The sequence below is a fragment of the Schistocerca piceifrons genome, chromosome 1 (assembly GCF_021461385.2).
Source record: "Schistocerca piceifrons isolate TAMUIC-IGC-003096 chromosome 1, iqSchPice1.1, whole genome shotgun sequence".
Taxonomy (NCBI): domain Eukaryota; kingdom Metazoa; phylum Arthropoda; class Insecta; order Orthoptera; family Acrididae; genus Schistocerca; species Schistocerca piceifrons.
The window spans coordinates 916,377,787-916,521,965 of NC_060138.1; positions in this window are offsets into that span (position 1 = coordinate 916,377,787).

Here is a 144,179-nt window from a genome sequence, read left to right on the forward strand (position 1 = left end):
CTACGGAAGCAAAGGGAACTTCACAGCAAACATAAACATAGCCAAAGCCTTGCAGACAAACAAAAATTACGCTAAGCGAAATGTAATGTGAGGAGGGCTATGCGAGAGGCGTTCAATGAATTCGAAAGTAAAGTTCTATGTACTGACTTGGCAGAAAATCCTAAGAAATTTTGGTCTGATGTCAAAGCAGTAGGTCGATCAAAACAAAATGTCCAGACACTCTGTGACCAAAATGGTACTGAAACAGAGGATGACAGACTAAAGCCCGAAATACTAAATGACTTTCTCCAAAGCTGTTTCACAGAGGAAGACTGCACTGTAGTTCCTTCTCTAGATTGTCGAACAGATGACAAAATGGTAGATATCGAAATAGATGATAGAGGGATATAAAAACAAAATCGCTCAAAAGAGGAAAGGCCGCTGGACAAAGGCCGCTGGACCTGATGGGTTACCAGTTCGATTTTACACAGAGTACACGAAGGAACTTGGCCCCCATCTTGCAACGGTGTACCGTAGTTCTCTAGAAGAGCGTAGCGTTCCAAAAGATTGGAAAAGGGCACAGGTCATCCCCGTTTTCGAAAGGGGACGTCGAAAAGATGTGCAGAACTATAGGCCTATATCTCTAACGTCTATCAGTTGTAGAATTTTGGAACACGTGTTATGTTCGAGTATAATGAGTATTCTGGAAGCTAGAAATCTACTCTGTAGGAATCAGCATGGATTTCGAAAAAGACGATCGTGTGAAACCCAGCTCGCGCTATTCGTCCACGAGACTCAGAGGGCCATAGACACGGGTTCCCAGGTAGATGCCGTGTTTCTTGACTTCCGCAAGGCGTTTGGTACAGTTCCCCACAGTCCTTTAATGAACAAAGTAAGAGCATATGGACTATCAGACCAATTGTGTGATTGGACTGAAGAGTTCCTAGATAACAGAACGCAGCATGTTAGTCTCAGTAGAGAGAAGCCTTCCGAAGTAAGAGTGATTTCAGGTGTGCCGCAGGGGAGTGTCATAGGACCTTTGCTATTCACAATGTATGTAAATGACCCTGTGGATAACATCGGAAGTTCACTGAGGCTTTTTGCGGATGATGCTGTAGTATATCGAGAGGTTGTAACAATGGAAAATTGTACTGAAACGCAGGAGGATCTGCTACAAATTGACGCATGGTGCAGTGAATGGCAATTGAATCTCAATGTAGACAAGTGTAATGTGCTGCGAATACATAGAAAGAAAGATCCTTTATCATTTAGCTACACTATAGCAGGTTAGCAACTGGAAGCAATTAATTCCATACATTGTGTGGGAGTAGGCATTAGGAGTGATTTCAAATGGAAAAACCATATAACATTAAGCGTCGCTACAGCGGGTGCCAGACTGAGATTCATTGGAAGAATCCTAAGGAAATGGAGTTCGAAAACAAAGGAAGTAGGTTACAGTACACTTGTTCGCTCACTACTTGAATACTGTTCACCGGTGTGGGATCCGTTCCAGATAGGGTTGATAGAAGAGATAGAGAAGATCCAACGGAGAGCACCGCGCTTCATTACAGGATCATTTAGTAATCGCGAAAGCGGTAGGGAGATGCTAGATAATCTCCAGTGGAAGACTCTGCAAGAGAGACGCTAAGTAGCTCGGTACGGGCTTTTGTTGAAGTTCCGAGAACAAACCTTCACCGAGGAGTAAAGCAGTATATTGCTCCCTCCTAGGTATATCTCGCGAAGAGACCATGAGGATAAAATCAGAGAGATTAGAGCCCACACAGAGGCATACCGATAATCTTTCTTTCCACGAACAATACGAGACTGGAATACAAGGGAGAATCGATAGAAGTACTCAAGTTACCCTCCGCCACACACCGTCAGGTGGCTTGCGGCGTATGGATGTAGATGTAGATGTAGAAACACATCCATCATTACCGCACCTACACACACATGTCATATCCTGTCCCAACGCGGTTTCAACCGACTCTCTCTCCCCGACGCCGGGCGTGGTGGCCGAGCGGTTCTAGGCGCTTCAGTCAGGAACCATGCGGCTGCTACAGTTGCAGGTTCGAATCCTGTCTCGGGCATGGATGTGTGTGATGTCCTTAGGTTAGTTAGGTTTAAGTAGTTCTAAGTCTAGGGGACTGATGACCTCAGATGTTAAGTTCCATAGTGCTTAGAGCAATTTGAACCATTTGAACCATCTCTCCCAGGCAATGAAATCCGATCCGATATTTATCGTTCCTACAGCTATAGCTTTTCCCATCTATTTCCACTCCATATCAGAGCTCCCCCTCTCTGCTCTCTCTCCATTTCATTCCCTCCCTTCCTCTCCTGATACCACGGCGCTGCTCAACCACCGGACTCATCTTTCCTTTCAGCCTTTGTCAGTACCCACGTTACTGCCTACCGTCCTTCTACAGATACCACCCAACGGCTAATAAACTTACTCTCACCATCGTCCAAACGTTTCCCATAGCTCTTTAGTGAAAGTACAGTGCTTCATTTTAACAAAAGTTGCCGTTTGATTTTCATTTTAAAATTTCATAAGTCCATTTTTATCTTTACGTGTCAGGTTTCTTATTTTTATTTTTACGCTTTAAATGAAGAAAATCACTCCGTATATTTGTAGTCACCTCTACATTGTATTTTCAAATATTTTTAAAATGTTTGCATCGGTAAATGTTTTGCCATTCCTTCATTAATCTTTGTAAATGCTCCAAGTTGAAGAGCGGGATATTGTACGGCTGACAGCCTCACCCCCCCCCCCCCCTTTTCCCCACTCGACCACATGGAGCGAGTGGGATGAAATAACAGTAAAGAAAAAAATTGGATTCAGATTACCAGGAACTACGTTCTAGCACGTCACAACTTGAAGTTGTACAGTGGGCTTTAACATACTACAATGCCTGACAATGACGAAATGTCGAAATTGCAATCGCAATAACTATTTTTAACAGCCATCAGCGGATTGACTACTTTTAATAACCACATTAAGTTCCAATATACTGATGGAGAATAGGACCAGCAACTTGGTGTTATATTTTTTTTAAATTTTCTTCCAAAATCCGTCACCGTTGCGATAATAGTCATGTCTTTATGCTAACCAATTTTGGTGCATGATAGTTTGCTGTGTTCTACGGAAAGAAATAGCATTTATACTCATACGAAGCTATTCGTTCTGTATTTATGTAATGATTACTGCTGGGAAATAATGAATATTTGGTTATACGTACATTGGAGATACGGTATGACTACACTTACGTTTAAGGCCATTGTTTCAAAATGGACCTGATGGTCAGAAACTAGTCACTACAAAGAAACGACTATTATCGTAGCTGTGACAGATATTGGAAGAAAATAAAAAAGATACAAATAAAAAAATCACATTAAGACTTTGGACCCAGCCCTCATCAAAATCCTGTTTCAGGTTTCTTGTGACTTCCGTAAATCGTTTAAGGCAAATTCCAGAATAATTCCTTTCAAAGGAGGGGATGACCAGTCAGAAGAACTGTGGCACGCTACTATAAGAGCTAGAACACAATAGCGTAGTCTACCGATAAAGCAGATTCTGCGGTGGTGTACATCTTTTCATAAGGGACGATCAAAAAGTTTCCGTTTGAGGGCATTGGTGCGGCGTATATGCAACGTACTGCAACTCTAATGAGGGTAAACAATATATGGAACGCCATGTAGGCAAGGTACTTCTGTGGCATTCGTGTCTTTCCGACGCATTTGTGGTAAATACGGCAATGTGAATGAACTGTTGAGACGTTGTTACCAAATGTGTCCAAACAGGACCAACGTGCTGTTATTCTTTTCTCGGCTGCCGAAGGACAAACACCGGTAGACGTCCATCGGAGAATGAAGACAGTTTATGGGTCAGGAAGTTTGTCGAAAAACACCGTTGTGGAATAGTGCCCTAAACTCTGTGCTTGTCGCGATTCGACAGAAGAGGCCCCCATATCGCAAATATCTTAACGCAGAGGTTACTCCAACTCAAGTGGGAGGCACTGGAGCACCTGACCCGTAGTCCTGATCTCTCCCCACGATAGTATCACGGCTTTAGTCCCTTAGAAAAGGCCTTGAAGGGTCGACGTTTCCTCTCGGACGAGGATATGCACAGGCAGTTACGGACTTCCTCACGCAGCGGGACACGGTGTTCTACAAAGGGCTATCTTGAACCCGGTGTGTCCGAGGGATGATCGCCTCAGTGCTCACGGCGATTTTGTCTGCGTGGCATACCCATTCTAGAGTGTATGGCCTTCGAATGGAAACTTTTTGATCGCCCTTACATGTGTTGTGTGTATAAATTCTTTTCAAGCAGAACGATTACAGAATTTTTTCATATTAGGGCACTTGTTATCCTTCACAGAACATGAAAAAATTGTTTTGCGATTTTCTTGTAACCTTAAAGTTTTTATTAAAATGCTGTAAACTCCGGCAAAATTTCCTTGCTTCATGCCCGGAATGACTTTGTATACAAAGGCTGCATGTGACCAGAATATTAAAATTGAGTTCACCAATGCATAACTAGTGTTAAACCACGTAAATGACACGTTTCAAGAAGCAAGTTCTCAGCATTAGGTTACGAATCTTGATAATTAATAGTCAACAAACGGTACACATTAAAAAGGTCTGACTAATCTGTCTCCAATATACGTGAAAGTCAGCTCCGTCACATACCTTGAGTCCGAAAATTGACTTATTTGCAGCAAGACCACTTGCGCACATCTGGAGCTGTCAGCTGCAGCGTCTGATGCTGCTGCCGCTGAAAATAGTGCGCCGTCAGTGGTGGAGCCAATTTCAACATGGGCCACTAGAGTGACACCTTGTCGTCTTTTCAGACCGATCCCAGCTCAGCGTAAGGCATGGCGATGTCGAGATCCTGAGAACAACGAACGTTGCCAGATTGCATTCGTCACCACTGTACGGGTCCAGCAGCTGTCGTGATGGTACAGGGTACCGTTGTGTATGTGTTAAAACTAGTATCTGTGCCCATCTTCGAGGTTTCAACAAGATAACTCCAGACTGGATATTACCCATGTCGTCCTGACTCACCTTGATACAGATGATGTCCAACATTGGCCTGAGGAACCCATTTTCCAAATCTCTCACCTGTTGCGAACACTGGTCATGCACTACCTACAGACTGGCACACCGCCACTCGCAAACTACTACGACTGATGAACCCTGGTTAGATTTGAATTGGGTGATGTACCCATATCTAACATCCAAACTCTGTTCGACTCGATGCCCAGCTGTGTTAGACCAATTGTTGCTGCGGAAGGTGGCAGCCTTTTGTAATATATTTCGCACCAACTCACGTACATTTTCAATCATGTATTCTTTCTGGTGCATTGTACACACGCACTAAGTAAAATATCGTTGCACGCTGTGCTTCCTATTGCTGAAATTTTAATTGCCAGCAGTGCACTATCTGCTTCACGTCAACTCTTCACTACTATGCACAGTCGTCTGAGGTCTACATTCAAGTTTGCCGTTTGATGGGCAACCATTGACAGTCAAGCACCACACTGTTTCCGCCTAATATCTTTGCGACGGCAGACTCTATCCAAGGAGGTGGACAATGGAGACCATGTACACATCAAACTACACTACCACTGAACACCGTAATGCGTGCAGTAATGTAGAAAATTTTTTTTTTATTTTATTTTTTTACGGCCGATGGTAACGTTGTTGGCATTGGAGACCAAGTACACTACAATCAATGACTCATCAGTAGTGTCCGAGGGTTGAAAAGAGGATAACATAAGAAAAGTAAAACACAAATCTGGAACATTTTTACATAATAAAAAGTACTGATGACTGATGAGTAGACACAGTAATACAGACGTGGAACTGCTATACGTTTGATAAAATACATGTTTCAGAAATTTTTGGTAATAGCTCCCTCAATTTCGGCTTGGTTCCGAAGGATTTCGAAAGTACACGACCACTGATTCGGGCTGCTCGATAAGCTTCAGGTAGTCGGTATAGGAGCTTATAAATTGGTTCTAGTAGATATCATGGGTACTGTAAACAACTTCAACACAGCAAAAGAAATCCTGTAAAGGTTTCCACTTAACCACTTCTAAGGAACAATTTGACTTCCTTTTTACTGTTTGTTGTTGCAGTAGACGCTGCGACCCATGCCGTTTGCTGTCATGGAAAACTTGACTTGAGATAACACTCAAGATGGACCATATGTTGGTACATGGTCAGAACTTGAAAGGAGAAAGAGGAAGAACATTTGAACAGGACTGCGTGATCTATGATGCGACGTTTGCCCATCTACTTTAATTTGTTTAAACACTTAGTTGAGAATTTTAGGCCACTGAGAAAACTTGTTGCCGAATCCTCCCACCTAAGTAAACCAGATGCGATACGAGAACTCGTAGACCTACTGGTACCATGCCCAAATGACCAATGACAGACACTTTTGCTAAAATCTGTGCCTTAAATCCGTTTGTACCTAACTTAAGAGACAAATATTGGCAGTACCTCAAAGTTTTAGTACGTTAGGAAGGTTAATTTCAGTACACACCAGTCCCGGTGAATCAGTCTACAGCCCAGCCAGTGTATAGCGCGTCCACGTCGGCAGTGAACACCAACATCTACCCTGTTGGCCGCTGTTACTCAAGCCCCCGCAGTCGTCGCGTTCTTTACGAGGTGACGCCTCGCTGACGGCGGGAGGCTGTATAAACGTTATTGTGCGGGGCATTAACCGCGGCAGTCACGCCTGTTTGCAACAGTGGTCCGGTTTAGAGCAGCTCTCAGGTCCCACTCTGTCACCAGGCCTTCGTTTTAACAGACGAAATTTCCGGTCTTGATGCATCTTTTATGAAGCGGAAAGCCGGAAACAGCAGACTGCTTTGCGCCGTTCTGTCATCAAGTCTTGAAAATATCCGTGCTCTTTATGCTGCTTCTATATTAAGCCGCATTTCAGTGAAGCAGCTTCATTTTCACATGGCACATAAAGCTAACTTTAATCATTTCAAACTAGCGCGGTATAGAACAGCACACGTAAAGTAATTCCAATTTGTTACCTGAAGCAGGGATCACTGCTCGAAACTTGCCATAGTACAGGAATTATAGCGGTGCCAGGCAACCATATTACCATCCTGTACAGGAATATTATTATTGTGATTTGTAATACATTACTTTTATTACAATGTGATTAAGTATTAAAGTAATATCTGTAGTCTGAATGCTTGTAAGGTTTTCCTGCTAGGTATCGTTTTTTCATTTACCTAAAAATTTATTTCCACTGTTCGTTAGAATACCTCATGTTTCTGCCATTAAAGAGAATTATTAAATATATGAAAACAGCCATGTGAAGACAGAACGATCTTGTTTACTAGTTACCTCACAAACAGATGACTTCCTACAACTGGATTAAAAACTAATTCTAACAATACTTACTGTCTCACTTATATTGGGTGGAAATGTTTTGCCGGTAAGAATAAAGTTTCTGCTACGAAAACGGTAAATATTGCTTGTAAACGCTAGATCTCAACACCCTTTCTACGGGGGGACGACTATGACTTAAGTAATTGAGTTGGCATTGCGAATATCGACTATATCGTAACTTTTCCTGTCATCTGTTGCTCAGTACATTTATGCAGAGTTGTTTCATGTTCTTGCCAGTACTCATACAAGCTAAGATTTCCAATTACAGAGCTATGCAAGTCATGTTACTAAAAAAGGAGTGGTCCAGTCCGATATGTCACAAAGAAATGTACTGTCAATATTTTAGTTGCTGAAGTGCGTTGCAAGTATTTAGAAAAATTTAAAGTTACTCAGTTTTGCCGCACGAAGAATCACAACAGCGATCTGTACAGCCCGTCCGACGAATAAGCAGTCACAGTCGTGAAAGAGAACGTAGCGCCCCGTAGCGCGAAGTCAAAAGTTACACTCGCGAATTTTAAACACTTAAACCATAGCAAAAATGTCTCAAAGCGTGAAATTTTTGAATAATCTGCTTCTCATGATGACAGCTAAACTTTTACAAATGTAATTGTTACACAAGCGACTGACGGAGGGTACAAAATCAAGGCTGTGTATTAAGTTACATTACATATGACTTAAATAAATCGGGACCTTATTTCATTGACATCAAATATTTCATAAAAATCCTAAAGCATAGTTCTTATGATAATTGTTGAGTAATGTATATTTTATTAACAATGAAGCAATTCCTTGTTTGTTCGCTACAGTCCTCACAAAAATGCGAAGTTTGTATTGGTTGACGAAAACAAACATTTTCCTTACACAAGACACATCTGATAAAAGAAATATTAATGTATTTACGCCCATCGCGGCAATTACTAGTTTTATTTAGACAGAATTGGGATGTAGTAATAAATGGTCGTGGCCGTTGTTCTGCATATTGTGCTGCATACGAGGCATGTGAGTATCAAATTCGTAAAACGCGATGATGCAAACTGACAACGCTCAACTGACTGAAGATTAATGTACTGTTACGCGGATAAACCTGAAACGCCAAAGTGCTATTTTGTCCAAAAAAAATTCTAAAAAGTCCTTTACACTGTCGGAACATTTCTTTATTGAGGGGCTAAATCACACTATTAATTCTGGGTGGAGTCCTTTGTCCTCCTAAAGACAGAGGTGTTATGTTCAGGCCAAGAGGAATAACAAGGAAGTATTTTCTGCAGCTGGTCAGAAGACAATTCGGATGTAGTACTGAAAATTATTCTCTCTCATTTTTCCAGATTTTGCTACATAGATTAGAAGATTTTTGTAACTAAATTTAGTCCTTTCTTTATTCTTGGCCCTAATTTGCCTGGATATTCCTGAAGACAGATATGTATACACTGACGTTGTTGTATACGAATGTATCACAGCATTCATCGACAACAGAAGCGATTTCATCTTTTTTCGCTCATAACGATACAGTGTGGTTTGCGCGCAGTTCTCGCACCAAACCTGAGTTACTGGCTTTATACACAGCAATTTAGGCGATAGGAATAAGCTAAAAATTTAAATGTAATGGTACCTATTAATGACACTTCCTCTATACGTTTACTTGAAAGAAACTTCATAATTCTGAACTTTCCTCTTCCCCTTATAATTAAGGGAATCTATTTAACCATGTTGAAGAAACCTGGAAATCAGCATTCATCTCAATCAGCATTCTCAATCAGAATTCATCTCACCCGCGATTCAGAGGGCATAGTCGCCCATTCACTCTCACGAGCACTTCTGAATCTTTCGGATAGTTTTTCTTTCACACTTTTTGCGATTTATTTTGACGCGTGTTTCGCACTGTGTTTATATTTTCTTCCCTTTCGCACAGTTCACGTTAAGACTTCACAAAACGAAACTAGCTTCGCAGCGGCTTAACTTTAAGTATTTTCTCTCTCCTTCGTTTAACAAAAAAATTTTCAGCCTTTCTTTGAGACTGAAAGTTGTCTTTGGATAGGATGGCAGTATGTTTTCCCTCTGGACATTAATTAGCGTAGCAACGAAATCGTCAGAGCTACTTCCCCTTTACCTAAAGTTTCCACAATTCCGAATGTAATGTCGACATCATTCGAATGAATGTCTAAGAAATTAACTAATAAGCAACACATATGTAGTTTTTCAGTAGAAGTAAGTGATATCGATTGCATACCTCATTCTCCTTACTGTATCTTCGTGGAGTTGAAAAATTTTATTGGGTACCGCATTCCTGTGAAGCTATAGAATCTGCATAGGGACAGATGCTTTTAGCAAGCATATATGAAGAAAACACAAAGAAAATTAATTCGGTTCTACCTCCAATTTTAACACTTGGCTTTATTGCAGAGGGACATGCTAATTATTACGGATACTAAGTAAGTTGCAAATTCGAGAGAATAGTAGCTGTGAACAATTGCGTCATTGAAACTATCGATGGAAACTAAAATTCGCTTTACAAATTACGATCGCGTTGTGACGTGTTATCTTTTAACGATATCCCTTGAATCAATGGTATGTCCCTGCCCTGTTGCACAGTAACTGAAATTTTGACATTGTTTTTATTTCACTGTATTCTTCCCATATAAAAAAAATCTGGTTGTGTTTCGACGTGTCATTCTGGACCATTTTCTTGTAAGAACGTCGTAATCAGCATTTCCATTGTTACAACTGAATCTTTTAGAAGGTGTGAAAATTTATTTCTTTGAAATCAGTAAGATTATTCTTTTGGGCAAACACTGAAGAGGAAAAATATCTATTTAGAAGTGCTCTCGGGCCTACATTTGTTTGTTACTGGTAAATATCTCCCAAACGTTTTAAGATTTAAACCCAAATATAAGATCTCCTGCGACCTCTGTTGTGTCAAGTGTGAGAAAGCTGTCTCCTCCTCTTTGTTCCACCTACTCACTCCGCGACATACACCCAAGCAAATCGTCCGTGTCTGTTTGAAGGAATCGTCTACGCATTCGTCTTAAGCGATTTAGAAAACCATCTAAAACCTACATGTCTATTTCTTCTGATTCTTCTTCTTCTAGTGACTACAGTTGACTCTGTTTGTCTGCCTAATTACTTGGATGTACCAGACCAAGTGCTGTCTCATCTCTTGACTGATCGTCCGGGTTTCGCTTGTGGTCGTCCATGTTTACAAATTTTATCTAGTCTGATGGGACCCACACATTCCACATGATTCTTCCAATTTCTTTTTCTTGTCTTTATTCATTCATTTGTATCTTGTATACCACACTGTTTCCTTATCGACAAATTTGATCTTCTGTCCCACATGGTTACTCATTGGATTTCTCTAGTAGCTTCATTTCCTTTACTGTTAACTTTCGTTTCATCTTTTTCGTTTCTACTTTACATTCTGCTGCAATGTCAAAGCAGGACGCACAGTTGTCTCATATATTTTTCCCCCTCAACTGTCATAAATTTGTTTCTACACACAGTATTTTGCAGGCATCCAGCTACCCTTACTCCCTTTGTCACTTGATTTTTCACTACCGTAGTTAAGTCTTTATAGCTAGTGATAACAGTCCCTAGATAATTAAAGCTCATCACGTCTTCAATTGACACGCCATATTCTTCTAATAACGATTAAAATGTTCAGGAGCGCTCTTGGTGAACTCAACAGGATTTTTGAAATTAAGCTAGTCACTTTTACAATTAGCACACTGTCTACTTCCAATTTACATCGTAGAGGTGCTTTTAATATTACCGTCTTATATTGCTTAGCTGTCTTATGAAATTGATGATGTAACCTTTGTAAATTATCCTCATTATTTGCTATCAGTACAGCATTATGAGCATAACATATAATATTTGCCACTTTAGTTTTAATTTTATAGCCCTGTTTCTTTCTTACGTTATTAATGATGTAGTCCATTATTAAGTTAAAAGGGAGTGGGCTTAATGATCCCTTTACTTAATTCCTTAATCTAGTACAATTTCATCTGTGAATCATTCGTGTATTTTTCACTAGAGCCATTGGTACGCTCCTGTCGATTAAGATTTGAATTGCATTCTTTGATCCAATTCTGTCAAATGCTTTTGACAAGTCAACGAAGTACAGGTTATTGGGCTGCGTTATTAAACTACGAATTTCTCCACGCTCTCTCTTAAAGTGAAAATAGCATCTATTGTGCTCTTGCCTGTCAATGGCCGTATTGGTAGTTGAACCGCTCGTCTGGCTAAATGTTCCGCCTAACTCTATTTCATTTTCGTTACAGTCATACTTATGTCTTCCACTCCACTTCGATCACGAATCAATTTGTTTATTTTTCCGTCTTCTCTATTAATTTCTAACATGCACCTCCACTCAATGTTTCAATTGTTTTCGAATTAAAAGTGCGTGTCTCACTGACACAGTACAAAACTTATAAAACATGATAATTGTAAATTTCCTTTCATATACATCGGAAGCTTAATTTTAAATATCCTGTTTAGTTTACTAAGAGCACTCCAGGACATTTTCATCGTTTTGCTTTTTCTCTTTGTCTTTCTATTCAGCATTGTCTATAACTGCCCCAAATACAAAAACTCTTCCGCTTTTGTGACTTCTTTGTTTGTACTTACGAAGTGATGGTTATATGTCATTTTCGTACTAGGCACTAGGTATTGCTGCTTGTCGCAGCATAAGTTAAAGAATGGCCTACGCATAGCTTCGCTTTTTAATGGGAACTGGTCGTTGAAGTAAATTTGGTTACCGGCTCAAGAATGGGTAACGAGAAAAGAAATGTGTATTAGTGTCTTACATTTGTAGTATTAAAGTATACTAACAATTAATACTTTGGTTTTTCAATTATTTTGTTCATTCTATGATACTTAGAAGCTGTTGTAACTATTACAACAGAAATACGTGTTGTTAGTGAGAAACAGCTTATATTTTTTGCCACAACATCAACAGAAGATTTTCTAGATTTCAGTAAGCTGAAGCGTTTACCCCAAAACAGTGCTGAACCCTATAGCGATAAATATACGCTCTGTATACAAGGTGAACCAAAATTCACGCACTGCGATCGCCACACGGTTCCTCGCGTACTAACAGGCTTGTAAGAAAATTTAGTCACTTGCATATTTTCAGCATAAAATGTACGTCAAAGAAAGGCAATTTGGCAACGCGGTAATCTTTTCTAACACAATATTCTATAACCATGCTGCTCAGTTAGTGCAGAGGTTAGCATTCCGTTCTAGAATCCGCGAGGTCGAGAGTTCGATTCATGGCCCACGTGTGATTTTTTTAAATTTTAGGCTCTTTTATTGTATGTGGCTTTCAATCGTTAGGCAGCAACTAGAGCAGAGCTTATGCAAAACACGCTTAATTATTTAATACCAACACAGAAAAGAGAGTAAAATCGCTTTTATTATTCCAATTTTAAAGACGTATTTTGCCTCTAAACGTTTACTATGTTCTCTTCCACAAAGTACACCACTCCATGCTTTCCAGTAAATTATGAGCATTGCTTTTCTTCAGTTATACCCCTTCCCACAAAGTAAAACAAAATCAAATCTACCCTTCCATTCTTGGCATATCCTCGTTTCTTTATCCAGGGTACTTCTGCTGCAACCATGTAAATAACTTAGTCACATGGTCTAAGTGCACTGCTCGCTCTACTTCACCAAGTAAATTCGAGTCCCGCCATTTTTTTTCTGTCTGTTGGTATCACTTTGATGCTTACCACTTTCAGGTCTATTAAATTTCCTTGGAACGTTATGTCGCAAGTAGGTCTAGCAACATTCTTCACAAGTAATTACCAAACTCTTATGTTTATTCCACTCTGCAGACGAATGTGGAAGAGCTGGCTTCCATGGCGCCCTCGTGTGAAGAGTTCAGAGAAGTGCACACATAAAAAATGTTAAAATGTTTTGCATCACCCCGGTTCCCAGAACTCCTGAACATAGACGTAGGCTGGATGTTGTATCACAGACACAGTCCCTTTCACTGTTCAGAGATGCTACTAAACCCACCCAAAGATGTAAACAACCATGTATGAGCAGCGCCTATTACACAGAGGGAGTCCGACAGCCGATCAGTTCCAGTCATTCCACCAGGAAGGAGGTACAGGGCTCGTGTTGTCTGTAGTTCAACCATTCCTAGACGGTCAATACCGCGGTTCGATCGCGTCCACATTGTTACTTTGTGCCTGGAAGGGCTCTCAACAAGGGACGTCTCCAGGCGTCTCGGAGTGAACCAAAGCGATGTTGTTCGGACATGGAGGAGATACAGAGAGACAGAAACTGTCGATGACATGCCTCGCTCAGGCTGTCCAAGGACTACTACTGCAGTGGATGATCGCTACCTACGGATTATGGCTCGGAGGAACCCTGACAGCAACGCCACCATCTTGAATAATGCTTTTCGTGCAGCCACAGGACATCGTGTTACGACTCAAACTGTGCGCAGTAGGCTGCATCGTGCGCAACTTGACTCCCGACGTCCATGGCGAGGCCCATCTTTGCAATCACGACATCATGCAGCGAGGTACAGATGGGCCCAATACCATGCCGAATGGACCGCTCAGGATAGGCATCACCTTCTCTCCACCGATCAGTGTCGCATATGCCTTCAACCAGACAATCGTCGGAGACGTGTTTGGAGGCAACCCAGTCAGGCTGAATGCCTTAGACACACTGTCCAGCAAGTGCAGCAAGGTGGCGGTTCCCTGCTGTTTTGGGGTGGCATTATGTGGGACCGACGTACGCCGCTGGTGGTCATGGAAGGCGCCGTAACGGCTGCACAATATGGGAATGCCGTCCTCCGACCAGTAGTGCACCCATATCAGCTGCATATTGGCGAGGCATTCGTCTTCATGGACGACAATTGGCGCCCCCATCGAGCACATCTTGTGAATGACCTCCTTCAGGATAACAACCTCGCTAGACTAGAATGACCAACATGTTCTCCAGACATGAACCCTACCGAACATGCCTGGGATAGTCTGAAAAGGGCTGTTTATGGACGACGTGACCCACCAACCACTCTGAAGGATTTACGCTGAATTGTCGTTGAGTAGTGAGACAATCTGGACCAACAGTGCCTTGATGAACGTGTGAATAGTATGGCACGGCGAATACAGGCATGCATCAATGCAAGAAAATGGTTCAAATGGCTCTAAGCACTATGCGACTTAACGTCTGAGGTCATCAGTCCCCTAGACATAGAACTACTTAAACCTAACTAACCTAAGGACATAACACACATCCATTGCCCGCGGCAGGATTCGAACCTGCGACCGTAGCAACAACGAGGTTCCCGACTGAAGCGCCTAGAACCGCTCGGCCACAGCGGCCGGCATAATGCAAGAGGACATGCTACTGGGTATTAGAGGTACCGCCGGTGTGTATAGCAACCTGGACCACCACCTCTGAAGGTCTCGCTGTATGGTGGTACAACATGAAATGTGTGGTTTTATTGAGAAAAAAAGGGCGGAAATGATGTTTATGTTGATCTCTATTCCAGTTTTCTGTACATGTTCCGGAACTCTCGGAACTGGGGTAATGAAAAACTTTTTTTGATGTGTGTATTACCCAGCGAGTCGCAGGGAAGCCTGTTTGAGCGTCTATTGTGGAGATTACTTACGTCCCTGAAGAACATGCTGTGACTAACAATGTACTTCAAATATTGCAAATGGCCTCGCTTAGTTAATGTAGTTTATATCTATAACAGCTCCAAAATGATGTTATCTTCAACTGATTATTGCTTTTGTAGGAATATTTCTGACATGACTTATCAATAATTATTCAATTAAAGGCTAAAAAGGCTATAGTTGTAGCATGTGTACCGTTGAAGAAACAAATTGCTTGGAAGACCAAAATTAGAAAAATTAAAAAAAAGTTTCATCTAGATCCGGAATAGACTTCTTGAACTCGATCATCCTAACCCAAAATTCTGCTCACTGCACTAAATGGGCAACAGAATTAGACAGTATTGTATCAAGATAGTCGCCGTAGATATGACTAAAGTGTTATATATTGCGTTCGTTTCATGTCCATTTTATGGCGAATGTATTCACGGGAAGGAATTTTGTTAGAGACACTTTTGTACCTTTAGTAAGCAAGGAATCGCGTTCTGGCGTCAGAGTGTTTGAATTTTTGTTCACCCTGTATACGCTACGCATTCCATCAGGCTGTGAGAAGTACTCTGTGTATGTGTGGTAAACAGCTTTGGTGTTATCGTAACACAGTTAAAAGCACGGACTCAATACCGTGCACACGAAGCGGTCTCTTCCCAAGACACGAAGCGGTTTCTTCCCAAGACCGGGTGCCACGAATACGTAGCCACAACAGGCACGTCATTTGCATGTATAGCGTATAAAGTTAAGATGCAGCTTTTCCTCAATAAGGAAGTGTTTCATCTATCATTGAAAGTGTACAGAATTTGGCCATAATTGAGTTTGGGAAATCTCCCATGTGGATTGAATATGGGAAAATTTCTTTATCGCAGTCGTCTTTAGATGGGCAAATCTGTGTTGAAGAAACTGTGTTGTCAAATTTATTAATAGATGAGAGGACGAAAATGAGCAAGTAGCCCGTGAATGCAAAAATTTGTACGTGTAATATTCTTTAAATATATTCGATACTTTTCAGTACTTCTTAGACGATGTACCGTGGACATAGTCTGTTACCAGAGACCCCGACATGTCAGCTGGTGTTGCTTGCCAAGGGGCTGCCTACACCATACGAAGTGCCTAGATACACACCAGAGTAGTCAACTCAGATGCACTTGCCCGGCAATTCGGGGCAGAATACAAACAGGAAAAAATGTGTAAAATGAATACTGAAAGTACACCGGCCAGAAATGAATACGAACAATACTTCTGAACTGTCAGTGTGATTTCTTGTTATATTACGGAACAACGGAAAACGACCCAAAGGTTAACAACTGTGGGTGAGCACTGTAAAGGAAACAAACTGGCATTTGTCTTTTGAAGTTTACAGAGATCATGGAAAAATCAAATCTGGTTGATCGGACTGAAATTTGGATTGCCACTCTGACTTAAACACTGAGCCACTTTGCTCGGGCAGAGCTGCTGTAGTCAGAAAAATATTGCGAGAAGATTCAACTTGACATGTAAACACGTGTTCTGTTGCTCAAAGACTCCTAGAGAGAATTCGAATTGTAGTAATTCCGCGCCTCAACGGCTTTCAGCGACTGAAATAATGTGAGGTTCGTTCGCACACACTTTGTCTTCAGAAGATTAAATGAGACTAAACTACTGAATGGTACGTGTGATTTGCTACAGTGTTTTGTTTTGCTCCAGTTTTTCTACTTATTTGTTCATCTCATCAAATGAAACAGAAGCAATGTAGGTGAAGAACTTCTGCTTTCAAACCAATTTATCGCTTACGCACCATCTAGTAATGTAGAAGATTACAACCAATGTCTATCAGTCCAACAAAATAGAAAATTTGAACAGTTTAAGCATGCGTTGGCACTCACTTCGAGGCAGTCACATTAACTGAGGAAGCGAGCTGCCTGTATCTTTAGACTTTATCCAATGTATCTGTTTATTTGGGTCTGTCTAAGACTCTTATATACGTGGCTTTCTAATGCCACCACCTGTCCTTAACTTCTGTTGGTAACTTGCATAATCACAGTGATTGAGACGTGTTGTTGTTGTTGTGGTCTTCAGTCCAGAGACTGGTTTGATGCAGCTCTCCATGCTACTCTATCCTATGCAAGGTTCTTCATCTCCCAGTACCTACTGCAACCTACATCCTTATGAACCTTCTTAGTGTATTCATCTCTTGGTCTCCCTCTACGACTTTTACCCTCCACACTGCCCTCCAATACTAAATTGGTGATCTCTTGATGCCTCAGAACATGTCCTAGCGACCGATCCCTTCTTCTAGTCAAGTTGTGCCACAAATTCCTCTTCTCCCCAAATCTATTCAATACCTCCTCATTAGTTATGTGATCTACCCATCTAATCTTCAGCATTCTTCTGTAGCACCACAGTTCGAAAGCTTGTATTTTCTTCTTGTCCAAACTATTTATCATCCATATTTCACTTCCATACATGGCTACACTCCACGCAAATACTTTCAGAAACGACTTCCTGTCATTTAAATCTATACTCTGTGTTAACAAATTTCTATTCTTCAGAAACGCTTTCCTTGCCATTGCCAGTCTACGTTTTATAACCTCTCTACTTCGACCATCATCAGTTATTTTGCTCCCCAAATAGCAAAACTCATTCACTACTTTAAGTGTCTCATTTCCTAATCTAATTCCCTCAGCATCACTCGACTTAATTCGACTACATTCCATTGAGACGTACAGGGCAGAAAGGAGATATCTGGGTCCCTGTCAGGTGAGGTAAATACAGAGAACACCGGCAGGAAATCATTTCTCATCAATGGCGTGGCATACAAAATCGAGCAACTGTGACATTTCGAAAAAAAGTGTCATTTGGAATGATGACATAAACAACAAAAAGTCAACTTATTAGTGTGAGTGAAAGGAACATTTTCCACCAAAATATTTGACTCTCGTCAATAGTGAGGACCGTATCTGAAAAAAAAACTACTGTTAGAAACTGCTTGCTAGGGACACACTGATAAAAACAGTCATTGGTAATGTTATTCTCATTGAGAAAAAGACCAGTATCACCCGTAACACGGGTTTTAGGAAAACAGAAAGTCTGTTGTTACAGTTCGGTTCCGTACCGTAGATTTTTCGTGAAACCGACGGAATAAAACCGTAACAAATGTTTCTTATTTATATGTAATTTAATTATCAGTGTTTATAATACAATAGTTTCGCAGATATTATGATGGTTACAGAATAGATGAGTCAAGTTTGGACTGTCGTTGGTCACTGTGTGTCCAATGGGCCAGCTACGTAATCGCTTTTGCACCGGTTTTTCATTTCTTTTCGACGTTGCCATAGATCTCGCATTCACTCGTCACTGGACGTTTTGAGCTTTTTGGATTTCATTCGACGCAAGCTTTCCTATGACTTGTGACCATAATTACGAGTCATATGAGACGATATCTTTCATTATTCTGTAATTTTCAGTTTAATACCTTTTGCATTTATGTTATGGCTGATATTTTTTATTATTTTTCTTTGTGGTCTAGAAGTGCTGTACAAACTCTTCACGATGACACTCCAATCAATGTCCTAGCCAAACCCATTTCCACGCTACACCAATTTATATCACGACACAAAGTTAATTCGTAACCATCACGTACATGCGCCATGTCACAGGCAAAGCAAATACTGGACGACAAACATATACAGACATTGTATACTTTCTCTGGGCTTGCATTATTAGTTCATTAATTATCAGCATTTAAGATCTTACGATATTTTATCACACAAAAAAGTTCAAATAACGAGCGAATAAACGTTTTCACATCCAAAAATCTGTATAAATGTGGGTAACACGCTGCCATTAAGCGAACAGCAAAAAACAATTCAATCTGGAGCAGGTACAGTCTACAATATGTTCCACAATGAATGAGAGGGAGGAAAACAACTTCGGCAGCTTGTTATAGATTAAGCAGCAGCAGCCGGCCTGGACAGAAGCAGCAACGGGGAAGTAATCGGATTTGTGACTTTTGTGAGTTCTTAACCAGGAACAAATTGTGTAATTTCATTGTGTGCTTTGGTAGTTTAGTTTCTAGTTTCTTGAGTTCCTGAGTGTTAATTTTCTATCAAATAGACTCAGTTATCGCTTTTTCGTTTGCGCCGGAAAGTAAACCGATTTTGTTACGTATTACAAGTTCCTAACAAGGGGCGAATTATTTGGTCTCAACTGAGTGCTTTGGTATTTTGAACCTCTACGTATTAATCTAATTTATTAGACACAGTTCTTGAGTTTTTGTCAGGATCTACATTAGAGTTCCGCAGCACGTGTACATAGTCTGTTTTCCTGGGTAGTGTAGTTTTCTACGGTTTTTAGTATGAATAGGGACTGTGATTGTAGCGTGCGGATTGAAACCTGATTGGTATGTAATCAGAGAGCGCACAGGATAAGCTTAAGGTTGTGGATGGAGCCGTAAGCAGTTACTGTGGGTTGCACAATAAAACACACAACTTAATTTTTTTTAAGAATCATGTATTTACACATTGGCTTAAAAGATCACAACCAAACAATCCGGCTGAAGGCCTAGTTAAAGAAACTTGAGATGCTTTCTGAGCTGGAGGCCCAAAACCACACCAAACACAAGAACAGCTGAAAGCCTGGCTTAAAAATCAAAAGCAATTAATAATAGAAGGTAAATTTAAAAAAAAAACATGCAATAAACACAATTGGCGGCTGAAGGCCTACACTACACGTCTGAAGGACAACTACAATTAAGACACATTACTAAACAATTTTTCTAAGCAAGAAATTTCTTTTTAAACTTGCAACAGATAGGCTGAAGCCTAATTAATTTATTGCACGGCTGAAGGCCACAAACAAATTTGAAACAACGGCCTGAAGAACAAGTCAGATAAATAATTAGAATGAACCCCTTGCTTCATGGTAAATTTTTTTCTTTAGAGAATACACACGGCTGAAGGCCTTATTAAGGGGTTCACACAAATCCTTGGCTGAGGGCCACACGTAACACATGGAACAACTAACAGCTTAGGGCCTGGATTACAAACAATTTCAGACAGAACAATTTTTATGAATAAAATTTTTTAAAATCAATCAATGCACAAAATTTTAATTTAACACGACTGAAGGCCTTTATGTAAAATTTGACAAACGTAAGGTGAGGTGAGACAGCAGCCAAGTGTTGAAGTTAGTTAATCGGATGGCAACCCAAATTAGGGATGTCCCAAGGACCCACCAACAATTTAACCAATTCCCTTCTGTCCAACCAACGGCTCAACGATAGAGAATATCGGACGAGGACGAGAATACGAACAACACTACACCTCCATAAATTGGCGTCTAAAACCAGGCCGGCCGTGGTGGCCGTGCGGTTCTAGGCGCTTGAGTCCGGAACCGCGTGACTGCTACGGTCGCAGGTTCGAATCCTGCCTCGGGCATGGATGTGTGTGATGTGCTTAGGTTAGTTCGTTTTAAGTAGTTCTAAGTTCTAGGGGACTGATGACCTCAGATGTTAAGTCCCATAGTGCTCAGAACCATTTGAACCATTTGAATCTAAAACCAGCCACGGGAACAATAAACCACACTAAGCAAATTTGAACCAAACAACTTAAAAGGCTGTCGAACTACACGCCGTGCTGGACAGCAACAACACGAAAAGGAAAAGGCACCCTGCCTACAAACTACGCTAACGACCAGGGCTGGTAACTGGAGCGTTAACGGCCACTGGCCAGAAAATACCGCTGGTGCACTTCACTGACAAGTAACAGTGAATTTAATAATTAATCACAACATAGCAGGCGGCAGGATTTCGCCAACTCCAGCACATCCTACGATGCTGTTAGCCCGAACCACCAAGGGAGCAATAACCCACAAATGAACGAAGAGGGCCGGCCGGTGTGGCCGAGCGGTTCTAGGCTTCAGTCTGGAACCGCGCGACCGCTACGGTCGCAGGTTAGAATCCTGCCTCGGGCATGGATGTGTGTGATGTCCTTAGGTTAGTTAGGTTTAAGTATTTCTAAGTTCTAGGGGACTGATGACCTCAGATGTTAAGTCCCATAGTGCTCAGAGCCATTTTCTTTTAACAAAGAAGTGTGACAATAGTTGAGGTTTCATAACAGATTGACTGATCACTCAGCTTCAGCGTCCAGGTTCGGTGGGCAACGAACTTGTCTCTCTCGCAGCTAGCGCCTCACTATGCGCCAGTGCATGCACACCGCCAGCGGCCCCGGCCTGGCCGCGTGCCACAGAGACTTGCTTGCAGCTCGGTCCCAGCCGACTCACTGCATCCAAAACACAGACAGCGTTAAAATAACTGGTCAGTCAAAACCACAAGCTACACACAGTTTCGCGGAAACACTTCCATAAACAACTCGAACGGTACTACAACCAGTCGCCGAGGAACAACAAGGACAAATTACACACACAGAGAACGCAGATGCGGTCGGCGATCAAATACACGTCGTCGGAAGATAGGACCGACTGAACGACCAACCAATGGTCGTCGCCGCTCAAGTCTCCTTCCGTCGGACAGTGCATGTGTGTGTCTCCAGCGGTCAGGCGAGTACTGGCTGTCCAGAACACCCTGGAGCTCCATCCTGACTCACTCCCGACACACGACAACCTGGAAATCCTAGCGGTCGCTCCAAAGATAATACGACAGTGTTCTTATCGATAAGTGCTGCTGTTACAACTCACAGGCAGGCAAGCCAGCAACTTATTGACGCCAGTAAACATAATAAGAAACGAGGTGGCAGTACTGTTAAGACAAGATGACAAGGAATAAGTGGCATGAACATGAGCCGCGCACAGCTCACGGATGCGAGCCGCGTTGGTGTCACTTCACTCTCAGCTCAAGACTGTGATGGCTTCTGTTACACAGCTTGAAGCTGCAGTGGATGGGCTTCACTGTTATGGGCCGGCCGTTAGGATCCAACGACATCCATCACGTCAGAGTCGTCTGATCGGTCCCCGCTGGTGACAGTCCGGTTACTGCTCTCACTGAAGTTGACCCCATACCCGTGGTCGAGTGGGAGGTCGCTTCGGGACGTGGCAGGCGGTGAAAGACTTCCCAGGGGGCCGCACACAAGGCCTCCACGGTTACTCTGACAAACAGGATCCAGGCTGACATTGTGGCCGACACTGTCGCTCAACGAGATGCAGTCGCCGATCTTGTTTCAGAAAAAAACATCTCAGCCTGAAAGATCCAGACAATCACAGAGGATAGGATTATTGATCCTTGGGAGCTCCAATGTTAGGCCCGTTATGGGGAAGAAGGGGAAGAAAGCCAATGTGCACTCTGTGTGCATACCGGGTGGAATCATTCCATATGTGGAACAGGTCCTTCCGGACGCCAAGAAGAGCACAAGATGCAGACAACTGCTGGTGGTGGCTCACGTTGGTAACAGTGATGTGTGTCACTTTGGATCGGAGGGGATTCTCTTTGACTTTGAACGGCTAACAAAAGAAGTAAAGGCTACCAGTCTTGCTTGCGAGATGAAAGCAGAACTGACCATTTGCAGCGTAGTCGACAAAACCGACTGTGGATCTCTGGTGCAGAGCCAAGTGGAAGGTCTGAATCAGAGGCTCAGACGGTTCTGCGACTGTGTAAGCTGCAGATTCCACGACTTGCGCCATACGGTGGTTGGCTTTCAGGTTCTACTGAATAGGTCAGGAGTCCACTGCACGCAGAAGGTTACTCCACGGGTAGCAGGGGCTGAGTTTCGTGAACTGGGCGATTTTTTTCGGTTAGAGGGTCTCTGGAAAACACAGAAAGGGCGTCAGTCGCAAAGACTGCAGTCCGAACACAAGAATAAGATAGATACAAGAACCATCGGTATAACAGTTGTAACTTGTCGTAACTGTGTTGGGAAAGTATCACAGCCCCAAGCGCTGACAGAAAGCACTCATGTCCAAATCGTTACAAGCATCGAAAGCTGGGTAAAGCCGGAGATAAGTCCAGCCGAAATTTTTGGGAAGAACCTAACAGTGTTCCGAAAAGATAGGCTAAACATAGTTCGTGGTGGAGTGTTTGTTGCTGTTAGAAGCAGTTTAACTTGTCGTGAAATTGAAGTAGATAGTCCCTGGAAGTTAGTTTGAGCAGAGGTCATTCTTGGCAATCGGAATAAAATAATAAATGGATCCTTTTACCGACCTCCCAATTCAGACAATACAACTGCTGAAAGGTTCAAAGAGAACTTGAGTTTGATTTCAAACACGTACCCGACTAATAGAGCTATAGTCGATGGTGGCTTTAATTTATCCTTGGTATGCTGGCGAAAATACAAGTTTAACTCCGGAGGTACACATAAAACATCATCCGAAATTGTGCTAAATGCATTCTCTGAAAATTATTTCGAGCAGTTAGTTCACGAGCCCATGCGAACACTCTTGTCCTCTTAGAAACAAATGGTCCTGAGCTAATAACGAGCATCAAAACGCTTACAGGGACTAGTGAACACGGGGCTGTCGTAGCAAGATTGAATATTGTAACCCCCAAATCCTCCAAAATTAAACGAAAAATATACCTATTCAAAAAGCAGATAAAAATTCACTTGACGCCTTCCTGAAAGACAATCTCCATTCCTTCCAAATTTACAATGTAATTGTAGACCGGATGTGGCTTGAAGTCAAAGCAAAGTTATCGGCAGCAATTGAGAGATTTATACCAAATAAATTAACAAATTACGGAGCTGCTGCTCCTTGGTACACAACAAGGGACAGAAAATTGTTGCGGAAACAACAAAAAAAGCGTGCCAAATTTAAACGAACGCAAAATCTTACAGATTGGCGACCTGTCACAGGAGCTCTAAATTTAGTGCGGACTTCAATGAGAGATGCTTATAATAGTTTCCACAACGAAACTTTTTCTCGAAACCTGGCAGAAAATTCAAAGAGCTTCTCGCCGTCTGTGAAGTGTGCTAGCGGCAAGATAAATCAATGCCTTCTCTGCGCGATAACAATGGAAATAGTACCGACGAGGGTGCTGCCAACGCAGAGTTACTAAACGCAGCCTTCCGAAATTCCTTCACCAAAGAAGACGAAGTAAATATTCCAGAATTCGCATCAACAACAGCTGCCAACGTAAGTAACGTAGAAGTAGATATCCTTGAAGTAGTGAAGCAACTTAAATCACTTAACAAAAGCAAGTCTTCCGACCCACATTGTGTAACAGTTAGGTTGCTTTCAGAATATGCTGATACAATAGCTCCGTACATAACAATCATATACAGCCGTTCGCTCGACGAAAGATCCATACCTAAAGACTGGTCACACCAATATTCAATAAGGCAGTAGGAGTAAACCACTAAATTACAGGCCCATATCATTAATGTCGATATGCAGCAGGATTTGGGAGCGTATATTGTGTTCGAACATTATGAATTTCCTCGTTATTCGATCTATTGACACACAGTCAAGAAATATTTAGAAAACACCGTTCTTGCGAAACACAACTAGCCCTTTACTCTCACGAAGTGTTGAGTACTACTGACAAGGGATTGCAAATTGATTCCGTATTTATAGATTTCCAGTAGGCTTTTGACCCTGTGTCTCACTAGCGACTTATAGTGAAATTGCGTGCTTATGGAAGACAGTCTCAGTTATGTGAGTGCACTCATGATTTTTTGTCAGTGGGGTCACAGTTCGTAGTAATTGATGGAAAGTCGTCGAGTAAAACAGAAAAGATTTCAGGCGTTCCCCAAGGTAGTGTTACAGGCCCCTTGCTGTTCCTCGTCTATGTAAACGATTTGGGAGACAATCTGAGCAGCCGTCTTAGGTCGATTGCATATGACGCTGTCGTTTACCGACTAGTAAAGTCATCAGAAGATCAAAACAAATTGCAAAACGATTTAGGAAAGATATCTGTAGGATGCAAAAATTGGCAGTGACCCTAAACAACAAAAAGTACTAGTCATCCACACGAGTACTGAAAGAAATCCGTTAAACTTCGGTTACACGATAAATGAGTCAAATCTAAAGGTCGTTAATCTAACTAAATACCTACAAATTAACTTAATCATAGCTAACACTTGGTTCAAGAATCATAAAAGGAGGTTCTATACATGGAAGAAGACTGGAGATAGTGACAGGTTTCAGATAGATTATTTAATGGTAAGACAGAGACTTAGGGAACCAGGTTTTAAATTGTAAGACATTTCCAGGGGGAGATGTGGACTCTGACCACAATTTATTGGTTATGAGATGTAGATTAAAACGAAAGAAACTGCAAAAAGGTGGGAATTTAAGGAGATGGGACCCGGATAAACTGACAGAACCAGAGGTTGTACAGAGTTTCAGGGAGAGCATTAGGGAACGATTGACAAGAATGGGGGAAAGAAATACAGTAGAAGAAGAATGGGTAGCTTTGAGAGATGAAATAGTAAAGGCAGCAGAGGATAAATTAGGTAAAAGAAGACGAGGGCTAATAGAAATCCTTGGGTAACCGAAGAGTTACTGAATTTAATTGATGAAGGGAGAAAATACAAAAATGCAGTAAATGAAGCAGGTAAAAAGGAATACAAACGTCTCAAAAATGAGATCGACTGAAAGTGCAAAATTGCTGAGCAGGGATGGCTAGAGGACAAATGTAACGATGTAGAGTCGTACATCACTAGGAGTAAGATAGATACTGCCTACAGGAAAATTAAAGAAACCCTTGGAGAAAAGAGAAACATTTGCATGAAAATCAAGAGCTCAGATGGAAACGCAGTTCTAAGCATAGAAGGGAAAGCAGAAAAGTGGAAGGACTATATAGAGGGTCTATACAAGGGCGATGTTCTTGAGGACTATATTATGGAAATGGAAGAGGATGTAGATGAAGATGAAATGGGAGATATGATACTGTGTGAAGAGTTTGACAGTGCACTGAAAGACCTAAGTTGAAACAAGACCCCAGGAGTAGACAACATGCCATTAGAACTACTGATAGCCTTGGGAGAGCCAGTCTGACAATACTCTCCTATCTGGTGAGCAAGATGTATGAGACAGGGGAAATACCCTCAGACTTCAAGAAGAATATAATAATTCCAATCCCAAAGAAAGCAGGGGTTGACAGATGTGAAAATTACCGAACCATCAGTTTAATAAGCCACTGCTGCAAAATACTAACACGAATTCTTTACAGACGAATGGAAAAACTGGTAGAAGCCGACCTCGGGGAAGATCAACTTGGCCAGAAGAAGGGATAGATTGGTAGGACATGTGATAAGGCATCAAGGGATCACCAATTTAGTATTGGAGGGCAGTGTGGAGGGCAAAAATCGTAGAGGAAGACCAAGAGATGAATACACTAAGCAGATTCAGAAGGATGTAGATTGCAGTAGGTACTGGGAGATGAAGAAGCTTGCACAGGATAGAGTAGCATGGAGAGCTGCATCAAACCAGTCTCAGGACTGAAGACCACAACAACAACAACCTTGGAATTACAATTACGGACAACTTAAATTGGAAGGGACACAAATAAAATGTTGTGGAAAAGGCTAACCAAAGACTGAGTTTTGTTCGGCAGGACACTTAGAAAATGTAACTAATCTGCTAAAGAGACTGCCTACACTACGCTTGTCCGACCACTTTTTGAGTACTGCTGCGCTGTGTGGGATCCGTATCAGATAAGATTGACGGAGTAAATCGAGAAAATTCGGAGAAGGGCAGCACGTTATGTATTATCGTGAAGTAGGGGAGACAGTGTCAGTGAAATGATGCAGCATTTTGGGTGGACATAATTAAAACAGAGCTGTTTTTCGCTGCGGCGGGATCTTCTCACGAAATCTCCATCACCAACTTTCTCCTTCGACTGCAAAGGGAGAAACGATCACCATAATAAAATAAGGGAAATCAGAGCTCGCACCGAAAGATATAGGTGTTCATTTTTGCCGCGCGCTGTACGAGATTGGAGTAATAGAGATGTATTGTGAAGGTGGTTCGATGTACCCTCTGCTATTCACTTAAATCTTATTTGCAGAGTATCCACGTAGATGTAGATGTAGAAGCAAAGACCGGAGCTTTCAGGTGTCACAGGAGGTGAGCTCAGTGATGTCAGCTGTGGACTGTAACAGAGGTATCAGACAGTGGGAAATAGAAGAATGTTGATTAAATAATTCAACACACTGGGACTGCGAATAACCCTATTAATGGCCAATTACCTGTTGTGCTGTTTATTTACTTTTAGTAGAGGTTGCTGAATCGGCATGTTACGGCAGTAGTGATGAGCTGGAGTGTGGTGCTCTTTATCGTCACAATGCCACGTTCTCACGAATAACTGCTCATTCTTGCCCTTAAGTTCTTTGGTTCCATACAGTGAGTGGTTCCATCGTCCAACGGACTCCCTCGGACTCAGTAGCCCCACGACGGACTGTTCTCGATGTGGACTTCCTGCCATTTTTGGAACAGTCAGTTGTCACAAGCCGCCTATGGACATCCCCAGGTTTATGACTCGAAAAGAACACCGAAGCGACAACTGCCTGTCGCCAGTGGGCTTCTGGATGCTTTCGAGTGAGCAGAATTGGCAAAGAGCACACCAGCTCTTTCCTGTGTACATTGTTCCGCATAGCACATACGCATCAACCGACGGAAAACAGCTTAGTAATGTCAGAAATCGAATACGGCCATAAGGCAGTTCAATAAATAATTTTGAATGTTCTCATATTTCAAGAAATTAGGTGAAGACACAGTAATAATGTTTTAGCATTTTTTCCATACGATGCAACACTTGTTTCTGTGAGCTGCAGCGGATTTTCCGCTCAACTTGGACGCTTTGGTACTTCATAAATAAGGTTTTTGGCTAGAGATTTTGAAGTGGGGGGGGGGGGGTGACGTGATTTAGTTATTTCCTCAATTTTTATAAATAATGGTAAGTCTTTAAAGATATGTGGGAATGGCGGCAGACCGAACAGCTGTTGTTGTTACGTTCACCTGTAACACTATTAATTCTCATTAATGTCTTGTAAAGTAGTGTCTGTGGAAGTTATCGTTTTGCCTCTGTGCTTTTAGTAGTAGCAGCTCTTGAATCTTCTTCTGAGGCCTTCCTCTTGCTAGATAAATAAGTTTCTTACGACCATGTCGCTTCGATAAGGCATCGTCTTCGTCATATAAAATTTTCGTAGAAGAAATCGTAATAGATGTAGCTTTTTCCTTCTAATAAATAAAAGCTCAGTCCAGACATATAAAAAACACTGTATTGAATACTTTTTGAGACAGATTTACACTTTTTTTCTTCACACAAAAGACGGTGCTTCTCCATAAACCATCCTACCATGGAGCCTCCGAAACAAGAGAAGCGATTAATAAAAATGTTAACAAATGAACATTAAAAAATTGGAAGTACTGAGATAATATTGATTCTGTACCAATGTAGTATAATCAAATGGTTCAAATGGCCGGTGCACTATGGGACTTAACTTCTAAGCTCATCAGTCCCCTAGAACTTAGTACTTCTTAAACCCAACCAACCTAAGGACATCACACACATCCATGTCCGAAGCAGGACTCGAACCCGCGACGGCAGCGGTCGCGTGGTTCCAGACTGCGGCGCCTAGAACTACTCGGCCACTCCGGCCGGCGTAGCATAATCTTGTTAGGTTTATCTTCCTATAAATCATGAGAACGACAGAGACAAACAGTTTAAAAAAAGGTATAGCTTTCAGGTATCTCAGTTTAGGTACGCTACAATTTTCGCTGTACGAAACAACCTCATTTCAAAAATAAACGGAACTATATATCCTTAATTATTGCAGGGTAGCCATACAGTATAAATTTACTCAAAAATATCCGGGAACTATGCTTGACGTCCATAATAAAATAAATACCTTTCTCAAATTGTTGCCTGGCACAATATAAATTTGCCAAAGACTACAAATTAGGCATTATCACTAGTTTTTGTCTGTATTTTTTTTCCATACGACACAGAGTGTTCCTGCTATCATCAAGTGGTCAAAGTAAGGGAATGCAAACTAAATTTAGAAACTTTATATTCTTACTCGAACTATTTCTTGTGACAGAAACGCGACTTAATGGAATGTAATATGCAACTAGGCAAACGACAAGTTTAGCGTCAGATACGGTGGTTACTCTCTAATGCGGTGTAAACACTGGCTCAGAAGGGGAATGTATCGTTCAGGTATATACATGCAACTCAAACTCAAACACTCAAATCTTCGAGGAGCCAGAATCAGTCTTTATATGCAGCCCACGCTTTGCACAAAAAAAGGTCGCAGTGCAACAATACACTGAACCCACGTATCATAGTCCTGCGTTTAACTTGTGTTTGTCCTATTTATTAAAACGTATTCCCTTAAATCAGTAATCAAGCTTATTTGTTCAAGAGCCAATACTAACATTACGCGTCGACACGTCGTGCCGCATGCGTAGCGATCTTATTATTAACTGTTAACCCACATAAAATAGTATACTATGAGCCCCAGTACACTAGCTATAGTAAGGGCGTGATAAATTCGCCCCCGGCTCCAAGTCAGTATCAAAAGTGGCAATAAATGCTCAAATATTCTTGAACAGTGACGGAGACAACATGCTGTTAGCCAAAACATCCATGTAACGAAAAATGTTAGCCATCTAAAGGTGGACATGGTAGCCTGAAACCGGGTGTGGCAGTAAAATAAACCAATCGAAAAGTATTTGTGGCTGGTTGTGTCATTCACCAACTAATAAAAAGTTCCCCCTCATGCATCGTCTAACCCCACAGCGGCCGCGTTGCTAAACCCTCCGTCCCTGAGGTAAGCAGCCAGTTTTACTTGTTGCACAACCGAACTCACCAACTTTTTTTTTAATAATTAGGGAAACTAACTCCTAAAAAGCTTTTAACGCTAGATGACGTTTTTGGATTAGGCTGCAGGTTGCCAGATACATATTATTATAAATACGGCTGAGAACCTCGGGCAGCACGAATGCTAGAACCGGGTCACATGCTGCCCGCGGGCCTTAGTTTGACGACCGCTGTCTTAAATCAACACATACAAGAAAAGAAAAGGCTGTCTCCCAGCAAGTCATCCGGAAAGGTTAATTGTCATTCTCAGAGCTGCAGTACATTACAAATTTCGTTGAAGGCCAAAATAGCTTGGAAGGCTGACGACCATTTGTTACGCAAGCTGTTCTGTAAATTGCCTTTGCTTCAACCGCCATCAAGCGGGCGACCACTGGCGAGTACGGGGCAACACGTGAACCGGCAAGTGGTCCTGCCGCGCGCCTAAGGGAAAGTGGAGTAGCTTCGTCGCAACGTAGTGGTACTAACGGGCCTAGCAAGGGTTGAAATACACTACTGGCCATTAAAATTGCTACACCACGAAGATGACGTGCTACAGACGCGAAATTTAACCGACAGGAAGAAGATGCTGTGATATGCAAAAAATTAGCTTTTCAGAGCCTTCACAGAAGATTGTCGCCTGTGGCGACACCTACATCGTGCTGACATGAGGAGAGTTTCCAACCGATTTCTCATACACAAACAGCAGTTGACCCGGGTTGCCTGGTGAAACGTTGTCGTGATGCCTCGTGTAAGGAGGAGAAATGCGTACCATCACGTTTCCGACTTTGATAAAGGTCGGATTGTAACCTATCACGACTGCGGTTTATCGTATCGATACATTGCTGCTCGTGTTATAGATTCAATGACTGTTATCAGAATATGGAATCGGTGGGTTCAGGAAGGTAATACGGAACGCCTTGCTGGATCCCAACGGCCTCGTGTCACTAGCAGTCGAGATGACAGGTATCTTATCCTCATGGCTGTTACGGATCGTGCAGCCACGTCTCAATCCCTGAGTCAACAGATGGGGACGTTTGCAAGACAACGACCATCAGTACGAACAGTTCGACGACGTATGCATCAGCATGGACTATCAGCTCGTAGACCATGGCTGCGGTTACCCTTGACGCCGCATCACAGACAGGAGCGCCTGCCATGGTGTACTCAACGACGAACCTGAGTGCTCGAATAACAAAACGTCATTTTTTCCGATGAATGCAGGTTCTGTTTACAGCATCGTGATAGTCGCGTCCGTGTTTGGCGACATCGCGGTGAACGCACATTGCAAACGTGTATTCGTCATCGCCATACTGGTGTATCACCCGGCGTGATGGTATGGGATGCCATTGGTTACACGTCTCGGTCACCTCTTGTTAGCATTGACGGCACTCTGAACAGTGGACGTTACATTTCAGATGTGTTACGATCCGTGGCTCTAGACTTCATTCGAACCCTGCGATTAAAGGCGCTTCAGTCTGGAACCGCGTGACCGCTACGGTCGCAGGTTCGAATCCTGCCTCGGGCATGGATGTGTGTGATGTCCTTAGGTTAGTTAGGTTTAATTAGTTCTAGGTTCTAGGCGACTGATGACCTCAGAAGTTAAGTCGCATAGTGCTCAGAGCCATTTGATCCCTGCGAAACCCTACATTTCAGCAGGATAATGCACGACGGCATGTTTCAGGTCCTGTTCGTGCCTTTCTGGATACATAAAATGTTCGAATGCTGCCCTGGCCAGCACATTCTCTAGATTTCTCACCGATTGAAAACGTCTGGTCAATGTTGGCCGAGCAACTGGCTCGTCACCATACGCCAGTCACTACTCTTGAACTGTGGTATCGTGTGAAACTGCTTGGGCAGCTGTACTTGTACACGCCATCCAAGCTCTGTTTGACTCAATGCCCGGGGGTATCAAGGCTGTTATTACGGCCAGAGGCGGTTGTTCTGGGTACTGATTTCTCAGGATCTTTGCTCCCAGATAGCGCGAAAATGTAATCACTCGTCAGTTATAGTATAATATATTTGTCCAATGAATACCCGTTTATCATCTGCATTTCTTCGTGGTGTAGCAATTTTAATGGCCAGTAGTGTACATTTAGAATTGGAGACGAGAATGCTCTCACAAAATGTTCACGATAACTCGCAGCCGTCAGATATGTACAGGTTTGACTCTGATATTGCAGAAGATGTTGTGTACCGGTTACTTTGCTCCAGCTACATAAGCTTGCCCCATTCATGAACAGTTCGTGGTGTATTAACGAAATGTGAGAATGATCCAGATAAATTTCATAAAAACAGTTTCAACTGAGTCAACAGCGCTTATGCGGGGTTGAGACAGCCGTGACAACCTAGGCAATTTATTAGTCTGTGCTGATATTTCAGATGCTTTGTAGAGGTGGTGTCACAGCTTCGTCCGTTCTACAGTAGGACACAGATGAGGTATGTGTGGATATCAATAATGGTGTTGGAACAGTACAAAGAAGATCACGCTCCGCTGGTTTCTGCAAGTCACGGATTCCCCATGAGCAAGCACAGTACGGTATGACGTACTTTATTATTGCACCACCCATTACCATCAAGTCTTCTCTTAACCCTTAACGAAAATAATTCATAGTATTGTGGAAAACGATACAGCAGATGCTGTTTCCAGCTTAAACTAGCCCCATTAAAATAATTTATGGTATTTTGGAAAACGTTACAGCAGATACTGTTTCCTGTATAAACCAGCTACAAGATGCTACACTAGGTAAGCGAAATGTTAACGTAACATATTTGCGCGAGGAGTAGGGTAGCACGTGGGAGGTGTGTGACACAAAGTGTGAGAACAGAAGGTTGGGTCTAGGAGCTCGGAGTCCGGGAATGACGCACGCTTCCACTGCCGCGCAACGTATCATTGTTTTGCGCGCGCAGATTTTTATTGCAGTCCTCAGCTGTTGGGTTTAGCTACCACACACTGCTCGGCATCCGTCTCAAGGTCGCCTCCCGCGCGGTGGCGCTGCGCTGTGTGTTTACCGTAGCAAGCACCAGTGGCAGGCTGGGTGATTTAGGGCTGCGACGCACCGGCGGGAAGTCGAAGCGCTGCACTGGCGGGCCCTTTCTGATGGAGAGTGAGCGAGCGTGATTACTGTCACTTCCCGTGCCCTGCAATGGATGTGGCCGAGCGGTTCTAGGCGCTACAGTCTGGAACGTGCGACCGCTACGGTCGCAGGTTCGTATCCTGCCTCGGGCATGGATGCGTGTGATGTCCTTAGGTTATGTTGGTTTAAGTAGTTCTAAGTTCTAGGGGACTGATGACCTCAGAAGTTAAGTCCCATAGTGCTCAGAGCCATTTGAACCATTTGAACCCTACAATGAATAGCTCGGCTCACCCAACAGTCCTAGGCGAAGCTACGCGTTCCCGTATTCTATTCGTTCCACGGCTGGCATTTATTGTTACCAGTTTCTCACTTTCTTTTGACGAATTTGTCAACTGTCTGTTGCATGTGATAGTTTTAGCGTTTTCATTCATCCAACAAGATCAGTCTCCTCAATTGCCTGTCTTCCACGTTTGTCTCTGCTGCATACATTCTTTCCTGTTTTAAAATCGCTGGATTGCAGCATAATCAGGCAGCACTTGAGTGATGCAAACAGAACCATGATTTCCCTAGACTATACCTTCTAACGTGAATGAAGGCAGAAACATGGGGTTAGTTTTAACTTAACGATAGGGTTACAATACTTTTTAGTTACTTATTTTTATTTGTTTATTTTTTAATTCCAAAGAACAATCAGATTTTATAGGGGTATAACTCTGAAGAGCATTCAAATACAGTCTTGGGATATTTTTTACAGTTACTTTTAACTTCAAAAATTTTTCAATAATGTCCAGTGCGTCATCCACTGGCGATCGTGTGAGACCCAACTCACTTTATTTGTTCATGAGACCCAGAAAATATTAGATAAAGGTAGATGCTATTTTCCTTGACTTCCGGAAGGCGTTCGGTACAGTTCCGCACTGTCGCCTGATAAGCAAAGTAAGAGCCTACGGAATATAAGACCAGCTGTGTGGCTGGATTGAAGAGTTTTTAGCAAACAGAACACAGCATGTTGCTATCAATGGAGAGACGTCTACAGACGTTAAAGTGACCTCTGGCGTGCCACAGTGGAGTGTTATGGGACCATTGCTTTTCACAATATATATATAAATGACCTAGTAGATAGTGTCGGAAGTTCCATGCGGCTTTTCGCGGATGATGCTGTAGTATACAGAGAAGTTGCAGCATTAGAAAATTGTAGCGAAATGCAGGAAGATCTGCAGCGGATAGGCACTTGGTGCAGGGAGTGGCAACTGTCCCTTAACATAGACAAATGTAATGTATTGCGAATACATAGAAAGAAGGATCCTTTATTGTGTGATTATATGATAGCGGAACACACACTGGTAGCAGTTACTTCTGTAAAATATCTGGGAGTATGCGTGCGGAACGATTTGAAGTGGAATGATCATATAAAATTAATTGTTGGTAAGGCGGGTGCCAAGTTGAGATTCATTGGGAGAGTCCTTAGAAAATGTAGTCCGTCAACAAAGGAAGTGGCTTACAAAACACCCGTTAGACCTATACTTGAGTATTGCTCATTAGTGTGGGATCCGTACCAGATAGGGTTGACAGCGGAGATAGAGAAGATCCAAAGAAGAGCGGCGCGTTTCGTCACAGGGTTATTTGGTAAGCGTGATAGCGTTACGGTGATGTTTAGCAAACTCAAATGGCAGATTCTGCAAGAGAGGCGCTCTGCATCGCGGTGTAGCTTGCTCGCCAGGTTTCGAGAGGGTGCGTTTCTGGATGAGGTATCGAATATATTGCTTCCCCCTACTTATACCTCCGGAGGATATCACGAATGTAAAATAAGAGAGATTCGAGCACGCACGGAGGCTTTCCGGCAGTCGTTCTTCCCGCGAACCATACGCGAGTGGAACAGGGAAGGGAGGTAATGAGAGTGGCACCTAAAGTGCCCTCCGCCACACACCGTTGGGTGGCTTGCGGAGTACAAATGTAGATGTAGATGTAGATGTAGACGCACAACTAACATCAAGACTATAGTCCCAATGTACTTTTGCGTGGATGTCTGGAATTGCGACATTGTTGTTGCTATGCTGCATCACAGTTCGAACAAAGCTATTGGAAGGGGAGGCACATATAGACCCCACATAAAAAGTTACACATCGTGAGGTGTGGCGACACTGGAAACGAGTGGTTCAAGACTGGTGCTGTCACCACATACCTTTGGCTGTAGGAACTGCAGTGCCGCACTCTCGGCGAAACTTCCTACCGTTGTAGCTGAATTGCACCAGCTAAAACAGACAATACAACACACCTTTCTTTCCTTTGTTATTACCATCTGTCTTCGACAAACTGTGGATAATGAAAGAGCGAGCGAGCGGGCTAGTTGCACCACTGAGACCCCGACCGGCAACCATATGAAATGGCAGCTTAGGCCCAAGGCAAACTTTTAGTTTCGGTATGTCAGTTAAAATTTACATCCGCCTTTATCTTCTTACATTTATAATATGTGCCCTTGTAAAATTGGAAGAATATTTTTTTGAAACATCGTATGTACAGGGCAGCACAAAAATATGGAAATACAGGGAGAAATGCACGCTTGAAAATAAATGCTTGCAAATCGTTGTATTGTATTTCGCTACGGACAGCATCTGTGCAGTGTCCACAATACGTTGTATCGGCCGTGGTCAGAACAACGTTCTGTGTGGTTGAAAGTGCGTGAATGCTTGAGGTCGGTGCTAAGTGAAATCGAATGACGGGAAACTGTTGGTGCTCCTGTAGTCCCGTAACGCTGGTAGCCGATGTGCTTGGTGTTTCAAGAGGCACGTATCGAAGATTTATACCGCGTACACGAAAAGCAGAAAAATACCATTGGATAAGTCACAACGTGGGCGAAAATGTGATCGCCATGGACGTTCATTGAAGAGATTTGTGGTGAAAAACAAGTGGACGACACCTGCAAAAGTCACTGCAGAACTGGATGTCGCACTCGCGAACCCTGTGGAGCTCCATAAGCAGTGAAGTAGTGAAGTGCAAGGCGAGCTGGAATTCCGTACCACTGTATCAGTGATGTAGATGCTCGTAACAGGAATCCGTCGTGCGAAGGCATAAGACCTGGACTGTGGAGCAATGAAAGGCTGAATTTTGTTTCACACTGTTTCAGACCTCTGGCGGAGTGTACGTCCAAAGAGTGAAACACGGTGGGAGTACGTGATGATTAGGGCAGCCATTTGGTGATATTCCATGGGACCCATGGTTACTCTGCAGGATCGCATTACTGGCACGGATTTTGTGAGCATTTTGGCTGATCAGGTCCATCCCATGATACTATGTTTTCTCGCCTAATGGTGATGCTGTGTTCAAAGAGGGCATGGCCCCTGTTGAGACAGATCGCATCGTCCAGGACTAGTGTTGTGAACACGAGGATGAGCGACCACATTTCCGCTGGCCACCAAAGTCGCCAGATCTCAATATTATTGATCCTTCGTAGTCTGATTTGGAGAGAATTCTTGCATGATCGCTATGCACCTCCATTATCCTTACCTGAAATTGCCAGTATTTTCCAGGAACATTGGTGTAATGTTGCCTCGAAAACTATAGAGGGCCTGTATTTATCCATTCCGAATCGACTGGAACCAGTTTTGAATGACAACGGTTTTCCTACACCATATTAGGCATGATAATGTTTGGTGTTTTGGTGTTTCCGTATAAAAAAGACGCATCACGAAAGATTATACTAATGGTCAGATACTGATAGCAAATTGATATTCACACAAGTATCAACGGATGATGCAAAATTGTTAACTTTGACGGCTGATGGGTGAATATTTGACGCTGCAATGCAATTTAACAGCGCAGCTCCCAAGGATAGTGAAAAGGGGAACAGGGGACATGTCGATACCAGTGCAAGAAAACTTCGCAATTTCGTTCCGTGTACTCAGCTGGACAGAAACTACGCCTCACAAACAGGTACGTAAACAATATATGCAGATGTAAACATTTGAGACAGGCATTTGGGCTCGAGGAAGCAAGTTGGAGTAGCTGGCGAATCTGTGGACATTTGAATAGGAGCGATGCCACTATTCGACGCTGTTGGAAGGAATGAGTGAACCATGGCCGTACACAGGAGTCAAGAAGGAAGCGACCTAGAGAGACAACAGAACGTGAGGACCAAGCAGTCGTCAGAGAGGCACTCAGATCCCAGGATTCATCATTATTATCCACCCGACGTGCAACTGGCGCTTCAGTGACCACAAGTACTATTAAATGGCGGCTCACACGAAGGGAGCTGGCCGGCCTGGCTGGTCGCTGTAGCCGAGTGGTTATAGGCGCTTCAGTCTGGAACCGCACGACCGCTACGGTCGCAGCTTCGAATCCTGCCTCGGGCATGGATGTTTGTGATGTCATTAGGTTAGTTAGGTTTAAGTAGTTCTAAGTTCTAGGTGACTGATGACCTCAGATGTTAAGCCCCATAGTGCTCAGAGCCATTTGAACAAAGGGAGCTGAGTTCACGGCGGCCCTTGCGCCAACTACCATTGACCTCTGTACATCAATAAGCACGGTTGCTGTGGTGTCGGGCACATTCAGCCTGGAATGTCATCGAATGGAGTAGAATTGTCTTCAGTAATGAGCCCCGCTGACCAGCAAAGGCGTGTCTGTAGACGCCCCCGATAGCGGTGGTCTACCAACCTCACTGTCGGCCGACATACGGCCCGACAACCAGCAGAGATGGGCTGGGGGTCCCATTTCATTTCGTAGCAGGACCCCTTTAGTTGCATCAGCGGCATCCTTACAGCACAGCGTACGTCGACGATATTCGACGCCCCGTACTGTTGTCCATGCCAGCCCATGTTGGGCTTTCATTCCAGTAAGATAAAGCCCGCCAGCACACAGCAAGAGTTTCTACTGCTTGCGTTCGTGCTTGTCAGACCCTGTCTTGGCCAGTAAGGTCGCAGGATCTCTCCCCAGTTGCGAATGTTCGGAGTATTTGGGCATGACCGTCCAACCAGCTCGGAATTTTGACGATCTAACGCGCCAATTGGACAGAATTTGGCACGACATCCTTCGGGAGAACATCCAACAACTCTGTCAACCAAAGCCCCTGCTCCAATAAAGGCAAGAGGTGGACCAAGGCGTTATTGACTTACTCAATTTTTGATGCTCTTTCTAAAATTGTGATCATTTGTTTGTCTGTACTACATCACATATACCAATGTCCATCCCATTTGGATAAATTTCCCCGTGGCGCAGCTTCCTTTTTTCTTAGAGTGTATACGAATTAAACAAATTTCCCGGATCTTTACGGAAGTACAGTCAGGCTGAGCTCACACAGAGCGAGAGGTGTAGCGTGTTGTGGTGTTTACGTTGGTGGCCGCGTTACACAACGCGCCGAGGGAGCGTGGCGCGGCAACGGTGGCCACGTGCCGCGTGTTTGCTGCCGGCTAATTTACGGCTCCCCTAAGTCTCATCGCGAGACACATTAAGTGCGGCAGTAGCACAGACTGTACAAATACTGCACGCTGCCTCACTGCTATCACTTCTCTGAAAAACTATGTCGCCCAGCAGTACTGCAATTTCCCATACCGACTCACCGAAGCTGGAAGCCATAAAAGCTGGCTGTACCTCCGCGAAGTTTATGGGGCACCCGTCGGATTTGAGTATGTAAACACATTTTCTAGTAAGGAATATTTGCCACAGGCTAATCGGACAGCCAAGGTCGCATCACCACACGTAGTACGAGCACTGTACCTTCAGGTTTCCGAGATAAAAAAATGGCCAAGTGCGAGTAGGGCTCGCGCACTGGGGATTACGTGCATATATACAGGGTGATCAGAAAATGTGCGGAATGCTTGTGGGGATGTTACAGGGCAAGTTGTACTAAGACATAAATGTTAAGAAAGAAATTCGATACGTTGCGCCGTTTCCGAGTTATTTAGCATTGAAGTTAGCCAATCAGATCGTCGCGCGCCTAAATTCAAGGTTCAGCTAACGAGTCACAGCACTCGTTGGGCAACACCGCCCCTGGCAGGCCGCTTGAATGTGACCGCGCGACGCCCCGATTGGCTAAATTCTATGCTAAATAACTCGGAAACGGAGCAACGTATCGAATTTCTTTCTTAACATTTAAGTCTCAGTACAACCTGCGCTGTAACATCCCTACAAGCATTTCACACATTTTCTGACCACCCTGTATATATCAATCCAGGGAATCTAGCATCTCAGTGGTTTTTGCCTGTGTTTGGTATAGATATTGGCAAGATATCGGTCCCGGGCTTTCTAATACCGTACCAAAATCTCTACACTAATTTCTCATATTAACTCGGATATACCAAAAAAAAAATAGGCAGGGACTTCACTTTCTATAAAATATTTTTTATTTACTTACTTCAAAATAATTACAGCTAACATTTTATTTTTGCATGCAGTAGTGTTCGTCTATTATGCTTTTGGCCCACGATGAATGCAATTTGTGTTCTAATGGCAAAAGACATTTTTATGTCATATAATTACTGTTTAACAATTTTCAATTTTTTTACTTTACTTGTATTGCGAAACCTTTCTTTTTGCCAAATTTCATTACTGCATCAACGACTATAATTTTTAATGAGTGAGTTTGCGAGTATCAAAATATGAGACATAAATGACTGAATTATATGACTGCTTTGACTTTAAAGCTTAAATTTTCTACATCGTCAAAGGAACATAGACCTTAATATGTGACACAAATCTGAACTTGATACGTCTACCTGTTCTTGAGAAAAAGGGTTCGTAATAGTCGGACAGACAAACTGATAAAAAAGCCACCGAAATCATATACTATAGAAGATTGATGAAAGTTAGGTAAATTATCTATATTAAGAACTATCAGCACTACAATTTCGTAATAAATAGCCCATCACAGTCACAGAAAGGCAGTGACATACACACTCATTCACACTATGTTATTATTGAGCAAACACAAAACTCCTACTGCAAATTTTGAATACAAGATACTTTCGAAAATGCTGCACAACTAGTGAAATACTATGAAATGACTTTGATGTTTATTCAGTAAGTAATTCTACAAAATTATTTCATGAAACGAAAATACAGGACTATAAAACGAACTTTAGTGGCAAATAACATTAACGAACCAAATTGACGTTATTCAAAATTTTAATTTCACATCAGTGCAATAGTTAATTCTTTCAGTCACTCTATTAATATTTCGCTGCGAATTTAATTTTGCCTTGTTGGATGAAATAATAACTAAAACTCATCAGAGTTTATTTTTACAATTAAAATTCTACAAATGTCGAGAGCTGTACTTTAAAAAGTTTTATGCATTTATACGTGCAACTGGACGCAAGAAATGTCGAATTAGATCTCTCTTTCGCAGTGCCTCCAATGTAATTTTGTAGCTTATATTCCATGGCATTAGAATTTATTTTTGTTGATACACATTTCTTAATTAGAGAACTGTCATCCAGAGACACTGCCTGCTGCTGATTCGCTATTGGTCTCCTTGCTCACCAACAAGTAATGTCTTTTCCCTATCTCGTACAGCTCTGGCCCCAGTTTTAGCAAAATGTCTACAAATAAATACTATCTTTTATGCTATACATTCTAATTGTATATTACTTAAGTATTTAACAAAAAAATTAATTACAATTTTGGGCCTACTGTACAAGAAAAAATTAAATATTCCCATGCGTCACTTGCAGGTGGCATTGTTTGTTACTTTTATAATACATTTACGCGTATACTGAGATGTTTCAAAATAAGTTAAATTGTAAATTGAAAAATATGTGAGAAGAAAACTGTTTGCCAGTGCCTCGAATTTACAGCGTCGTTGTACGTTTTAGCAAGCGATATGTTGTGCATATCAAAGAGCATAGCTTGTAACGGTAAGAAATCTTCATCCGTTCCTGCCTATTCAGATTTTAGACTGCTTCAGCTAGTCGATTTTCTGAGATAGTCTATTACCATGGATTCCCTAAGGTAGATGCATGCAGAAATAAGACATTTCCTGCGATGATGCAAACTTTCCATCCAACCAGAGTCAGTCGTTAAATTTACAGATGCAATACTTTTGTTTTACATCTGCCCATTATTTCTAATTTAAATATTATAACAGTTATTTATTTTACACATGAAATCTTCTTGGCAGTACAGAATATTCTCTTGCACTCTATGGCCAAATTCGGGAATTCTCCCATCCTCAAATGAAATCTAAAGAAGATGATTATATACTATTAAAAACAACGTGCACATCATAGAAAAGAGCATCATTGAAATACTTGATCAAAGGTTGTTAAGCGCATGACTGAAAACTCCATATGATAAACGAGAATAAACAAACAAACAACATAACGTACGATACTTCAAAACCGACCTCAATTGTATGCTTGTGTGTACAATAAAACGTGCTGCCTCTATAAAGCAGGAGCGACATCCGATGCAAGAGCACTTGATAAGCAACAGTTTTATTACCACGGCGATTAATGAATTACAACTTGGTTATGTAAACTACGAAAACCCATGCAAGATGTCTGAGGATACAGAAAGTGAGAGCTAACATGATTTTATGCAACGAACGGAATAACTGGACGATATATCCATAACGTGCTATATCCTAAACACAAAAAGGGCAAAATGCAGTTTAGAGACTCATGTTGTCTCCATCAGTTTTGAAACCTCTTTGGACCGGATAAATACGAAGAACTTCTTAAGCACTATAATGCATATACAACGCATCAGAAACTTCGACAAAACCGGAAAAAATTTGAATAAATGTGGATGCACGCTATGGAACCCATTCTTCTGTACCGTAAATAAATCACCCCTATCTACTCCGTCGTTGTATTTTAATAAAGTAGTACTGATAGGACGGCAATTCGCAAGTGCGGGCGAAGCTAGTGCAGCGCTAACAATTTAACTGTTGAAAAGGTTGCAATTAATACCCAGAACAGGGTAATTGTTTGTGTAAGCTTAATTCTTTATTAATCTGGTAATCAAACAATTACAATAAATTAACGATTGGCAGTCCTTCTTTCGGTAGCGACGACCAGACAAAAAGTGGCCGCGAAACACTACGCCAGAGCTGTTGTCGGAAAAAGATCATGACAGAGGGACGCCAAGGCGCTTTTTACAGCTCATGAATAAAAATCGCTTCCAAACCCGACAGGAATTGTTGCGGGATGAATGATGGTCCATCCCAACCTGTCAGCGAGACAACATTACGACTGCAAGTGAGTGCAATGAAGAGGCACATGCAGTCGACAACAGCGTAGTCTATCGGTTTGGAAGAATATGTGACTAGTTTTCTGAACGCTCTATCACCTTATGTGTCTGTATCGTCCTGCAATATCACCTGCCTTGAAATCCATTCAAGATTTATGGGGCATGGAACAGCAGGTGTAACGCCGACATCAGTATCCCCTCAATTTTGTGGAACCGGACGATGAAATCTTCAACGAGTCGCTGAATCTAGATCCGACGTATCTGCATACCCTAGTCGATTCACTTCCTAGCCGAATCCAGGCGGTTATCAAGCCCTGGGGTGGAATTATATCGTATTAAATGATGCGTGTAACGATTTCTCTACTGGTGACTAATATTTAGTTCGGTGAACGTATGAGACTCAAACATACTCTCTCATCTAGTTCTGAATAAAACAAAAAAAAACATAAAAACAAAAAATATATCTCTACCGAATGATCGCTGTCGATGTCGGGTGTGCAGCTGCTCACAATCAGGCACCGGAATTACGTTTTAAGTAACGGTTACAGCTATCGTCGACGTCATTTAACGTCTGCATATTTATATTTCGAAGATACAAGAATTCGAAATAATTGATGAGTATAAATCCATCTCCACACTGCACTATTTTTCCGAAAACAAAGTACTGTGTTTGTAGGTTATTGTGTTATAAATTTCAGACTGCTGAAAATCTGCAAAACCTGGATTCCACGTGGTAAGATTTGTTATGATAAAATGTCGACAAAAGGGATGTCATCATTAAACTGTTACCGTATCTTTTGCTACTACGGTACGTAGCCCAAAAAGAAGAAAGAAATTCTAAGCTTCGTGCTAGTCATCTATCACTAAGGAGATCTTCGGTTACTTGTTCTGATTCGTTAATAATCAGTTAAACTGTGCGTTTTACTTATTCGTTTTCATCCACAAAAACTGTTTGCGAAGTAGTTAACATTATACTTTGATTACTTAGTCGCGCATATGGGGGGGGGGGGGGGGGGAATTATAAGTCCGTAAACGTCAGTCTGAGTGATCGTTGAAAGTTCCGTATTGGAAATATTGCGACCTATCAGAGACAGCAAAGGACTTAGAAGAGCAGTTGAACGGAATGGACAGTGTCTTGAAAGGAGGGTATAAGATGAACATCAACAAAAGCAAAACGAGGATAATGGAATGTAGTCGAATTAAGTCGGGTGATGCTGCGGAAATTAGATTAGGAAATGAGACACTTAGAGTAGTAATGGAGTTTTGCTATTTGGGGAGCAAAATAACTGATGATAGTCGAAGTAGAGAGGATATAAAATGTAGACTGGCAATGGCAAGAAAAGCGTTTCTCAAGAAGAGAAATTTGTTAACATCGAGTATTGATTTAAATGTCAGGAAGTCGCTTCTGAAAGTATTTGTATGGAGTGTAGCCATGTATGGAAGTGAAACATGGACGATAAATAGTTTAGACAAGAAGGGAATAGAAGCTTTCGAAATGTGGTGCTACAGAAGAATGCTGAAGATTAGATGGGTAGCTCACATAACTAATGAGGAGGTATTGAATATAATTTGGGGAGAAGAGGAGTTTTTGACACAACTTGACTAGAAAAAGGGATCGTTTGGTAGGACATGTTCTGAGGCATCAAGGGATCACCAATTTAGTACTGGAGTGCAACGTGGAGGGTAAAAATCGTAGAGGGAGACCAAGAGATGAATACACTAAGCAGATTCAGAAGGATATAGGCTGCAGTAGGTACTGGGAGATGAAGAAGCTTGCACAGGATAGAGTAGCATGGAGAGCTGCATCAAACCAGTCTCAGGACTGATGACCACAACAACAACAACACGTAAGTCGCACAATGTCAACTACAGGGGTAATAAAGGTGTTTCTTCAGACAGTCGGCAACTGCGGGTAGAGGAGGTCTATCTGGGTGCAGTTCGGCCATGTCTGGGGAGCAGGTAGAGTAATTACGGTGGTCATGGCGCAGTTAAGCCGTGACACAGTGGGTACAGATACTGGGCGCAGATTTCACATATTTCTGGTTGGGCGCATATTTCACTGGGTGCAGTTTTCATGGGTTCGGCAGAAAATAGACTCGAAATAGTGAGAAGAAGAAGAGGGAGACGATGCAGCTGGTGGCGGCGACTATTCGGTGCCGAGTACTATGAAGTTGGCAGGGAGGGGCCGCGGTGAGAGCTCTTGGCGAGCGCGCGCACTCGAAATAGCGGCTCGGCTGCACGGGCGGAGCCAGCGGCACCAGCCGTGGAACTTGCCGCCCGCCGCGAAGATTAATCGCGCCACGACTGCGGACAAGCATTGTTTCCCTCCTGCCTGCTGCCTACTGCTGGCTCTGAATATATCACTCCTGGCGCCCGGGAGGGGTGCGCCGCGTCCCCAGGTCCCAGCGACCGTCCAGCTCAGCTGCACTCGTAAACGCTCGCGTCACCATCGTGACGTCGAAAGGTTAAAGCGGTCGCCACGGGGGCTATTTGGGCAGCAATTCGGGAGAGACCGGGCAACGAAACTCGCGCAATATTGCATATAGGGTGGTCCATTGATCTCGACCTGGCCAAACATCTCACGAAATAAGCGCCAAACCAAAAAACTACAAAGAACGAAACCTGTCTAGCTTGAAGGGGGAAACCAGATGCCGCTATGGTTCGCCCGCTAGATGCCGCTTCCACAGGTCAAACGGATATCAACTGCGTTTTTTAAAATAGGAACCCCCATTTTTTTATTACATATTCGTGTAGTACGTAAAAAAATATGAATGTTTTATTTGGACCACTTTTTTCTCTTTGTGATATACGGCGCTGTAATAGTCACAAACATACGGCTCACAATTTTAGACATACACTTGGTAACAGGTAGGCTTTTTAAATTAAAATACAGAACGTAGGTACGTTTGAACATTTTATTTCGGTTGTTCCAATGTGATACATGTACCTTTGTGAACTTATCATTTCTGAGAACGCATGCTTTTACAGCGTGATTACCTGTAAATACCACATTAATGCAATAAATGCTCTAAATGATGTCCCTTAACCTCAATGCATTTGGCAATACGTGTAACGACATTCCTCTCAACAGCGAGTAGTTCGCCTTCCGTAATGTTCGCACATTCATTGACAATGCACTGACGCATGTTGTCAGGCGCTGTCGGTGGATCACGATAGCAAATATCCTTCATCTTTCCCTACAGAAAGAAATCCGGGGACGCCAGATCCGGTGAATGTGCGGGCCATGGTACGGTGCTCAAACGACCAGTCCACCTGTCATGAAATATGCTATTCAATACCGCTTCAACCGCACGCGAGCTATGTGCCGGACATCCACCATGTTGGAAGAACATCGCCATTCTGTCATGCAGTGAAACATCTTGTAGTAACATCGATAGAACATTACGTAGGAAATCAGCATACATTGCACCATTTAGATTGCCATCGATAAAATGTGGGCCAATTATCCGTCCTCCCATAATACCGCACCATACATTAACCCGCCAAGATCGCTGATGTTCCACGTTCCACTTGTCACAGCCGTCGTGGATTTTCTGTTGCCCAATATTGCATATTATGCCGGTTTACGTTACCGCTGTTGGTGAATGACGCTTCGTCGCTAAATAGAACGCGTGCAAAAAATCTGTCATCGTCCCGTAATTTCTCTTGTGCCCAGTGGCAGAACTGTACAAGACGTTCAAAGTTGTGGCCATGCAATTCCTGGTGCATACAAATATGGTATGGGTGCAATCGATGTTGATGTAGCATTCTCAACACCGACGTTTTTGAGATTCCCTATTCTCGCGCAATTTGTCTGCTACTGATGTGCGGATTAGCCGCGACAGCAGCTAAAACACCTACTTGGTCATCATCATTTGTTGCAGGTCTTGGCTGACGTTTCACATGTGGCTGAACACTTCCTGTTTCCTTAAATAACGCAACTATCGGGCGAACGGTCCGGACACTTGGATGATGTCGTCCAGGATACCGAGCAGCATACATAGCACACGCCCGTTGGGCATTTTGATCACGATAGCCGTACATCAACACGATATCGACCTTTTCCGCAATTGGTAAACGGTCCATTTTAACACGGGTAATGTATCACGAAGCAAATACCGTCCGCACTGGCGGAATGTTACGTGATACCACGTACTTACACGTTTGTGACTATTACAGCGCCATACATCACAAAGCGAAAAAAGTGGTCCAACTTAAACATTCATATTTCTTTACGTACTACACGAATATATAATAAAAGAATGGGGGTTCCTGTTTAAAAAAAACTCAGTTGATATCTGTTTGGCCTAAGGCAGCGCCATCTACCGGGCCAACCATAGGGTTTCCCCCTTACAGCTAGACGAGTTTCGTTCTTTGTAGTTTTTTCGTTTCATGCTTATTTCGTGAGATATTTGGCCCGGCCACTATCAATGGACCACCTTGTACACTATACGCACAGCGTGCTGTTGTGAAGGTGTCTCATTCCGAAACTAAATGGAATACATTGATAGTCGTCCCTACAGCACCTTAGAATTATTGCTATTATTACTTGGTTTTGCAAAATTCTTACGATCGAATAGATTGAGCTGAAGGAGAGTGTAATGAAGATAATTTGACATCAATAGCTATTAATGCAGACAACAGATAAAAGGCGTCGATCCATCTAACACTAACGAGACTCTCCAAAAAAAGTGACGCACTCAGAAGACTTGGTAGGATGTTAATTAAAGTTTGTGCATGTACCCACCATCGGCGAGTAAGTAAATGATTACACTTGTAATGTTTTGTGACTAGTAGAATGGACTCCAGAGTGCATTAGTGTTGGCCGTGTTTAGTGTTGTTACCAGGCTAGTTATGGCATAGGAGGGGTGTGATCAGTATCAGGTAATCACTGGTAAGGCCACGAAGATCCACGCACTCGTATGAGACAGCGTTGTAAGCATCCGACAGAGTTTGAAACGGGCCACATTGTGGGTCACTGGCCAGTTGTCGAATCGTGCGGTAATTAGGTTCGTGGGGCACTAACAAGTGACAGTAGCCCAGTGTTGGACTACATGGAAACGTATACTCGTCTGGTCGACCCATTCTGACCACCATAACGGAAGATCGCCGCATTCTGCACCAAGCACATCGTAATCACTTCACATCTGCGCCTGCCATCTGAGAACAAGTAATGGACTCCCTGCAACATTCGGTATCACCATTGATTGGAGAGTTGCAGAAGCCAGATAAGGGATTTACCACCCCATCGACTCTGTCTTTAACACCATAACACAAACGGCTGCATTTGGAGTGCCACGACCGCGAAGGATGGACTGATAAGGGATTTACCACCCCATCGACTCTATCTTTAACACCATAACACAAACGGCTGCATTTGGAGTAGTGCCACGAGCGCGAAGGATGGACTGCTGGTGAATGGCATCGTATTATGTTCAGCGGTGAATATCGGTTCTGCACACCCGGGTAACATTCATCAATGAGTATGGAGGCGACCTGGGAAAAAGTCTCATTCTTCGAATGATTTAGAGCGTCACAGCGATGATACTCCTTCGGCAGTGTATGGGGAACCAGGGGGTATGGTTTCAAGTCACGGCTGTTAGTGACAGAGAGTTCTGACGGCATGACGGTACGTCACGTGTTTACGTATTGTCTCTCGTTTGATAATAAAGTAGTACAATTTTCAGCAGGATAATGCTCGTCCACTTATGGCAGGCGTCTCTATGAACAGATCTTCGACTTATCGTTTCAGATGTCTGAATCTTGTTATTTGACACGGGTTCAGGTCTTCCTGCTGTGGAGAAGACCTCACTCCTGAAGAATGACAACATGCACGTCAGCTTGTTAATTAGGGCCATGGGATAAGAGCACCTATTTGGCATGCAGGAACATGGGCTGCCTCTGTTTGCCGTCTATTTGGCGCCTCTACACCGTTGAGCCATCCACTGGGTGATGACTACCAGTGTCGTGTCGTCTCTCTCCCACCTGTGGTTTAATCCTGTCTGCCCCAGTGCGTTTCCTGCCGAGTTACAAAAGCAGGCTAACAGGCATAGGCAAGGTTGCTACCTGCTGCTCAGCTCCAGTAGCCACTACTGTTTTGCTTCAGTACCCTGGTGCTGTGATGTCGCAGCACGGTCCCACCAGCTGCCATCCGCCACGCACTGCCCTCCTCCTTGCGGACAATTTCTGATGCCTAGAGTGACCGCCTACGTCACGGAAGCAAATGACCGCGTCTCCAGTTCCGATTCCATCACTGTAATTATTATGAATAAAAGACTTTCTCAACAAGGAAACAGTATCTTATGGGTCGGCGCTCAACATCTGCCACCAACACAAACCACTAGCACTGCAGAAATGCTGCGACAGGGGAACTGCATTACATCCTGACATAGCAGCAGCCGAATTCACCCGCTATTGTTGGGGTCACGCTTCTGACGACTACGTAAAGAAACTCGCATAGTTTAATAAAATTTAATTTTAATTTCTTTCTTCACCTGTTCCTTTTTAAATTTCTGTTTACAGTGCCATACATCTATGATGAGATTTTGCAAGTTTATTATCTATACAGGGTGGTCAGAAAATGTGTGAAATGCTTGTAGGGTTGTTACAGGGCAGGTTGTACTGAGACATAAACGTTAAGAAAGAAATTCGATACGTTGCTCCGTTTCCGAGTTATTTAGCATAGAATTTAGCCAATCGGGGCGTCGCGCGCTCGCATTCAAGCGGTCTGCCAGGGGCGGTGTTGCCCAACGAGTGCTTTGTCTCGTTAGCTGAAACCTGAATTTAGGCGCGCGACGATCTGATTGGCTAATTTCAGTGCTAAATAACTCGGAAACGGCGCAACGTATCGAATTTCTTTCTTAATATTTATGTCTCAGTACAATCTGCTCTGTAACATCCCTACAAGCATTTCACACATTTTCTGACCACCCTGTGTATTGATTTTATGGAAAACTTAATTTCTTAGATGGTTACAAGTTTTGTTTGCTCGATTATTTTTTTCATAAATGATAATATTTGATCCTCCTCTGAATGTCATTACTATTTTCTTATCAATAGATGTCTTCACATCAGATTTTTGGCGCAGTACGATCACCTTGTTGGTATTGCAGTTTATCTATACCGTAATATATATTTAACTGTTCATCAGCGAACAAAGAAGTGTTTATTTGTGTTTTGTGCGATATTTGTAAACTAGGGAGAAACAAAAATTTTCGCTTTCTCAGTAGGTTAAACAATGTAAAACCCTCTGATTTACTTGGCTTCTATCGAATGTTTTTGTATCAGTTGTGACCTTTATTGTGCTACTTCCATGTATCATTCAGTACAAAAATTATATACCAGCGACACTCTCATTTCTCCATTATGCTCCAAATATGTTGCCCCTCTATTCGGTCAAACGCCTCAATATAATCCATAAATGTTATGTGATTTTCGGTGTCGTACTCCTTTCTCTTCTGTATCGTATGTTTTATGACGGACACGTCACTGGTGTGACAACTACCCATTCTACGACCAAACCGGTCCTCTGAAAAACGAATTCGACCACGGAGATAAATATCACATTCACAATGAGCGAGTATTATCCAATAGCTGTCGCGGAAGAAGCAACACGCCGCTATCAGACCTTCGCTCGGGCCCATTCTCGAGAGAGCGGTTGAAGATGGAACCACACAGGAGGAAGGCGACGTGTCAGAACGGCGCCCACTAGGTCGGAGCGTGCAGGGCGTATCAGTTTGGCGGCACGCAGCCAAGAGGAAGGCCGTACAAAGGCGATAGTCTCGCCAATAGGTTTATCTTTGTCGCGAGCGGCCGGCGGACTCGCGCGCTATGAAGGCGAAACCTCAGCCCAGGCTGACACAGTGTAATTCGACCTCGGGCAAGACACGACTCGTTTAGACGCCTCCCTCCGTGTGCCAAGAAAGTTGTCACAGCGCGGGGACGCTTCGGAGCGTTTCACTGGTACAAGCGTTCCGTTTTAAAAGCACAGCGCCGACTTAGAGAAAGTCTGTGTTCTCAGGATGTGCCAGCTGAACTCGGTTCCTACTGAAACTAAACTGATTTCCCTTACATAGGGATTTGAATAATTAATTATTGTAGTTATTAGTTGCGAGTAAGTCCATTTTTAATATCGAAAATGATCTATTCTAACACAGTATTGTAATGTCACAATTTAATGTGAACTTTTTTACTATTGAAATGGCTGCTTGACATTGTGCGATGTATGTAGGAATCAAAGATGCTATAACCTTGCAGATAGATATGAACAATAGTATCATCTGTGATTTTATATATATATATATATATATATATATATATATATATATATATATATATATATATTGTTTTTGTTTTCTGGAATGTTAATTAATATTCTGAGTGTTGCTATTTCACGTTAAGATTATCTTGAAACTACTATAGCTCTATAGATATTTTGTATTGTATCATAAGAAATAAAAGAGCTCATCTCAACTGATTAATAGGTAAGACTCGAAATTAATTCTTCTACAATTACAGTCTCATAAATATCTAGAGAGTGCCAGATATCTAGGTTGACGTGGAGGTGGAGAGACGCTGGTGACGTGGTGAACGAACCTGCACTCACACATTCTTTACAGACTCAAGAACTCGTAAGTAAATAACATTAACAGCGCTTTACCAACGTTTCGTCACTCAACATATCACGCAGACGACGAGTTTAGTTAACAGTGTATTTCATGAAAGCCAACAGTACAAACCAAAATCTCGTCCAAATAATATTTCAATACAACATAAAACAACATAAAACACCACAACAAATAAAATAATAGTGTACTGATATGTGTCTACCGTATTTTACGGAGTATAATATGCTACGGTCTATAAGATGCACCTTAATCTTTAAGGAATTTTTTTAAATGACATTGCTACCATTTTTATTATTAGATTGCAAAGCCAGAATAAAAAAATTCTTAGTTTATAAAACCGAACTTGCCTTTAAAATCCCTGAAAATCGTCATCTGAACTTTCTTCTTCTTCTTCCTCTTACTCTTCATCATCGTCCTCCTCATATACGAGATGGTCTTCGCTGCCGTCGAGAGCGTTACTTACGCCGCACTGCTTGAAAGATTTAACGATAATGTCTTCTCTCACTCTAGACCAAGACAGTTTCATCCACTAAAACACTTGTTTGGTTGTAGGTCATTTTAATACTCCCTTCTGCGTGAATTCAAAGTGGGTTTCACCCTTCATCCATTTGTTCCATTACTCTCTGATATACACTTCAAATGATTTATTTAACGAGACATCATGAGGTCGCATTTGTGAAGCAAGTCCTCCCGGAATGACAGCAAGCTCATTATTTCTCTCTCTTGATTTCTCTTTCACAGAATTTTTCAAACGATCACTAAGCTGCTCTAGCACAAGAAGAGATCAATTCTTTAATTCACCACCTTTCCTTCTCTCCCACACTCTAGTAATCCACAATTTCATACCAACCTTATCCATCCAACCCTTGTCATGTACGTGAACAACACCTGGCGGTATATCAGAACATTTTGGCATTGTTTTCCGCTTGAAAATGATCATTGTATTAATTTCAGTACCGTCAGCACAATATGAAAGGACAAAAGTGTAGTGCATTTTTTCATGTCCACTTCTTTTTATAGTTGTAGTTTTAGCACCTTTCATGACAACAATTCTGTTATTCGGTACATCAAATGTCAGAGGAATTTCGTCCATATTCGCTATTTAGCTTCGTTCACACTGGTTTTATTTCGATGTTGAATAATAAAGCGGAGGAAAGATAACATTTTCTCTTCGTGATCTTGTGGCATTTTCTGAGATATTTTGGTTTTCGTTCGCATGCTAAGTCCATGACGCTTCGTAAATCTATAGCATCAACCAACTCCACCTAAGTCTGATAAGTTCCACTGTAGCGCTAGCTTACGAGCGTGTATCTGAATCATTTTTGTATTAATTCCAGTGCATTTTGACAGTCTCCTTCAATCCATTTCAATACGTCATCTTCTAGATTTGGCCATTTTGCATTCAGTCCCCTATTTGCACATTTAGCCTTCCTATTTTTTTCAGTTTTTCTTTACTAGCCCGCCAATCGCGAATGGCTTTTTCTGTTGGTAGAGGGCCGAAATGCCGCTCGGCTGCTCTGTTTCCATGTTCTTCTGCATATGCTATTATTTTCAGTTTATAGCCGGCATCATATGAATAGTTTTTATTTTTGTCCATTACGAAACCAGCTACTAACAAAAATACTATACTGTTACCAATAACACAAATCACTTTCAGTTCAAGTTCGCTGTCACCGTAGACTGCAATGGTGCATCGTAGGGTAGACATTGTTCGATTTTTGTGATGGCGGGGCGGAAGGGAGACAGTGCTAGCAAGTCTGTGAATACCCACAACTCACTTTCGTCGCTTCGGTGCACTGCTGCTGCCAGTAGACTCCAACGTTGTCAGATAGAGGTAGGTTTCCCGAGTCATTGAATGTATGACCATTTTGAAGACTGGCGGGGATTTTAAACTAAACACTGTACATTTTTATATTAATTTCGAGTATAAAACGCACCTGAATTTTGCAGACAATTTTGCGAAGAAAGAAGTGCGTCTTATAGTCCGTAAAATACTGTACTTGTTTTGGACGCATATAATTATATCTACCTATGCTTTCACAATATCAGTAACTGGGCATCCTTCGCGAGATTAAGATCTAATGTGGATGTGTGTTACCCCATACAGCACTGAAAAGCATGGAGAAATTTCAGACAAACCTGATACACTTACGGCTTACCATCTGGCAAAAAGGGCCGCGGGCAAAGGTTTTAACGTCATATATCCAGTTTTTGGGCTCGTTACATCGATCGGTGACAGCCCCTGTGACAATTAAGTCTCAGCTAGGCCAGCTTTTCGGAAATTATTAGAAAGGGGCAGAACTTTGTAGAACCCTGTAGAAGTAACCAAATGTGCATGATTCGGCTCAATTTTCATCACTTCGGTGTTTCACGTGAGACGTTCCTAGCAGTTTCCTTCAGAAACTCAAATGGTTAAAGCTTTACAAAGACACAGGGCTACGTCAAAACAAGATGCTCTGTAATCTCAACAAGGAAGAAACAAGGTGGACTGGTTCAACACCGTGATTCTGTTCATTCTGAAGGCTCACGCTTTCGGCTGTAAAAAATGACAGTTTCCAGTGAGACTTGCTTCATCGACGAGAGCCAACATGTCACAGGGGGTGTTTGATGTGTAATATGGACTGGACTTTCGGTGGCTGTGTTTTTCCACGCGTTACTTTGTATTGATTACTTTGTTATCTAATAGAAGATTCGTATAACTAAATAACCAAGAAATCCGTATGATCAACTAGTAATAAATAATTAGAAGAAGTTTCCTTTTTTTTATTAATATGCAGATATTTGCGGTACATTTCTCCCATTTGCGACATTGTTTACCTTTATTCCTGAAACACGTGGCCGGCCGGTGTGGCCGAGCGGTTCTAGGCGCTTCAGTCTGGAACTGCGCCACCGCTACGGCCGCAGGTTCGAATCCTGCCTCGGGCATGGATGTGTGTGATGTCCTTAGGTTAGTTAAGTTTAAGTAGTTCTAAGTTCTAGGGACTGATGACTTCAGCTGTTAAGTCCCATAGTGCTCAGAGCCATTTTTTTTTAAACACATGTTTACACCAGATGCATAATGACACAAAAATATTGAGAGAAAAGCAACTTTGGGCCTCATTTTTTTAATTAGCAAACTATCAAGAGCAATACGGCACTAAATTCCATTGTATGAATTCTAATGCTTTCGTGACTTTTGCTTTGCGAAAAACTGAGAAGACTGGAATGATCATTCAAATATATTAGTATGAGCACAAATAATCTTGTGTGCGTGTGTATGTGTGTGTGTGTGTGTGTGTGTGTGTGTGTGTGTGTGTGTGTGCATGTGTGTGTTTACGTTAGAGGATGTATTGTGGGTGGGAGTCAACAGTAGCGAAACTGAATAGCGAGTGGACAGAAAACGGTTTCACTGTTACACATCATCAGTAAAATCACTTTGCCCGTACTAATATTACAAAAAAAATGGCTCTGAGCACTATGGGACTCAACTGCTGAGGTCATTAGTCCCCTAGAACTTAGAACTAGTTAAACCTAAGGACATCACAAACATCCATGCCCGAGGCAGGATTCGAACCTGCGACCGTAGCGGTCTTGCGGTTCCAGACTGCAGCGCCTTTAACCGCACGGCCACTTCGGCCGGCACTAATATTACATCATCGTCATTTCCTTATACCTTATTTAAAGCTGTGTTCTCCGTCGCACGCTACTACAGTGGCACTTAAGTCGAATATAACCTGTTCACAAAAGAAAAAGTGATAAAAATTTAATCAACAGTGTTTGGACGTTGGAGTGTGATGGTTTTGATGGATTGGGAGGTTAGGCTCGGCGGTTCTCTAAGGAGTAAGTACCGGATTTGATTCATTCCATACTTTTAATTTCAAATTCAACCATAACATCACAGTTCACAAGCAATCACTAATCAGCCAAACAATACAGATGCAGACTTACAAGGGAAATTCCCTATTGCATCCCCCTCAGATTTAATCATAAGATGGCCCAGTAGAAAAAAAAAACTGAACACAGATTAAGCATGAAAACAGGAAGGTGCACTGAACAATGAAAAAAGGAGAAAACTTCCGTACATAGGGCGTCGTAGTTATGTGGCCACAGTGTTAGACGGCAACGAGGAGAGAAGTGTGCAAATCTCGCTCGTGTCCTAATCTTTTTTTTTTTTTTTTTTTTTTTTCAAACGTTCCGTCCGGTTATTGGCGTGTCTGTCCGCTGTATTGAGATTTTTGCCTGTGTCGTTGTGTAATGTCCGTTTGCAACATCGAGGTGTAAGAAAGGGGCTTCCAGACGTACGTACATCCTATTTGTTCTACACAAGTGCCACATGTTATGACTCTTGCGTTCCGTGTTGGAAGTTTTGAGTTTTGAATTCCTTTGTTGTAACAGTGTTCACACTCGCTTATTTGTTGTTTTCATTTCCGTGAAAGGTCGATGCGGAATCTTGCCTGCTCTCACTATTCATCACATTTGCTCGCGAGGGTAATATATTCTTATCCCGTGACATATTCTATAACTGATGTATAGTATGACAACTGTCAAGACTACAGCGGAAGAAAAGACACGCCAACGGCCGGACGGGAAATTCATAATTTTGTGAAAAAGTGATCGGGCTACAAGCGAGATTTGAGCACGGATCTGCCGTATTATGGTCCAACACGGCGACCACATAACCACGACGCCGCAGCTACACAGGTCTCCTCGATGCTGCACATGTTGAGCTTATTGTTCTCAGTGTTCCTATTTTGCTTCTTTTTCCACAGTTCAGAACACCTTCTTCCTGTTTTCATGCTTGATCAGTGTTCAGTTCTTGACGGGCCGCCCACTGGATCATCTTACAACTAAATCTGAGGGGGGTGGATGGGGTGTTTCCATTGTTCGTAATATGTCAGGGAAAGGCATCGGCAAATTATCTCCACAAGTTCACAGCACAGGGATGCAAAAGTCCAACTTAATTTCACATCTTCGTTGTTCGATTATGAGACTGGCTTCGATTTACAATACTCCTTTGAAAACTATAAGTTTCGTTTCTCTGCAAAGACTGACTGCAGTGAACAATTGCAAGATAATGAAGAGGGATTATTTCGGTAGAAAATACTACAATGTTCATTTCAGCAGACTGAGTCATTCGATAAGTGAAGAGTTAATTTAATTTTAACATACGAACATCTCGTAAAGGCTTTCTCTTTTCACTAACCAGTTATATAGTGTCACTAATACAGTTATCGTTTTCTGATTTAGACATATTTTATATTCCGTAAGATTACTATTTGTGTTGACAGAATTTCACTAAACTAAAAAATGGCTTAAATGAGTAGTTAGGAAGAGTAAGCGTTCTGCAGAAATGCGGAGTCCTATACTGTGAAGGACTGCTGTCACGCTAACAAAAAGCGCTCTTGGAGAAGATCGTCATATTTAAAGTTGTGGGCGCCATGTAAACGTAGATTATGAACTCTTCGTATTCCCTTGAGTCGTAGTTATGTGGGGCATGTTAACGCTCATATTTATGAAACCATATTGCCTAAGGTAATTGTCCCAAGCACTGAGCTAAGTTTCTGGATTAATATAACTTTAAATCACACAAAATTTCGTAGCTACATGTCTCATTTCAGATTTCACTGCTTTAGCCATAGTAATAGGTAAGCAGAATTTTTCGGTTGTAATAATAGTGATGGGATGTAAATATTAAATGCAATTACTCTTAACAAAAGAGCTGAAGACTCTATTCGATTGCTGAGATTATCAGACTTTCAACTCTTATTACCATTTTCTGTAACTGGATTATGAAATATGTTCATTTAAAACAACAGACAAGTAGAATAAGAATCCAAAACGAGAATGCAGTTTGTCAAAACTGTATTGATCGTTTTCGAAAAAAAATAATTATTAGATAGGTGTACTCCCATTATAATGAGTTATACTTTTTAATAAAACGATTTCGATATCCCATTCCGCACAGAAAACTAGACTCACTTTGAGCTCAAAATATGTGACGGCACTTGGACCACTGTTGCCTTGATAAGACACGGCTTAGGGATAGCACCCGTGGTCTAGGGGCCGGCACGGTAGCTCAGCGTGTTCGGACAGAGGGTTACGTACCCTCTGTAATAAAAAAACTGAGTTAATCGATCATCAAAGAACTTAATCGGATGTCTTACGACGTCCGTGCCGAGCAGATACAACGAACAAACGCGGACAAAATGAGAATTAAAAAAAAAAAGGGGTAGGGTCCTTGATTCATAATCAAAACGTCTTCGGTCCCGGGTTCGATCCCCGCCGCTGCCTAAATTTTGATAAATAATCAGCACTGGCGGCCGAAGGCATAAGAAGTCAGCCTCATTCTGCCAACGGCCTTGTCAAAGAGGGCGGAGGAGCGGATAGAGGTTCAGGGCACTCTCTTGTCCTAGGGTGGGAAATTGCCCCTAAAGGTGGAAGAATCAGCAATGATCAACGACATGAGGATGCAGAAGGCAATGGAAACCACTGCATTAAAGACACGTAACGTGTATCCACAGGACATGTGGCCTGTAACTGAAGAAGTGTCATGATGATCTCTCCATTGGCAAAAGATTCCGTAGTAGTCCCCCATTCGGATCTCTGGGAGGGGACTGCCAAAGGGGAGGTTACCATGAGAAAAAGATTGAATAATCAACGAAAGGATAACGTTCTACGAGTCGGGGCGTGGAATGTCAGAAGCTTGAACGTGGTAGGGAAACTAGAAAATCTGAAAAGGGAAATGCAAAGGCTCAATCTAGATATAGTAGGGGTCAGTGAATGAAGTGAAAGGAAGACAAGGATTTCTGGTCAGATGAGTATCGGGTAATATCAACAGCAGCAGAAAATGGTATAACAGGTATAGGATTCGTTATGAATAAGAAGGTAGGGCAGAGGGTGTGTTACTGTGAACAGTTCAGTGACCGGTTTGTTCTAATCAGAATCGACAGCAGACCAACACCGACAACGATAGTTCAGGTATACGTGCCGACGTCGCAAGCTGAAGATGAACAGATAGAGAAAGTGTATGACGATATTGAAAGGGTAATGCAGTATGTAAAGGGGGACGAAAATCTAATAGTCATGGGCGACTGGAATGCAGTTGTAGGGGAAGGAGTAGAAGAAAAGGTTACAGGAGAATATGGGCTTGGGACAAGGAATGAAAGAGGGGAAAGACTAATTGAGTTCTGTAACAAGTTTCAGCTAGTAATAGCGAATACCCTGTTCAAGAATCACAAGAGGAGGAGGTATACTTGGAAAAGGCCGGGAGATACGGGAAGATTTCAGTTAGATTACATCATGGTCAGACAGAGATTCCGAAATCAGATACTGGATTGTAAGGCGTACCCAGGAGCAGATATAGACTCAGATCACAATACAGTAGTGATGAAGAGTAGGCTGAAGTTCAAGACATTAGTCAGGAAGAATCAATACGCAAAGAAGTGGGATACGGAAGGACTAAGGAATGACGAGATACGTTTGAAGTTCTCTAACGCTATAGATACAGCAATAAGGAATAGCGCAGTAGGCAGTACAGTTGAAGAGGAATGGACATCTCTAAAAGGGGCCATCACAGAAGTTGGCAAGGAAAACATAGGTACAAAGAAGGTAGCTGCGAAGAAACCATGGGTAACAGAAGAAATACTTCAGTTGATTGATGAAAGGAGGAAGTACAAACATGTTCCGGGAAAATTAGGAATACAGAAATACAAGTCGCTGAGGAATGAAATAAATAGGAAGCGCAGGGAAGCTAAGACGAAATGGCTGCAGGAAAAATGTGAAGACATTGAAGAAGATATGATTGTCGGAAGGACAGACTCAGCATACAGGAAAGTCAAAACAACCTTTGGTGACATTAAAAGCAACGGTGGTAACATTAAGAGTGCAACGGGAATTCCACTGTTAAATGCAGAGGTGAGAGCAGATAGGTGGAAAGAATACATTGAAAGCCTCTATGAGGGTGAAGATTTGTCTGATGTGATAGAAGAAGAAACAGGAGTCGATTTAGAAGAGATAGGGGATCCAGTATTAGAATCGGAATTTAAAAGAGCTTTGGAGGACTTACGGCCAAATAAGGCAGAATGGATAGATAACATTCCATCAGAGTTTCTAAAATCATTGGGGGGAGTAGCAACAAAACGACTATTCGCGTTGGTGTGTAGAAAAGTGAAGGGACGAGAGAGGCGATTCTGACGTTACGGCTAATAATGGAAGCAAGGCTAAAGAAAAATCAAGACACTTTCATAGGATTTGTCGACCTGGAAAAAGCGTTCTACAATATAAAATGGTGCAAGCTGTTCGAGATTCTGAAAAAAAGTAGGGGTAAGCTATAGGGAGAGACGGGTCATATACAAAATGTACAACAACCAAGAGGGAATAATAAGAGTGGACGATCAAGAACGAAGTGCTCGTATTAAGAAGGGCTGTAGCCTTTCGCCCCTACTCTTCAATCTGTACATCGAGGAAGCAATGCTGGAAATAAAAGAAAGGTTCAGGAGTGGAATTAAAATACAAGGTGAAAGGATATCAATGATACGATTCGCTGATGACATTGCTATCCTGAGTGAAAGTGAAGAAGAATTAAATGATCTGCTGAACGGGATGAACAGTCTAATGAGTACACAGTATGGTTTGAGAGTAAATCGGAGAAAGACGAAGGTAATGAGAAGTAGTAGGAATGAGAACAGCGAGAAACTTAACATCAGGATTGATGGTCACGAAGTCAATGAAGTTAAGGAATTCTGCTACCTAGGCAGTAAAATAACCAATGATGGACGGAGCAAGGAGGACATCAAAAGCAGACTAGCTATGGCAAAAAAGGCATTTCTGGCCAAGAGAAGTCTACTAATATCAAATACCGACCTTAATATGGGGAAGAAATTTCTGAGGATGTACGTCTGGAGTACATCATTGTATGGTAGTGAAACATGGACTGTGGGAAAACCGGAACAGAAGAGAATCGAAGCATTTGAGATGTGATGCTATAGACGAATGTTGAAAATTAGGTGGACTGATAAGGTAAGGAATGAGGAGGTTCTACACAGAATCGGAGAGGAAAGGAATATGTGGAAAACACTGATAAGGAGAAGGGACAGGATGATAGGACATCTGCTAAGACATGAGGGAATGACTTCCACGGTACTAGAGGGAGCTGTAGAGGGCAAAAACTGTAGAGGAAGACAGAGATTGGAATACGTCAAGCAAATAATTCAGGACGTAGGTTGCAAGGTTTACTCTGAGATGAAGAGGTTAGCACAGGAAAGGAATTCGTGGCGGGCTGCATCAAACCAGTCAGTAGACTGATGACCAAAAAAAAAAAAATACACTGAATGACCAGAGACATTCTCGCCATGTAGATGTAAAGGGGAATGTAAAACTGTTGCCACATATGTCTACCAGAGTTCTGTATGAACGATTGGTACTTAGTAATTGCTGCCAAAATACTATCATACGTGTAGAGCTATCATGATATAAAATATAACTTTTAAACGTATCGAATTAAAAACAAAGAGTCTTAGATACTTTCTAAAACTCTTGCATGCAGGTAACTTTAAAGCATACATGGCAAAGGAGATGAGTTTAATGGCGGTCTCCTGTCGACACCGAGGTTGCAGAACGCTAGCTGATTTGGATACAGGTACTGAAAGTAATCAGACCCTTGGTGTTATTAAAGATGTTGTCTGATCATTTGGCTGAATAATGTAAGAAATTGTGGGCAAACCTACTCCAGGACAGACACGGAGGTGCATGTGCTGTGACGGCAACAGGTATGACAGAGGTGCAGCCGAAAGAAGGAATAATTTCTAGACGTAGCGCCAAGAGTGATGTCTGTAACATCTTTGAGGCAATGGCTACTGTTTGGAGCGCTGTCAATTCGTAACAGTCGTTTTGTCTGCTACGTCCGAAAACGAATGATGGAAGATGACTCGTGTCTCTGATACCTCCGGTTGCAAATAGTGGATTAATAAATCAAATCAATTCCTAGCTACGGGACATCGTATTTCCACATTGACTTCATGTACTTTGGATTAAACTGATCAATGCTAGGATAAATTAACTGATATCTTAATCCAATTATTGTTGAATATGAGGCTGCACAAATCGCAGGAATAATGGCCCAGAAGACAGAAAGGAAGATTTGGGGTTAATGTCTCATCGATGACGAAGTCATTAAAACTGCAGCTCTAGCACAAGCTAGACTACTCTAGGAAAGGAAATCGACAAAATCTTCTTCAAAGACACCGTTCCCGGAATTTGCGATGCATTTAGAGAAAACAGCATAAAATCCAGACTTTGATGCGCGGGCAGAGTTTTGAACTTTGTTGTCCTGAATGTGCCTGACATTCTTCCGCAATCCGAGCTTTTCCTCCATCTCTAACGACCTCCTCGTCGACGTCACATTAAATCCGAATCTTCCATCCGAATGCGAGACCAACGTGCCCCGTGCCTTGGGCAGATGTTCCTAACAAAACTTTGGTGATGTAATTTACCACTAGTCACACCCTGTATGTATTTCTCTGTGAAAGGTTGTCTTCTTCACAGCACAACATACGTCCCTTCTTGCATTGCCATCTGTTTGATTCAGACGGTGCTGACAGAAATAAGCGGGACCAGCAAACTTTGGAACAAGATCGAGCAACCTAAGGGAATCAAACTCGAAGCATTGTACGCTTGAATGGGGACAACCTTAGCTACATTAAACGTCTCTCCATTTGACACCCTGTCGTAAGGAACTCCTTATTGTTGGTGAGGGTAGGAGAAACGCTAGTTCATGATACAAACTAGCCTAGGTACAACTAAAACTAAAACCAAACTCCATCCAAACAGACCTTAGAAGGCCCAACGATACCGACCGGCCGCCTTGTCATCCTCAGCCCACAGGCATCACTGGATGCGGATACGAAGGGGCATGTGGTCAGCACACCGCCCTCGCGGCCGTATGTCAGTTTACGAGACCGGAGCCGATACTTCTCAATACAAAAATGAATTTTTAATTTGTATCGCCTTTAGTCACATGTAGTGCACAGTTGAATATTTGTTGATTTCTCATTGGTCTTTCTCTTTTTATCGAGTAGTGTTGTTTCTGTGTCCGTGAAGAAAACTAAATAGGACTGAAACTTTTTCTACGTTAAAGAACAAAAAAAACGGCTTATTTATTTTATTTCTAACCAGTTTTTACCCGCAGGTGCGCCTGTGTATATCCCTCTATTTTCTACACCTGTTTCCAACATCTCCCCCTCCCTACCCTCTCTCTGTCCATTTCCTCTTCCCCCTCTCTAGGTCCTCTCCTTCAACTTCCTCCTGCACCTCTCTCTTTCCATCTCGTCCTACCCCTATCTGTCTTTCCATGTCGTCCTCCCTCTCTCTCTGTCCGTCTACTTTTGCTCCGTCTCTCCGTCCACCTCCTACGCTGCCCCCACTCCAATCGGAGTTAGATTTTTCTTATCCCCAAAGTGCTTCTTTGAGACAAGTAGTTTTATGTGTATCAAGTTTGGTTAAAGTCGATCCAGTGGTTTAGGAGGAGATGTGGCACACACACATGTACATCTATTTTTTATATCTTTATAGACGTGTATAAGAATGCAGCCTGCTTATGTTTGTCCTCACGAAACTCTAAAAATGTTGTTGCTCGCTCTACTTGAAATTTTGACGCAACGTTACATTCAAATAAAGCCGTTTCTATACATATATTTTTAATATATTGAATAGACAAGTAAATATTTATTACTTAAATGGGAAACGTTATGGGCAAAACATTCGAAAAAGTATTCACCGATTGATTTCAGATTTTTACACGATTCTCTAACGAACATTCGAATGTACATAGGCTACATTTTTAATTCAGATAACATTAATTTCAAACAATTGATAATTCAGGATGGAATAATAGCGACACTATGAAAAGGAGATGTGGCACAATATTGGCAATACATTAACATGTAGGTAATATCTAAAGGGGAAACATTGTTACAAAAATCTCGAAACGTTCTTGACAGATTTATATAAAATTTTACATATATATGTACGGATATACGGGGGAGACATTGTTACCAAGAATCTCAAAAAGTAGCCGACCGATTTACTTCGAGTTTTTACACCTTAGTGTAATGAACGTTTGGACACATATAGGCTACATATTTTTAGTATTTACAGTATATAAATGTATATAAAAATATAACAATAAAACCTTGTTAGCACGCAGAAAAGTCGGCTTATGATTAGAATACTATTACAGAATTTGAATTTGTAATAAGAGAAACAAGGCTGCGTCAGAAAGAGGTTAGAAGAGGAGATGAAATAAACTTACAGAGTGGAGAGCGGGAGATGGACAAAGAGGAAGCAGGAGGATACTGAGAGACTGAGGTGAAGAGAAGATGGGCAGAGAAAGGGGGGGGGGGGGGAGATACTCAGAGACAGGGGACAAAGAGATTAGACGTTTATCCACTACACATATATATTTCGCAATTTCCCATTTAACCAGAGTGAGTCACAACAACACGTGGCTGGGTACATCTAGATTAGATTAGTACTTGTTCCATAGATCATGAAGACGACACTTCGTAATGACGTGGAACGTGTCAGGTTAGTAAAAGATGTCTATACAAGATATTACGTTACACAAAATATTGCATGACACTTAATTTTTTTTGTGGAGGTTGGGGAAATTACCCACTTACTATATCCAAAAATTCATCTAGTGAGTAAACCGGCAGGAGTGGCCGAGCGGTTCTAGCTCAGCGTGTTCGGTCGGAGGGCTGCGTTCTCTCTGTAATAAAAAAACTGAGTCAAGGAACCAACGATCAGTTTGAACGGATGTCTTGTGAAGTCCGCCCAAACATAACGCAACGAACTATATCGAACAGAATGAATAAAAAAAAGTGTATTGAGTAACGATACAGACTTCCATCGAACTACATAAAAGCAGATGGTTCGCGTCTCGCCACGTCTAAAATTTTATGCCGGCACGGTAGCTCAGCGTGTTCGGTCAGAGGGTTAACTGCCCTCTGTAATAAAAAACTGAGTTAATGGATCAATGATGAAGATGAACAAGCGTCATGGGATGTCCGCCCCGAACAAACAGAACGAACAAAATGGGATTAAAAAAAAGTGGTTCTAGGCAGTACAGTCTGGAACCGCGCGACCGCTACGGTCGCAGGTTCGAATCCTGCCTCGGGGATGGATGTGTGTGATTTCCTTAGGTTAGTTAGGTTTAAGTAGTTCTAAGTTCTAGGGGCCTGATGACCTGAGAAGTTAAGTCCCACAGTCCTCAGAGCCATTTGAACCATCTAGTGAGTAGAAGGAGTTTCCATTAAGAAATTCTTTTAATTTCCTTTTTGATGCTATTAGGTAAGTGACCAAAGACTTTCGTGGCAGCATAATTTACCCCCTTCTGAGCCAAAGTTAGATTTAACCTTGAGTAGTGAAGATCGTCGTTTCTCCTAGTGTTGTAGCGACGTACACTGCTATTACTTTTGAATTCATTCAGATTGTTAATAACAAATTTCGTAAGTGAATATATGTACTGTGAGGCTACAGTGAAGGCCTCCAGCTCTTTAAATAAGTGTCTGCAGGATGATCTTGGATGAGCTCCAGCAATTATTCTGATTACACGCTTTTGTGCAATGAACACTCTTATACTCACAAGGGAACCTCCCCATCGCACCCCCCTCGGATTTAATTATAAATTGGCACCGTGGATAGATCTTGAAAAACTGAACACAGATCAATCGAGAAAACAGGAAGAAGTTGTGTGGAACTATGAAAAAAATAAGCAAAATATACAAACTGAGTAGTCCATGCGCAAGATAGGCAACATCAAGGATAGTGTGAGGTCAGGAGCGCCGCGGTCCCGTGGTTAGCGTGAGCAGCTGCGGAACGACAGGTCCTTGGTTCAAGTCTTCCCTCGAGTGAAATGTTTAATTTTCGCAAAGTTTTGATCTGTCCGTTCGTTCATTGACGTCTCTGTTCACTGTAATAAGTTTAGTGTCTGTGTTTTGCGACCGCACTGCAAAACCGTGCGACTCATAGACGAAAGAACGTTCCTCTCCAATGGGAAGCGAAAACATTTGATCGCAAGGTCATAGGTCAAACAGTTCCTCCACAGGAAAACACGTCTGATATATTCTATACGACACTGGTGACGGCATGTGCGTCACATAACAGGAATACGTCGTCGACCCACCTAACTTGTACACTTGGCGAATAGGTAAAAAGATTCTTCTACCTTGCCGGATTTAATTTTCTTGTGGATGTGATGTGATCGCATCGGATGGACGGACGGACGGACAGATGATAATTGTCTGAAAATAAAAAATTAAACTTTTCACTCGAGGGAATAACTTGAACGAAGGACCTCTCGTTTGCAGCTGCTCACGCTAACCACGGGACCACCGCGCTCGTGAGCTCAAGCTTTCCTTACTTTTGCCTATCTTGCGCATTGACTACTCAGTTTGTACATTTTGCTTATTTTTTTCATAGTTCCACATAACTTCTTCCTGTTTGCTCGACTGATCTGTGTTCAGTTTTTCAAGGCCTGTCCACTGTGCCAATTTATAACTAAATCTGAGGGGAATATAATGCCGTACGAAAGCAGATATTGAAAATAGGCGAGGTTAGTTAATTTACTGAGATGGATATCATCAAAACCTAGTATGTAATACATGATTACCATTGCAAGACGCTAGCCAAGGTGAGAGGAAGTAAATTTCTTGTTTTAGTTGGGGAGGCTAAGGAGCGGGAGGCGGGCGCAATCTGGGCCTACGTCAACAAGAAGCCGGGACGCGTGGCCAGTGCTGTGCGGGGTGAAGGCGGAGGCAGGTGTGGGAAGGACCGGAAGCGTCGCTCCACCGCAGCGGCGGAAGCGGCGTCGGGTTGCGGCGGCGGCGGCGGCGGCGTCCGGTGGGGCAGCGCAGAAGGGAAAGGTGCCGGCCAGAGGCTGCCACAGCTCCGTATAAATAGCGGCGCGGGCTGCCGCCAAATATAGCGGCTGTCCGCCAGCTGGTGGCCACTCGTATTTATAACGGCCGCGACAGCCGCTGCCGCTGCCCAGGTGCCCGACGGGTCAGCGCCGGGTCACCCGCTGACCACCAGTGTCACATTCCAGCGGCCGTCCAGCCCTCACTCCTTTCTGCCCACCTCGAGGACCGCGGAGCGACAGCAGTTCTCTCGCTGATAGCTGGTTCGAATTCGAGTTGTGCGAGAAACGACCGTCAGTGCGAAAAAGGGAAGGAAATCTATAGGTGAAGGTTTTACGATACTCGACCTGTTCGGCATCATCCATTTTACAATACAAACTCCTCCGCAGCACATTATGGTATGATGATATTATTGAGTGGCGCAGTTGGTTCAGTACTACGTCACAGTTTACTAATAAATTTAATGACTGGATGAGAATTTCTTGGTACGAAGGATGTTGTGTCTCATTTTAGACTAGGAAAACATTGAGAGATATAGAGACGGGATAAGGAGTGCCGGCCGGTGTGGCCGAGCGGTTCTATTCGCTACAGTCTGGAACTGCGCTACCGCTACTGTCGCTGGTTCTAATCCTGCCTCGGGCATGGATGTGTGCGATGTGCTTAGGTTAGTTAGATTTAAGTAGTTCTAAGTCCTAGGGAACTGATGACCTCAGCAGTTAAGTTCCATAGTGCTCAGAGCCATTTGAACGGGATAAGAAGTATGGGAGTATAGAGTGGGGATAAGGAGTGGAATGTAGTCGAATTAAGTCGGGTGATGCTGCGGGAATTAGATTAGGAAATGAGACACTTAAAGTAGTAAAGGAGTTTTGCTATTTGGGGAGCAAAATAACTGATGATGGTCGAAGTAGAGAGGATATAAAATGTAGACTGGGAATGGCAAGGAAAGCGTTTCTGAAGAAGAGAAATTTGTTAACATCGAGTATTGATTTAAGTCTCAGGAAGTCGTTTCTGAAAGTATTTGTATGGAGTGTAGCCATGTATGGAAGTGAAACATGGACGATAAATAGTTTAGACAAGAAGAGAATAGAAGCTTTCGAAATGTGGTGCTACAGAAGAATGTTGAAGATTAGATGGGTAGATCACATAACTAATGAGGAGGTATTGAATAGAATTGGGGAGAAGAGGAGTTTGTGACACAACTTGACTAGAAAAAGGGATCGGTTGGTAGCACATGTTCTGAGGCATCAAGGGATCACCAATTTAGTACTGGAGCGTGGAGAGTAAAAATCGTAGAGGGAGACCAAGAGATGAATACACTAAGCAGATTCAGAAGGATGTAGGTTGCAGTAGGTACTGTGAGATGAACAAGCTTGCACAGGATAGAGTAGCGTGGAGAGCTGCATCAAACCAGTCTCAGGACTGAAGACCACAACAACAACAAGGAGTACCCCAGGGAAGTTTGTTGGTATACTTGAAGTTCATGTTGCGTATAAATGAGCTAGGTGAAAATGTTAGTAATAACCTCAGACTCTTCACAAACGATGCAGTTACCTACACTGAAGTACTGCGTTAAAGAAGAACATTCAGTACGATTTTGTTGAGATTTCAAGGTTGTGCAAATATTGGCAGCTTGATTTAAATGTAAAACTGTGCATTTCATAAAACCGAAAAGGAAAGTTAGCATTCAATGACTACTTTATTGATGCCTCGCAATTGGAATCAGTCAACTCATTTAAACACCTGAGTGAAACAATTTGAATGGTTACGAAATATAATGATCAGATAGACTCAGTTATAGCTAAAGAAAGGGATGTACTTCTGTTTATCAGTAGGCTAATGGGAAAAGTCCTTGAAACAAAACACTCGTTTAATCCATCCTAGCAAATTCCTCAAGTTGGAGGGATCCGTAACAAATAGGCTTAACACGAGATCTTGAACGTATACAAAGAAGGACAGCGCGAATGGTGACAGGTTCGTTTACTCCAAAGGAGAGTGGCACGTATATGCTTAAAAACTATGAATGGCTTGTGCTTGAAGGTATAGGTCTACTGTACCACGAAAGCCGATTTACAAAGTATAAAGAATCAGCTTCAAACGAGGAATCTAGGAATATTCTATGACACCCTACCTGTCGTTGCCGTCCCGACCTCGAAAACAAGATTAGATTAATTTGCCGGCGGGTAAATCAGAGTCCTAGTTATATTTTAAGATGTTACAACAGAGTGACAAGACGTCACATTGATTTGCGCTGCTACTCCGGTACACGTACCGTGCAACACATCAGGAATATGCACAGCGATTATAATAGAAGAGTTCCTAAATCGTTCCGCCTGACGTTTCACATTAGATTCCAGGTTTGTTGACAGTGCTAACAGTTTCTCAATGAAAGCTGAAAATAGAGCAAAATCCTTCTACACAAACGTATTCTCTTTTAATGACTATATATCTCGTTTCTTGTGAGTCTTGTAAGGGAAGGAAACTTAGTTAGGCCAAAAAAAAAAAATTAAACATTCTGTGCTTTACAATACGCAATGCATGATTACAAAACTTTCGTCAACAATTCAGTTATCAAAGGTCCTAAGCGTACTAACGAACAATTAACAAATCGGCTCAGCTCAGACTAATATCAAGAGAAAACACGTTTATAGGCTAACATTTACTTACGAGCCAAAACTTTGAAAAAACTCTACATAAAGAAAAATGTGAAAATTGTTCGCTTCTGCTTATAGCGATAAATACGGATAATACCCTTATTACAACAATTCCCGCAGACGTGACATCATTTTGACGTCACGCGCAATATCGACGACCACATAATCGGCTACCGACTTTTTGACTAGGAAGAATATGAACATTATTGCTCGTCGATTCACAGGCAGCAATTTAAGCTGCCTTCTTAGGTTCCTTCCTAGCCACTCGTTCGGAAGTCACTACATATTCGGAAATAAAGAAACAAATATTTGTGGGGGCAAAAATACAAATTTTGTTGCAGCTCGTTTTAGTCGCAGCATTTAAAGCTGTACTCTTAGGTTCCAGCCTAACCACACACTCGGAAATCGCTATATACTCGTAAATAAAGAGCCAAATATTTCCGAAAAGGCAGAATATGAATTTTATTGTTGCTCATTTCAGTCCCAGCAATTAAAGCTGTACTCTTAGGTTCCTGCCTAACCACGCCCACGGAAAACGCAACGCATTCGTAAATAAATATCGAAATATACGTGACAAGGAAGAATATGAATGTTAATGCTCTTCGTTTCACTCGCAGAAATTTAAACTGTCTTCATAGGTTCCCGCCTAATCACATCTCGAAAGGCGGCATTTATCCGGAAATAAAGAGCCAAATATTTGTGAGAAGGAAGAAAATCAATTTTATTGTTGCTCGTTTCAGTCGCAGTAATTTAAGCTGTTCTCTTAGGTTCCTGTCTAATCACATATCCGAAAATGGCTAAATACACTCCTGGAAATAAAAAAAAGAACACATTGACACCGGTGTGTCAGACCCACCATACTTGCTCCGGACACTGCGAGAGGGCTGTACAAGCAATGATCACACGCACGGTACAGCGGACACACCAGGAACCGCGGTGTTGGCCGTCGAATGGCGCTAGCTGCGCAGCATTTGTGCACCGCCGCCGTCAGTGTCAGCCAGTTTGCCGTGGCATACGGAGCTCCATCGCAGTCTTTAACACTGGTAGCATGCAGCGACAGCGTGGACGTGAACCGTATGTGCAGTTGACGGACTTTGAGCGAGGGCGTATAGTGGGCATGCGGGAGGCCGGGTGGACGTACCGCCAAATTGCTCAACACGTGGGGCGTGAGGTCTCCACAGTACATCGATGTTGTCGCCAGTGGTCGGCGGAAGGTGCACGTGCCCGTCGACCTGGGACCGGACCGCAGCGACGCACGGATGCACGCCAAGACCGTAGGATCCTACGCAGTGCCGTAGGGGACCGCACCGCCACTTCCCAGCAAATTAGGGACACTGTTGCTCCTGGGGCATCGGCGAGGACCATTCGCAACCGTCTCCATGAAGCTGGGCTACGGTCCCGCACACCGTTAGGCCGTCTTCCGCTCACGCCCCAACATCGTGCAGCCCGCCTCCAGTGGTGTCGCGACAGGCGTGAATGGAGGGACGAATGGAGACGTGTCGTCTTCAGCGATGAGAGTCGCTTCTGCCTTGGTGCCAATGATGGTCGTATGCGTGTTTGGCGCCGTGCAGGTGAGCGCCACAATCAGGACTGCATACGACCGAGGCACACAGGGCCAACACCCGGCATCATGGTGTGGGGAGCGATCTCCTACACTGGCCGTACACCACTCGTGATCGTCGAGGGGACACTGAATAGTGCACGGTACATCCAAACCGTCATCGAACCCATCGTTCTACCATTCCTAGACCGGCAAGGGAACTTGCTGTTCCAACAGGACAATGCACGTCCGCATGTATCCCGTGCCACCCAACGTGCTCTAGAAGGTGTAAGTCAACTACCCTGGCCAGCAAGATCTCCGGATCTATCCCCCATAGAGCATGTTTGGGACTGGATGAAGCGTCGTCTCACACGGTCTGCACGTCCAGCACGAACGCTGGTCCAACTGAGGCGCCAGGTGGAAATGGCATGGCAAGCCGTTCCACAGGACTACATCCAGCATCTCTACGATCGTCTCCATGGGAGAATAGCAGCCTGCATTGCTGCGAAAGGTGGATATACACTGTACTAGTGCCGACATTGTGCATGCTCTGTTGCCTGTGTCTATGTGCCTGTGGTTCTGTCAGTGTGATCATGTGATGTATCTGACCCCAGGAATGTGTCAATAAAGTTTCCCCTTCCTGGGACAATGAATTCACGGTGTTCTTATTTCAATTTCCAGGAGTGTATTTAATGCACCCTTCGTTCTCATATCAGACTGAATGTTAATAACATCCAGTATTGCAGAACATGCTCGTATTACATTGATAAGAAAGTGACAGAACGTGTTAATAATGCTAACATGAAAAATGCATATAATGGAATGCGAACCAACAGCTTTCGACTCTACAAACAACGAAGTTATTTTTATTTTATTTTTTCCCCATGAACCATGGACCTTGCCGTTGGTGAGAAGGCTTGCGTGCCTCAGTGATACAGATAGCCGTACCGTAGGTGCAACCACAACAGAGGGGGATCTGTTGAGAGGCCAGACAAACGCGTGGTTCCTGAAGAGGGGCAGCAGCCTTTTCAGTAGTTGCAGGGGCAACAGTCTGGATGATTGACTGATCTGGCCTTGTAACACTAACCAAAACAGCCTTTCTGTGCTGGTATTGCGAACGGTTGAAAGCAAGGGGAAACTGCAGCCGTAATTATTCCCGAGGGCATGCACCTTTACTGTATGGTTAATGATGATGGCGTCCTCTTGGGTAAAATATTCCGGAGGTAAAATAGTCCCCCATTCGGATCTCCGGGTGGGGACTACTCAGGAGGACGTCATTATCAGGATAAAGAAAACTGGCGTTCTACGGATCGGAGCGAGGAATGTCAGATCCCTTAATCGGGCAGGTAGGTTAGAAAATTTAAAAAGGGAAATGGATAGGCTAAAGTTAGATATAGTGGGAATTAGTGAAGTTCGGTGGCAGGAAGAACAAGACTTTTGGTCAGGCGAATACAGGGTTATAAATACAAAGTCAAATAGGGGTAATGCAGGAGTAGGTTTAATAATGAATAAAAAAATAGGAATGCGGGTAAGCTACTACAAGTAGCATAGTGAACGCATTATTGTGGCCAAGAAGACACGAAGTCCACGCCTACTACAGTAGTACAAGTTTACATGCCAACTAGCTCTGCAGATGACGAAGAAATTGATGAAATGTATGATGAGATAAAAGAAATTATTCAAATAGTGAAGAGAGACGAAAATTTAAGAGTCATGGGTGACTGGAATTCGATAGTAGGGAAAGGAAGAGGAGGAAACGTAGTAGGTGAGTATGGATTGGAGGTAAGAGGAAGCCGCCTGGTTGAATATTGCACAGAGCACAACTTAATCATAGCTAACACTTGGTTCAAGAATCATAAAAGAAGATTGTATACATGGAAGAAGCCTGGAGATACTGACAGATTTCAGATAGATTATATAATGGTAAGACAGAGATTTAGGAACCAGGTGTTAAATTGTAAGACATTTCCAGGGGCAGATGTGGACTCTGACCACAATCTATTGGCTATGAAAGATAGGACCTGGATAAACTGACTAAACCAGAGGTTGTACAGAGTTTCAGGAAGAGCGTAATGGAACAAATGGCAGGAATGGGGGAAAGAAATACAGTAGAAGAAGACTGGGTAGCTTTGAGGGATGAAGTAGTGAAGGCAGCAGAGGATCAAGTAGGTAAAGAGACGAGGGCTAGTAGAAATCCTTGGGTAACAGAAGAAATATTAAATTTAATTGATGAAAGGAGAAAATATAAAAATGCTGTAAATGAAGCAGGCAAAAGGGAATACAAGCGCCTCAAAAATGAGATCGACAGGAAGTGCAAAATGGCTAAGCAGGCATGGCTAGAGGATAAATGTAAGGATGCAGAGGCTTATCTCACTAGGGGTAAGATAGATACTGCCTACAGGAAAATTAAAGAGACTTTTGGAGAAAAGAGAACCATTTGTATGAATATTAAGAGCTCAGATGGAAACCCAGTTTTAAGCAAAGAAGGGAAAGCAGAAAGGTGGAAGGAGTATATAGAGGGTCTATACAAGAGCGATGTACTTGAGGACAATATTATGGAAATGGAAGAGGATGTAGATGAAGATGAAATGGGAGCTATGATACTGCGTGAAGAGTTTGACAGCGCACTGAAAGACCCGAGTCGAAACAAGGCCCCGGGAGTAGACAACATTCCATTAGAACTACTGACGGCCTTGGGAGAGCCAGTCCTGACAAATCTCTACCATCTGGTGAGCAAGATGTATGAGACAGGCGAAATACCCTCAGACTTAAAGAAGAATATAATAATTCCAATCCCAAAGAAAGCAGGTGCTGACAGATGTGAAAATTACCGAACTATCAGTTTAATAAGTCACGGCTGCAAAATACTAACGTGAATTCCTTACAGACGAATGGAGAAACTAGTAGAAGCCGACCTCGGGGAAGGTTTGGATTCCGTAGAAATATTGGAACACGTGAGGCAATACTGACCTTACGACTTATCTTAGAAGCTAGATTAACGAAAGGCAAACCTACGTTTCTAGCATTTGTATACTTAGAGAAAGCTTTTGACAATGTTGTTTGGAATACTCTCTTTCAAATTCTGAAGGTGACAGGGGTAAAATACAGGGAGCGAAAGGCTATTTACGATTTGCACAGAAACCAGATGGCAGTTATAAGAGTCGAGGGACATGAAAGGGAAGCAGTGGTTGGGAAGAGTGTGAGACAGGGTTGTAGCCTCTCCCCGATGTTATTCAATCTGTATATTGAGCAAGCAGTGAAGGAAACAAAAGAAAAATTCGGAGTAGGTATTAAAATCCATGGAGAAGAAATAAAAACTTTGAGATTCGCCGATGACATTGTAATTCTGTCAGAGACAGCAAAGGACTTGGAAGAGCAGTTGAACGGAATGGATAGTGTCTTGAAAGGGGGATATAAGATGAACATCAACAAAAGCAAAACGAGGATAATGGAGTGTAGTCGAATTAAGTCGGGTGATGCTGAGGGTATTAGATTAGGAAATGAGACACTTAAAGTAGTGAAGGAGTTTTGCTATTTGGGGAGCAAAATAACTGATGATGGTCGAAGTAGAGAGGATATAAAATGTAGACTGGCAATGGGAAGGAAAGCATTTGTGAAGAAGAGAAATTTGTTAACATCGAGTATAGATTTAAGTGTCAGGAAGTCGTTTCTGAAAGTATTTGTATGGAGTGTATCCATGTATGGAAGTGAAACGTGGACGATAAATAGTTTAGACAAGAAGAGAATAGAAGCTTTTGAAATGTGGTGCTACAGAAGAATGTTGAAGATTAGATGGGTAGATCACATAACTAATGAGGAGGTGTTGAATAGGATTGGGGAGAAGAGAAGTTTGTGGCACAACTTGACTAGAAAAATGGTTCAAATGGCTATGAGCACTATGGGACTCAACATCTTAGGTCATAAGTCCCCTAGAACTTAGAACTACTTAAGCCTAACTAACGTAAGGACATCAAACACATCCATGCCCGAGGCAGGATTCGAACCTGCGACCGTAGCGGTGACGCGGTTCCAGTCTGACGCGCCTAGAACCGCACGGCCACACCGGCCGGCCAACTTGACTAGAAGAAGGGATCGGTTGGTAGGACATGTTCTGAGTCATCAAGGGATCACTGGAGGGCAGCGTGGAGGGTAAAAATTGTAGAGGGAGACCAAGAGATGAATACACCAAGCAGATTCAGAAGGATGTAGGTTGCAGTAGGTACTGGGAGATGAGGAAGCTTGCACAGGATAGAGTAGCACGGAAAGCTGCATCAAACCAGTCTCAGGACCGAAGACCACAACAACAACAACAACAATTTTTTTTTTTACCAGGAGTGGACTGGTGGGGGATCAGGAGGCAGAGTGGGCAGGGGTCGAAACGCGAGGCCTGGCCACAGTGTCCCCCCCTCACCCCCTCAGTGCCTCCGAACCTGTGCGGCGCAGGAAAGGTGGGAGACACAGGAATCAACAGAAGTGGAAGGCTGGATGTTTATTTATTTTCATTTTTCTTGTAATTTTCAGTATTATTATTATTATTATTATTATAAATTATGTGGAACATAGGTCATATATATAAAAAAATTAGTACTTGGTAAATGAAAACAAAGAGAAAAAGAAAAAAATGAATAAAATCCGCGCTTTTACGGAGCGCTCTACCATCCACGGAGGTCGGCATTAGGTTCGATCATAGGCTTGGTGTAATTTATAAAACAAGTGTGTTTCGTTCTTAATTTGTAAATTGTTGACGATAATAGCTCACGCGTGCGTGAAATCTTACGATATGTCCGTATCGAATGCTAACGAAGATCGATAGCCGATCATGCGGTCGTAGATATTGTGTGTAACGTCAAAATCATGTCACGTTTGCGGCAACTGTTATGAAACGAGCGTTACCTGATAAATTCAATCACGGGAAATAAATTATATTTTTGAGCGTTTAGTCTGAGGTAATCCTTAACTATTACAGAGTATTGGCGATTTAATTTGATGGGGATTCTTTTTCTATTAATTTCGGTATGTGAAAACTATCTCTTTGCTTATAATACGATGTAACTAAGATCGTATAGAAATATTTTCTCCCATTATAAAAATTCTCTCCGTAATTTGGAATATCTGTGAATTTTCAGCAACAAGGGGAAAGGAATCACACAAACAAATATTTGCTTTCTACACAAAACTCAAATCCCAATTAAGAATGATCCAATTATTTTCATTTAACTACTTTGCTTTCTTAGTTAGTCGTTAAGTACGTACTTATCTTGTCTTCCCTGCTTTCATTATCATAAAAGCAAACCTACGACCAACTGACTTTTCACCGACCAAAGCTTTACTTGACATTAACCAGATTTTCTCAACCGTTAAGGAAATTAACTAATCGATAATGATGACTTTATTTTTCTTTTTCTCTTAGTAAAATTAAGTTTAGTTACTACGTAGTATCAAAATATTTCGATCAGAGACCAGAAATATTACTGTATACTGAAATGAACAATTAACATAAATTCTTTATTTTAGTTTTTCTTCTGCAACGCACGTAGCTTTCTTTATTTGAACTTCAGATGTTTCAATACAGTTAAACGTAGCTTGTGTGCAAATGCCAGCAACAAAGCTAGTAATTCCCCGCGCGAACGGTAATGAAACACATAAAAAAACAAACATCCTAGGCACCATTGCGTCTTTAGTCCCTGAAAATTATACAATTCAAAAGAACTCTACCTCTTCACGAGTTGGTGATTGCCGACCCACTACAGTTCCTAAAATGAAATTTGGGCCCTCCTTTTTAATAGTCAGTCACCTCTCAGTTTTGCTATGTGTTGTTCGTCCGACGGTTCGTCTTTACTGGGTTTTACTTGAAACAAAGTTCAAGGGCACAATGAACTCACATTATTGTGCGCAAAGTCAATATTAACAAGCCAAGCAATGCCGGTCGTAATCTACTGGCGCCTACACATCCAGGTATACACACTCGAGTCAGTACCTCGCTCGAGGCCTCACTAAACCACCGAATTCTCCACAAAATAAGAGGAACAACTCAGTTACCTCTGGGAGCGCTTTCTGCCAACTAGCTGGACGACACGTGCAAAATTCGGATAACTTCAGGTACTATCAGTTGCAACAATAACTACCACCAAACGACGACTTGGTTACTACAGTTCCCTCCACGTTAAACGTAAGCGATTAATCATTACTTCCTCCCACAAAATACTATTAATGCACAAAGGTCTCCATTGCCAATACTGAACAATTCGTAGTATTAAACACTACTAATCTAAGAAAGTCGGTCATAAATCGATGCCGGCCGAGTAGCCGAGCGGTTCTAAGCGCTACAGTCTGGAACCACGCGACCGCAATGGTCACAGGTTCGAATCCTGCTTCGGGCATGGATGTGTGTGATGTCCATAGGTTAGTTAGTTTTAAGTAGTTCTAAGTTCTAGGGGACTAATGACCTCATGAGTTTAAGTCCCATAGTGCTCAGAGCCATTTGAACCATAAATCGATCTAGGGAGAAAAAAATTTAGCAGCTACTTCAGTTCACGGCGATCTCTTCACGCCATTCAACTTATCGAACCGGTGAGTCTGCTTATCAAAAAACCTGGCCCACAATACCGCAAATCAGAACTCACCTAAGACGGACTATGACCTGTTGTTCTTTGGCGAATTGACTCCTACGAAGCTCATACGTGGGCTACCTATCCTTCTCAAGTAAAAGTCATTTGGAACCATCATTGCGAACAAACACGTAACGCAACTTCGACTTCTGAGAATGACTTCATTATTATCGTCGGCTTTCGGCGAGCTTGTCCGATGGCCAGCGACTTCGCATCGTCGTTACAATCTTTGGTTTCTGTACCTATCAGTGGCTGCCTCGCTGGTACTTCGTGCGTGTCTCCTTTTGGCCTCAAACGAACCATGTATCCAGAATACTGCCACACCATACGTGCACAATTCATAATACACACATTTTTACGTTCACAGACCTTGTCTCCAAACCATATTCACTCGGATGCCGAACAAGAGTAAAGGCGAACTTACCTCGTGCCCATGACCAGCACAATAGCAGAGGGTACGCCCAATGTTTCCCGTTGCTTTCACGTATTGAACGCTCGAGGATTTATTGGTTAAATGCCTCCGCGCGTGCTGTAATTAATCTTACGTGAATGAAACAGGAATAAGTGTCAATGAAAGTACCATCCACCCAGCACTCCGCAGTCATCTGCAGAATGAATATGTAGATGTAGACGTAGAAGACGACATGAGTCTCAGGGGCTCCGCTGTACCTTTCACGAGCGGTGTCTTATGTCCTCGCTTCTGCTGCCAGAACCACCGTCCTTCAGAAATCCGCTATATAGTTGAAACATCAGTGTCCTCTACATCATCCCTCCTCCGCACCACTCTACCTAATACCAAAGTAAGCAGTCCTCAACATATTAGCACACAACCAAACTCTCATCTTATTTTCTTCATCTGTTCTTCTGAATGTCACTTAATTTCGTACTTCAGCGTTAAAATTTTTCTTCTTTGCAGTTTTCTCGTTGATCGTATTTCAGTGGTATACTATGCTCCAAACATGGATAAAGTATGCTAAACGTTGGCTGCAAATAAGTATACCGAGTCTCAGCTAAGTATTCGCAGTTTTTTACAGCATTATTCGACTTTTCTGAGGCAGGAAGATTTCTTTCCTTCTTAGTCTGCTATCTTTACCTAATGCTCCAAATCAATCCATATTCTTGTGTCGATAGTAGTATTCATAGTGCTTCGTACTACCTGTAAAGTAACCATTCCTTCCCAAATATTTTAAATTACAAAGAGTCCACACACAATCCGAAGGAAACCGAAAAGATTAGACGTTTTATCTTAATATGAAATGTGTCCTGATTGACCTGGCTTGGTTGAGGGTAAACGATGAAGGAAACATCAAACTAGAAACAGAAAACATCTTTTACGCTATGGTACTCTTGGGCTTTAATCTCCCAATGAACTGGTTCTACTCTGCTTATTCCTCTACCTATGACATTCATTAAAATGATTTGAATTTCTTGAAGGTGGGATAGAGTTTTTGGAGGGATGAGGGATGTGTGGTCATCGTTAAATCTTTCTGGTCGGTTTAGTAGCTTTTACTTCATCATTTAGCTTCACTCCCTTAAGAAACTGCGAAGATCTCTACTCAGTTTTTAACCAAAGAAAAACTGTAATGTGTAGTGGCAATAGAATCTGTGTCATTCATTCACAATCCTACACGTTGGTACTCGGATGGAGACAGCTGATGACAGGGAGCATCAACTATAAAACAAGTCTCGATACACTATTCTAAACGCAGAATGTCACCATCTTAGCGGCTACAACCTAACTGCTGCAGTCTGAAAGAGAACAATTCTGAATTATGCGTTTTGAGGCCTGAAGTGTAATAAAAGGTAAAGTTGTATAAAAAAAGCCATAAAGGTATGATAAGGAGGAATGAAAGTGGAACTGTTACATAAATAATTCGCAGTTTGCAACGAGCGCTTCCAATTCGTTCAAATAAATATTAAGAATCGATTAAATCTAAGGGGCGAGGGGGAGATGGCGGGACAGTGGAGTCTCCTGATTAGGAGTAAGAACAGCCTTCTCTGTAGCGGTAAGGAGACTGCTCAGTCTGGTCCACAGGGTGTTTCACACGTATGAGTCACTACGAAAAGTTTTTAAAAAATGTCAATAGAAGTGGATATGACATCATATATCTTATGAAGATACGTTACACGATGTGCTGGAAGTGACCTCTTCCCCATCTGTACACACGGTTCAACCCAGCACTCCACGTTCATGGATGGTGCTGCCAAATGTTTTCCTCGACGGGGCAGCATCTGTGAAATGTGGCAACAGTGAGGTTCCACAAGCTGTGTGGGTCTCGTGTTTCAGTGAAGAGTGGCTTACTTTTCGTGGTGTTCCGTGTAACTTGCTTCTTCCGGTGTTGTTTGATTCCAACAATGCATCGATATTCTGTGCAAGAGAACGTGTTCTTGTGAAACAGTATTAGATAAAGGTTCCTTTAAGATACGTCAGCGACTGTTTTTAGAATATTTCGGTGGTCGACGTAAACCATCTAAACACTTCATTCAAGGCCTGTTAAACAAGCTGCAGACAAGGGGAACGTTGTTGAATCTGTACGGCAGGAGCACCTGCAGTTATCGGCAGAGAGCGTGGGTGACGGAAAGACACGATTGATGCTGCCGCCCACAAAGTCACTTCGCCGTTTATCGCAAGGATCTGGACCACCGTATAGCACATGTCATAGAGCTGCTAAGAGTGCAGGTCTGTGTCCCTGCAAGTTTACCGTTGTCCGTGAACTGATACAAACTGACCATGATAATAGCCTAGCATAACACCTAATGTTTCAGCGATTTGTCGCTGAAATGCCGGGAATATTACAGTGCACCTGGTACAGTGATGAAGCGTGGGTCTAATTATCGCCGCGCGGGATTAGCCGAGCGGTCTCAGGCGATACAGTCATGGACTGTGCGGCTGGTCCCGGCGAAGGTTCAAGTCCTCCCTCTGGAATGGGTGTGTGTGTGTTTGTCCTTAGGATAATTTAGGTTAAGTAGTGCGTAAGCTTAGGGACTGATGACCTCAGCAGTTAAGTCCCATAAGATTTCACACACATTTTTTTTGGTCTAATTATCAGGATACTTCAGCTCACGGTCGCAGGTTCGAATTCAGCCTCGGGCATGGATGTGTGTGATATCCCTGGGTTAGTTAGGTTTAAGTAGTTCTAAGTCTAGGGGACTGATGACCTCAGATGTTAAGTCCCATAGTGCTCAGTGCCCTTTGAACCATTTTGAACAAAAAACAATTGTTGTAACAAGTATGCAGTCGTTGAGGAACCTCACAATTCACAGAAAGTTGGCGTGTTCTGTGCATTATCACAATGGTGCATCACCAGGCCAATCTTTTTATATTTAACTTAATTTTATTCTTTTTATAATTTTTTGACACCACTGTGATCAGTGAAGTGCACCGGCCTTTGTTTCATGATTTTGTGTACCACTTGGATAACAAGGAATTGGCACTTGGCTGGTACCAGCAAGCATGCGTGTGGTGGAATCATTTTTACCTGACAGAGAGATTATGCTCCCCAAAGTCGCCAGGCTTGACCACCATCTCGATTTTTTCTGTGGGGTCACCTTAAAGGTAATGTATACTAGAACAGATGAAGCACCATTGACGATTTACACGATCTAGCCACATTAAAGTGACCACCGCCGATGTTCGACGTCTACGTGCAGCAACCATTCACAGACGGCCGATGACGTCACTAGCAGAGCGGGGTATATAAAGCGTGTTCGGGGACTCGGAAAGCAGTGCGGTCGTCGTCGTAATGCGGAAACGAAGTGATTTACATGACTTCCAGAAGAGCATGATCATTCGCTTTCAAGCCAGGGGGGGGGGGGGGGGGGGGAGCATTTCCGAAACGGCTAAGTTTGTAAACAGTTCGCGGGCTGCCGTGATTAAAATATACCGTACATGACAAACCTTACCGTACATGACAAAACGGCGCTATCCAAAACAGGTGACGAGGCAACAGTGGCGCACCACAGGCAATAGATGACAGGGATGTACGATGGCTATGGAGAAGTGTACCGGCGAATAGACGAGTTGAACAACTGATAGTACAGATGAACAGCTGATAGTACAGATGAACCAAGGGACTACCAACAGTGTCTCGTGAACGATCGTTTAGTGAACGTCGCTGCGTATGGGTCTCCGCAGCAGGAGCCTCGTTCATCCACCCATGATGACCACTGTCCATCGGTGACGAAGTTTTGAATTTGTACGCTAGTATCGCAATTGGACGATCACTGAGTGGTGATAGGCGGCATTCTCACCACATCAACCGGCCTGTTTGCGTCGTGCTGATAATGTTAAGATGTGTGTGAATTCCTAAGGGACCAAACTGCTGGGGTCATCGGTCCCTAAACTTACACACTAAACTAACTTACGCTAAAGGCAACACACACACCCATGCCCGAGGGAGGACTCGAACCTCCGGTGCGTCGTGCACCCTCATCCGAGAAACCCAACGCAACTGGCCGCGACACGGGAATCAACATCGCTCCACAACCTAGTCGGTACTTTCCCCAAACTAGCAGACTATCTTCCTGCAAATCTCGCAACGGTCCGTTGTGCAAAAGGTGGTCATTCGGACTTTTGACAATTGGTCACATTAATATGACTGGACAGCGGACTTGAGAACTGAGCCGTGCGTAGCTCGTGTTCCCATCATCATTTATTTTACACCCTGTTTTTAATGTACTTCCACCTCATTACGTTAATCTAAATTATTACTGTCACTGAGTGCTGCTTTGCCTGACCGTGAGCGGTGTTAGCAGCTCGTATCGATATATTCCCTCTCGTAGTATCTTTGCTTGACTGCTATTACTTTCCGGTCGTTGTCTCTAGTAAGGGAGTTCTGATAGCGAGTTCGGGCTGCCACTCAGTTGGAACGTGTCTGGAGTGCAGTCCGGACCTGCCACTCGTGGAGCTGCAGTGCGGCACTAGTACAGTCGCGTTGGAGCAGTGAGCTCTGCGTCGACATGGCTCGCCCGACCATTGCCGTCACTCATCACTTGAGCCGGGCCACGGTCTTGGTGGATCGTCGGTCAGTCGTCCTACCGGACGACGCGTTTTGGCTCGCCGATCGTTCATGAGTCGGCTGTGTATTTCTGCATCGACTCCCGATTTGTCTTCGTGTGTGCTTAGTTACTGTTGGGTATCGTTCAGGTCTTCGCGCAAGTGTTTGTCAGGTTGTGTGTGTGGTTGGTGTTATTTCCACTGACGACTATTTTTTGTTGTCGGCATTCTGAGGCGAGTCGGTTGGTTGCTGCGGACCAGGGAAGTTATCTCCGCCCGGTGCAGTCAGCTGGGTCCGCTGGCGGTCCCTGCTTAGTTTCGGAGCGTGTATGGAGCTGTCCGATCGCTACGAGCTTCGTGGTTCACCGACCCAGGACGTCAAAATTGAGTAGTGGTTTCAGCTACCCAAGCCGCGTCCATTCATGTTGTGTTTCGTTTCGGTGGTTCGCTGTTGGGGAGGTTTTCCTGTGAGCAACACTGAGTGTTTCTATTGCTGAAATTTAGCCGCCATGCGGTGTAATTAACTATATTGGTTGACTACAATTAGAGTGCACCAGTGGAATTTTCTGCCTTGTGGCCGTTAGTGTTCCAGTTACCTGCCCTGGCCACTAACGTAGTTTCAGGCAGCGTCCTTTCCTTACCTATTGTCACTGTCGAACGTGGTGTGTAGTTTTGACAGCTAATACATATTTCACTGTGGATAATCACGTTCGTAACCTTTTGTGTTTGAGTTCTCATGTACTGATTGGTGGCAAGCAAATCGTTGTGTCGGTAGGTCTGTGGCTGTCCCCTGGTTGGGTTCCGACGGATCAAGTGTAGTTGGGCTCATCACCTGTCTCACCGAAGTGAACGAGGGCAGACCGACCTCCATGGAGGCTTCTGAGTGCCGCTTTCGTTATTGTCCTTCTCACCGGTATTTAATTGTCTGTTTATAATCTATTATGGCCAATGATTTAAAATTCTTATTTTTACTGGACTTTATGTATTTTTGAATTTTGGAAAGTCAATTGTGGCCTTAAGCTGCTTAAAACCTTATTCTTTAAATTACCCTTTAAGCAAAAACATTGCGGCCTTTTGCCTTAAAAGATTTTGCTAATATATGTTTTAAAATTTTAAAATTTAATTGTGGCCCTCAGCCGCTTGTATTGCACCTTGCATATGTTTGCTCCATCTACTTTTGCCTTGAGGCTTTCCAGCCTAGCTGTGATATCATGTATATTTTAATTATTTTATTTGCTATTTTAACTGCGTTCTTATTTTGTTGACTTTTAAGATTTCTTGTTTAGAGGCCCTCAGCCGTGAAATAATTGCCTGTTTGAAACTCGTAGTTCTGAAGGTTCGGCTATGTGCCGTTTTGGTTTAAAGGTATTATTAAATTACAATAAATTACAATTTTGAGTGCAGCTGACCGACACGTTATCTGGCCCTTTCCACAACCCTAATCACCTGCTCTGCCCTGCGGGTTTAGCGGGTATCTCTATAACATCCGCTGTGAAATCCAGGAAGTTACGTCCAATTCTCAGACTGCAGTATTCACGAACATGCAGCGCCGTATTGAACTGTGTGTACAGGTGGAAGAGGTTACTTCCAGTACCTGGTGGAGCGTACGTAAGTTTCTCTACCATAAGGGTATATCATGTACAAAATTAGTTTCGTATCCTCTTTCCCCGGGGCCCCTTATGAGGACACCCGACATCCACATCTACAGATAAGTACACACTCCGAAAGCCACCACACGGTGCCTGGAAAATGGTACTTTGTACCAGTGCTAATCATTTCTTTTTCTGCTCTACTCACGAATGGAATGAGTGAAAAACGACTGTCCATATGTCGCCGTACGAGCCCTTATTTCTTTTATCTTGTCTTCGCGGTCCTGATACGAGGCGTTCGTTGGTGGCTGTAGAGTCATTCTGTAGGCAATCGCAAAATCCGGTTCTCTAAACTTTCTCGTGTTTCGTGGAAAGAACATCGTCTTCACTTGACGGATTCCCATTTGCGTTCACGGAGATTTTCGTAATACTGACATGTTGATCGAACCTATCGATAACCAATCTGGCAGCGTACCTCTGAATTTCTTTGATTTCTTCCTTCAATTTGACCTCTGGGATCTCAAACAGTCGAGCAGTACTCAAGAACAGGTCGCTGCAGTGCTCTGTACACTGTCTCCTTTATAAATGAGCTACACATTGCTACAATCCTCCCAAAAAAAACCTCGAAGTTAACCATTCGTCTTTCCTTCAATCAATCTTATGTCCATGTGGGTTTGTCAAGCAACGCACCACTAATACTGTATTCTGACGTTACACGATTCGTCCTCCTAATCTTCTCCATTAATGTTTTTCAATATTCAGAACAAGCTGCCATTCATCGCGCGAAAATAAATCCTAAGTCACCCTTTATCCTTCTACAGTCGCTGTACGACACTTTCACACACACTACAGCGTCATCAGTAAGCAGTTGCATATTCTGCTCAACCTATTTGTCACATTTCCCTACGGGACACATTGCGACTCTTGTCTCTGACGAACACTCGCCGTGTAGAACAACGTACTGGTCTATTACTTAAAAACACTTTGAGCCACTCACATATGTGAGAAATTATTCTGTGTGCTCGGACCTTCGTTAAGTCTGCCGTTGGACCCCGTGTGAAAAACTTTCCGAAAATCTAGGAATAGTGAATCTGCCTGTTGTCCTTCATCCATGTTTCACAGTATATCGTGCACGAAAAGTGCAAGCTGAGTTTCGCGCTAGAGATGCTTTTTAAATCCGTTCTGGTTTGTGGACAGAATGCTTTCTGTCTCAAGGAAATTTATTATTTTCGAACTCAGAATGTGTTCAAGGATACTGATCTGTAATTTTTCGCCTCCGTTCTTTTATCCATGTTATTTCTTCACTGGGCGAGAGATTCGCGATAAATCTTTCCAGCTCTTTCAGTTGCTCCCCGTCGTCAAAAATACCTATTTATATGTCCTCGAAATAGGAGTTTCTGCAATGGTCAACTAGAAGTATGTCTGTACGTTACTCCGGCGTTAATGATTTTTTAAACGTGGAATTTAAAACCAGAGTTCCTTTTAGTACCTTGTAATAGGTACACCAGACTGCTCGATAACCGACTGAATAGAAGTAGTCGACACGCTATGGAATTTTTCTCGAGTTCTCGGCAGAATCCTTGGCTAACGTATAATTTGGCAACTGTTGGGTGTAGAAGAATATATGACTGCACGTGGTAGAGTATTCTTGCTAACCTCTGGTCTGTAGACTATGTACTGTGTGTATTAATCCTGCAATAAAATAGGACGTCAAAAATTTGAACCCAGTTTGTAACACTGCATGACATTGTACTCTTACTGATCTCGTTTACAAAATATGAATACCCGTCAGTCATCATATTAGAATTGCCATTTTCGACATCACGCAGCAATCAATGAATTTCTTGAAGCTTCCTTGCGGATTAAAATCGTATGCCGGAACGGTACTCCAACCCGGGATCTTTGCCTATCACTATCAACTGCTTAACCGACTGAGCTATCAAAGCACGACTCACGATCTCTCTTCATAGCTTTGCTCCCGCCAGCAACTCGTCTCATGAATTGTGCTTGTTTCGTTCAGCCGGCTGAGCACTTGGCCGCGAAAGGCAACGATCTCGCGCTGGAGTCACGGTCCGATACACTATTTGAATCCGCAGGGAAGTTTCATATCAGACCACGTTTCGTTGGAGAGCGAAAAGTTGACTTTGGAATAAATTTCTTAAGAAAACGCATCGTTCTTGAGGTTGTTCTGTTGCATTCTGTATGCCATATGAAAGCTCCTGAGTAGATCCTTACGTAGATCAGGATGTTTACTATCTACAGGGTCCGGCAAAAAGACATCCCGCATTTGGTAAGGCCGCTGTGTAAGTTGTGGTGGGATACTGATGTAGAGGGGTACTGATGGATAGCAGTATACGTGTCATTTTCACAGTGGCCAAGCTAGGTGAGCATCGTGCGTTTGTTGTGTAGAAGTATATACGTAACGGTGATTCTACAATTACTTGGCCGAAATGTTTCTGTTGCTGATAGAAAAATAATTTGAATTTCGATATCAAACTTTATAGCATCGGGTTCTGCACTGAAAAGAAAATCTACTGGCCGACGTCGGACTGTAACAATGTCATCGTTTGAGAGCGTCCGTGCAGCAATGTCCAAAGCGTTCAGCGCTTAAACACACAGCCGACCTGGCATTATCTGATAGGAGCGTAAGAAGCATTCTTCACAGAGACCTTCACATGCACCCGTACAAAATTATGGTTACGCAAGGATTAAATGAGAGGGATTTTAAAACTTTGAGTTCTGTATGAGGAAAATCTTCAGAACATTCCTCCTTGTGCATTTTTGATTTCCTCTGATGGGACCCACTTCCACTTGTCAGGTACTCTAAATAAATAAAATTTCCGGTACTGGGCAGCGGAAAACCCTCAGAAACTTCACCAACTGTTGCTAAATGCGGTGTGTGGTGTGCTTTTTTTCTTTCGAAGAAGATGGCGTAAAGTTAAGAGTTAATTCAAATTGCTGCTGTCACGTGATAGAGATCTTCCTCCCATCTATGGTAACAGGTTTGTTGGGAACTATGTAAAGGAAGAAGACTTTCCAAGAAGACAGAGCTACAGTTCACACTTCTCGGATTTCTCAAGAAATTTTTAGAGTGTTGTTTCCTGGACATGTATCTTCGGGAGAAGACATTGCCCTTACACAAAGTCGCCCGGTTTATTACCTTTGCCGGCCGCGGTGGTCTCGCGGTTCTAGGCGCGCCGTCCGGAACCGTGCGACTGCTACGGTCGCAGGTTCGAATCTTGCCTCGGGCATGGATGTGTGTGATGTTCTTAGGTTAGTTAGGTTTAAGTAGTTCTAAATTCTAGGGGACTGATGACCACAGCAGTTGAGTCCCATAGTGCTCAGAGCCATTTGAACCATTTTATTACCTTGCGATTTGCTTTTCTTTGGGACACTTACAGGGTCAAGTGTACAAACATGCCCCCACAACCCTGAAAGCTTACGGACACAATCTTCTAGGAAGTCGCTGCCATTCCATAGGACACGAACAGCTATGCACAACTTTCTGTAAGGGCATCGTCAATGTGTCAGCAATGGAGAACGTCATTTACCAGACATAATTTTTATAACCATCTAGAGAGGACAAAAAATGTAGACTGGCAGTGACAAGAAAAGCGTTTCTGTAGAAGAGAAATTTGTTAACATACAATATAGGCTTAAGTTCAAAAATGTTCAAATGTGTGTGAAATCTTATGGGACTTAACTGCTAAGGTCATCAGTCCCTAAGCTTACACACTACTTAATCTAAATTATCCTAAGGACAAACACACACACCCATGCCCGAGGGAGGACTGGAACCTCCTCCGGGACCAGCCGCATAGTCCATGACTGCAGCGCCCCAGACCGCTCGGCGATTCCCGCGCGGCTAGGCTTAAGTGTTAGGAAGCCTATTCTGAAAGTATTTCTATGGAGTGTAGCCTTGTATGGAAGTGAAACATCGACGATAATCAGTGTGGACAAGAAGACAATAGAAGCTTTTGGAATGTGGTGCTACAGGAGAATGCTAAAGATAAGATGAGCAGATCACATAACTAATTAAGAGGTACTGAATACAATTGAGGAGACAAGAAATATATGGCAAGACTTGACTAGAAGACTGGATAGGTAGCAGGAGACATTCTGAGACGTCAAGGGTTCGCCAATTTAGTATTGGAGGGAAGTGTGGGGAGTAAAAAATTGTAGAGGGAGACCAAGAGATGAATGCAGTAAGCAGAGCAGGCAGATTCAGAAGGATGTAAGTTCGTGATGACTGGGTGTTGTGTGATGTCCTTAGGTTAGTTAGGTTTAAGTAGTTCTAAGTTCTAGGGGACTGATGACCATAGATGTTAAGTCCCATAGTGCTCAGAGCCATTTGAACCATTTTTTTTATGTAAGTTGCAACAGTTATTCGGAGTTGAAGAGGCTTGCATAGGATAGAGTAGCACAGAGAGCTGCTTCAAATCAGTCTTCGGACTGAACACAGCAGCAATAACATTGTCTCAAAATTATCTCTTAAGAATTAGTGTTTTATATCAATGTGTGGTATCTGTTCTTTCGGACATGTCGCTTCTATGGGAAATAAATCTACAATCTGCAGTATGGATGCACATTTAGCCGGCCGGTGTGGCCGAGAGGTTCTAGACACTTCAGTCTGGAACCGCGCGACAGCTATGGTCGCAGGTTCGAATCCTGCCTCGGGCGTGGATGTGTGTGATGTCCTTTGGTTAGTTAGATTTAAGTAGTTCTAAGTTCTAGGGGACTGATGACCTCAGATGTTAAGTCCCATCGTGGTCAGAGCCATTTGAACCATTTTTTTGGATGGACATTTACGTTCGACCTCCTGCAGGAAACTGAAAGTGGCGAGCATGGAGGACATGGATGGGACTGCAGATAGGTGGCTCTGGTTGGGAATGTGGGTCGGCTGAGAGACGTGCCGAGATATTCCGCTCAAGTGCGATAAATGCTGTGTCTGGGTGCCGCAGAAGTTAACGCAACTGTCGAGTAAGCAGCACATCCCAGGTTCAACTCCTGGTCCAGCGCACATTTTCACTCGTCGTCGCTGATTCCGCATAAACTCACGTTGCAGCTGATATCAACAGTTCCTTCCCTTTCCTTTCTTTCTTCCCCCTCCACCTTAAATTTATATAATAATTAGTGTTTTATGGGGCGAAATCTCAAAAATAAATTAGGAAAAGATTTAGGAAAGTGTTTGGGGCTTGAGACTGTGACGTTTTAGAACAGGTAATTAATATTGAGCTTACAGTGTAGCTACGTCATAAGGTGCTGCTACTCAGTGTACGGTGCACGCCACAGCATTGAGAGGTATTAGGGGCCGGCAAGTTCATTGCCTTCATTAGATCGTGCCACTGACTCACCTCTTGCCCACCGGTCGCTTGCGCTTGGCCTCAAACGAGTTGCTATCGGGCAGAGAACGCCAAAGTAAGCATTACACTAAAGTAAGCACGCTGCGTGGCGCAACCGCTTCCCCTCGACTCGTCGTGGCGCCGCGCCAGCCGGGCTGCCACTCAAAACCCACCACTCAAAACCCACTAAGTCAGCCGCCTGCCACATGGCGCCACCCGTAGGCCCATTCACAGCTCTGAGCCGAGGTGCTGTCTCAAGAATAAAGTTTCTCTAAAGTCCTCCACTGGTTTAGATTTTCGTAGAGAAGTAAAACAATATCGTTAAAAATCCATCGACTAAACCTAAATGGAATGAACTCTGCAGACGGCTAAAAACACTTAGGAATGAAATCTTGAGGGGCAGCAAAATCCACGGTGCTATCTATAAATAATTCAGAATAATATGAAGGGGCTGCACTGCGACTCTTCTTCACTGGTAAGAAATGGTCTTCGGTCAACGACTTTGCTTATAAGCGAATGTTTTTATGAAGTAATACATACTGCAACAGTCACTCGCTGTTAATATTTTATTTGCATGACGCTTTGCGGCAACATGCTGGCATAATCAGGTGCATTTACAATTACTTTTACACTGTAGTTAATATGAAGTGAGGTTAGTTTCCTTTGCTTAGTGTGGCAGTGAAATTATGTGTCGAAAAATACGCCTGTTCGGGAAGATAAATCCGTTATAGTGTGTATGTTATGTGATGAGCGTGATTAGTCGTCTTGTAAGTGTATTTAATTACATTTTTGTTGATAATTTCGTTGTCTGGCACACAGAGCACAGTAACAAGTACAACACGGCTTAACACATTCACAATCATTTATTTACGTCAATCCAACAAGCCTTAAAAGCTAAGGTAAACTAGTTTCTATTGCTAAAACAGTAGTATTCAGTGAAGATCAAACATTTATGTCTATATTTAATTATGTCATGGTAAATATTAGGTGAGTAGTTACTAAACACATTTTTTTCACCACACAACCTCACCGGCACACACAGCAGAGGAAACTAATCTCAGTTCATATTAATTACAATGTAAAAGTAACTGTAAGTGCATTGATGATGGCAGTATGCTGCCAAAACGTTTCATGCTAATAAAATATCAGTAATAAGTGACTGTTGCAGTATATATTATTTCATAAAAATCTTACAATACAGTCATAGCCCTCAAATAATATCCATTTAATACGATAAATTTAAGCATAGGTAACAGACGTTTCCGACATATCAAAACCTGTCCTGATATATATATATATATATATATATATATATATATATATATATATATATATATATATATAGGAAGACTACACGAAAGAAACACTATGTCAAAATTTTAGTTGTCGAGACACATTGCAAGTATTTTTTTAACGTTGAAAATTGCCAAATTAGTTACCCAGCTGGAGGAATATACAGCCCTACCGTAGTTGTAGCAGACAGCTCATGTGCAACCTGGTAGGTGCTTAACCTTGATTGAATGCGCATCGCTGAACAGATAACACAGTCCAACGTGTAAAGCGAATTTCGTTTTCCGTTGATAGTTTCTCTGACACAGTTGTTTAAAGTTACTGTTCCCTCGAATTTGCAACTCGTTTAATATCCGTAATAATTATCAGACGCCTTTGCGATACCGCTAAGTGTCAAGAATGGAGATAAAACTGAATTAATTTTCTTTGTGTTCTCCTCGTATATGCTCGCTAATAGCATCTGTCTTTGTGCCCGTTCCAGAGTTCAACAGTAATGTGGAATCCAATCAATGTTTCCAACCTTGTAAAGATGAAATACGAAGAAAGTGGTAAGCAATAAAAATCACCTACTTCTCTTGAAAACGTACCTGTGTGCAATTTCTTAGTTCTTATCTTGGACACTTAGCTAGAAATTGAGGAAACATTAGAAGATACAAGAAATAACTCTAACGATTCCGTGAAATGTGGTTCGAACTATGACTGGTATGCTAATTAAAGACAGAACGAAAATACAGTACCCTCCTAGCCTAAAGAAAACATTATATTACTAGCTTTCATTAACAAAGAAAGGCTGTAATTTTTTTGGTTAAAAGGAGGGAGAAAATACTTGAAGGTAAGAACTGTATAAAGCCATTTTGGTTTCGTAAAAGATGAACGTGAAGTGTATAAATGGAAGAAAGTTTTACATGAACTACGAAAAATACGCCAAAATGAAACTCGTAAAAATGTGAAAGAATAACTATTCTAAATATTTATTACCGCTCGTAACAGTCAGTGCACCGTTATCGAAGTACATCTACAAGACAACGCTCTCTGAATTGCCAATGAGATAAACATTACTGATTTACAGGCTTCTTTGACCTACTCAAACAGATTTAGAAAATTGCCTGGAAAAGAAAGTAGCAAAATCACGAAGTTTACTTCAAGTAAACGTGTAGAGATGATGTTATTAATACGTAATACTGAAGAGAAATCTGATGTGAAGACGAGAATCCGTAACTGGCGTGAAGACAAAGTTTCTTGTTATCCTGAAAAATGCTGTGCATAAAACCAGTCAGTCACGTTTCGTGCAACAACTACGTGCAAACCGAACTTCATCATGCCGAGTGCAAAAAGATAGAGTGGCTTTGCAGTCGATGAATGCTATGACATAGTACTATTCAGTAACATGGCCACAGATAGACATTAATGGATATCTTTCCACAACTTTATATCTGTCTTCAGGAACCTCAAGGTAGATTAGGACCAAATATTTATAAAAAATACACTGTTTATTTGCACAAATCTTGTAATCTGGAAAAATGGGAGAGAATAAGTTGCAGTATTACATTCGAAACGTCTTATTACCAGTCGTAAAAAATAATTCCTTGACTTTGTAGGTCTCTTGGCATAGACATAACAATACCTCTATCTTTAGGAGGACAACGAGAAAACTGTTCGTATAATTCGGATTCCACCCAGAAATAATAGCGTGATTGACCCTCTCGAGAAAGAAATTTTTCAGCAGTATAAAGAATTTTTTAATAAATTTTTGGACAGTATTATTTCCGATAGTTCTTTGTTATTTCAGGTTCATCAGCGGAACGGGATTGTTAAACTTCAGTTATTTGCACATTTTCAGTTTCCATCAGCGCGTTTTACGAATGTGATGAAATATTTTTGGTGGGACAATAAGACAGAACAACAGCCACGAACACTTCTTACTCCATACCAGCTAAAGAGGAGGTACTGAATAGAACTGTGGGGAAGAGGAATTTGTGGCAGAACTTGACTAGAAGAAGGGGTCGGTTGGTAGGACATGTTCTGAGGCATCAACAGATCACTAAGTTAGTATTGCAGGACAGCATGGAGGGTAAAAATCGTAGATGGAGACCAAGAGATGAATACACTAAGCAGATTCAAAAGGATGTAGGGTGCAGTAGTTACTTGGAGATGAAGAAGCTTGCGCAGGACAGAGCAGCATCGAGAGCTGCATCAAACCAGACTCTGGACTGAAGATCAGAACAATAACAACCAATTTTGTCTAAATGAAATTAGTAACTACTTCAAAATGTCTAAATGCCTTAATTTTTATTTTATCAGGTGTGCCTGGAGCAAGGAAAATTTTTGTTTCCCTCATCCCATGGACACTTTGCATTTCGTGACAGTTACAGGGAATAAAACAAGGAAGAGTTTCATTGTTAGAAAATATACGTTATTGAAAAATAATGATGATGACTGTGCTAGAGGAATGGCTGTAAAATATTTCCTGGCAACAAATTAAAGTCCCAATTGATGGAAATCGTCTACAATGTAACGTCACACACTGCCTTATTTTTCTTTTCTGTGCTAGTCTCTTGTGTAGCCATTACATCTAAAACAGTTTTGCTGTCGATATGAGCAGCAAGTTAATCCAAAGCTAATGATTTGAGATATTATGGAATGGTTAAAGTGCTTAAAATTCGCGTGTGTGCAGTTTGGACCTCGCGCTGTGCGGTTCTACGTTCTTTTGGTCCCATAGGAACTTCCTACCACAACCGCTACGTCCTCTTATCATGGTTGCATATGCTTATTCGCCGCTTTGCGCACTAGACAGGAAGGGGTGTACAAACTAATGTTGCAATCGGTTCTTTGTGCAGAAAAAATGAGTATCTTTAGCATTTCTTGTAAAATACTTGCAATGTGCCATAGCAGTTATAGTTTTGGCAGTGAATTTCTTTCAGTGTATTCTTCCTATGTGAAAAATTTCAGAGTAGGTTTCGACATGTCGGATTGGACCATTCCCTTGTTAGATCTATGTGATTTTCCAGTTGTTCATATAAACATGTCTAACATAAAAAAAAATGGTTCAAATGGCTCTGAGCAGTATGGGACTTAACTTCTGAGGTCATCAGTCCCCTAGAACTTAGAACTAATTAAACCTAACGAACCTAAGGACATCACACACACCCATGCCCGAGGCAGGATTCGAACCTGCGGCTGTAGCGGTCGCGCGGTTCCAGCCTGTAGCACCTAGAACCGCTCGGCCACCCCGGCCGGCTGTCTAACATCAAGATATACTTATAACAGTATTTGCGAATGCGAAGTATGGCAATGATTCGGAGCAGTATTAGTCTGCAGATTGTATGATTCAACCTGATGTTTGGCTTCCTGCACGTGGCTTCACCTTTGTAGACTATCAGAACCCACAAATGTGTTGATTTACTTTCGCTGTTGAAAATTTGAGAGAACATTACTACCCGCTTATGTTAAAGAGTGAGAAATGCTAGTGGTTTATTTGTAGGAAAATCAGATGCCAGGCTTAGAATTACGTGAAGAGTCTTATGGAAATGTAATTAATCCACGAAAGAAGTGTCTTACTGACTAGTTTTTGAGTATTATACGTTAGTCTGGGATTCTTTCCAGGTCTGATTAATAGAAGAGATAAAGACCAAACGAAGAGCAGCACATTTCCTAAGCGACATTTTAGTCTCTGCGGGAACATTACGGAAATGCTCAACGAACTCCAGTGGCAGAAGCTACAAGAGAGGCGTTGTGCATTGCGGAGTTTTACCGCTGAAATTCAGGGAAGAGTCGGGCGACGTATTACTTCCTCCCAGCTACGTCTCATACGAAGTGTCTACAATGAGAAAAATCCAAATACGGAGATTTACCGACAACCGTTCTTCCCATGCTCCATTCGCGAATGGAAGGGAGCAGAACTATGCTCCGCCACAAACTATAAGGTGGCTTGCAGAGTATAGATGTTGATGTAGACACTTGAGAAGATTAAAACCAGTATGTTAGTTCTCGTGTTAACAAACCCTTTGGCAGAGTAGAACAGATAATGACACAGCTACTGAACTTCATTCAGCGCAGCTGCAATGGCTCCCTTCATTCCAAAGCGGGAGAATTGAACGAAGCACTGTATCTCCAACATTAGTTGCTACACCAGGCGCACAAAACAAAAAGTAACGGAACCTTTAGGTAATCTTTGAAATGAGTTGGAGACATATCTCGGTAGACAGACTGCATGTTCCACTGAAAATGTGTCACATTAAATGCAGAGTACATTAGTCGGCGATAGTGAAGACACCTCCAAATTATTAGCTCTCTGCGCAGTAATGTGTTGTGACTTAAAACAGAAAATATAGTATTTTGCTACTGGAATATTTTTTGCAACTATAAGTTGAAAGCGATTCTGATAAAATTGCAGGCAACCTCTTTTACTTACACCTTCCCACTTCACTTGAATGTACGGAGTCAGTAGTTTCAGAATATAACGAGACCACGTTGTCCTCCGTAGCCGATAGTGATTACGGACACTACATTTACCGCATTGAGCTTTCCAACACTATTTGTCGAAAAACTTTCAGCACTAGCACGTGGCCGACAAATGGAGATATAATTGCCACTTGCAGTTCTTAATCACCGAGTTGCCCGGGAGAGTTCAGTACTAAATGCGTAAACAATAGTTGAGCCCGCAAAGGATACATTATGTCTGCACATGTTTGTCACTCAGTATTTGTTTTGCCTCTACCGTCATCGTGGTAGTGAAGGTGCTTGCGCCGAATTGTTACCAATTAGCCTCGCGTAAAGTTAAAAGAATTGATGTAGCGTGGCAACAGTTTAGATCTGACATTGAGTCAGGTGTAACTGTTAAGAGCTTTCGAAGCACTATTAGGCCCCAAAATGAGACAACAAAAATATTCGCAGGAATTAGAGTTATATTTGGTAATAAATTGAAAACTATAAGATGTTGTCTCATATGACTCTCAAATATGCTCGGAATCACACAAACTTTGTCGCAGTGTTACACAATTCGGGGCAGTGACTGTGTGTCTGTGCTAATCCGCTTATTCGATGGCTACGTTGAATTTTGTGTTATTTTATTTTCGCAATCACCCGTACCAATACTGTACTCCACAGGCATTCTTCAACATCAGCCACATGGCACGGTTATTCACCTGAGACACTATATTGGAGAAACAACAGGAAACTTGCCACAGTACGATACACGAGCATACACAAATTCGCAGCTTCAGCTAATGAGAAGGCAGGCAAACAGGTTTTTTATATAAACACACATCAACGGATACACAAAAATCGTAAGCAATTGTACACGGACGAGCTACTGAATTAGAAACGCTATTCCACTTTAGTGTGTAATTCTCTTCTGCAAAGACTACTGCAACGTCTCGTCGTGACACGGATTTCAGATAGCACCGACAGCATGGTAGAGTTGTAATCATCCATGATCGTTCGAAAGTCAGTGAACGCTCAAGTCGATTTACTGGAGCAACATCTTTAGCGCTCACACGACTCTTTATAGCAGCCCACATAAAGAACGGTCAATTTCGGGGATCTGATAGGAGAGATCATTCGAAACAGGATACTTCATATGGACGCATACCCTATTCTGGATGGTGCCGAGTTAGGACATATTTAATGCACTTTACATTGCTATTTATTTTCTCTATGATTCAGTACATTATCAAGTTTACAGATTTACACATGTACAACAGTTAGTGAACATTACAAATGCGCTTTACAAACTATCAATTGGAAAATACATATTTTTAACATATTCACCTCTAAGCATTATTTTACACATCACATTACAGATTTTTCGTACAGTTCACGATAAATGTTCCAATACTCCACCATTCAGTGCATCTGTGAACTCTTGGGTGAACGTGTTGCGCTTTTGTCTGAGAGCCTTTGCACGTTCCATAACGGGGACAGCAGTGTCCAACATACAGTCAAGCCGTTCATCTCGCTTATTTGTCTTTCTGTTGTAAACCTCACATTTCATTCGAACCCATTAACAAATATTTATTTGCGTAAACTCTGGCGATCTCGGTGGCCAGTTAACTGCTTGATTGTATCGTGGACCATTCCAGCAATTAGGATAAGCACGGCTGAGATGTTCCGCCACACGTCCGGCAAAATGTGGAGGAGCTCCGTCACGGAAGTACGTTGCATTCCCCAGGGCGTTCAATAAAGGAAATTTCCAGAAAATGCAAGTAATTTTGCCCATCATTCGTCCTTCTAAAATGCCTAGAGCTATTGTCATGTTACTGAACATGCCGCATGCAACGTTTATCGAAAAACTTGCTTCGAAATTGGTTTCCACTATTGCCTGTGGGCTTATACCCAACCATCGATGATTATTACGTGTAGTGTTGATTCTATTCCGTGTAAACGTAGTTTCATCAGTACACAGTATTAATGGAAGTAAATAACTATTGTCAATTAACCAGTGACAAAATTCATGTCGTCTGGAATTGTCACCAACGTGAAGATTTTGGACATGTTCTCTCTGACTTGGGGTATAAGTTTTTTAGGTGGAATGTTCGCTATACGTGTGTTCGTTGCATATTGATATATCGGGACTACACTGCACCATTCCAACAATGTGTTGTCGTTCCTGCACTGTTTGTTGAACTTCATGTTCAGAAGAAAAATAGGCACTTGGAAGAATTCCGCGCAATGTTCTGAAAACTCTGGTATATACTCTACGACCAGGAGTTCGACATATCGAAAAGCTCCGACGATATTCTTCGACAGCAGGAGCACTCTGCACTGCTATCGCAGGATCCTTAAACATACACCACATCGGCAAATTCTTCATTGTTGTAGAGGTACATCTTAGCCACCGCGTATACAAACACAGTTAACCGATGCTTCTGCTTGAAACACTCTCAATCCCTAGCGCTACTTCACGCCCAAACACTCCACGCACAGCCGCACGTTCAACGGGCCAGTTTGAAGGTGTAAAGACATCTCGAGCAAAGAGGTTGAAAGGAACGAAATAGGTTGAGCTACGATAAAACGTCAAAGAGGTTGTGTGGGTAAAACATACACGTGTGCGTCACTAGCATCAAAATAAATGTATATTAAATGTGTTCAGTCACGAAAACCAATCGGAATAGCTCATATGTCCATATGAAGTTTTCTGCTTAAAGTGATTGTTCCTGTCATATCCCTCAGCATTGACCCTTTACGCTCTGTACAAAATAAAGTCAGGCCACCTACGGAAGCACTCAAAGACCTCGGTGTTATCGGAACGTAGTTCAGTTAGATCCATTTCGCGGACGTGGGGGGAGATTCAGTGTCTTAATGACCGTACATTCTCCATCAGCCTACTGTAGGTGGACGAACGAGGCCACATAATCCGGCAGTAACTGACGCCTATGAGATTCAGTGACGGCCTTGTGTGGCTTAAATTTTTTAAAAATATTCCGTGTACGAGAGTAGCAGTATAGACGTGAACTATACTGCGCTGTTAAATGAGATACAAACCTCACAGAAATGCTCGTACAAATATCGGTGCAGAATAATCAGTCCAAGTACTTTCCTTCTCTCCGTAAGACAGAGGCTCTGGTATGTGACGGCGGGTTCTTCACCGCCCGGCATGCGTTATCAGCGTGCTTATCATGTAACAATGAACTGGTGAATGATCTGCTGTTGCGTTATTCGTCCGTCCGTTGTTGCAGTCACAGCCGACAGTGATCAGTTGTGAGGAGACCCGAACAATTTCCTTGCATAAAACAGAGCAGCGATAGTTTAAATTAAAATGGAAATTGTTTGTTATACCAGCGGTACACATACCGTAGCTATGAAAAAAAGAGAAAGCTGTGTGCGCAGGTGGGATCCGCGCCGTAGATTTTTTGTGAAAAGGTCGGGATGAAATGACAACAATTGTTTCGTATTGATTTGTAACTAGTAGTTTCTCGTTTCTTTAGGCTTCAGAGGGATCGAAACAAAAGAAATAAATGAGTTCTGCCTGTCACCGTCTTTCCTAACATCAGATTGGAAGAACCTCACCTGCTCTCCATACTTCACATGCTGCAGGGATTTCTACTGCTGATTGAAATTTATTGGACAATGAAAAGAAAGGGGGAGACTACAGACCAGTAACAGACAACTAAAAGAAAAGCACTGAAATGAGAGGCAGTCTCGATACAAGTAGTGGCAACGAGCCAGTCCACAATTTCGGACTACACAGGCGATCCTCAGACTTCCTGTCGGCCAAACCAGAATTACATGGAAGGACACAAAATATCATCAAAGATAATGAGAATCATCCCAGTCAACAGAAGTTATGCTAAAAGACCAACATGTTGCGAGCAGACTGACAGGGCTAGCACGAAAAAGACTACCGAATTAACGATAGCGATAGCAATGGAGATACTATCGAAGACAGGGCTACCAAAGCAGAGGTACTAAACACAGCCTTCCGAAATGCCTTCACAAAAGAAGTAAATATTCCAGAATTCGAATCGAGAACAGCTGCCAACATGAGTAACGTAGGAGTAAATATCCTCGGAGTAGTGAAGCAACATAAATCACTTAATAAAAGCAAGTCTTCTAGTCCAGACTGTATACCAATTAGGCTCCTTTCGGAGTATGCTGATGCATTAGCTCCATACTAATCAATCATATGCAACCGTTCACTCGACGAAAGATCCGTACCCAAAGACTGGAAAGTTGCACAGGTCACAGCAATATGCAAGGAAGGTAGTAGGAGTAATCCGCTAAATTACAGGCCCATATCGTTAACGTCGATATGCAGCAGGATTTTGGAACATATATTGTGTTCGAACATTACGAATTACCTCGAAGAAAACGGTCTATTGACACACAGTCAACATGGGGTTAGAAAACATCGTTCCTGTGAAACACAACTAGCTCTTTATTCAAATGAAATGTTGAGTGCTATTGACAAGAGATTTCAGATCGATTCCGTATTTCTGGATTTAAGGATGGCTTTTGATACTGTACCACACATGCGGCTCGTAGTGAAATTGCGTGCTTATGGAATATCGTCTCAGTTATGTGACTGGATTTGTGATTTCCTGTCAGAGGGGTCATAGTTCGTCGTAATTGACGGAAAGTCATCAAGTAAAAGTGATTTCAGGCGTTCCCCAAGGTAGTCTTATAGGCCTTTTGCTGTTCCTTATCTGTATAAACGATTTGGGACACAATCTAAGCAGCTGTCTTCTGTTGGTTGCAGATGACGCTGTCGTTTGCCGACTAATAAAGTCATCAGAAGATCAAAACAAACTGCAAAACGACTTAGAAAAGATATCTGAATGGTGCGAAAATTGGCAGTTGACCCTAAATAACGAAAAGTGTGAGGTTATTCACATGAGTGCTAAAAGGAACTCGTTAAACTTCGGTTACACGATAAATCAGTCTAATCTAAAAGCCGTAAATTCAACTAAATACCTAGGTATTACAATTACGAAAAACTTAAATTGGAAGGAACACATAGAAATGTTGTGGGGAAGGCTAACCAAAGACTGCATTTTACTGGCAGGACACTTAGAAAATGTAACAGACCTACGCGTTTTGTACTATCGCGAAATATGGGGGAGAGAGTCACAGAAATGGAACAGTTTTGGGGCTGGACAACATTAAAAGAAAGGCGTTTCTCGTTGCGACGGAATCTTCTCACGAAATTCCAATCACCAACTTTCTCCTCCGAATGGGAAAATATTTTGTTGACACCGGCCTCCATAGGGAGGAACGATCACCACGATAAAATAAGGAAGCTCGTACGGAAAGATATAGGTGTTCATTCTTTCCGCGCGCTATACGAGATTGGAATAATAGAGAATTATGAAGGTGGTTCGATGAACCCTCTGCCAGGCACTTAAATGTGATTTGCAGAGTATCCATGTGGATGTGGATGTAGATGTCGAACACAGATAAAATACTGAGGCTGATCTCTGGCGTTGCGAACCGAACATTTGCAGCTTAAACACGGCCAACTTTGCTATTAGCGTTATACGGTGGAGGACTTGACAAAAATTGAGCATGACAGTATCTGGGTGCTTTCATCACGGCTGTGGAAAATAACACATTAATCGCAAACTGGTGGATACCATGCGCGACTGCTGGTCACGAAATAAAGCCTACAAGAGCTGCCACGAAATGACCCGACCAAGCACTGTCACGAACTGAACCCGAGAGGGTGACTCTCAGTAGTGTTGTAACCTTGGGTCCTCGTTTCCTCCGATAGTAAAAGATTCCTGCTGCCGACGTGAGCGGAGGCCGGATTGCCGACGGTCGCTTAGACACTCAACCGAGGGGCCGTTCGACCCGCCGACGCACAGGTTGGCGCTACTGGAGTGGCGTCAGGCGCCTCGCCATCGAGGATGCCTGTGTCCCTCCGCGCAGCCGTCACCTGGAGGTGGATTTTTGAAACCAACCGCCACTGGATCTTCTGCAGTATCAAGCCACTTTGACGAATTCATGAATTAACTGATAGGTGAACCCAGAAATTTCTCCCTCCTCTACATGTGATAGTCCTGTGCCCATGCAATCTATCAGTGATTACAGATGCCTTTTAATGCGTAACTGAGTGAAATTAAATTGATCACCTTTTTAATAAAGAGTGTGCAGCACCGTGCCTACTACCACTGAACCCCGCAACTGTATTAACGACCTGAATCTGTGATCAGAACAGCGGCTTCATGTCATTCTTCTTTTCTCTGCACCGCTATAGTGACTTCGACACGTGATCTAAACGCCTTTAGAACGTCTCTGTGCTACAAATTTAATTATTAGTGTCTTTAATACTATTATTACACAGAGTAGCATACTGGTTACAGAATAGACAAATCCTAAATTTGGACTGTCACTGGACTTTATATAGCCGACGGACCAGCTACGTCATCGCTTTCGCCATTTTTATCATTTTCTTTTCGACGCTGCCGTGTCATCACTTTGTAATTTTCGATTTGTTACCCATCTTCACTCTCACTCCGGCGAATATTTTTGTTGCCTCACTTCGTGTCCTAGCAGTACTCCGCGAGCACGTCTCAATGATACCCAAAGCAAAGTCACAGCTAAAGACGTTCCACGCTACACCAGTTTTTTAACTTTAAACGAAGCTACACTAGCACGAGTACGTCACAGACAAAACAAATGCCGGCCGTGGTGGCCGAGCGGTTCTAGGCGCTTCAGTCCGGAACCGCGCGACTGCTACGGTCTCAGGTTCGAATCCTGCCTCGTGCATGGGTGTGTGTGATGTCCTTAGGTTAGTTAGGTTTAAGTAGTTCTACGTTCTAGGGGACTGATGACCTCAGAAGTTAAGTCCCATAGTGCTCAGAGCCATTTGAACCATTTTTGAACAAAACAAATACTGCGTGAAAACATGTGCAAACATGATCTATCTGTTCTGCTCTTAACCGTTGTTTCGGCATTATTAGTCTTGTAGTTGGTAGCGATTCAAATCTGACGGTATTTTGTCACAGAAGGGAGAATAGACATTTTCATCCCAGAAGTGCAAATATTTCACGTCTGAGCTATGTGAATGAGTGTGACCAGCTCTTTGCCATTGACCACTGACTAAGACAGACGTTTGTCGTCTGCGTCTCGTATTTCCCTCTCATAAAAATGTTAATTATATTGATGTGCATTGTAGCACTTTAATAATAGATGTGGCTCTGTTACCGAAAATGATCACTGAACTTCAATTGATGAATAGCAACTCCAGTTCCTAAAAAGTTCTTTATTTCACTCCAGACCGGTTCCATCTTTTATATTCAAGCCATTTAATAATGGAATCTAAAATGAACATTGTAAATGTAACCTAACGTAGTACGTAATGAAAGTAAAAGTCGAGCAGACTTAAAAGTGATGTGCCTTATAATATCGCAGGAAAAAGGAGCGAGTCACGAGTACAAATGCTGTGCATTTTGATAAATTAAAATATTGGGATGATTTAATGTTTACCTATGAAGAGGTGAAGATAGTTATTAAGATTTAATGAAATTCGAAAAAAAAGTTGCAGTGGACGGCAAGCGTAAAGATATCTCCTCTGCTGTGAGCGGATGAACGAGCAAAACTTCAAATGCATGTAACTGTTGATGTCAATGCTGTGTCATGGAAGCATCATGGACTCTTTACATGTTAAGGACATGTTTACTAATACCTGAAGTCAGCTACGGAATTACGGAGTGTCTTTTAAGGAAGCTATTAACAACGGTGCGGAATACATCCAAGAAAAATGTGTATCATAGTGTGATCTGCTTGTTGAATGTAACTTTTTCTGGGATTTTGCAGATGAACAGACCAATTCTTCTAATTAAGAAAAAGTCCTCAAATTTCAAAAAAATGTTTCAAATGGCTCTGAGCACTATGGGACTTAACATCTGAAGTCATCAGTCCCCTAGAACTTAGAACTACTTAAACCTAACTACCTATGGACATCACACACAGCCATGCCCGAGGCAGGATTCGAACCTGTTCTTCTGGATTGTTTTGCTTGTCTAATATTATTTATGAACGTTCAGGTAGACGAAGATTATTAATTGTAGCGGTCGTGCGGTTCGAGACTAAAGCGCCTACAACCGCTCGGCCACACAGGCCGGCCCTCAAATTTCCGGCAAGGAAATATTGAAAAGCATATGAAATTCAAATTAAATGGATACATTTATATTTTTTCGGAATATAGTCACGAAAAAATAAACATCGAGGACACTACACATGATTCAAACTACTTTTTTTATTTGAGCGAAAAGACGTTTTTTCGAACGTGTTTCTAAATATTTGAAAAATTTCTGGAGTGGGTAAGGTATTAACCTTTACATTATTCATTCACTGATTTTATCTGATAAAACAAACACGCGTCCATACTCCAGAATGAGATTTTGACTCTACAGCGGAGTGTGCGCTGATATGAAACGTCTTGGCAGATTAAAACTGTGTGCCGGAACGAGATTCGAACTCTGGACCTTTGCCTTTAGCGGGCAAGTGCTCTATCATCTGAGCTACCCAAGTACTACTCACTATTTCTGTCGTCACAGCTTCAATTCTGCCCGTACCTCGTCTGCTACCTTCCAAACTTCACAGAAGCTCTTCTGCGAAACTTGCAGAACTAGCACCCCTGGAAGAAAGGATATTGCGGAGACATGGCTTAGCCACAGCCTGGGGGATGTTTCCAGAATCAGATTCTCACTCTGCAGAGGAGTGGGCGCTGACATGAAATTTACTCGGAGATTAAAACTCTGTGCCGGACCGAGACTCGAACTCAGGACCTTTGCCTTTCGCGGGCAAGTGCTCTACCGACTGATTTACCCAAGCACGACTCACGACCCATTCTCACAGCTTCAATTCTTCCAGTACCTCGCCTCCTACCTCGTCCCGAATTCGAGTCTCGGTCCGGCACACAGTTTTAATCTGCCAGGAAGTTTCATATCAGCGCACACTCCGCTACAGAGCGAGAATCTCATTCTGGAAACATCCCCTAGGCTGTGGCTTAGCCATGTCTCCGCAATATCCTTTCTTTCTGGAGTGCTACTTCTGCAAGGTTCGCAGAAGAGCTTCTGTGAAGTTTCGAAGGTAGCAGGCGAGGTACGGGCAGAATTGAAGCTGTGACGACAGAAATCGTGAGTCGTACTTGGGTAGCTCAGATGATAGAGCACTTGGCCGCTAAAGGCAAAGGTACAGAGTTCGAGTCTCGGTCCGGCACGCAGTTTTAATCTACCAGGAAGTTTCAAACGTCCATATTCATTGAAATTTTCTTTCGTCGTTTTTCAAGTTCGTGGAACACTTAATTTTTTTTTCACGTGTACTGTTTGAAACAGAGAATTTCGTAGAATGGGAAATAGTTGTGATTAATATCAACTTCAAGTTTCGTAAATTTGAAAATAATTCAGTTATAATTCAGCATAGGATTTTTTTATTAACATAAACTATAAGTTTCTTACTGCTATATGTAAACTGGATGTGTCAATGGACGCAAGCTGTGATCTTTGTGAAATATTTACTTTCTTTGTTTACTCCGCTAAGGTGACGTTTTAATTGGAACATAGTTTTTTAAATATTTACTTTGGCTTTTTGGATAGTGTAGCCATTAATAGTTCTGTAGGAACATTACATTCTGCCGTCTTGTTTCAAAGCAACCATCATCAAGCTACCTTTTGATGTGGATGTTCTATCTCACTCCAGAAAAGAAATTAATTTTTTTTGCAAATAACAGTATGGTTTGCTGGAAACACAAATTTGTTCCTTTGACACACGAATACTTTTATTTACAGCAAATCCATCATTTCACTCTTCAGCTATCTCTGTTCTTCATGCTGAACAATTTAGTTCTGTGTACAGGTGTGTGTGTGTGTGTGTGTGTGTGTGTGTGTGTGTGTGTGTGTGTGTGCGTGTCTTTTTTTGTGTGTGTGTGTTTGAGTTTGTTGTCAAGAAGACTGTTTTCTTATTATCATCGATGCAAAATTTTCCACTGCTCTGTCCTGCGGTACGTAGAATGCTATTCATTACTTACAGCGTTTGTTCGTGACGCACTGAAGTAGTCGCGCGTGTGTAAAAAAAATAATACAGATACAGTACACGGTAATACTTTTTTTTCAAATTTTATACTTCACTGCGCTTACAGTGGTCATTCCACGGTTGATTAAGATATTTTCAGGTCGTAGAATTCACTTGTGATTTGCAGATATGTCGGCTTACACTCTAACGTGGGACTCGAAAAGTATTGGATTATAGTGAAAAACACGTGCAGCGCGCTATGGGGTCACAGAGAAAATGTGCAAACAGGCTAAACTACTAGTAACCTTCTTGGTTGGCACATCGTTGTATGCTAAATAAACGACACATGCGCAAGGTACAAGTAAATTAAGCGGTATCAAAACATTTTGATCAACTTGAACAATTAGTTATTGTTTCCTTTTAGAACATCGTCAAATCTTAATAAGGTAGATACTTAATAAAAGTTAGAAGTCACTGATGATGGCATAGGAGAGCAATATCATGTTTCGGTAGAGAATTCGAAAACACTGTGTGCTTCGTAAAAACAGATGTACTCCATTGTTGTCACTATAGTGTGTCATTTAAATACCTATATGTTTATTAATGAACTGTTCTGGGAAGTGAAATAGACACTTACATTACACGATACTACTGGTATTACCACATGTCTCAGGATTGTCAGGAGATCGTGAGCAGCTTTGTTACTGTCGTATAGCTTTGTTACTGTCATATAGACAGACACATTCATATAGAAGGAATAAGTCGACCAAACTAAGGCTAGGAAATATCTCGTTAACAAGTAATTCTTAACAGTTGTACGTTGGGGTAGATATTTCTGTCAGTTCCTAGTGAATGACTGAAGAAAGGAAAGGAAGGAAGGAAATTAGAGCTTAACGTCCCGCCGACGAAGGAATTTTCTGAGAGAGAGAGAGAGAGAGAGAGAGAGAGAGAGAGGGAGAGAGAGAAAGAACACAGAATTGGACAGGACAAAGTGGGGAATGAAACCGACATTCATCTAAATCAGTTTAAGAAAAACACGGAAAACCTTGATCTGAAAACCCAATTGTCGTCGCAGTGCTACGTCTTCCTTTCTCACGAACTGTCATCGTCGTCAGAATCGTACACAGTGGTTACAAAAGTGACTGGAATCTTACTTCATTTAAACTCGCAAACATCACTCACATATTAAATCACTTCAATGCTATGTTTAGCACCACACATGCACACAGCTACGTCTCGTGAGTAAGTATTGCCGCAATCTGAACGTCTGGTGTGTATAACGTAGCAGACGAATTGCTCGATAACTCTAACAAAAGGTGAACACCTAGTGTGTATAGTGTGCACAACAGAGCAATGTCGAAGACATGCTCGAAGTGTGTAAGACTAAACCTGTCGGCGACCCTGTTCATCACAGGCAAGGCAGATTGTAAGGTCGTGTGTAGGTGTCTTCATCGTCATTGTGCTGTTTCGGGAAGTATTTCCACAGGGTGTAAAATTTATACTTGTTCAATCGCTTGTTCTACTGAACCTGCACTACTGCGATGTAATCCAGACGGCACGTATACTGCAAACCCTATGTGGGTAAAGTTAGCCGTGAGTACAGTTAAGATGGTTCAGCCAAACAAGTTTAGCAACTGCCATACGCTGTATCTGCTCAATCGGCTCCTCAGTGCGCATGTACCCCAGTAGCTCGCATTAGAGATTAAGTACCTGGCACCTCGTCACAATCTCAGCACAAGGTCTCACTTATCTAGCGTCTTTACTGTGCATTATCGCAAAACAAAAACTTTCGCATAGCCCTCTGCTCCTGCTGTCCACATCTGGAATAAGCTACGCTGCACTCAGCGCACATGCCAATGCCCCTTTGCCGTAAAGAAATATCTGAAGCACTTCTTTTTGTCAGCGTCATAGCCTTTTACTAAAAAATAAACATGTGTGACCATTTTCATGTGTCACGCAGTTAAACGAGCGCTCCTATCACCTCCCGTTTACGCTTCTTTCTCCTGTCCCCTCTCAGTCAGTGAATCCTCTTTCTTTCCCCCCCTCTTCTCTTATTGTGTCGTATCACGTTCGTCTTTGTCTCACCTCCTCCCGAATGCGAGTGCTGTGTCTCAGTAACTGCGCCACACCATGACAAAAGCTAACAAACGGAAGTACCCACAAAATTTCGCTCTTGGACGACTGAAAACTGTTTATAATGACTTCCAGTAATCGGTAAAGTCACCCATAATGTCAGGATCACATACAGTACAATTGTGTGTTGAGGTCTCTTTTGTTCTCTTTTTGTTCAATTTAGCTGCAGCGCTGAAGAGGTAAATGAGAGGAAAACACAGTGCACTCTGTGAAAGGCACAGCATTTAGCTCAGAGCATGTAGTTACTGTCCTGCTGTTTTACTCAAAGGGTTAATTGTAGAGTTAACTGGTATAATCTTCACGTGCTTGGAGGACAGGTTAATTTCCTTGTTTCGCTGTGCTGAAAATTCATTAGTGGGTTCAAATATGACGTTTTCCTGTAGAGCAGCCTATACCAAACTAGCGTGAGTGGTCGTCTGAAGTACAGTACATACCGTAGCCTGTGTTATTTGGAAACAAGACTTGTAGGAGTGAGGTGGCTGAGCTTCTCCAAATTATTGACTTTTCTACAGTTTTAGAAATCGGAGTCTCTCCTACAAGTTTCACAAACTTTTGAAAATGACAAGCTCTGTAGCGCAAGACCGTGTTATAGCTTGTCGACAAAAATGAGTCATTTGAAATATTTATGTATTATCGCTATCCAGCATAATTAATTCAGTTTTCATTCTTACTTACTTTTAAAAATTGTGTATAATTAAATCTCAATAAATATGCTTTGAAGAATTAACATACATTGTTAACAATACGATAAGTACACAAAGAAATCTTGCTATTAAACTACTGTTAACTGTAACTGACTTCAGCTGATTACGCATTAGTTGTTTGTTATCTCTGTAAATAAGGAACATCAGATGGCCTAGAAAACAATTTTGTGGCTGCTTAGACGGCATGTGATACCATTAGCTGATGTAAGCTCCACAGCACTCTTTAGTCGTTAGTCTTCTGACTACTTTGATGCAGTCCGCCAAGAATTTCTCTCCTGTGCCAGCATCTCAACGTAGCAATTGCAAGCTGTGTCCTTATTTATTTGCTGGAGGTATTCCTTTATTCTAGCCTCAGTTTTTACTCTTCCTCAACTGTTCTTACTCCCTACAGTTCCCTCTACTACCATATAAGGATATCTTAACACATGACATGTCAAATTGTCCCTTCTTTTCAGTATTTTCTATATTTTCCTTTTCTCACCGATTCCGCGGAAATCCTCCTCATTCCTTACCTTATCAGTCATTAATTTTCAGCATTCGTCTGTAACAGAACACCTCAAATGCTTTGATTCTCTTCTGTTCCGATTTTTCCACAGCTCGTCTCTCGCTACCATACAATGCTGTTTTCCAAACTTTCATTCATAGGAATTTCTTCATCAGATAAAGGCCTGTGTTTGATACTAGCAGACTTCTCTTTGTCAGGAATCCCTTTTTTCCAGTGTTACACTGTTTTTATGTCCTGCTTGCTCCGCTCCTCACGGGATATTTTGCTGCACGGGGAGCAGAATTCCTTAATTTCGTCTACTTTGTGGCCCCCAAATCTGACATTAAGTCTCCCGCTTTCCTCGTCTCTGCTACTTCTCATTACTTTCGTTCTTCTTCAATTTACTCTTAGTCCATATTGTAGCAGCACCATCGTTTAGGATAGAGAAAGTTAGTTCTGAGCAATATTCTGAGCACAATTTACAGCCAGGTGTGGGCCAGATTGCAGTGAGTTATGCATGTTATGCAAACCAACAGCTGTGAAGTAGAATAGAGGCCATAGGGCCGTCAAATTGCTGAAAGAGTATACGTAGCGGTTTTACATGACGCAAGTCACAGGCAGAAGGAGCCCACTGGCCAACCTAGCGGGCCGGCTGGTGTGGCCGTGCGGTTCTAGGCGCTTCAGTCTGGAACCGCGTGACCGCTACGGTCGCAGGTTCGAATCCTGCCTCGGGCATGGATGTGTGTGATGTCCTTAGGTTAGTTAGGTTTAAGTAGTTCTAAGTTCTAGGGGACTGATGACCTCAGATGTTAAGTCCCATAGTGCTCAGAGCCATTTGAACCAACCAACCTAGCGTGTTATGAGTACGTGACGCGAAGCGGCGCATAGGGCAAAACAGAGGCGCACAGCCGATTATAAATAGATGCTGGTATCTAACGAGATTCATTCAAGTGTGGCAGCTCTCCTGGATGGGTGGCCGTGTCCCACCACCAGCTATATGCAGCAGCAGATCGGGCGCCAGCATTCCAGTCCTTGAGGGGTCGTTGGTTCGACCCTCTGAGACATGCGGGTTCTGGAGCCAGCCAGTGGCGGGCCACTCCACGGCTTGCTACTGCGGGCGGTCGTCCTGGCTTCCAACACACACCGGAGGCATCCCAAGGCGAGGGCCATAGATTCGGACTCCAGATCGCAGATGCTTGTTGTCGCCGTGACCTTAACCACGCCGGCGAGAAGTACGCTGCTGGCCACCTGACGAGTCTTAATATGATGCCTTCTACCTCTTTCCGCTACCTTTGGTGTTGCTGTTACATTCGGTGGCAGAAGTTGCCACTACAATAGGAACAAAAAGTTTAAGATTTTGATGGGCACAGGGACACAAGTGTCACTGGCTACTAGGAATATAATGGGACAAAAGAAGCTAGACCCTCCACGTTATAGGTTACGGGGAATGTGGGATAAGGAGAGCACACCTTTGGGGTCGGTGACAGTTGACTTCCGAATAGAGAAAGTCCGATTTAATGCATGCATGGAAGTAGTACCATGGGTAAGCGGAAGCTACGACATGATCCTAGGACTAGGTTTCTTGCAACAACATCATACCGAAATTGACCTTTAACAACGAATTGTGGAACTTGGTGGAATGTTATTTGAGCTAGGGGAGATTGTTGTCAGTGTAGAACTGCCACGAGGGGCATTCAACATAATGACCAAACCAACTGAGCTGCGTACATTAGCATGAGTTTGTGTCTAGTGGCACCGGGAAGTCGCTTTGGGTAACTGTGGAGTCAAATCTGCCTGTGGGTACAGTAAGTGTTATTGGACCGTTGGAGGATAATGAAGTTTTGGGTCCATTGGGTTGTTTTGCGAAAAATAGTGTTGTACGCGTAAAGGAGGGGAATGATGGGCGAGTAGTCCCTGTGAACGTGGATAATTTTAGTGCTGTAGACGCGAATTTGAGGTAAAGGGTTTTAGTAGCAAACCGGGATTTGCCAGACGACAAAGACTGGTGTTTGAGAGGTAGGTGAAGCGATCAACCACTAACTGCCGATAGAACTGCACTGCATGACCCAACTAAGCATTTGAAATGAGGAGAAAGACAGCATATGGAAGAATCATTGTGGGGATTTAAGGATTCGTTTTTTCCACAAGAGCTGTTACCAGCAACTCCATTAGTTCAACACAGGATACCAACAGGGAATGAAGCTCCTGTTTACCAAAAACCATGCAGAATACCGAGGTATTAGAAGCTGATTGTGGAGGATTTCATTGATCAGCAGCTTGCGGACACTATTACAGAGCATAGTAATAGTTTCTGGGAAGCGGGCATTGTCGCTGTGCCTAAAAGATCTATTCATGTAACTAAGAAACACAGGTTCTGTTGTGACTACCGAGACCTCAATAATAAGACAGTAATGGACGCATACCCCACTCCAAACATATCAGGGTCTTTGGATCACTTAGGACAGTACTTTTCTACGATGGATTTGACAAGTGGTTATCATCAGTTAGAGGTAGCTCCAGACGAACGTCCAAAAACTCCTTTCTCTACTCCTAGAGGCCATTACCAGTACATTAGAATGCCATTCGGTTTTAAAAACGCTGTGGCAACGTTTCAGAAGCTGCTAGACAGTGTCTTGAGGGATTTGAAATCACAGCAGTGTCTGGTCTATTTGGATGACATTACAGTGTTTTCAGGTTGTATGGAGCAACATAGTCAGCCGTTAAGGGAAGTCCTTATGAGGTTAAGAGCAACTCTTTTGACGTTGAGCCTGGAGAAGTGTCATTTTGCATAGGAAGAAGTAAAATATTTGGGTCATATTATCAGTAAGGATGGAGTGTGAACAGATCCAAGGTTGGTACAGGCTGTAAGGGATTTTTCGGAACCGAAAACAGTTAAGGATGTGCAGTCATTCATCAGAATTTGCAATTTATACCGAAATTTCGTGAAGGGTTTTGCAGATTTGGCACAGCCGTTGACGCGATTGTTACAGAAGGGTGTGAAATTTGAGTGGACAGAAGAGTGTCAGAAAGTGTTTGACAAACTGAAAGAAGTGTTAACATCAAGTCCGGATCTTGTGTTCCCAGATTTTGAAAAGGAGTTCATACTAGCAAATGATGCATCGAATCAAGCATTAGGCTGTGTTCTTAGTCAGGAATCTGATGGGAAAGAACATCCTGTAGCCTATGCGTCTGAGCAGTAGAATGCAGCAGAGAGGAATTACTCAACAACTGAGAGGGAGATGCTTAGCATAATCTGTGGAATCACATATTTTAAATGTTATTTATATGGGAGAAGCCGGCCGCGGTGGCCGTGCTGTTCTAGGCAATACAGTCCGGAACCGCGAGACTGCTACGATCGCAGGTTCGAATCCTGCCTCGGGCATGGATGTGTGTGATGTCCTTAGGTTAGTTAGGTTTAAGTAGTTCTAAGTTCTAGGCGACTGATGACCTCAGATGTTAAGTCCCATAGTGCTCAGAGCCATTTGAACCAGTTATGGGAGAAGATTTCGTGTAGTGACAGATCATGTTGCATTGAAGTGGTTGTTGGCGTTGAATGATCCGTCCACTAGACTCGCTAGATGGGCTATGAGGCTCAGTGAATTCGACTATGAGGTGGTGCACAAGCCTGGGAAGAAGCACGGTAATACGGATGCACTAAGCAGGAAGGTGGCAAAAGTGGAAGTCATAGGTTATGACCTAGCAGTACAGCAAGAATTACAGAAAGCAAAGCGGACAACGATTGTAAGTTGTATTGGACACAGCCACAGTTTAATATGTACGGCAGTCTTCTGTGCAGGAAACGAAGTTAGCGCCAAGGGTAGTAGTGGCAGTGCAGCTGAGGGATGAGATTTCAAAGGAAGCGCATGATCACATGTTATCTGGTGATGGAGGGTGTAGAGTGCCGAATAGGAGAGTGGCGGAGAGGTGTTGGTCGATAGGTGGGAAAGTAGACGTGGATCAGTTTGTCAAGAATTGTATACCATGTGCGCAGAGAGCAGATCTGAGCCGGAAACAGATACAGCTACAACAACTGTTGGAAGTGACATGTCCATTTTCTATGTTGGGGGTTGATATTTTAGGACATTTCAGGCGAACACCATCGGGGAACAGATTCGTCCCGACAATAATAGACTATTTTTCGAGGTATGTGGGGATGATGGGTATGCCAAATCAACAGGCAGCAATGGTCACACAAGTGTTAGTAAACAACTGGATTTTGAAGTTTGGTGTACCGGCGACAATAATTACTGACCAAGGGACCAACTTAATATCAGATTTAATGAAGGAACTATGTAAACTGTTGAACATAAAGAAGTTGAGGACGAGCACGTTGCATCCACAGGCCAACAGAAGGACAGAACGGGTACACAGAACAATCAGGAAGATGCTGAGTTTTTATGTGGATTCTCATCACCATCAATGAGGTGGGTATTTGAAGCATATTGTATGCATATAAAATGCAAAAGTCCATACAAATACCGGTTTGTCTCCATATAGGGTAGTGTATGGGCGAAGATGCCATCACCGTTTGATTTGATGAGGCTACAGAAAAGAAGGACCAGTGAATTTGTATGTCAATTCGCAAGGACAATTCGGAATGTTTGGAAACGGGTACAAAAGGCGAATACAAAGGCTTTGGAAAGGCAGGAAGACCCAGTAAAGTGGAAAGGAAGTTTACCGCAGTATAGAGTGGGGCTATGGGTAATGCTGTCCAGCCCCTATACGCATAAAAGGAAAACGAAGAAGTTCCTCACGAGGTATCAAGGACCATACCAAGTTGTTGAAACCACATCCCCCGTTAATGTTAAGCTTCAGCTGCCAACTAGAACAACGATAGTACACGTTGGGCGATAACGACCATTTAAGGGTTACCTGGATGTGATTCCAGGCGTATCACACGAAGGAAAGAGGAAGAAAGAGAGAGTGAAGAGAGGTGCTAAGCACAGAGAAAACCAGGAAAATAGAGTACATCATGAAGTACCATATGATTTGTGATCCAGAAAGTAGTAGAGTATTTACAGAAGCGAAACGTATAGAGCTCTAGGGGTGCGGAATTGTAATCAATGGAACTAAGTGTAACATAATAGGACCAACCTTCCACCTGCCAGCATCAGTTTCAAGAGTCACGCAATTGTATGTTACACAGCCACAGCTGTACTGGCCAGAAACCACTTTAGAGTTTTGGCCAAGGCAGAACCTGACCCTGTTAAATCAAACTCTGGAGCCAGGTCTGTTGAAATCCATAAACCAGTTCATTTTAGAGCAAGAGGGGCGCATATCAGCTGAAGAACTTGTGCAACATGTCACTCAGTATAGGGGAAGGCAACGGCAAATAACGATCATTTTGTGCACCTCTGTGCCATGTGTCATCGCAGCTTTAACTTTGTTATGTGTTACTTTCTTTCTAATCAGGCGCAGAGCTAATTCCAAGAGGGAATCAAGGGTAGTCCAAGTCCCAGTGGATTGGTTACCGAGGGCATGAGACGAGTAGGTAAGGGGTTGAATGAGCAGTGGTCGTCCAGTAAGGAATTTTTACGTTTTGTTTCATGTCTTGGTTTTAAGGGCCACTAGACCACATTTCAGTTGTCTAATAGTAAGGAAATATGCCATAGGTGCCGACCAAAACAAGTTAAGAGCTAGTTAGGGGTCGACCCGGGGACCAGGTCTTTCCAAAGAAGGGAGTAATCCAGCGGCACCACCGTTTAGGATAGGGAAAGTTAGTTTTGTGCAATATTCTGAGCGCAAGGTTACAACCAGGTGCGGGCCAGATTGCAGTAAGTTACGCATACCAACAGTTGCGAAGGAAAATACAGACCATAGGGCCGTCAAATTGCTTAAAGAGTATATGTAGCAGTTTTGCATGTCGCAAATCACAGGCAGAATGGGCCTACTGGCCAACCTAGCGTGTTACGAGTACGTGACACGAAGCAGTGTGTAGGGCAAAATAGAGGCACACAGCTGCGTATAAGTAGGTGTGGGTTTCTAACGAGATTCATTCAAGTGTGGCAGCTCTCTTGGATGATGGGGCATGTCACACCACCTGCTACATGCAGCAGCAGATGGGGCGCCATCATTCCAGTCCACGGTGGGTCGCTGGTTCGACCCTCTGAGGCCGACATTAGGTCCAGAGTAAGCGAGCGGCAGGCCACACCACAGCTTGCTACTGCTAGCAGTCGTGCTGGCTTCCAACACACACCGGAGGCATCCTGAGGTGAGGGCCACAGATTCAGACTCTGGATTTCGGGCGCTTGTTGTCGCTGCAACCTCAGCCACACTGGTGAGAAGCGCGCAGCTGACTGCCTGCGACTCACACTGAGCGGCCCTGAGTCAGCAGGGACGCTGACTTCTGAGTCAACTGCCGGCATCCTGACGATGCCACAACTCGCTGTCGTACAAGGCCGACACACAGCAGTGCGTGTACAGGCTGCTGAGGCAATTATGCCACGCCAAGCCATTTCACAGACAATGAAGTGGTGTCCTCAGCATTGCGGGACCCAGTGACGCAGATCGAGAGGAATGGGGGCACTGTAGTTGGAAACAATAAATCTCTTCGAAAGCTCAGACGAGTCTTAATGCAGTGCCTTCTGCCTCTTCCCACTACATTTGATGCTGCTGTTACATTCGGTGGTAGAAGCCACTACAATATTCATTACTCGTTAGACTGTTCATTCCATTTAACAGATACTCTAATTTGTCCTCACTTTCACTGAGGGTAGCAAAATCATCAGCGAATTTTATCATTGATATTCATTCACCTTGCATTTTAATCCAACTTTTGAACCTTTCTTTTATTTCTGTCATTGCTTGTTCCATGTGCAGATTGAACAGTATGGACGAAAGACTAAATCCCTGTCTTAAATCCTTTTTAATCCGAGAACTTCGTTCTTGAGCTTCCAGTTTTATAGCGCCTTCTTGGTTCTTGTACTGATTGTACATTACCTATTTTTACCTACATTTTACCTCCATTTTTCTCAGAATTTAGAACATCTTGAACCATTTCCCGCTGTCGAACGCTTTTCCAGGTCGACATATCCTATGAACGTATCGTGACCGTTATTGGGTCTTGTTTCCATTATCAATCGCAACATCACAACTGCCCCCCTGATGCCTTTGCCTTTCCTATAGCCCAACTGATTGTCATCTACCAGATCCTCAATTTTCCTTCCCTTTCTTTTGTATAACATCCTTATCAGTAAATTGAATCCATGAACTGTTTAGCTGACTGTGCGATGATTCTCGCACTTGTCGACTCTTCCCCTTTTCTGAGTTGCGTGGATATTTCCGAAAATTTGATGGTACATCGCAAGTCTCATACATTCTACACACCAATGTGAAAAATTGTTTTGTGCCACTTTCCCTAATGATTTTAGAAATTCCGAGGGAATGTTACATATCTCCTTTTCCTTATTTGGTCGTAAGTCGTCCAAAGATATTTTGAACTATGGTTCTAACACTCGATCCCCTACCTATTTCCTGTCGACTCCTGTTTCTTCTTCTATCACATCATCAGGTACGTCTTTCCCCTCATAGAGGCCTGCAATGTACTCTTTCCACCTATCTGCTCGCTCTATTGAATTTAACAGTGGAATTCCCATTGAACTCTTAATGCTACAGCCCTTCCTTTTTATTTCACAGAGGCTGTTTTACTTTTCTGCATTTTGAGTCAGTCAATAATAATTTCTTTTCGATTTCTTCACATCTTTCATGCAGTCACTCCACCTTGCCTCCCTGCATTGCCAATTTATCTCATTCCTAAGTGATTTGTATTTCTGTATTCCTTAATTTCCCTGCACAGTTTTGTATTTCCTTATTTCGTCGATGAATTGAAGAATTTCTTCTGTTATCCATGATTTCTTCCATATTTCCTCCCTAATATGCATGTTCTTCGTTCCAATTTCTGTGATTGTCCTTTTTAGAGCTGTCCATTCATCATCAACTGAACTACCTGGTGAGCTATACGTTATCGCAGTATCTATAGCCTCAGAGGACTTCAAGAGTAACTGAATTATTCTCTATTACTGTATCGACAGCGTTAGAGTACCTCAAATGTATCTCGTCATTCCTTACTATTTCCGTATCTCACTTCTTTGCACATTGATGCTTCTTGATTAGTCTCTTAACCTTCAGCCCTCTTTTTTCGATGACTAAATTATGATCTGAATCTACATTCACTCCTGGGTGTGTCTTACAATCCATTATCTGATTTAGGAACCAGATGCCCGAAGCAGGATTCGAACCTGCGACGGTAGCAGTCGCGCGGTTCTGAACTGAAGCGCCTAGAACCACTCGGCCACCGCGGCCGGCCCATTCACAACACAGCCAAAGGCAACACAATAGGCACTAACAATCATAAAACAAACAAAGCACCGACACAAGCCATGACATCATATACCAATACTCTAGTAACAAAGAAACATCGCTTCAGAGGAGAAGACCCAAAGAACTTTTATTCTGAGACTCCTCCTCCCCAATGACACAGTGTATATTCTATACAGCATACTGTTCACAAGCAGTAACACATTATTCGTCCTTTTATGTGTAAAAAGAAATATGTTATCTTCTTTATGTAAAGCTACAACCAATGTATTTGATATATCAAATGTTTAACCACATATAAACTACATCTAAAACTAAAAAGTAATGTGTTAAGTTATATAAGGAATAATGCACTCAAGTAGCAATGAACTACGAGTACATTCAATTTCTACTAATGCATGTACAGTTATAAGATTAGTCTTCATGTGAAGCTAAAATCCATGTATCCAGTTCTCAGTCAATATATAATCTGTACAACACTAGGTGTGAAGATATCGCATAGACTATACCACAACTACCAATAATTAGACAAAAAACAACTACAGAATATCATGTAGTGATTCGACACATAATGCTCTAAGTAAAATATCAATAAATGCTAACACAATAGACATACATAAACACATATTATTTCAGGTGAGAATAGGTCGAGATACTGCCAAGACTTTTTCATCTGAAGTAGGTAGAAATAGGTTATTCTCAACCAACAAGCTAGTTAGACTATACTACACATTTAAATGTAGCATATCACTTTCCTCTATGTATCGCAAATTATTTTTACTACAGTTATTATACTGCATTTTTTTTACATTTGCATGATATAAATTGTACTCTCCTCAACCAGGCAGAAATAAACAATATAGAACCACTTTAACAGTTGTAAGGTGTTAAATTCTCTGTAAACTTATAGAAATTTTTATGTATTATGTTCTTTATATTATTTGAAATAGCATTACTAACTGCATACCTTGAAATAGATACACATAATGAAAATTTTAAATTTTGACATATTATCCAAGACCATGAGCAATGTATCAATTATAAAGATGTACATATGAAAGAAAGCTGTGAGGCAGCTATCTTGGAGGAAGAGTAGGTGTAACAAACAGCTTATGTTAGGTCGCACAGTAGTAGACAGTTGTTGCTCAGCAGTAGCACGGGTTGTGCACCAAGGGCTGACAGTGTCTGTTGCAATGCTCCTGAATGGGCAGTCGCTTAGTATCAAACAGTGTAATAGTATCAAACATTGCAATAGTGTTGGTGTTGTCTGTTAATGATTTATGGAAGAAATAAGATTTGAAGTAAGATTGATTAAAAATGCTTCAAATATTTTTAAGGAATTTCGATGAAGAATCTTTCTACATATTTTTACATTGATCTACAATAAGGTAATCAATATTCATGTGTTTATGCACTTTTGCTGCAGAATAAATGTGAATGAGACCAGCTTTGTATGCAATCCCAAGTTTTTATTGTAATTTTTTGTAAACATCATTTTTGCATAAATGTAATTTTTATATGGCTTAACAATTGCAAGTCAGTTTCACAATACAGTAAGATTTTAAAGTAAGATATTACAGCTATTCTCCTCAGTCATGTTCCGCCTCCCAATTCCAAATCTTTTTATTTAAACAAATTCTAAATGTGTCTATGTCAAATACCTTGCATTTTGGTTTTTGCAACTGTAGTTAGTTTATTAGCGCTGAGATGTTACCCTGGGTGATACCAATTTACGGATTGTTGCACAGGAACCACTTTTGTACTTATTCAGATAGACAGTATCGTAGTAAGATCGAGTAGATCTGAATGTACTTATCTCTAATTTGTCATTATCGTGAGCACTCTGACTGCAGGCCACAAGTGGCCCATTGGGACCATCTGACTGGTGTGTAATCCTCAGCTGAGGAAGCGAATAGGAGGGCTGTGTGGTCAGCACACCACTCTCCCAGGCGTTATGATGGTTTTCTCTTACCGGAGCCACTACTGGTCAGTCAAGTAGCTCTTCAATTGGCATCGCACGGCTGAGTGCACCCAGAAAAATGGCACAGTGCATGGTGGCCCAGATTGCCATCCATCCAAGTGTTGGCCACGCCAGACAGCACTTAGCTTTAAGGATCTGGCGGGAAACGGTGTATCCACTGCGGCAAGGCCGTTGCCTGTCATTATTGTGCACAGGTTTTAATTAGTTTGGGTTTGCTGGTATTGATTTCTTGCTAGTAGACAGATTTTTTTAAAACAGAGTCAGGTAAATATACAAATAGATGTAATCAGATATGCAGTGAGCACACCACTTGATGTAAGTATTCTTTGCTAGACATAGACATCACATCTTACTTTAGACAAAAAAGGAACCTTTCAGTTATAATACAATCAGTCTCAGGTTACGCTCTTCCTTGCATAGTAAAGTGTAGTTAGGAATTTTGGCACTACACATATACTGATTTTTACTAATTTCTTTTCAACAGGTCAACAGCAAATTATTGCTCTGTTGTAATGTCATTTATTGTCTTTCTCTTGGTGACTGTTTGTCCATTGAATTTTATAACTGGGAATGCCACACAAAACAGTCAACAGTTAGTCGCATGCTAATGTAAAACTAATAATATGCTGAATGCACAGAATAACTTTACTCCATGGAAATGGATATTGATAATACTGCATTGCCGATTGTGCAGCGTACAGCAGACAAAGAATGCACATCATTAGTGCCTAATGAACAGATTTTCGCAAATGTGTCATTATCCAGCAATGCGAACGATCAGACCGCACATTCCACTACATCAGAAGCCACTGAAACACACCATTAAGTGTACTAAACCTATATTCTGGACAAACAATCATACAGTGTCAGTTGTAATACGAATGAAACTGCAACATAGGTGTTGTAATAGTACTTGAATTACGTAACCATTACGGCAGCTCACCTGAACCTCTCGATACCAGCAATTTTCTACTGTGTTTCTGGAAAGTAGTTAACATTTTTCTGAGACAACATTCAGATTTGATTTCATTTGTGATACATCGATACGTTTATATTGCAATGATATTATTCTTATGTGTATTCTTTCTTTTGTCACTATGATCTTTGACGTACTTGTAACTCTGATTTTTGGACGCGTAAGCGATTATTAGTTATTTAGTTAGAGAGTCGGACCTTGAGAAAGTCAAGTCTTGGAAGTCATGTTGGAAAGACGCATATTGTAGCCAGTTTATAAAATGTGAACTTTAACAGTGAGGAAGATGTTTTTACGTATGTTTTGTATTGTGAAGTGATGTTTTGTGTGTTACGTGATATTGCAGCAAAAGTAATAAAAAAGAACTGTAACTTAAATTCGGAGTGCTGATTACTTTGTTACATCACCATTGTCCTGCAAAAGTGTAATCTTCAAGAATGGTTTGTGAAGAGCATCTACAAAACTTTTGAATATCACAGAATAAAACCTAGGCCTCTTTGCATCCGAGCTTGGAATCATCACCACCTAGATTTTCGACGATTGAGCCATGATTTTACAACGCGACCAGCGTGGGAAACACAAAAAGATGAGTGCTTAGTTTATTCATTATTACATGAAATGACTATATTAACTGTGCTTTAATGACACCTGCCACATAATAACTTTGTTGTTGCCCGAAAATGCAGTATTTAGCAGCGTGAGCAACACCACGATCATTATTAAATTTTGACCTTTGTTGTGGTAGGGTTGTTAGATCGTGGGTGAGAGGCCGGGATAGGCAGCACCAGATATTCAAAAGTTTTGTAGATGTGCTTCACAAACCATTGTTGAAGATTACACTTTTGCAGGACAATGGTGATGTAACAAAGTGATCAGCACTCCGAATTTAAGTTACACTTCTTTTTTATTACTTTTGCTGCAAAACAGTTAACTAACACAGCAAAACAATTAAGTGACGAGATTAATCAGTCGCTCAGCAGTGCAGTGACACCACCAAACAATTACTTGACGATATTCAATCAATCTCACAACAAATGAATGCACGTTTCACAGATCAAGAAAATAAACTTAATGAGCGCTTCACGCAACACATTGAAGCATGTAACACTCGTTACCAGCAGTTTACACAACAACAGGACGAAACTGTCAAACAACTTCGTCAACTATTAAATACAGAACGACAGGAAGATTGTATGAGACTTTTTGGTCAGGTTAAAAGTTATGTAGATAACAACATAAACACAGTTTCCGGCGAACTTAAAACTGTGCAAGGTACGAATATACATATCCAAGCCAATATAAGTGAACCCAAAACAAAAACCAATACTCGTCTTCAAAGCACGGAAGACAAACACACAAAAGATTTAGAGACCATCACAAACATAATCGAGCAGCTATAACTCAAAAATGATTCCGTCGCATTTAAATCTGACATTAAGAAACTTACAAAGAGCACATGCAAACTACAGAAATATATTGACACTATATGTGACTGTAGGCTTTCCTGGCGTAAACTATTGATGTAGGTTTCTCGGGTCACCAGCCAGGTGGTAGCTTTGATATCTCGCGACGTTTCAGGAAGTGTCATACTACCCATCTTCGTACTTTACCACACCGAAATGTTGTTCATCTTGGAACGTTGCAGAGAAGGAAGTCCAGAGGCAACCATCACGTTTTTAATGTAAAAAAAATCATTGAGTAAACCTTGTCTTTTCTCCCTATTATGACACAATAGTTAGCATATGTGTCACAAATCGAAATGACATTTATTTCATTTACATAGAATTTCTACCTTAACATTTTTTGCATTATGTCTTATGCCATTAACATGTATTATCCATATTCTATGTCCTTTTTATGTGTTACTATGGCCTTACTTACGTTATGTTACCTAGAATTAAGACCCTTTTTCACAATGTGATTTTTATTATTACTGTACACTCATCCTCATCATTTTTGTTCCAGACTTTGATGTGCTACGTAATTATACCAAGTGAGGTATTACGCCATTATTAAGCACTAAATTCGCACATGGACCGCACCACCAATGAAAATAAGTCTTTAAGACAGAAACGCAGGAATATAAAACAAACGAAATGGTGCACAAATAATTCCTTTCATGAACTAATATTTTTTCTCTGGGTCCTGTAGAAAAAAAATACAAAGATAAAACACTACTCACTACATACCTTTTCCTTTGCTTACTATCCATTCTTTTTAGCAGCCTGCAGGAACTAAGAAATTTGCCATAAAATACTTATGTTAAGGTCATTAACGACGATGTAGATATAAGGATGCTTATGATGTTTATTATGTTTTGCTGTGAGGATATTTATGAAATGAAACTAATATGCTGATACTATAAAGATTTTATGAAATAAATGATTAGTGCTGTATGAGCTGTATAATGATGGTACTATTTTATGATGTTATTTTACGATGTGTATGGATGTACAATATTTCAAAGTTCGTTTGTTTAATTCGTTGTGGGTACTGATTAGGACTGATTTTGAGGAAAGTGATTAGGTATAATACACTTCTTACACTGTTATTTTTTTTATAGTCTGTACATGATAATATTTTTTTGTTCATATTTATGCCTTTCATAGTTTAATATCTAATTGCACTTTACAGGTACAACAATCTGTGTTAGTCATGCTCATCATTGTATGGTTTACATTAATTAACTAATATAATACGCTTCTAGTAAATAAGGCTTTTTGCATGTCTATGTTATTTTGCCACTACTTTGGCTTAGCAATGTGCTCACAAGTTTTCATCTGTATTATTTTGTCTTGACTAATGACACATGAGTATGGAAGCTTACAGTTCATATTTTGCAGCTACAAAGTGCTCTTTTCGCTCCTCTAATACTATCCATATCTCAGTAGACATGTTTACTCCCCAATAACTTATAATTTATGTGACAAATATTTATCCATGGAAGAGCAACTATGCATTGTAGGCTTTAGCTTCTCACTCATGTATCTTATCTTTATGATCTGCTATGTATGATATGCCTCATGTTGCCATTTATTATCTGTAAGTTCAAACATCTTATTGAGTCTCCTTCAGGAATCCACTGTATACATTTTTATAATTATATACTAGATACTATATGATGTAATGCTTAAATACTTCAGTACAGACTTTGATCACAGACTGACTCATAGACTGCTAGCTTAGCTATAAACATTTTCCTTTATTTCCATGGTAAATTATTCAGTCTTTACGTAACTAGGGGTTTGCCAGCATTTTGTAGCAAGTACCATTACTTATAAATGTAATATTAGCAATTAATTATTTATAACACAGGATTTGTCTGTTTTCATAATGGCATAGCTATGACTTTGACATAAGATATTCCAGACTGTCAGTTGCACCTTTTAGATCCTACTTCCAAATGTTAACCATTCCACTATAATCCTGTCCATCCACATGGTCATGGAACAATCAGATTATGCACACACCTGCACAATGTGTGACAATACCAATAACATGTTATCGACGAGATTCTTCAGTAAACCATGAGTTGGAATGGTACATGCCATTGCATACAGAATTGGACCTAAGAGACTTAAGTGTGTCATGTGGTCAAGCTATAATGGGACAATGGTTTGCCACAGACGTTGTTGCAGATGCTGTAGACAACAATACACAACCTCAGTCGACGTTGTGTAATGAACTTCGAGTAAAACGAGTTATTATAGTTACACTTCTGATGATGTGGTACAGCTACTGTTGATCGACACTTAATGTGCAAAGTGCATGAAATCAGTCTCATCTTGAACCATGACTGACTTCTATCCTGATTTAGTAATTTTTCTATTCTCTTTACCTTATATCCTTTTTATGATATATTTTGCACTGACATTTCAAAATAGGGTCATAGCCTTGTGTTGTTTATGAGCTATATGCCAGTCTACTTCCCACTGTGCAATATGTTTCAAAAATTATAGTGCATATGAGCACAGTTTGCAATTAATAATGTGTATATTACCTTATTTTTTCAATACTATGCACATGATATAATGCCACTATTTTGCAGCTTCTAGGTATAATTTTTCAATACTAAAATATTTTGTAAATTGTAGACGGTATTTTGACAATTTTAGTGCAATTGAGCACGACGGTCACTTACTCTCTGTAAATTTTGACAATCACTCTTATGATTAGAACAACTGCATGCATAGACAAATAATTTTATATACTATTTTACTTCAATAAACTTTTTCTACTGCATTTTAAGAATTTGTAGGTTTGTTATGGCTGCAAGCCATAACACACCAGCCAAATTCTTGTCAGGGTGGCCATACAATTGTGAAATAGGTACATATACGGAAATCTGTAAATTTTAACGCATTATCCAAGAGCATAAGCGATATATTGAATACAAAAATATACATGTGAATGAACGTCGTGAGGCAGACATCGCTCAGGCAGAGTGTGTGTAACAAAGAGCTCATGTTAGGTCGAGCAGTAGTAGGCAGTAGTAGGCAATTGAAAATTCCTTGAAATCTCATGATTTGTCCTCTCAACCAGTCATTTATTTTAGTCTAATTTTGTCTTAAATTTCTTTTCTTCCCAATTCTAGTCAGCACCTTCTCATTAATTACGCGATCTACTAATCTTCAGTATTGTTCTGTAGTACCACATTTCAAACACTACTATTCTCTTCTTGTGTGAACTGCTTACCATCCATGTTTCTCTTCTGCACAAGGCTACACGTCAAACAAATATCTCTAGGAAACACTTCCTAACATTTAAAGTGATGTAAGATGTCAACATACTTTGCTTTTTGCGAACAAATTTTCTTCCTATACTAGACTACATGTTATATTCTCTCTACTTCGACCATCAGTTATTTTACTGCACAAATAGAAAAATTTATCTAATACTTTTGGTATCTCCTTCCGTAATACGGTTCCATCAGTATCACCTGATTTAATTCGTCTACATTTCTTTATCAATGTTTTGCTTTTGTTGGCGTTCATTTATGTCCTCCTTTCAAGTTGCTGTCTATTGTGTTTAGCTGCACTTAGATGTCCTTTGCTGTCTCCGGCAGAATAATAATGTCATCAGCAAACCTCAAACTTTTTATTTCGTCTCCTAAACTATAATTCCTACTCCAATTTTTTCTTTCGTTTTCTCTGCTGCTTGTTCAATATACAGATTGAATATCAATGTGGATAGGCTACAAGGCTGTCTCACTCCCTTCTAGATTATATCTACATCATGCTCCGCAAGCAACCTAATGGTGTGTAGCGGAGGGTATATTCGGTACCACCATCTGTTCCACTCGCGAATAGTGCGTGGGGAGAATGATTGTCGGTAAGCCTCTATATTGGCTCCAAATTCTCGAATTTTCTCCTCGTGGTCAATACACGAGATGTATGCGGAGGGAAGTATTATGTTGTCCAACTCCTCCTGAAAAGTACTGTTCCGAAATTTCAATAGTAAATTTCTCCTTGATGCACAACGCCTCTCTTGTAACGTCTACCAGAGTGGTTTGCTTAGCATCTAAGTAACGCTCTCTCATCAGGCAAACGATCCCTTAACGAATTGCGCCGCTGTTCGTTGGATCTTCTCTATCCTCTCAATCAGTCCTTCATGACAGAGATCCCAGGTAGATGAACAATACTCAAGAATTGGGTGAAAAAACGCCTTATAAGCCACTTCTTTCGTGGATGAGTTACATTTCCTTAAGATTATTCTGATGTATCTGAGTCTGGTGTCTGCTTTCCTCACTAGCTGTTTTATATGGTCATTCTACTTAAGGTCGCTCTGGATAGTTTCGCCTTGACTTTTTACGGCAGACTCTGTCTGCAGCTGATTGTCATCAATAGTGTAGCTGTACAGTAGTGGATTTCTTTTCCTATGTATGCGCAATATGTTACATTTATTTACGTTCAGGATCAACTGCCAGAGCCCGCACCATTCATCAATTCTCTGCAGGTCGTTCTACAAATTGTTATTATCTTCTGGCGTTGCTACTTTGGTATAAACTGCATCATCTGCGAATAGCCTTAAAGAGTATATGACGCTTCCTACTACATCATTTATGTACATTGTAAACAGCAACGGTCCTATCACACTTCCCTGTGGTATCCCGGACACTACCTTTACATCTGTCGACTTAGTTCCGTTAAGAGCGACGTGTTGAGTTCTATCTGCAAGAAAGTCTTGAATCCAGTCGTAGGTCTGCTCCGATGCTCCGTAAGCTCGTATTTTTTTCATTAAATGGCAATGTGGGACGGTGACAACTGCCTTACTGAAATCAAGGAACAGTGCGAGCTGATCATAGTATGAAGGCTTTCACGACCGGATGACATATCTTCTGGTAAACCTTCCGGGATGTAAGGTCGTGATCCATGAAACTCTTCAGCTCCTAATGTTTCGTCCAAAGCTGCGTTGGACATCTTCAGAGGGGTGTTTCTCCTCCGGTGAGTCTTGCCGACTGACGGGTCGGACGTCTGAGAGCGACTTATATATCGTAGAAAGTGGGCGTGGCCAGAGTTACATGTGATATGCAGAGATAAACTTTGTCAGAGATAAAACTTAACTATCGATCGTAATCTCGTCACGGATAAAACTGTCTGGCAATTCGGTAGTGCTACTGTCCAAATATCACTCAGTTTCATCAAGTGAAGTTTTCCGAAACAAAAATTTTATCTACGACGACAAACTATTACCCACGGCTTTGTAGAGAAGCAATTGAAATACACTCCTGGAAATGGAAAAAAGAACACATTGACACCGGTGTGTCAGACCCACCATACTTGCTCCGCACACTGCGAGAGGGCTGTACAAGCAATGATCACACGCACGGCACAGCGGACACACCAGGAACCGCGGTGTTGGCCGTCGAATGGCGCTAGCTGCGCATCATTTGTGCACCGCCACCGTCAGTGTCAGCCAGTTTGCCGTGGCATACGGAGCTCCATCGCAGTCTTTAACACTGGTAGCATGCAGCGACAGCGTGGACGTGAACCGTATGTGCAGTTGACGGACTTTGAGCGAGGGCGTATAGTGGGCATGCGGGAGGCCGGGTGGACGTACCGCCAAATTGCTCAACACGTGGGGCGTGAGGTCTCCACAGTACATCGATGTACCGGACCGCAGCGACGCACGGATGCACGCCAAGACCGTAGGATCGTACGCAGTGCCGTAGGGGACCGCACCGCCACTTCCCAGCAAATTAGGGACACTGTTGCTCCTGGGGTATCGGCGAGGACCATTCGCAACCGTCTCCATGAAGCTGGGCTACGGTCCCGCACACTGTTATGCCGTCTTCCGCTCACGCCCCAACATCGTGCAGCCCGCCTCCAGTGGTGTCGCGACAGGCGTGAATGGAGGGACGAATGGAGACATGTCGTCTTCAGCGATGAGAGTCGCTTCTGTCTTGGTGCCAATGATGGTCGTATGCGTGTTTGGCGCCGTGCAGGTGAGCGCCACAATCAGGACTGCATACGACCGAGGCACACAGGGCCAACACCCGGCATCATGGTGTGGGGAGCGATCTCCTACACTGGCCGTACATCACTGGTGATCATCGAGGGGACACTGAATAGTGCACGGTACATCCAAACCGTCATCGATCCCATCGTTCTACCATTCCTAGACCGGCAAGGGAACTTGCTGTTCCAACAGGACAATGCACGTCCGCATGTATCCCGTGCCACCCAACGTGGTCTAGAAGGTGTAAGTCAACTACCCTGGCCAGCAAGATCTCCAGATCTGTCCCCCATTGAGCATGTTTGGGACTGGATGATGCGTCGTCTCACGCGGTCTGCACGTCCGGCACGAACGCTGGTCCAACTGAGGCGCCAGGTGGAAATGGCATGGCAAGCCGTTCCACAGGATTACATCCAGCATCTCTACGATCGTCTCCATGGGAGAATAGCAGCCTGCATTGCTGCGAAAGGTGGATATACACTGTACTAGTGCCGACATTGTGCATGCTCTGTTGCCTGTGTCTATGTGCCTGTGGTTCTGTCAGTGTGATCATGTGATGTATCTGACCCCAGGAATGTGTCAATAAAGTTTCCCCTTCCTGGGACAATGAATTCACGGTGTTCTTATTTCAATTTCCAGGAGTGTATATAAACATAGGGATAATTTTAATCGGAAAGAAGAGACCATGAAACTTAGTGATATTTGGACAGCAGCACTACAGAATTGCTACACAGTTTTAACCGTGACGAGATTACGATCGATAGTTAAGTTTTATCTCTGACAAAGATTATCCCTGCATATCATGTGTAACTCTGGCCACGCCCACTTTCTACGATATAAAAGTCGCTCTCAGACGTCCGACCTGTCAGTCGGCAAGACTCACCGGAGGAGAAACACCCCTCTAAAGATGTCCAGCGCAGCTTTGGACGAAACGTTAGGAACTGAAGAGTTTCATGGACCACGACCTTACATCCCAGAAGGTTTACCAGGAGATCGAGCTGAGTTTCGCAGCATCTCTGTTTGCGGAATCCATGCTGATTTTTATAGATGAGATATTCATTTTCAAAAAACGTCATAATTCTTGAGCATAAAACATTATAATTCCCTTTCATGCCCTTTGACGCTTACAGATACCTACTGATTTCTGTCTAAGTTGTAGATAATCTTTTGCTCCCTGTATTTTATCCCTGCAACCCTCAAACGTTCGAAGAGTATATTCCAGTCAACATCATCAAAAACTTTTTTCTGAATTTACAGATGCTATTAACATACTTTCTAGGGTGGATGATAGTGTCAGCATTGCATCGCGCGTTCCTAAATTTCTTCTTAATCCAAACTGATCTACCCCAAGTGTCGGCTTCTACCAATTTCTCCATTATTTTGTAAATAATTCGTGTCATTATTTTGCAACCGCGAGTTATTACACTGACGGTCCGATAGCATTCACAGCTGTTAGGATCTGACTTCGTTGGAAATGGAATTATTACATTCTTTTTCAAGTCTGAGGATATGTCGCCTATCTCACATATCTTGCACATCAGATGGAATAACTTAGTCGTAGTTGGCTCTCAGTAGAATCTAAATAATTCTGAGGCTTTGTTACTATTTCGGTCTTCCTGCAATCTGTCAAACTCTTCTCGCTGTATCATATTTCCCATCTCATCTTCACATACTTTCTCTTTTCTTTCTAACATTGTCCTCAAGTTTTTTTTTCCTTATATAGACCCTCTACATATTTCTTCCAACTTTCTACTTTCCCTTCTCTACTTAGTATTGGCTTGCCATTTGAGGTCTTAGTATTTATGCAGTTGTTACTTTTTTCTTCAAAGGTTTCTCTGACTTTTTTATAGGCATACCTACCTCTGCTCTAGTTTCTCATGCTCCTACAGCTTTCCATTTGTCATCTAATAATTCCTGCTCAGCTATTCTACACATCCTATTAGTTTCATTTTTTAAATGTCTCTATTCTCTTTCGCATGCTTTATTTGCTGCATTTTTATAATCTGTCTTATCGTCCGTTAAATTCTATATTTCATCTGTTATACAAAGATTTTTACTAGGCCTTGCCTTTTTACCTACGTGATGCTCTGCTGCCTCCATTGTTTCATCTCTCAAGGATACCCATTAGTCTCTGTCTAAGCTACATCTCCATAGTATACTTCCTTCTAGGATTTCTAGTACCACTCTCCACCATGACTTCTGTCAAGAAGGTGGCTTTCCAAACGCTCTCAAAAATGGGTGCTTCTCACTACGACTTGTTCACTGAGTTAAACAGCATTAGGATATTTCTGATAGTATTTTAAACATAGCTGCACAACAGCAACGGTTCCACGTAATAAAATTATAAACAGCCGACCAGTTGCAATGGATAAAGAATTCTTTACCTAGGTTTCAACAAATTTAAATTTGTCTTCTTCAGAAGGTGACAATTTTACATTAGTATGGACTGATGTATCATCGCCGTTTTTACAAATGTCTGCATAGATCCATTTGTCAAAATTAAAATATAGCCCTAAAAATATGGTTTGTCACCTAAATATAAATTAGTACATGGATGTTGCAGAGTTCACAACCGACTCTGATAATAAAAATTTTCCCTCTCCTTAATCAAATTCTCCAAACGTTTATCCATCTCACCTCTATGAAGAAATTTCAGTTTTCAGGTCGGATTCAGAAGATTGAGTCTGCTGTCAATCAGGCTTGGAGTGACTGTCAAGCACACGATTTTCAACAAACTGCGTGCTTCAAAACATATAACTCTGAGATATGTTCAAACACATTTCAACGAAAGTGGTAAAGGAAAAGTGTTAAACTGTAGACAGAAACGTGAAATCATTATAATTACGAGCGAGATTATTGCTGCATGAAGATTAGAAATATAACATGAATAAGAAAATTAATCATAATTCCCACCATTTTAATTTCCTCCCACTGGTCCAGGTGGTTCCCACCAATTCTATATCACATGAGACTGGTATTGAGTTACATCACAACCTTGGCTATAACTCACACAATGGTGTAAGGTGTATTGGTGGGAGCGGGGTTTGCCTGGATGAGCGTGATCAATTGCTGGTGATTACCCAGGGGAAGAGGAGTGCGCGGTGACCCCGAATATAACCAGCCAAAGTGCATAACCAGACACCAGAAGCTCTTACCAGTTACCCTGAAATACGATAGTCATCTGCACTCGCTTCCCCAATTTTTCTACTACTTATCAGTTACAGCATTATCTTATCACTGGACGTGTGGGTTGGCTACCCCCACCCCCTTTGCCTCTGGGCTCCCCCTCTGCCCCCACCCTCCAACGTCGGATGAACCATTCACCTCGCTGCAGTGGGGAATCTTATGTGCCTCAACGGTATACGTAGCCGACTGTAGGAGCAACCACGAAAGAGAATCAACGGAGACGCCAAACCAACCACTGGCTTCTGAAGAGGAGCAATAGCGTCTTAGGTAGTTGCAGGCACATCAGTCTGGATGATTGACTGTTCTGACCTTGAAACACTGCCTGGTTATGCTGGTACTGCAAATTTCTGAAAGCAAGGGGAGACTTGAGCCATTATTCCATTTAGTTCTCTGGGTGGGGCCTACTCAGGAGGATTTGTCATCAAGAAAAACAAAAGTAGTATGAAACTTTCTGCCAGATTAAGACTGTGTGCCGTTCGCGGGCAAGTGCTTTACCGACTAAGCTGTTCAAGCACGACTTACGACCCGTCCTCGCGGCTTTACTTCGGCCACACAGAAGTTCTCCGGCGAAACTTGCAAGACTACAACTCCCAGAAGGAAGGAAACTGATGGAAATGTACACTACTGGCCATTAAAATTGCTACACCAAGAAGAAATGCCGATGATAAACGGGTATTCATTGGACAAATATATTATACTAGAACTGACTTGTGATTACATTTTCACGCAATTTGGGTACATAGATCCTGAGAAATTAGTACCCAGAACAACCACCGCTGGCCATAATAACAGCCTTGATACGCCTGGGCATTGAGTCAAACAGAGCTTGGATGACGTGTACAGGTACAGCTGCCCATGCAGCTTCAACACGATTCAACAGTTCATCAAGAGTAGTGACTGGCGTATTGTGACGAGCCAGTTGTTCGGCCACCATTGACCAGACGTTTTCAATTGCTGAGAGATCTGGAGAATGTGCTGGCCAGGGCAGCAGTCGAACATTTTCTGAATCCAGAAAGACCCGTATGGGACCTGCAACATGCAGTCGTGCATTATCCTGCTGAAATGTAGGGTCTCGCAGGGCTCGAATGAAGGGTAGATCCACGGGTCGTAACACATCTGAAGTGTAACGTCCACTGTTCAAAGTGCCGTCAATGCAAACAAGAGGTGACCGAGACGTATAACCAGTGGCAGCCCATACCATCACACCGGGTGATACGCCGGTATGGCGATGACGAATACACGCTTCCAATGTGCGTTCACCGCGATGTCGCCAAACACGGATGCGACCATCATGATGCGGTTTATCAAAGTGATACGCCAGGTCATACGCCGAGTCATACGCCGGGTGATACATCAGTATGGCGATGACGAATACACGCTTCCAATGTGCGTTCACCGCGATGTCGCCAAACACGGATGCGACCATCATGATGAGGCAAACAGAACCTGGATTCATCCGAAAAAAATGACGTTTTGCCATTCGTGCACCCAGGTTCGTCGTTGAGTACACCATCGCAGGCGCTCCTGTCTGTGATGCAGCTTCAAGGGTAACCGCAGCCATGGTCTCCGAGCTGATAGTCCATGCTGCTGCAAACGAGGTCGAACTGTTCGTGCAGATAGTTGTTGTTTTGCAAATGTCCCCATCATGGCGGCATGATCCGTTACAGCCATGCGGATAAGGTTCCTATCATCTCGACTGCTAGTGATACGAGGCCGTTGTGATCCAGCACGGCGTTCCGTATTACCCTCCTGAACCCACCGATTCCATACTCTGCTAACAGTCATAGGATCTCGACCAACGAGAACAGCAATGTCCCGATACGATAAACTGCAATCGCGATTGGCTACAAGCCGACCATAATCAAAGTCGGAAACGTGATGGTACGCATTTCTCCTCCTTACACGAGGTATCACAACAACGTTTCACCAGGCAACGCCGGTCAACTGCTGTATGTGTATGAGAAATCGGTTGGAAACTTTCCTCATGTCAGCACTTTGTAGGTATCACCACCGGCGCCAACCTTATGTGAATGCTCTGAAAAGTTAATCATTTGCATATAACAGCATCTTCTTCCTGTCGGTTAAATTTCGCACCTGTAGCACGTCATCTTCGTGGTGTAGAAATTTTAATGGCTAGTAGTGTAGCTTAGCCACAGACGAATGGGTAGCCTTGAGAGATGAAATAATGGAGGCAGCAGAGCATCATATAGGTAAAAATGCAAGGCCTAGTAGAAATCTCTGGATAATAGATGAGATATAGAATTTAATTGATGACTGGACAGATTATAAAAATGCAGCAAATAAAGCGGGTGAAAGGGACTGCAGACATCTGAAAAATGAAACTGGCAGGAAGAGTAGAATGGGTGAATAGGAATAGTTAGGTAACACTGAGAAAAACAAGTGAAACAGAAGGTAAAATCGGTATTCGCTTCAGCGCTACTCAAAGGGAAATGGTCATTGCTCAGATTTTAGGTGATAAATTTAAAGCAGCAGAAAGTGAAGTGATTCAGCTTCTCCCTGAATGCAACAATGATTTAATGTTGTGTATACTGAAGGTTAGGTTCTTATAAGGGTAGACAACAACAATAGAGAAGTAATTTTATTTTTTCACCGATACGTGCAACCAGGATATGATGAGTCTGTTGTGAGTATGAGGAGAAGATAGGTACTCAGGTAATCGACACTGAGAAGCCGATGAAGTGGATACAGTGTGACAGTCACGCAATTTGTCTAATCGCAGTCATCTCGACAGGCCATTTAAGGCACTACTATGGACAAGCAAACGTGTGTTGCGAACGTAATACGCACACGAGATTACATTGAGCTTTAGAGTTTTATCGTCTTTCCCCGTTTGATTGTATCATAACAGTTTGTTAGAAGCAGTGACTACACTATCTTCCGTTTAGCTTTGCGTGGAAATCATAGAAACAAGTATCGATTACATGCAAAACATTTTTGTTAACCCAGGCCAAACAATTCTTAGATTAACTAACTAATACTTCGGGCTTAATTACCCTACAGTATTACTATCTGATGTGTTACGTCGCAATTTCACGATAAAAATTTTCCTTTCCACTATACTTCAGTGGAGGATTCTGTAATATTGAAATCAACTGTTTGACAGACTGGTTTCACTTTAATACACATACGATTAAAAGGTGGAACGTTTTAAATGTAAATGTGAATGCAAATTTCGTCACATGAATAATACAGATGCTGAAGAATTATAAGCGAGTGAAACTGTAAGGTATACGTTGTCAACTTCGGAGCCAGAGGTGATCTTTGTACGATGAAAAATAGCGCATTGTGCAAGTGTTTCTAATTTGTTATTTGTATTTTAATGAGAGAATTAAAAAGGTGGCATTGTTATCAGAATAAAACATGAAATAGGATAAGCTTTCTTTAAACGGAACTGCATTTCAGGAAAACCAACAGCTAATATCGCCAGTGGTTATCGATATGGAATGGCATAGTAGAAATTCTGATACACACTTGACCATCGATGGTTAGAGCAGCTCAAATAAACAAAACAACACTGCTTTATGTGATTGATAAACCCTCAGTGCAAGAAACATTCTTAACGCTGACATTTTTAAAGAGTGAACCACATATTGAACCATACCTGAAAACGGAAGTTGGAAATACGGCCGAGAAAGTTGACAAAAGTGTTTGAAAGGAAAAGGTTCTAGCAACAGCTCTTTGCCGTTTTCTTTTACTACACACATCAAAAAAGTTTTGCGTCACCTCAGTTCCCAGAGGTCCGGAACCGGCACAGAAAATTGGAATATAGATCAACATAAACATCATTTCAGCCCTTTCTATTGCTCATGAAAACCAAACATTGCATGTTGTACCACTATACAGCGAGAACTTCAGAGGTGGTGGTCCAGGTTGCTGTACACGCCGGTACCCAGTATCACGTCCTCTTTCATTGATGCATGCCTGTATTCATCGTGGCATACTATCCACAAGTTCATCAACGCACTGGTGGTCCAGATTGACCCACTCCTCAATGGCGATTCAGCGTAGATCCCTCAGAGTGGTTGGTGGGTTACGTCGTCCACAAACAGCCCTTTTCTGTCTATCCCAGGCGTGTTCGATAGGGTTCATGTCTGGAAAGCATACTGGCCACTCTAGTTGAGTGATGTCGTTATGCTGAAGCAACTCATTCATAAGATGTGTACGATGGGGGCGCGAATTGTCATCCATGAAGACGAATGCCTCGCCAGTATGCTGCCGATATGGTAGCACTATCGGCCGGAGGATGGCACTCACGTATCGTAAAACCGTTACGGCGCCTTCCATGACCACCAGCGATGTATGTCGGCCCCACGTAATGCCACCACAAAACAGTAGGGAACCTCCACCTTGCTGCACTCGGTGGACGGTGTGTGTAAGGCGTTCAGCCTGACCGGGTGCCTCCAGACACGTCCCCGACCATTGTGTGGTTGAAGGCTTATGCGACACTCATCGGTGAAGAGAAACGTCATGTCAATCCGGAACAGTCCATTCGGCATGTTGCTGAGCCCATTTGTACAGCACTGCATGGTGACGTGGTTGCAAAGATGGACTTCGCCATGGACGTCGGGAGTCAAGTTGCGCGTCATGCAGCCTATTGCGCACAGTTTGTGTCGTAACACTACGTCCTGTGGCTGTACGGAAAGCATTATGCAACATGGTGGCGTTGCTGTCAGGGTTCCTCCGAGCCATAATCTGTAGGTAGCGATTATCCACTGCAGTAGTAGCCCTTGGGCGGCCTGAGCGAGGCATGTCATCGACAGTTCCTGTCTCTCTGTATCTCCTCCATGTCCGGACAATATCGCTTCGGTTCACTCCGAGACGCCTGAACACATCCCTTTTGAGAGCCCTTCCTGGCACAAAGTATCAATGTGGACGCGATCGAACAGCGGTATTGACCGTCTAGGCGTGGCTGAACTACAGACAACACGAGCCGTGTACCTCCTTCCTGCCGGAATGACTGGAACTGATCGGCTGTCGGACCCCTCCGTCTAATAGGCGCTGCTCATGCATGGTTGTTTACATCTTTGGGCGGGTTTAGTGACATGTCTGAACAGTCAAAGGGACTGTGTCTGTGACACAATAATCACAGTCAATGTCTGTCTTCAGAAGTTCAGTGAACCGGGGTGATGCAAAACTGTTTTTGAGATCGCCGCCCGCTGTGGGCGAGCGGTTCTAGGCGCTTCGATCCGGAACCACGCGGCTGCTACGGTCGCAGGTTCGAATCCTGCCTCGGGCATGGATGTGTGTGATGTCCTTAGGTTAGTTAGGTTTAAGTAGTTTTAAGTCTAGGGGACTGATGACCTCGGATGTTAAGTCCCATAGTGCTTAGATCCATTTGAATTTCTTTGAGATCTGTATATATGACATCTGTTTCTAAAGGATTATTTGTTACGTGAACTTCATTATTAATATTAGCAATTATCTAGTGCCCCAACAAATTAAACAGGAATCAATAACTGTAAGCTGCGGGTGCTTTGTTTTTGGAACGTACCTCGGTAAATAGACAAGGACCATAGTAAGAGAAGGCAGGTTACATTAGACGTCACAACTGTGTCGTACAGGAAAATCGTGTTATTTCAACACTGTCTGAAACTTATTTTAGGATTGTTGTGGACTGGCAAGACAGCCAATCCACAGTGACGGGTAACCGAAAGGCACGCGCTTAAACTCACGCAGGCTGGCGTGAGGCCTGAAACAGGATACGTAATGAATGCTATAAAGAAAAGTACGTAGCTGCTGGAATACTTAACTTTAATCCACAATTGGTGAACATTGGTCTTGTTACTGTACATGCTTCATTAGATACATAGCAAAGGATAAATGGCGCCTTGCTAGGTCGTAGCAATTGACTTAGCTGAAGGCTATGCTAACTATCGTCTCGGCAAATGAGAGCGTAATTCTCAGTGAACCTTTCCTAGCAACGTCGGCTGTACAACTGGGGCGAGTGCTAGTAAGTCTCTCTAGACCTGCCGTGTGGTGGCGCTCGGTCTGCTATCACTGACAGTGGCGACACGCTGGTCCGGCGTATACTAATGGACCGCGGCCGATTTAAAGGCTACCACCTAGCAAGTGTGGTGTCTGGCGGTGACACCACAAGGATTTACTTCAATCTATCACAACTTCACTAATTATAAAATTAATACAAAATAAATAGTGAGTATGGTTCCATTTAAAAAATCATGTTTTGTTTGTTTTTAGATACTTCGTTTATTGTGCCTTACGTACGAAATAAACGCTCACGGTCATGCCGTTTATTGCTCGTCATCTTGTTGTATTATCTTTGAAGCGTTCGCTAGTCTTTTCGATTCGTCGTGTGTCGGGAGTTCAGTCGGGCACGGAGCGCCGGTGAGGTGCGGACAGTCAGTGCTCACTGACCGCTGGCGACACACATGATCTGTCTGACGGAAGGAGATTGTAGCGGGACGACCGTTGGTTGGTCTTTCGGTGGGTCGTCTCATTGGGCGACGTTTATTTGGTTTTTTGACCGGTTCTGGGCCTTGTCAGTTGGTCATCTTGCCGGACGTGGGTCGGTTCCTTCCTTGTGCACAGATGTCGTGGCCAATGGGCAAGAGTTACCTCTGCATGGCTGGGTCCAAGCCAGTGTGCCCGGTCGCCGTGTCTCCGAGTTCCGAACGGACATGGAGGTGAGTCGGGTTGGAGCTGCAGTCAGCTTCGGACCGCCAAGACTCGCCCGACCGTTGCCGACACACGTAAGTTGAGTGGGAAAACGACCTGGGTTGGTCGTTCGGTCGGTCGTCTCATCGAACGACGTGTATTTGGTCGCCGACCGCTTGTGAAAACTCTCTGTGTGTCGAACTGATTCGTCCTTGTTGTTCCAAAGTGATTGCTTTTACGATTGTTCGAGTTCTTGTGCAAGTGTGTTTACGTGGAACTGTGTGTAGCTTCTGTGATTTCCACTGAGCAGGTGAATGCTGTCTGCGTACTGGAGTAGGCAGTTGGTCGGTTGCGACAGAGGGAATTGATTAGGTTGGGTTGGTTCTTCAGCCGTCTCTACGTCGTGTTGCCACCACATTATTTACTGTTACTCTTAGCTGATTGTCTCACCTAAGATGTTGTTAGAGTTCCCTCCCTAGGCCGACCCTTGGGACGCTTCTGAGCACCACTCTTAGTTTCTTGTGATTGTCATTTTCTTTGGTCGCAGGTACTGTGCCAGGCCTTCAGCCGTGTATTAATTTTGCCTGTTCTATATTTAGTATATGGCCTTCAGCCGAATCTCATGTGAAGTATTTTAAGATTAGGCCTTCAGCCGTGTTTTATTTAAAAGTCTTGTTTGCTCTGTATTTAGGGCTCCAACCACGTTGGTTTTGAAATGTGTGGCGTTCAGCCATAATATGTAAATCCCTGTTTGTAAGGTTTTTCTTTAACTATTCTTGAGTAATTATTTGGACCTTCAGCCGACAATATACTTTAAGTTTTCTTAAGATGTTTTTCTATTGTGCTGTGTAAAAGCTTATGTTCAAAGTCTGTCTTTTATTATGCAGAGAAATTTTTTTAATTGGTCTTTCAGCCGAAGAATTAACTTGAATTTTTCTTAATATGGTCTTTAGCCAGAATTTGTAAATGCTTGGCTTTTAAAGAATTTCCTTAGCTGATCTGAAATATTTGGGCCTTTAGCCGAGAATGTGTGTGTGAAATGTTATGGGACTTAACTGCTAAGTTCATCAGTCCCTAAGCTTACACACTACTTAACCTTAATTATCCTAAGGACAAACACACACACCCATGCCCGAGGGAGGACTCGAACCTCCCCCAGGACCAGCATTTAGCCGAGAAGATATTTTACTTAAGTAAGGCCTTCAGCCATTTGTCTAAATTCTGGTGCCTTAAAAGGAATTATTTAGGGATATTTTAATTTTACTTAAGTAAAGCCTTCAGCCGTTTCTATAAATCCTTGTATTTTAAAAGGAATTATTTAAACTTTATTATTGAGAAATTACTTGGGCCCTCAGATGTGAAGTGATCCTTGTTGTTTTAAACAGAAAATTGTGCATTGGTTTTTGGAGGAATAAAGTTGTGTGTTCTTGGGTAACTAACAGTAACTGATATTGACCCCTTCCAGAACCTGATCCGCTCTGTCCTGCGAAACCAGATTTCAATAATCATCTTCTCAGTTTGCTATCACCCTGTATGCCAACATTGGACGTCACTAATTCTCTCCGCTGATTCATTTAGTTCTCAGACTTGCATAAGCAAACATGGTACACTGTAGACATCACCGGTTAAGCACTGCTAGATGACTTTCGGCGACGGGCAAGGATATTGCTGCTCGAATTCATGCCGCCAGTAATTATTGGTCCGTTCTACGGTATCACATTTCTTTTGGTTTAGGGGATGTGGCTATGGTTACGCTAATGGAACGGAAGCTGCCACCCTTGAGTGGCTTAACGTCTAAATGTTAACTCCGATGATGGTTTACAATTTTTTAACGAGTAAATTTTCGCTGTAAATGCTACAGCAGAGAAGTAGGAAGAGAGAAAAGTTGCTGCTGCCTGATTGTGTAACAAGTCTCACGGAGCTGACGTGTCTTTGTGCAGTAACGTTGATTTACGGCCAAGAACTGAGTAAGGCCGTTGCTGACGTCTGAGAAGCGCTGGGCCTTAGGTAGACTGTGCGCCCTGCACAGTTTACACGCAACAGCGAATACAGAGCGAAATCGACGACTTTGCGGTATGGGACTGAAAGGAAAATTAGGCTATAAAGGAAGATTAGGCTCTAACTTCCGGTCGGTGACGAAGTAATAAGAGGTCATAGTCCGAATTAGGCAAAAACTGAACAGGAAATAGGTTGCATCCGTTTTCAAGGGTCCATTTGTTTTAATGGTAGTAGGAAAAGAATGGATAACCTTAACCTGGATGGTCGGACGAGAACTGGATCTCCACTTGAATGCGAATCCAGTCGCTCTGGTTGTCACCACGACATCTCGCTCGTTGATGAGCTTGGAGTGGACTGAATAGACCTGAGAGGGACGCAAGTGAGCTGCTAAAGGAAAACTACTCGTCAAGGAATGAGCACAGTGTTCATGATCAATGCCGGCTTCATAGGAGGGCACAACAAACTACATTAAATACTGCTGTATTGTCACTTACATAATGTTTGAGAGAGGAGATACGCTTTGGAACGATAATACCAGAAAGTATAATTGAGGATCACTAAACTGGGAAGGTGATAAGACATTTTTATACCAGAATGTCTACACCTGCAGGGCCAAGCGTTTACTTCGACGCCTACTTGCAGTCAATAACGTCACATGCTTTATCTTCCGTTTCATTTCTTGAGTCTTTATTTTTTTTCGCTTCGTAGTAGTCTCTACGTCCCCAAAAATCTTCATTGAATGTTTAATATTTCCGTTCCTGGCAATTCTTCTCCCTCTGCTATTTCCACGTTTACCATTTCAGCCAATTTTGGTTGCCTACCATGGTTTCCAACTATTTGACCATAGTTTCACCTTTCGTTTGATGTTTTCCGAGTTAAGATGATTTCTCATATTCCATTGCTCTCCTACATTTTCACATTCTTTCAGGTTGATCTTTTCCGGTTTCAGAGTTATCCATCTTACATCTGACGACAGCATTTGACACTAGTAAATCACTTTTACTGCAGGACACTTTCGTAGGCAGTGGCACGATGTTGCTCATGTCTTCTCCGTGGCTTCCTTCTATGTAACTTTATTTCCCGATAAACAGAATTTTCTTCGCTTGTTCCAGACGCTCAATTCCTATGTACAGCTTCAGTGCGAGGCTTTTACCATGTGGCGCGTGCTGTTGTGACACTTTCTGGCAGAATAAAATTGTGCAGCGAACCGGGACTCGAGTTCTGTCACATCCTTTCTTGGCTCCATAAAGTAGACAGGAGATGTTCTCTTGAATTTGGAAGGTAAGAGACAGATACGGAGTTGTGAGTCGTACCTAGTTAGTACAGGTGGGCAGAGAACTGTACGCAAATTTCAAAGGAGAAAATTTCTGTTAAATCATTCAAAATCGTTAATTTTTTATTTGAATTGTTTACTATTTACCCTAATTGTGTGAGAAGATTATTGAATTCATTGAATAGTTGCTGTTTATGCTTCTTACTTTCAATTGGTAGGGCTGCCTCATGTACGAACATTAACGTTGTTATCCGTTACCCTTGTAATTTTACTCCTGAATGTATCCTACGCTTTCTTTATTGCCTCTTTCACACAACAGCAATAATAAAAAACAATCAATTCATTTGCGCTGATAATAGGAGCTTATTTCTATTGTATTTGAGCTTTTTTTATTCTTACAATATTTCCCGAATTTCAGAATGTCGCTGATTCCCACTTTCCTCAATTCTAAAATAAGTATCTAATGACTTACACTTGTAATTTCGAAGTTCACGTATTCACTGAACTGCTCTTCGAATTCTCTTTCCATTTTCGAAGAATCATCTAATAGCCGCTTTCTCGATGCCTCAAACATTTTAAAAGAAGCAGCATCACAATAATTTTCAAATAAAATAAATTAATAAAATAAAATAATAAAATAAATTAATTGGAGAAACTAGCAAATTTTTGTGAATGAATATTTCTCAAGTATACCAGAGAAACTACAACAAAAATTCACAAAATAAAATTTTGTTCCAGCCGAAAGTCAGGCGGGAAGTACAATTACATGGCAAATTCGTAGAGCCCTACGTCCCACACTGACTGTAAAAAAGGCGGAAATAGAAGAGGGACCTCAGGAGGACCCAACCACTGCGGCTATTCTGTTTAGTGGTGCATTATCAGGAAAGTTAAGACGCATTTTCCGAAAAAAACAAGTGAGTATTGTCTTCCTCCCTCCAGTTAAAACATAGGAACCGCTCGGTAGTGTCAAGGAAGACCTCGTACTCCGTAAATCCGGATCTGTTAGGTTCCTGCCAGAGTGGGGTGACATACTTAGGTCAAATAGTGCGTATTGTCGAAGATCGCTGCCGTGAACGCCAATGGCACACCAGACTGCGGCAGTCTAAATAGTCGGCAGGCGCAGAACATTACGTATCGGCATTACGTGGAATAGGTTACGACCATAATAAGGTTCTGACACAGATGTCTAACTTCTGCGACTGTGTCATTAAAGATCTATCGAGATTCTAGTAATGGGGCAGCTGATAAGTCGTGATATTGGCTACCTTCTTTGTAAGGCCTGGGAGCAGACATTTACTTTCATTAAGAAGAGAAGGAAGATATCCCAAAACGAAATGGCATCGGGGACAAGCAGAGCATAAGGAGGGATGCCGCCAAAGAGCGTTCCTGTGGAAGACCGCGGGTGGAGCAAAGAGTTGGGTGGAGTGGGAGGTGGGACGAAGGACTCTCAACGCAGACCGCGCACGTAGCGGCAGGTCAGAGGGAGGAGGGAAAAGCAGCGCGCTAACTCCTAAGCCTTCGTTCGTCAGCGCACCTGATGATGATGGCATCGTGGTCGTGTACCGAAATACTCTCCGCGGCTGAATACTGACATATGCTCGTTCACTTGTGAGCTATTTCGTCATGAACTACGCCAGGAAAAGTTGAAGAATCACAATATAATCATGTTGTTCCCTACCGCAGAGTATGAATTCAGTACAAAATTAGAAAAATAAGAGAAATAAGTCAGCAGGAGCAGATTAATGGTTCAAATGGTTCTGAGCACTATGGGACTTAACATCTGAGGAGCGGTCGCACGGTTCCAGACTGAAGCGTCTAGAATTGCTCGGGCACCAGCGGCCGGCGGAGCAGATGTGTCAGAATCTGTACCCCAAGATTGCGTAATCAGTCTAGAGGCTCTATCAGCTGCCTGTAATAAATGAATTTTTCATTTCAGGTAACTTTCCATAGCACAGGTAACAGCTGTGCCTCTACTGCAGAAAGATGATGCAGAAGTTATGGAAACATACAGGCCATTATCATGCTGTCATCAGTCTCAAAAATAACAGAATCCATTATGAAAGACAACCTTATGGATAAGTGAATAAATATAACCTCCTGAGTGAAACCCAGTGTGCTTAATGTAGTAGTAGAAGTACAGAATTAGCCATAGTAGGATTTCAAAAGTGGTACTTGATATCCTAGAAAAGGATGAATGTGTCAAAGGTATTTTTTTAGATCCGTCAAAGGACTTTGATACTGTTGACCGTAACATTCTAGCAAAAAGAACTAGAATAATTTGTAATAAGGGGAACGGCAAATCGTTTCAGTCATATCTGGAAAGCGGGGTAGAAAAGGCGGATGTAGCACAGTCTTCAAATAAATCAATAATTTCAGTGAAACGTTTATCAGAGCCCAAGTATTTTAACACCAGCGGAAAAATGCTCCTATCGGAACACAAAAATAGTCGAATAAGTTTATCTTTAAAAGACTAACAGAAAAGTGTGGAACCAGCTGTCTCAGTTCTCATTGCCTTTTCCTCACCAAAAATTTTGGCATGCCAACAGGTTAGCGCTTGTTTAATGTAGTACATTAGAATTGCTTTTACCCAGTCTCTCTTTGTTGTTAAGTCTTCATTCTCAGCAGCTCTCTCTCATTGGCACTGCCATTGTCTACACTTGACTTACAGTATAACCCACTGCCACTGTCTCCTTTCGTCTTTCTTTCCCTCTGTTTCTGTCTCCACCGTATCTCGCAGCTCAAAATTCTTGGAGGGGAGGGGACTCCAACTTATTTTTTCCCATATACTCATGAGTTAATATTTCGGTCGAAAATGCCCCCTCCATTACACCTATATGTTAAAGTTCGCCGGTCTGGGATGATCCAGATCCCCAAAGCCCAATACTCTCACTACCCACCTGCATTTTCCATTTCTGATGTCTCCTCTCCTTTTGTTCCCACTGTTTCTATCTCCACCCATCTCTCATTCCCTTTTACTGGTACGATCTCTCACAAACCATCAACATCTCCTCTGTCTATGGCTCCCACTGCCATTGCCTTCATGCATCTCTCTTTCTCTTTCACTGTCACTTTCTGTCTCTCACCACCACTGTCTCCATTCTCTTTCTCTCCCAATGGCACTGTCTTCGCACTCTTCCACTGTCACTGTCTCTCTGCTACTCTCTTTCGTCACAAAACGCTCGAATATGTTCGAATGCCAAAATTTTTGATGAGATAGGTGGAATAAGGATTGAGACAACTGGTTCCCAGACCTATTAAAGCATTCTTCTTAAATAATTCGTACTACAAAGACAAGGAAGTAAAAATTAACACTATTTAACAATAAATTTCCTTTATTTATAATAGAGGTGGTACACGTTTTAAAGCTAGCGAAGATGTGATCATAATTAATGCACTTTTCACGCAAACTAAGTTGACACTCGGGGTGGTGGCTGACTGGAGCGACCAAAAAGCATTTCCCATTTACTGTCGCACCCAACAGCCACCTTGCCGAGTCTCAACTGAGTTTGCGTGTATAATAGATAAACAATTTGAAGTAGCAGCCATTGAACTAACAGAGCTAGACATCTACAAGAAGTTAATCATTATGGGTGTGCCGCTCACCTAGTGGTAATGTAGACACTTTCTTTACCGAATAAACTGAAGTCCTGAAAGAGTCTCAGCCCCCAAAACTAGCATAATAATATGTGGAGACATGGTTATTGACACAGGTGTTCAGTGTGAAATTAGTAATAGCTTCATAAACATTTTGAGTACTTGTGACGTGGCGCAATTGGTAAACACTGCCACTAGGGAATCAAAATATTTAACATCGGTCTTAGACCATGCCGTTACAGATATTGATAGGAAAAATTGTACAGTGTTTATAAGATATCTTGGCGTTTCTGATCATTTCTGCCCAAAAATAAAGTTAAAGACAGGCTCTGAAAAACCTGTAAAACTACAATTGGATCTTCTCGGAACGTAATATACATATGGTCATTTTTTCCATTTCCTTCGTTCCTTAGCTGCTTGAGCATTCGTTGAGGTTTATTCCGCCTTTACAACCAAACGAAAGGCAGTTCGTTTGTTGCCATACTCATTTCACTTCTGTTATCTGTGAAGCATCTCCAGAGAAAAGTTACTAATATACTGGTGTATTATGTTTTCTCTTGTTATCTTCGTGTTCTCAGGTTAGAAACTACGTTCGCAGCAAATGTTTCGTGAGATTAAATTAAAGTGATACCAAACACACTTATAACTACTACGTATCGTATTTATTTTACACATAAAATAAACACTTATTACAGTCACTGAAGGTGCTTCACAAATAATAGAAGCTAAACGCATATTACAAAAATTAAATTGCCTTTCATTTAGTTGCAAAGACGGAATATACCCCCATGTAAAATACGTACTTTTTGTAGGGCATTGGCACTTCAGACCCGGCATGAAGTGTGTACAGAAATCAATGCAGATGTTACATTCTCTAAATTCTGTACATTCATTAAATTAATTTTTGAGGAGGCATTTCCAATAGTACACAATTCCAGAGTAGCAGCTAAGGAAAATAAATGGGTAACTGCGAATTTTATCCCCAAGCACTTAAATTTCTCAGTCTTTTACAAAGGTACTACACAACCCATTGTCCCCAGATGACTATCACAAGTACAAAAAATGTACAGGATGGGACTGCTTGTTGCAAAAAATTCATTCAGTATCAAAATACAAGAAAATGAAAGAAAAGTATTGTGAGATGCCATAAAACAGGAACATGGGAAACAGAAACACCTTTGTAATAACAGATGGATCTCGAATAACAGAGTCCTTAGTAATTGGCAGATTATGTTGAGAGGTGGCATGAGCCCCTCTCATATTTCTATCTTACGATTTTCGTCTCTAATTGCATGCGGTGAAAAGTTGCTATTCCTTCACACGCGGACTTCCCACACAGAGTCTCTCGTCACCTGGATGGTCCGGTGACAGGCGGGCTCTGCTGATCTCGAGAGGGTTAAGCCGACGGGTGTGAGGCAGTCGAGTGAATGCTTTCCAGACGCCCACATTG